Source organism: Myxocyprinus asiaticus, chromosome 15 (assembly GCF_019703515.2).
Source record: "Myxocyprinus asiaticus isolate MX2 ecotype Aquarium Trade chromosome 15, UBuf_Myxa_2, whole genome shotgun sequence".
NCBI classification, from domain to species: domain Eukaryota; kingdom Metazoa; phylum Chordata; class Actinopteri; order Cypriniformes; family Catostomidae; genus Myxocyprinus; species Myxocyprinus asiaticus.
This window is the reverse complement of record NC_059358.1, coordinates 16,351,159-16,495,337: the sequence shown is the minus strand read 5'-3', so window position 1 is coordinate 16,495,337 and position 144,179 is coordinate 16,351,159. Positions and strand designations below refer to the sequence as shown.

Below are 144,179 nucleotides of genomic sequence, written 5' to 3'. Positions count from 1 at the left end.
GAAAGGATTTTTAGAAATCTTGGCCAACTGAAAAGTATGAACATGAAAAGTATGAGCATGTACAGCACTCAATACTTAGTTGGGGCTCCTTTTGCCTGAATTACTGCAGCAATGCGGCGTGGCATGGAGTCGATCAGTCTGTGGCACTGCTCAGGTGTTATGAGAGCCCAGGTTGCTCTGATAGTGGCCTTCAGCTCTTCTGCATTGTTGGGTCTGGCAAATCGCATCTTCCTCTTCACAATACCCCATAGATTTTCTATGGGGTTAAGGTCAGGCGAGTTTGCTGGCCAATTAAGAACAGGGATACCATGGTCCTTAAACCAGATACTGGTTGCTTTGGCACTGTGTGCAGGTGCCAAGTCCTGTTGGAAAATTAAATCTGCATCTCCATAAAGTTGGTCAGCAGCAGGAAGCATGAAGTGCTCTAAAACTTCCTGGTATACGGCTGCGTTGACCTTGGACCTCAGAAAACACAGTGGACCAACACCAGCAGATGACATGGCACCCCAAACCATCACTGACTGTGGAAACTTTACACTGGACCTCAAGCAACGTGGATTGTGTGCCTCTCCTCTCTTCCTCCAGACTCTGGGACCCTGATTTCCAAAGGAAATGCAAAATGTACTTTCATCAGAGAACATAACTTTGGACCACTCAGCAGCAGTCCAGTCCTTTTTGTCTTTAGCCCAGGCGAGACGCTTCAGACGCTGTCTGTTGTTCAAGAGTGGCTTGACACAAGGAATGCGACAGCTGAAACCCATGTCTTGCATACGTCTGTGCGTAGTGGTTCTCCCCCACATTTTTGAATGGGTTTTGTTTCACAATCCTCTCCAGGGTGCGGTTATCCCTATTGCTTGTACATTTTTTTCTACCACATCTTTTCCTTCCCTTCGCCTCTCTATTAATGTGCTTGGACACAGAGCTCTGTGAACAGCCAGCCTCTTTTGCAATGACCTTTTGTGTCTTGCCCTCCTTGTGCAACGTGCCAATGGTCGTCTTTTGGACAACTGTCAAGTCAGCAGTCTTCCCCATGATTGTGTAGCATACAGAACTAGACTGAGAGACAATTTAAAGGCCTTTGCAGGTGTTTTGAGTTAATTAGCTGATTAGAGTGTGGTACCAGGTCTCTTCAATATTGAACCTTTTCACAATATTCTAATTTTCAGAGATACTGAATTTGGGATTTTCCTTAGTTGTCAGTTATAATCATCAAAATTAAAAGAAATAAACATTTGAAATATATCAGTCTGTGTGTAATGAATGAATATAATATACAAGTTTCACTTTTTGAATGGAATTAGTGAAATAAATAAACTTTTTGATGATATTCTAATTATATGACCAGCACCTGTAAGGCAGTCTAAAAATCTTTTAAATGGAATTTACGAGCTACTCATCCCATAAAGAATTATGTTAAGAAGAATGTATTATTTATTAAATTAAGAACTATGCATGTAATCAAATCACTCTGTGTTTTTGAGTTTTAATGTATTTTCTGAATCCTCACACATGCCCTGTACTATTAAGTTTGGACACTTTAAGATACCATGGTTTATACTCGAGTAATCTATACGTGCATTGTGTGTGCATAGTTGTAGTGCATGGCACAACATGTATGCAATGAGTCACTTCTGGTCTACTCAATAAATGGACAGTTCCCACTACAACAAGAGTGAATATTAACACGTTCTTCATGGTGTCAGAACATGGTATGGACTTTTTGACTTTGAGTAACTTACTCTTGTAAGTGGACGAATCGAGCAGCGCTTAGTTTGCTAGCCTGTCAGTGCATCATGGCCAATGGTTTCAGAGACCAGACCCACTCGCATTCGGTGGGAACATCACTGAAAATTGGTGGATTTTTGAGCAGGTGTACAACAATAAGGATGGCAAAATCTTGGTTCCTGGCAAATCCAGGGAATATCCACAATGCCTGAAAAGGAAATTATGTGAAATATACAATCCTTAAGAAAACAAAACAATGGAAAGACACACATTTCACTCCAGATACAAGGTGAGAGTACTGAATCATTTGTTAGCAATCTCAAATTCAAACCCAAAGACTGAAACAAGGTGAGAATTTTGAATCATTTGTTAGCAATCTCAGAATCAAACCCAAAGACTGCCACTTGATGACAGATGAGTGACTTACGAATGAGGCACATAGCAAGCAATTTGTCTTACAAAGTTTAACAACATCTGCAGTGTTGTGCTGCCAAGTTCTCTAGGTAGCTGGAGTAGTATGGGTCAGTGTTTCCCAACCTTATTTCTGCCACGGTACACTATTAACGAATAAAAAATCCCACGGCACACCGCTATCACATGAAGCACTAGAATGTAACAAAATTGCCCAAACATGCATAACAATGCTTCAAATGGCCTTCTACTAGTAGCAGTAATTCCTTTATGCCATATTATCAAAAGTAGTACTCACATTTAATGTGAAACTTGAGCTTGTTTTGATGAACACAAAGCTGATATCCTGGCTGGGATTGATGACAATGACACATGGAGCAACAACACACGGAGCTCTTGGTCAACTGCTCTCAGTCTTTCTCTGTTTTTGTTCTTTATGTAAGTCAGACTGGAAAAGCTGAGCTCACAATGGTAGGTTATGGAAAATGGAAGCAACACTGAGATTGCACCGTCTGCGATGACTGGATACTCCTTGGCAGCAGTCAAACAAAAGCTGTCCAAAGGTAGATCACTGAATGTAATTTTTAAACCATGGTCCTGTCTCATTTCAATAAGCTGCTCTTGCTGCTGCAATAACAAGCTATTTGTGTTATCTATTGCAGATGAGCTAAATGGGTCTCGCACCCAGTCAAATGTTTCGATGGACACTGACGGGAAATAAAAGAAAATTTGTCCTCAAGAGTTTTCAAATGCTTGGAAACTACCTCACATAAAGCAGCAGTCCTGTCTGAAAATCCAGCTTGGGTGAGGGGAAACATTTCAAGAGAGCCTCTTTCCACGTGTTGTCACCAAAGAGCAAGCTTTAAGCTAGATCAATGCAGCTTGTCTGTGCTAGTCAGCAAATTCTCGTTTTTCCTTGCATTCGCATATTCAGTTCATTGAGGTGTGCAAAAATGTCTGCCATGTATGCCAGCCTTCCACACCACTCCTCATCTGCCACGGGACAGCCATTGGGCCTCCATATGAAGCAATAAAGTCTGATGGTCTGTCCCCATCTCCTCAGATAAGTTGGCAAATAGGCAGCTTTTCAAAGGTCTTGTTTATACAAAATTGACAATCCACACTGTACCATCCAACACATCCGACAGCTCCTTTGGTAAAGTCTTGGCAACAAGTGCCTCGCGATGCAAGACACAATGCGTGAACATGACATTGGGATTTTTCTCTTTGACTCTGCTTACAAATCCCTTGGTAGGCCCAATCATAGATGCCGCTCCATTGGTACACACCAGTGGTGGACTGGCCATTGGGAGAACCGGAACTTTTCCTGGTGGGCCGGCCACGAAATGGGGTCGCATTGGGCCGCCGCGTTGTTTCTCGCCACAGACCAAGCATAACGGTAGTGCCGCAGGTGGATCCCCAGTGAAAGTGAACCCATATGACAGATAACTGTTGCTGTATTGTCTCAAGCTCACCATTTTTGCTTTCTTTTTTGTTCCCCACTGCAAGAGGGTCCAGGGTCAGGTTCATTGTCGAATGTTTTCCTTTTCGAGAACTTTCAAGAACCATGTCTTAGTAGTGCATTTACTCGTAATATTTAAAATTTGGCTAAGCAAAAATCGCAAATCACATAGGTAACAGGTCACAGATGGCAAGAGTGCTAATTGGGTAATGAAAAACAACAAATTTGCATCTATTCTAATTTGTAGATTTGTTCTTACAAATTAATTCTTGCAATACCACAGCAAATTGTTATTTTTATTTTTTATGTATGTTTTTTATTTTTTTATTTTGTGGAATTTTCCATGGCACACCTTACAATCTTTCACAAACCTTGGCACAGTGGTTGGGAAACACTGGTATAGGTGTTAGAGCAGAAGAAAGAGACAGAGAATTTTTTTTTGTACATTAAGTGCAAGATAAGTGCAATAGTATGTTAGTGTGGTATGGTTAAGTGCTCGCGGAACAGATGTGTTTTCAGCTGATTCTTTAATGTTGAGATGGTCTCAGCAGATCATGTGGATGTTGGAAGTTTATTCCACCACAGAGGAGAGAAAGTGAACAATCGTGAAATAGACTTTGAGCCTCTTTGTGATGGGACCACCAGGTGCCGCTCGTTCATAGACCGCAGAGAGCGAGTTGGAGCAGAGACCTGGTTAAGTTAATTGAAGTAAGAGGGTGTGATTCCATTGGCTGTCCTAAAGACCCAAGTCAAAGCCTTGAATTTGATGCGGGCAGCTACAGGTGGCTGGTGGAGTGAAATCAAGAGTGGGGTGACATGAGCCCTTTCTGGCTGATTGAAGACCAGATGTGCTGCTGCATTCTGGACCATCTGCAGTGGCTTAATTTTGTTAGCTGGGGGCCTCCCAGAGCCAACAAAGCATTGCAGTAGTCCAGTCTTGAAATGACCAGAGCTTGGACCAGGAGCTGTGCAGCATATTCAGACAAAAAAGGTCTGTTTTTGTGATGATGTAAAGCGTGAATCTGCAAGACCAGGCAGTTGATGAGATGTGGGCAATGAAATTAAGCTGATCATCTACCGCCACTCCCAGGTTCCGGGCTGTTCTGGCTGGTGTTAGTGTTGTTGAACCAAGATTAATAGTGAGGTTGTGGTCAACAGATGGGTTGCAAATAAAGAAAAATTTGTATGTGAACTTGAGGCAGACCAGCCATCCAACAATGACGAGACCACCCTTGCAAAAATTCATTGCAAATTTGCCACAAACTCTCCTAAGAAATATCGTGACATCACAATCTGACCAAATTGGACTCAGCAGAGGCAACATGGGTGTTTTTCTTGACCCAGCTCCTGTCCAGAAGAAATTGGTCTTTCAGGGCAACACCAAGTACAACAACTCTTTGATCTACCCTCAGGAGGGTCGGCCCATTGGAATCTACGCTATGAATTTTGCCAATGAGCACAACAGATGGTGCTTTGATGAGACCTGTTTAAAACATCTTTTCCTGTCGGGCTTGGACAAAGCGTTCAGTGCTGTGGAGCTGGGTAGAAAAAAAATTTGGTCCTATTGGGATCTGATACTGGCTCAGAGAGATGGAGGTCCTGCTCAGGAGATGGGACTCCTCAACTGACACTCCTCTCTGCCCATGCCCTGTCCTCCCTAAGGCTCTTCTCTGGATTCTCACCGCTGTAGGAGGAGGAAGCTTGCTGCTGAGGCAGCCGAGCCCGCAGCTAACCACCCAGTCCATTGGCCGCCCACTTGTCAGTCCATCCCATCTTGTCACTGCCACCCTTCTCTCTGTCCTCATCCTCTTTCTGGTCCCCACTCTCCCAATCACTGACCTGTGCCTTGCTCCTGTAGTGGTCCTGTCAGTCCTCGATACCATGTACAGTCCGGTGTTGCATCTTGTCCAGTCTGACCCTGCTCCATTAACTTTCCAGCCTACCTCCAAGCCTCTCCTCTATCCCTGTGGGTTCTCTGGCCATTTACCTGATCAATCCTGGTTCCCTGGTCACTTGTCTGGTCCGTTCTGGTTCCCTGGCAATTCGACCAATCTGTCCTTGTTCCCTGGCCCTCCACCTGGTCTGTCCTGGAACCCTGGCCATCTGCCTGGTCTGTCCTGGATCCCTGGCCATCCGTGTGGTCTGTCCTGGATCTCTGGCCATCCGCCTGGTCTATCCTGGATCACTGGCATCCACCTGATCCATCCAGGCTTCCTGACCGCTCACCCTGGTTCCTTGGTCTGCCCTCTGTTCAGTCTTGGTCATCTGTGCTGCCAGTTTCCCGGTGGTCTCTGGATTTATGCTGCCTTCCTCCTGATTTTCCCCAACCTCTCTCCCTTGGTTGGTTCCTCCAGTGCTGTCCTGCCTGGTTTGGATGGCAGGAGGCGTCTGTGGGAGGGGGGGTACTATCATGACCCTGGCAGGACAGTCCCTCTTCCTCTGTCTGTTTGCCATGTTTGTGCATGTGTCCATGTTTCTCTCTCTCCCTCTTGTGTTTTGCAGGTGCCACGTGGAGAATTCCAGCTCTGCCCGGACAACAGCTTGTTACTCCACTTATAACTCATCATCAGTGGCACCTGCTTCCTATTATCCTTTCCCTATTTATACTCTCCCTTGTTTTCTGTTTTCTGCCAAATTGTTTTGTATGTTAGTCAATCAGTTGGTTCCTGTCTGCTCCAGTATCTTCGGTCAGTTTCATGTTTGGTATTTTGTTTAGTTTTATATTTGTTATGTTTTTGCTGTTTTTTCCACTGTAGGAGCTTTTGTTGCATTTTTTTGTTCTTCTAATAAAAAGCTCTTTGGATTGCATTTCTGCTCTTGGGTCCATCATCTCCTCAGAAATATCATGACAGATGGCATTGAAATTGATAGATTTGTTAACGCTGTCCATCCTCTCATGGTCAAGCAGAAAGAGGGTTTTGTCATGTTGCATATAAACAAAATTCCAATTGAGGTTAAAGTCGACACAAGGGCAAAATGCAACGTAATGTCACAACAAACTTTCAAACGAGTTGCAAATGAGATAAGACCAGTAAAGCAAGAGACAGTTACTAGCCAAGTTGCATATGGTGGAATCAGGATTGAAACACAAGGCATAGTCACACTGCTGTGTTGTCTAAATGGACAGAATCATTTGCTTACTTTCTTCATAGTGGACCAGAATGTTCTGGGATTCTGTGCATGCCTAAACATGGGGATTGTTACAATGAGCCCGTATGTCTACCAGGTCAGTGTTGAGAACAAAACCGACTTCACCTGTTCACTGATGACCCTGCAAAACTTTCCATCAGGTATTCTGTGACAGTGGATCCATGTGTACAGCCTGTAATCCCCCCGCTCACCGCATACCCGTGGAAATGCAAGACAGAGTCAAAGCTGAGCTCGACCTCATGCAAAGCTTGGGTGTCATCATAGCAGTCACTGAGCCCACCAACTGGGTCTCATCCATGGTAGCGACACACAAAAAGGACAAACAAGAAATTAGACTACAAATCAATCCTTAGGACCTCAACACTGCTTTAAAAATACCTCATTAGCCCATGCATAGCATAGTGGCAGCCCAAGTGGCAGCCCAAATGCAAAGCGCTACAGTGTTTTCTGTACTGGATGCAAAGAACTAATTCTGACAGATATGCCTGGACCAAAAGTCTTCAATGTTGATGACATTCAGTACTCCGCTTGGGTGCTACAGATTCCTTCGTATGCCATTCAGTATCATCTCAGCAAGCAAGGTGTTCCGGATCTAAATTGAACAGCTGTTCATGGGTTACCCATATGCAATCATTGCTGATGACATCATCATCGAAGGCTGTGAAGCCACAGAACATGATGAAAACCTAAAAAAAAAATACTCCACAAAGCATGTGAAATCCACTTTAAGATAAGTCCTGCCAAATGTAAGTTTCACCTGGACCAAGTCAACTACGTAGGCCGCATCTTCACCAGTGAAGGCCTAAAAGCAGATCCTTCCAAAACCAAGGCAATTACTGACATGCCAGTCCCAAAAGATGTCCCAGTATTACAAAGATTCCTTGGTGTTGTAAATTATTTGGGGAAGTTCATTCAAAATTTCAGCTACATCGCTGCCCCCCTGAGAAAGCTGACACACAAAGAGATGGCATGGTGTTGGTTCCTGCAGCACCAGCAAGCATTTGACAGCTTCTAATCATGCTTATCCAGTCCACCATTCCTAACGTACTGTGATGTGAAACGGCCAGTCAAGCACACCTGTGATGCGTCCTGTTACGGACTTGGAGCTGCATGCCTACAGGACAGAAAACCGGTTGCATATGTGTTTCACACTCTCACTGACAGTCTCATTCAACACGGATGGCCCACCAAAGAACATCACGTCTGGCCTTCAGTAAGCCCATTCTTCCCCTAGAGGGACGAATTGACTGTAGACAACTGAATAGTGATAAAAGGACACAAAACAGTTGTTCCCTACTCATTGCAAAGAGAGTATGTCAGTATAGTGCACAGAGGTCACTCCTGTGTGGATGGCACCAAACACAGGGCAAGATGTTTAATTTTCTGGCCAAAAATGACAAGTGACATCACAGCAGAACTGCTTTCATGCTCAGTTTGCAGTATCACCAGGTCACACCAGCAGAAACATCCTTCCCGTTGCAGAGCTCCCACCTTCACAGCCTGTCCCAGAGCCCACCTCCTTTGGACATTTGTTCCCCCTGCATCACGCACAACATAGCAATAGGTATGTTCATAGTTTTTATAGGGATATTGTTTGGTTCACTGGTCTATTGGGTCGGATTGCATTCTCACCACAAGCAAACTGCTCCAGGATTCATTTGCAATCGGTCTAAGAGATATTGGACAGATTGTTTTGTTGTGGATCCGAGTGCAATTGCCATGTTCACATATGCCTGAACATATCGAATTATGGGAGAAAACACAAGTTCTGAAACAAATGCTCCAAACGCGCAGGTGTGAAAACGCCCTAAGACTGCTTGCACAACATGCTATCAGTCATGCCACAGGAAAAGGTAACCTATTTAAATTGATGCTGTGATGTCGGATGGACATCTTTGGGAGATGACGCTGTCAGTAACTCGGCAGAATGGGGTCGATGTCAGGGGAACTGGACCAATCGGCTACAACATGCTGAGCTCCTGTCATGTCATATTGTTTTCATTCTATGAACACTCATAGTGACCAGGGCTGTCAAGCAACAAAAAGGACCAAAAAACACCATAAAATGACCATAAAAATAGTCCTCATGACCTATATTCTGAGTGAAGAGACCACAATTTTGGTCACTATTCACGGAAAGTCCTCCAATCCACTGCAGCTCTCAAATTTAGTTCTCCATCCTGCATATTTAAACTGGCATATGGCAATTACATGCAACATCTTGGAGGCAATGACGTCAGACCTGGTGTGACACGTTGAGGTGCTACTTTGTGTCTGAACATGATCTTGAATAACATTTACATTTATGCATTTGGCTGACACTTTTATCCAAAGCGACTTACAGTGCCCTGATTACAGGGACAATACCCCTGGAGCAACCTGGAGTTAAGTGCTTTGCTCAAGGACACAATGGTGGTGCAATTGAACCAACAACCTTCCAGTTACTAGTTCAGTGCTTTAGTCCACTACACCACCACCACTCATCACCACTGAATAAGATTTCAGAACTTTGTCAAAGTGGAATATAACCAGTGAATAATGACTTCAATTTGATTTAAATAATGTAAATTATGACTGAATTTTAGTTTGTGGGTTAAGTACTGCTTTAAAGAAGAAAGGAGAGAGATATTGGTAGCGAGGTGGAGGGAGAATTAACTTCCTATTTGTATAACCACCTTGGCTGAAGGAATTGAGAGCAGTGGTACCTTGTTTCGTGGGACTGTGACAGTGCTGGGTAAACATGTCATGTCACGATGCATCTTAAATGTTAAAACAAATCTCTTTCTTTGTCCTCTTGTTTTGACTGAGGTTGATGCAGGTTAGACATTAAGACCTGTGTCTGGAGAGGTATGGTGAGAACACACAACACAGAGTGAATGTGTAACCTTAGAAGGCAACAAAGGCACCTTGGAGATGGTCTGTTATATTACTGGATTGTGGTTACGAAGGGCCTTTTTAAAGTCAGTGTATTCGAGCTGATCAACAGAAACATGTGTATCAACACACTGTATCTACAGTGCTTCCGTTACTCATGAACTGGAAATTTCTGCCCTAGGAGAATGCCAAGTACACCGTGCCATCAGGGTGCATTGGAGAACTCTCTTCGGACTAAACCCAAACATTATAGAACAAGGCTAAATCCATCAAGTATATATGCAAGTTTAAGGGTGCACTTATAAAAAACATGCCTACGCAGTAATGTTAGACCATACAAAGACTAAGTTGTGTTTAAAACATCTAAGAATTAATAAACATTTTCTTGGACCCATCAGAATTATTTAAAGGAATAGTTAAACCAAAAATTACAATTCTTTAATTATTTACTTCCTCTAAAGTCACTCCAAACCTGTACTGCTTTCTTTCACGGAACACAAAAGGTGAATTTTAAAAAAAGTCTTCACAGAGTTTATTTTCTATATAATGACAGTGGATAGTGATGCTGGTCTATCAAGCTCGGAGAAGGACAAAGAACCCCACCATAAAACTATAGAAACAAAATAATTGATTCAACCCATGCATCTAGTGAGGGTAAATAAATAGTGACAGAATTAAAATTTTTGGGTTAACAATTCCTTTAAGGGGTTTGTATTTACATAAATATATTCTTTAACACTGAATTAAAAGAGTGCTTTGTTTATTTAGTATTTAGTATTGTTTATTCAATGTTTTTTTTCACCTCACAAATACTCTAGCATTAATAAAGGCATATACATAGGAGTTAGGACTGGCATATGACAAGTCATAGATTTTTATTTACTTAGACCACATTTCTTGGAAACAGCTGCTGAAATTCTGTGGCAGTTTTTGAATACACATCATTGCATTTATCAGTGCACTCTTGTGTTTGTGCACGTGCATGCATAAGACTTGTTTCATGTTACAATTTTTTTTTTATCTCAGGCTTTCTTATGAACTTTGTGAACCAGTAACAAAAGGGTGGGAACTGGGTGTTTTCATGTAGATAGAATGGACTAGTAGCATGCTCTCCTTTTGATCTTTGCTGAGTAACTTTCTCTGGAGAAATGGGCCTGCGTCACACATTACAGCCTTGGTAGCAAACACAGAACAGGAGCTTGAGTCAGATAGTACATGGCTGGGAGCAAAATGGTCTGCACTGTTGTCCATATCTATGTGAAAGGCCAAAAAGATAAACAGTCAGATTCAGAGGCTCCTGGATCACCCCCCTGCAAACAGTACAGAATAGTGTTTGGAAGACATAAATTTACTTATGAAATAACAGACTGACTGGTGACCAGTTGAAAATTGTATTAATCTCATATGTTTGGAAAGGTAATTGTTACTGAATCATAATTTAATTAATTGATAACAACCCTCAATTCAAAATCTCAAGTAACTGAATATATAATTAATTGACTGGTGTGTGCAGTGGAGCTATTATCTGTATTATCTATTTGGCTCTATGTAAACTCGTGATGGGGAGTCGACTCCAAAAAAATGTGATAGCTTTTATGTAGGCTTTTTATGTAGTTTATATACATGCGTTACCCAAATACCATCAGTATTGGTTTCTATGTAAGCTCCGTTTGAGAGCAAATATATTTGCTGTTATTTTAAAATCTTTTCTGTTTTCTGTTTGTATTAATGCATATTGTTCATTTAATTTATTTTCTCTCAAAATAAAAGCATAGTTTGTTGAAGTTATCTTATTTTGAAACCTTTCTTGATAACATTGTTGAATATACAGTAACAAAATATAAGATTCACGTACGTGTCATACATGTTATTTTTAACGTGTATTTTAATTTACGAGTTCTTTCATATGTGGACAAATGGACAAAACTGAAATGTACCCAATTTAATTGAAATCGAATCTAATAGAGAGCTTGTAAATCCAATGAAATTGGGAAATATGTAACAATACCCAGCCCCACTTCACAGACATGTTATTACTTTATAATATTAAAAGTGTGTGTGATTAAAAATATAGCTGCATATTTTGTTTTGGTTAGATAAAAAGTCTAACAAATATTTAGGGGTAGGCTTTTCATTATTCATTCGGTATCAAGCATGCATTTCCGAATATGGTACTTGGCTTTAGGCGCATCCATAATACGCATATTTCTTTTCACTTGAGGTAGCGTTATATTTGTTATTAGCTATTTTTAAAATCACAACAATCCAGAATTTGATGCCTGACCATCCAAAGCATACTCAAACCCCCCTTCCCCCAAATAACCAAAGACCATCAGCAGACCAGTTGCACTAACATGGTGCAAAGGGAGGCTAGATTTTCATGACAGCTTGTCGTCATCTTGACTTTTTTTAGCTTGTTTGTTTTGGCAAGACTTTAAACCGACTTAGTCTAGCAGCAATATACATTTTTGAAATTGAGATTGTGGGTGGGGAGCCATTATTGCATTTCACTTCTGGGTTTTGAAGAAACCCTACTGCGAATATTTTTCTTATCATGAGTAATTATGATATTGTTACTTTAAATAGCATGGGATAACATTTTTACTTGCCTTCTATGGCAAGTGATTGCTATGTTTTATTTTAACACATTCATGGTTTTTAGACACATGTTTTTTTTAACTATTTGAAGAAATTAAAATAACCATATGTTCTTGATCAAAGCATGTGCAAAGCTTTTTAATGTCTTAGTTCTCACACATGTCTATCTATATTTGGTCTGCAAACTATTTCACAGATCTTGTTTGTCTGCTGAGGCCAAAGATAGATACTTATAGATAGTTTAGTTTTTGTGTGCATATTTTCTACTAATAGCTCCCATATGTTTCATTATAAACATTAATCTTTATCATTAAATACACTGGCGGCCAAAAGTTTGGAATAATGTACAGATTTTGCAGTTAGGGAAAGAAATTGGTACTTTTATTCACCAAATTGGCATTCAACTGATCACAATGTATAGTCAGGACATTAATAATGAGAAAAATTACTATTATAATTTGAAAAAAAAAATTCAGAACTTCTTAAACTACTTCAAAGGGTTCTCATCAAAAAATCCTCCATGTGCAGCTTTGCAAATCCTTGGCATTCTAGCTGTAAGTTTGTCCAGATACCAGCGGTGGACTAGCCATTGGGAGGACCGGTGGGCCGGCCGTGAAATGGGGCCGCATGGGCCGCTGCGTTATGCAGAACGTGCCACAAAACGGCGCAGAAAAGGACAGCAACCAACCCCCCACCCCAACAAATTTGGGCCAGTTTCTATGTAAAATCCCGGGCCGAATTTTCTTACCAGTCCACCCCTGCCAGATACTCAGGTGACATTTCACCCCATGCTTCCTGTAGCACTTTTCATAGATGTGGCCATAGATGTGTTTTTTCGAGCACTTCTCACGCACCTTACAGTCTAGCTGATCCCACAGAAGCTTGTCCATTGTCTTTGAAGACTGTAGTGTACACCTTTGTATGAAATCTTCAGTTTTCTGGCAATCTCAAGCATTTTATAGCCTTCATTCCTCAAAACAATGATTGCCTGATGAGTTTCTAGAGAAAGCTGTTTCTTTTTTGCCATTTTTGACCTAATATTGACCTTAAGACATGCCAGTCTATTGCATACTGTGGCAACTCAAAAACAAACACAAGATGATGTTAAGCTTCATTTAATGAACCAAATAGCTTTCAGCTGTGTTTGATATAATGGCAAGTGATTTTCTAGTACCAAATTAGCAATTTAGCATGATTACTGAAGGATAAGGTGTTGGAGTGATGGCTGCTGGAAATGGGGCCTGTCTAGATTTGATCAAAAATGACTTTTTTCAAATAGTGATGGTGCTGTTTTTTACATCAGTAATGTCCTGACTATACTTTGACATCAGCTGAATGCCACTTTGTTGAATTCAAATACCAATTTGCTTCTGAAACAGCAAAATCTGTACATTATTCCAAACGTTTGGCCGCCAGTGTATATAGGATAAAAGCATTGGTAAATGGTAAAAACACATCGGATTTCAAGTCTGTAACAATTAATCAAATTACATCACAGATGCACTAAAAGCAGCAATTTGCCAGAGATACAGATGAAAGAGAATACTCTGAAATATACTGTCGTTTGCAAGCTTTTTTAATACTGGAGACTTGCAGGTTTACAGATAAATGTTTTCCTGTCTATTGCTATGAAACAAGAGCTGTGAAGAGCTTCTGGCTGATCTTTTCAGAACAGACACAGTGCTGACACACATTATGAAGAGGCCCACTGAGAGGGCCAAAAAGGACTAAAGCAAGGTTCATTTGGGTTCATCATGCTCTCATTCAGTTTTACAGATCAAAATATTAAACTTATTATTTCCTTGTCCTGCAGTACATGGTGAATTACATGTATTCGTGGGGCCCTCATAAACACCACTAGATTAAGAAGTGTGCTCCTGGTGCTATCTCCAACAACTTGTGCAAACACATAATGCAGTGCTGTGATTTATGTGGTGCGAAAACTGAGGCTACAGGGAGCAGACATCTAAACAAGTGGATGTTAAGGCAGTTAGTGTTTGGGGTCAGGGGTAATGGTGCTTTAAGGCAGTGTTTCCAAACCCTGCTCCTGAAGTAGGCCTACCCAAAGAGGTCCATAATACCTGGAGAAATATGTTAGCATTCCCATTCATCTCAAAGGCAGTTGCTCAGCTGGCAGGTGACCCCTGGAAGTATGTAGCTTGCTTAAAGCCATCTTTGCTTTTTTTTTTTTTACCTGAGCTGGAAATGCAGGAAAATTATGTCCTGAACTCGACCACAATAGACCTTACTCAGAGGAGCATCATATTTTTTTTCAATGGGTTGTACTGTTGTTTATATTGGCCGACAAAACATTAAAAAACTTCTTTCTAAAAATGTTTAGTAGACAAAAAACTTTGGATGTTATCTAGGACCTTTATACAACTTTATGCAATACATGTCATTGAAAAGACTGTTATTCTTATCCCTCTTGTTTTTATTCATGTCAAAAATTCAGCCTGATCACATGAACATAACGTGAGCATGGCAACATTTTTGCAAAACAAAATTGCATGCTTCATTACATGTTTTGCTGCAGCTTCCCAGTGAAATGTCCAGCAGGGGGTGCCAATAGCAAGTAAAATAGTTTCATAATCAAATGAGGTTTTTAATCTGAATATCAGATCTTTAACTAAATCTCTAATATCTCTAAATCTTTAACCTATAACCGATAGTGTTCTAAAAGCAAATGAGAGGTAAACAAAATAGACATCCTTACCCTAAACCAACACCTAAACCTTACAGATAGTGTTGTAAAACCAAAAGAGGTTCATTTACTCATCCTCATGTCATTCCAATACAAAATGACTTGCTTTCTTCTGCCGAACACAAAAGGAGATATTTTAAAGAATGTTGTGATCCAAAATGTCCATACAATGGCAGTTGATAGTGACTCACTTTAGGCTACAAAAACACTTTAAAAAGCACCCAAAAGTGGCATAAAAGTAGTCTATGTGGCTATGCATCATAATCCAAGTCATGTCATGCTTCAAAATTTCTTTGAAAGTGTGTAACTTAGAAAGTGTTAAAGAAGTTTCTAATTTGCTTCACCCCTGTCTTTATTCCTTCATCGGATAATCAGGGCAAATGTTTTAGCCTTCAAGACAGTTTGACAAATGTGCCTGTATCATCTTTCTGCATCTGGAATGAGTCTAGAGACAAACCGGGAGCTCAAATGTAAAAAAAAAAAAAAAAAAAGGTTTATTATTCCTGCCACAGCATATGACGGTCTGACCAAAGAACGGTGAAAGGGGGAAATGTCTAATTTGGGGTCCTGATGTTTAACCAGAAGCTCTTATTTTAGTTAGCTGTGGCCAGAAATATTCTATTCACCAGTGGTTCACTATTTTATTATTATTATTATTATTATTATTATTATTATTATTTGTCACACCCTTCTATAAAACTAAAAAAATACATAAATACTAATTGCACCACACCCAATAATCTGATTGATAAAATATGCTAAATGAAACGTTTAAAGTTTTTTATTGAAAAAACTGCTTTAAAAACATTAACTGCAATTTATTTCAGCTTCATGTCACTATTTCTAATGAAAATAGTTTCACTGAATATTTAAAAATTACACTTCTCATTAAATAAAAACTGAATGAACTTTGTGTCACTACACTAAATCATTTTAATAATATAGTAAAATATAGAAACAATTAAATAAATCAAAAGTCATACTGTGGGTCACCAAAAAAATTCTCAAATTTTCTGTCATCATTTACTCACACTAAAGTTGTTCCAAACCATCAACTTTTTTCATCCATGTGCCAGATTTACATTCTACGATGGCGTTTTAGTCCCACGTTTAAAAAAGAAAATCTAAGATTTAGAGAATAAAGTCAAAAAGTTTTGAGAATTGCATGCCTTTTACGAGAATAAAGTAAAGTTTCAAGAATAAAGTCGTAGATTAAATTGATGAGATTAAAGTCTTAATATTTTGAGGATAAAGTCAAAGTTATTAGATTAAATTCATAGCATTATAAAATTAAAGTCATAATATTTTGAGAACAAGCCAGCAGCTTCATAAATGCAAGAAATGGATGTGGTTTTTAATTAAATCCCGCTCGAGTCGTAGGTGATGCTTTGTCTGCTTTTTTTGTTCTCAAAACAATGCTATAACTGAGGGGATGTAAGCATATACACTGTCTTGAAATGGGCCTGTATAATTCACAGCAGTTCCAGTTATTTTTCACTTAACTTGAGTGTAAGCCTAGTTTCTCACGCCTCCCTTGACAGGTGCCCACAGCTTGAAAAATCATGTACTAATGCACACCTCATTTATGAACAGAGAGTTTGCAACATCTTTCCACATTAAATTCAGCTCGGCTAACTTGACAGCAAAGTTGCATAGCCAATGTTGTCCGCCACATCACTTTGATGTTTCTTTCCTTACGATTATTCTCAAAATATTTCAACTGTATTCTCATAATGCTATGACTTTATTCTCGTAATTTTCACTTTATTCTCAAAATTACGAGAATAATTAAAAATCTTAGATTTTTATTTTGTATTTTTACGTGGCACTAAAACGCAGTCGTTCCAATCCCATAGCAGGTTCTGAAAATTAAACAAAAAAGTACATAGCTTGTCCTCATAATTACCTTGTTCTAAATGACCAAGCGCAGGGATGTTTAAATGTGTTAAGGCAAACTATGTTAATTCGTCTACACTTATGCCATTTTACTTTTGCTTTGGCATAAAAGAGCAACTGTTTTGTCTTTAGTCAGTTAGTGTTTTGCCAGTAGTCAAGTGTTGCCAATAGGCTCTTTAACTTGATAGTGAAATGACCTGTTTAGCCTAAATCCTCCTTTAAGCAAAGTTTTATCTGTACTTCCCTTTGCTGATGAGAATAATTGATAGCATTTGGTCTTTTAAAGGGACTAACTATCTGCTTTCAATTTAAATGTTTTGCTTTCATCTTGTGTCATTTGCCAGTGACTCAAAGGGGGTGATTAGGCCATGGTAGGCCATGTTTGACTGTTAAAGGATAACTCTTCAGCTAAAGGTTCTACTGAGCATTAATGATTAATTATATGGCACTGAGGTGTAGACTGTATACACCTCCTCACTACAAACCTTATTTTGCCCAAATATTTAGCACTTTTTTGCATTTGTGTGTGTGTGTGTGCGAATTTGATGTGCATCCGTTGTGACTTGTGGCTGTTTATGTGTGTAAGAACAAAGTGCTGACGTAAATAGAGTCTGATTTACTGTTTTACCATTGGCAAGTTGCGAATGCCTATTTTATATACACAAACACATAGGCACACACACTTTAAGTTATTAAGCATGTGAATATGTTTCATCAGATTTAAAGAAATAAAATATTCACGGATGCGTTTGACATGGAAAAGCAACTAATAAGTGGCCATCATACATGGGTGCTCCCAAAAATGTTGGTAACTACTCTATGTAATAATACTCCATTTGTGTTATTTCACTGATTTTTACTATTATTCTTAATACATAAAACAGTAATAATAAAGGAGTAAATGTGTCCAAACTTTAGACTGGTAGTGCATAGGGGGAGCAACATATGTCTAATCCTTTATCTTTGGAAGTGCAAAGAAATTATTTATTAAAGTATTCAATTATTTATTAAAGCATGCCCTATTCATTTCAGTCAAGTGTATGCTTGCACAATAACGGTGAGGCAGGCCCTAAACAAATAGCCTGCTCAGTGTATTGCAGAATATAGCATAGCCTGTGGTCTGAATCCATCATTACTCTCTCCCATGTGGCTGAAGGGCAGTTTACTGGCAGCAGTGTGAACAGATTAAGTGAATATCTAAAGGGATGTCATGACCCTGCAACTTTACCTTATCTTGACGGAAAAATCAAACAAGCAATTTCTCCCTCTCTGACTAAAATGAAGCGGACCTATCAGCAAGCCATATTAGAAATACCTTTCACTTTGGCGTCAGATGTCAAAGTATGCCTTTTTGTTGAATTGCTCAATAAAATCTAACACATGATGAATCCTTTTTTATCTCTGTCCATGTCCTTTTGCCCCTGCCCCTGCTAAGGTCTGTGCATGTCACTGTGTCAGATGAAGGTGGAAAATTACAGGCAAGTTAATAAACCTGTTTGGTACTCTTTGGAGTTCCCTCTTGTCAGTTTAAAATACAGTTAAAATCATTTACAATTTCTAATGACTAAATTGCGAGAAATTATATTGCAAGTATGAAAAATACTTGCAATAGTGAGATATAAAGTCACAAACACACATAATAAAGATGCAATTACAGTATGTCAATGCACACATGATGTGTGTAATTCATTGCAAAAAAGACAGCAATGTTTTCCCCCACATTCGTTATACTATTTATTATGGTAATATCTACCTCTGAAATAAAAACAACAGATCCCTCTCCAGACATTTCTTGCATCTGTTGGTGCTTCAATATAAATATTCAATAAAAACAAACATATCTTGTTGCTCTAAATATTAGTTTGCATGAGATTCCATTAGAAACTTTCATTTTATTGTTATTTTTATTAATTTTAAATTTTTATTTTTTGTGGTGGTTTTTTATTTAATTTATTTTTTTAGGCTTTTACTAAGCAATCTTATAAATGAGCATAAAGTCTAGAGTTTTTCACAATAGGGTCACAAACATAATATTGAATTACACACAACTGCAATTCCACTCAAATTTATAGTCTTTCAGAGAGGGTCCTTTGAGGAAGAAGTCTCAGGAAAACACGATTTTGGAACGCTTTGCCTCTCATTCTGTTTTATGATGTCAGTTTCTTGTTTATTTCAATCTGGATGCCAAAACATGGGTCTTAAAATGAGAAATTAAATCTGAAAATAATTTATGAATCTTTCTTTTTCTTTCTTGGTTGACCTCCATTTTCAGTACATTTCTGATGCTGTCACAATCAGTTTCAACAGAGGGAAAGCGAACAACTGGGTAAAAAATGACAAAAACATTCCAGAGAACTGTCTCCTAAATATTAGTGCAACACTGTGCAAAAGTTCACATTTCTTTCTTTCTTTCTGAAACCAAAGTAATTTCACATATTTACTTTTATTTCCAAATACTATGTAAAAATTACTTTCAAAGGAAAAGTTGCTTGATATAAACTATCAGTAAGGAATTTTAAGAAAAAGGAATATGTTTGAAGATTTTCAAAAGCGATAAAAAGGAAATAATTATTAATAAGTACAATATCTGGGGAAAAAAAAGAAAAAAAAAAGTTGAGCTTATTAGACTAATCAAACTTTTTAAGAAAATCTCCAGTATTGTCCGAGATTTCTATAAAATGCCAATAGTATCATACAAGGTATGCCTGGTTTTCATTGACTGTGAGGGCTGTCCCAGAAGCCATTATCTACGCATTCCACACTAACTCTGTGCAGGTTTTAACTTTACACGATACACCGGCTGGCAACACAACATAAATGTATAGTTAGTTTAGTTAAAGTTGAAAAGAGTTTAACTGCATCTGTGTAATGTTAACTTTAATTCCATTTTGACTATATATGCAGTTTGTTTTTCCTTTTCCAAATTATTTTTATTGACCTTTAGTTCAATCTTGTAGAGTAACTAAGAAGAACATGTCTTTCAAGAAGAACATATATCTTTGTAAAATTGTAAAATTTTAGAGTTAAAATGGCTATGTTTATTTGGTCCGAGAACAGAGGATAAAGTCTTGATTGGATGAAGTAAAGACTCTCTTTCACTGATACTGGACAGAACAATGCTACTTTAGTAATAACTATGCAGGCATGCCCTCTTCTGGGTATACAGTGAAGTTATATATATATATATATATATATATATATACCTCCATTTGTAACACACACACACAAAACTAATTTCAAGATAAAAAGTCTTAAAGGGGTCATGATATTTTTATTATTTAATGACCCTTGAGGTTCACTTATAATATTAGTAAAGTTTTTTTACTGCACACACACACACACACACATACAAAACAGTCATATATTTGTAAAACATAATCATTTTCCAACCTCATTCTGACCCTCTGTCAGAAATGCTCAGTTTTGGTGCTGCTTCTCCTTTAAAACTTGACAGTAAACGCCCACTGTTATGATTGGCTCTTTGCTCTTTCTGCTCTCTCCTTGCCATCTCACTGTAAAAATTATGATTTAAACAACTTAACAGCTTAAATAATACCACAGATTTAACAGACAAATTAATTTAAGTGCTTTTATAAAATTATAAGCTTCATATTTCTGCCTTAAACCCCTCCGAATATGGCCCCATTCACTTCCATTTTACGTGCCTCACTGTAACCTTGATTTTTTTCTTTTTTTTCTAAAGAAAAGGAGGGAGGAGTCGAAATTATTTTTGTGGTAATTAATATTATGCCACAAATGCTGTCGATTTAGCTTAACATGAAATGGACCCGGAATATTCCTTTAATCATATTTCTTATTTAAACTTTATTATTATTACTTATTTATTTTACATTAACATCACTAGATAAGTAGTCTGGTGATACCATGGTATGACGATATCAGATGGTAATATAATGGCGCTTTGATAGGCTATAGATGCCATGGTTTACCATATTGTTTACCATGGTAGGACTATGAATATGTCCACACACACAAAACATGCTAGGGACACAGTGCATCGAAAAAACATGGTAGTGCCATTGTAATTTTTGCAAGGCTGTAAACAAATAACGTTAATTCTTATGTTTTCTAAATTCGTGATGTTATCACTAAATCACTGCGTTGTGCACCAGTTTGCGAAGAACTGTATATGGCGGGAAAAAGAAGTCCCCGTTTATGTTTGTCGCTTTATTGATGACGTACTTCCGGGTTTGGTACTTTATTTGAACACGTGGAAGTCTGCGGTGGACTGAAACCCGGCTTAATTTCTATTTTACAGTGCTAAGTGGGTTCCCAGTCAGTCGGTCACAATGGTTAAACCACAGTTCAAGGGGAAAAGCTCCATAAATCCCTCAAACTCCAGCAGCAATCCCGGTAAGTTGAAATAAAGCACTGGTCTCAATGTGAACTGCTAGCCAGCTAAAGCATTAGCCAGCTCTTATAAAGTACATAAGTTTCAAGTTTTATTGGTCACATACATAACTATACACAGTACGACATTTAGTGAAATTCTTGGTACGACTTTTCTCCTCACAGTTTACGATAAAAATTTTATATATATAGATATAGATAGATAGTCTTTATAGTATTATGTTTTCTCCGTTGCGCGGTGCAGTATAGGTAAATAATGCATATATACGGGTAGCTCGCCGATTGTGCATAATTGAGGCTTCTGTCAAAGCTGTCAGTGATCAGTCAGAAGCTTCTGGCAGTACTTAGTGTAAAGATCAACATGGCATTGTGTGCCAGACGTACCTGTGCCTTCAATCTCACTGTTACTGTTAATCCATTTTATTGTTTTGCTTTTGCGTGAGTAATTAATGCATTACAAGATATTACTACATTTCCGTGGAACTGTTTGTTGTCTTTAATAATGCTTTCAAAAATGCTCAGGGTGCTCATTATAAACTAGTTATTAAACTTAAGGCCGTCTCTCTCAAATTGTGCAGCAGCTTATGTCTTTTCTGCATCGGGCATTAATTAAATGAGCTAATTTGCATATAATCATGATACGTGACCCCATGGCTAATCAGAACTTCACATGCATGCATGTGGAATAAATCAGGGATTGGCTTAGGGCCAAATGATCAAATATGTAAATATTACACATAGCTAAAATTACTATACTGTATGTCCATATGTATAACAGCATCCTTAACATTCTCTGTTCCACAGACCGAGTTAAGGGAGCTGGAGGAAACAACATGAGGGACCGCGCCACCATCAAACGCTTGAATATGTACAGACAGAAGCAGAGATGGTAACAGTCTGATCTTACAAAATAGAAGCATTTTCTAAATGACCTCTATCAATAATAGTAATAAACTCCAGTCGAAGTGGACTATGAGGTTTTAGCTAGATCAAAAGTATTTAAGTTGTAATAAAGCATGCACTTCTGTTTTTGTTTTGTTTTATTTTTTCCATTCATAACAACAGCAACAGTCGTGGTAAGGTGATCAAGCCCTTGCAGTACCAGAACACAGTTGCTCCTGGGACTGTTGCCAGAGTTGAGCCCAACATCAAGTGGTTTGGTAAGAGCAGTGCATGTTAACCACTTACCTTGAGATCATACAGTCCAAAATACGTATTGATAACGATTGTGATGAATATTGCCAATCAAAGCAGCTGTCCTTTGTTTCACATGTATCATGGTGCAATTATGTAACTATATGTGAATATATACTAATCTCTCCAAACTTTTTCCTTGTGCTGCCTGGACAGCCAATACACGTGTCATCAAGCAGACATCCTTGCAGAAATTCCAGGATGAGATGAACGCAATAAAGAAAGATCCTTACCGAGTAGTGATGAGACAGAGCAAGCTACCCATGTCCTTGCTGCATGACCGAATCAAAGCACATGTGAGTATGCAAACAAATACTGTAGATTCATATTTGTTGGCTTTCTGCCCTAGTGCACTTGGTGAAAGGGAGTTTCAAATTACTTTTGATCAATATTTATGCTCTGTGCATTCTATTCAAGCAGTGTTCACTGTTGGTCAATTATGGTTGCCTTTAATAGTGCTGTAGCTTTGTTGTGAGCATTGTTGGGTTTCTCAAGGTGAAATCAGAAGGAGGCTCATCATAGAGGTGTACTGTTACTTGAGATAGATCTTGCTTTTTGGCACCTAAGGGCCTGCCATCTGCCAGTAGTAAATAACAGAGAAAAAACTATGTGCTCAAGATAAAACATAATGATTTGCTCAGATCCTTGTGTTCCTTCTGCAAATGTTTTTGTATCGCTCTATTTTTCTTCACCTAAACTGTTCAATGAGTGGGCAAAACCTTTTAGGACTTTGTGAAGTGAAAGTCCCACTCCACTTATGTTTTACCTCAGGACTGTTCTGAGCTTGTGTTTGGTATTCCACCTTAGAGGCAGAAACTCAACTTCAGGCAAATTAGTTGTACCAATTTAACAATTCAAGTTGGATTGTAAGTTCCATTAACTCAATACAATAAGTTCAGCAAACTCAAAAATATTAATGATTATTAATAATGATGATATTTAAAAATTATATATATATATATATATATATATATATATATATATATATAATGTATGTAATATTACATATCATTATTAAATATCATAATTATTATTAAGTTGGACAGCTGTCCATATAATATTCTTAAAAATAATGTAAAAATATATTCTTTATTAAGCAGAACTACATTTGTACACAAGATCATCACCCCACCAAAGTACCAAGCAATTGGTCCAATTTAACAGGTGGTGTAGGTAGCAAGTACTTTGGACTTTTAGGAGTTAAATCAACTTAATAACTTAAGAAATTTCGTCAAAGCGAACACTAATCACACTGATGGTGACTTTAAACAACATTTCACAGCAACACAAAAACACATAGAGCTAAAACATCTATTAATTCAAAACAGATAATTTACAAATTATTTACATGTCATCATAAATTGGTACAGTTTGACCAAACACACTTAAATTCAAGCGCAAGGGATTGTGGGTATTGCCTTCAGCCACAATGCTGCTCCAGCTGCTCCAGGCATGCTCAGTAGCAGATACAACAATATGAAGTTCATAGTGCTTAGCCTTACAGGGTTCCCACTAAATGGTCAATCCTATGCCGTTGTTTTGCAAAATTTGGATTATTCTGCCACAAATGGCCTCCTCGGGACTGAGCATTAGTGATCAAACTGAGCATGCTCAAAAGCCTGTAAGTTCTACCTTCACCACCAAACTTGATATTGTATATGGTCACTGTTGACATTGTAAGTTGCTCTGACTTAAATTATACAAAAAGCAAGGTTATAAAATGTATAAGTTGACTTTTGTTTTTTTTGTTTTTTGTTTTTTTTAAGTAATTTCAAATTTGTTTACATTAGATTGTTCAATCAACTTTTAAAATGTAGTTTATCTGACAAAATTCAAGTTCAAGGATATTTACAGTGTAATAAAAAGGCATTGCTATGTTTCAGCCACTGATTTTCATCCTCTCCTTTTGATTTGTGGGGGTTGATCAACTGGTCCAATGTTTGTTGTAATGCCACTTCCCATTGTTATTAGCTATGTCTGTGTGTGTGTGTGTGTATGCTGTTCTTTGTGCACATTTGTTGCTCTTCTTTCTCAGACATATTTTGAACATGTTGTGATGTGGTGGTTAGCCTCAAATCAGGTTGTTTTTCATCATCCACTGCAATGTTTGGAAATGCAATCTTACCAGAAGTAGGATTTCTTACGAGAAATGTAACTAGTTTTGACAAGATCTGTAAATCGCTTGTTGTTTTATTCCACCCTCTATTGCAACAGTGGTATGGCTTCCCTTTTGTTATTAAAGTCATTATAGATTGCAATTTGGCCTGGCACAGCTGTACCCTTAACTGAAAGAAATTTATTTCATTCTCCATGGGATTTTGTTTGATTTTGTCTTGATAAAAGGCCATTTTCTTCATTCACACAATCAAATTAGCTACCAGTTTATTTCTCAGCTCAGGTTAAGCTTGCTGTTTTGTGTATTGTTCATTCACTTAGTAATGCATGCTTTATAGTGGGGTATATATAATTTATTTTGTGTAACTAAAATGCTCAACCAATCATTTGCCAGTCATAAATTGTGCGGATGAGATCACTGTTCTCCCATGAATCATTTGGGGTTTTTCCTCTCAGGGATGGACCACAGGAGCTACCAAAACACTTAGGCGTTACACGATAGACTGCATGCTTTACTTGTAAACTTGCCAACTTTTTTCCCATTGAAAATGTACTGCAAACTTGCAGTTACCGTGTAAACCTGTATTACAGAAACGTCCTGTCTCAATCCTAAAGTTAAGATCTTGTGATATTAACTGAAATTTCCATGGTTACTAAACACATGGGTCAGGACGCAAGATGTGATTCTGGATTAAGAATTTTTCTGTAATATGTCCTCTGTTCCTCTTTCTTTTTTAGAACTCCAAGGTGCACATTCTGGACACAGAGACGTTCGAGACAACGTTCGGGCCAAAGGCACAAAGAAAGAGGCCCAACTTGACTGTGGGGGAGTTGAAGGATTTTGCTGAGCAGGCAGAGGTCTTAGCTCAGGGCTACAGTGCTGAGAAAGACCGTGATCTGGTGACTGAGGACAGTGGAGTGAGGTGAGAAGAGTTCAACTTTCACTGGTTATATTTATTGATGATTTGGAAGTTTAATGTTATTAAAATGAATTGTATTCCAAAATTCAACTACCTACTACAATCTCTCCCTGTAGATGTCCCCCTCTCTTATTTCAAGCAAGTTTGATAGCATAGTGAAGTCCTTCATTTGGAATGGAAAACGTCCCAGGTTGCATTTCAATAAGTTACATAGGCCGATTGACAATGGTGGGCTAGGCCTACTCAAGATATTGTTTTATTATTATGCATTTGGTCTCAGACATTTAGCTCATTGGTCACTTCCACCTGAGAGAGCCCCTCCCTGGTTTGGAATTGAACAAATTTATTGCCCCAATTTACTATTACAAACCTTTCTATTAAACAAATTGGAGAAGTTAAGTCGCACCCCGTTATCTCGCATCTGCACACGCTATGGACAAAAGTGTTTAATTAAGACATTTTTTTAAATGTTGCCTCGAGCATATGGCTAAACCCAAAGTTGTGTATTGGTGAGTCCCCTTTCTGCTGGTCGGAGTGGATTGAGAGGGGTGTTAATATACTCGGTGACCTATATGAGAGTCGTGGGTTGAGATCGTTTGAAAATTTGGTCCAACAGTTCAGGATTCCTAGATCTCAGTTCTTCAGGTACTTACAGCTGCGCCATCTGCTCTGTACTATTTTTGGGAGTAGCATACACCCCCCTAAAAGGGCAGGTACTCTAGGAGTGGTGATAACTGCTTTTGGAAAAGGTCATGTGGCATCAGTGTATTACTCCCTGTTAATTCAGAGTCTGGGGGATGGAGCTTCAGCTTCTCTCAAAAGATTATGGGAGGGAGATTTAAATTTGGTATTGGAGGAGGGAGTGTAGGCTAAGATTCTAAAAAATGTCAAGTCTACATCTAGAGATTCAAGGGTGCGTCTGATGCAATTTAAGATTTTGAATCGATTATATTGGACCCCCTCTAGATTGTATAGACTTGGTCTTAAAGACACACCCACCTGCTGGCGATGCCAATCAGAAGACGGGGACACAACCCATGTTTTTTGGGGATGTGTTAAAATACAGGAATTTTGGTTGAAGATTCAGGGGTGATTTATGTGTGGTGTGTTGGACACATGGTTTTCATTTTACCCCAGACTCTGCATTTTGGGTGATGGGGAGGTCATACATTTTGGGGATAGAGATTATTCTTCTGGCCAGAGTTATGGTGGCCAGAAGAATAATATGTAGGGGGTGGAAGACGGCTGGGGCACCCTCGTTTCGGGAGTGGTGCGGGGAGATGAGTGAGGTTGCGGCATTTGAGGAGGCAATCTACAGAAGGTTGGGAAAGTGGGATTTGTTTAATAGGAAGTGGGGTGGATATTTGGATTTCTTGGAGGGTTCTCGGGCAGGGGAAGTGGAGAGGGATTTTTAATTTTTAGTTTGATCTATAAGTGCTCTCTTTTTTTGAAAGTGTTTTTTTTAGTTTGTTTCTAATTTTTTGTTATAGTTGTAAGAGACCACTGTAATGTGTGTTTGCGGCGAGGGGGGGGTTAATTTATATAACTGATTCCGTATTTTGTTTATTGGTTTTTGTGTATGGAATCAATAATGTAAATAACAAAAAACTTTCACTGGTTACATTCACAAAGCAACAGAATACACATTGTCATTCTGGATTAGAGGGCTAAATACAGTTCTGTTCACACACAGTTCAGTTATGAAAGAATTTGACAACTGCATTCTATAATTTTGAACACCTTTTATATTTTCAGGACTCACAACCAAATTTTAGGAGCAATATTGGTTGATATTTGCTGTATGAACAGAATCGACATTTTGAGTCACATTTGCACAGCACAGTTGTACCAAACACTGACTGCGTGAACGTTGCCTTTACAATTCAGCTATGTCCTGTTTGCTTAGAAACACAGATCTATCATGATGGAAATAGGTAAATGAACAAAAACCATCACCTTTACTTATTATTTTAGGGATGAGGCTCGAGAGGAAATCTTCAAGAAGGGGCAGTCAAAGAGGATTTGGGGTGAGCTTTATAAGGTGACGATGACCATTGACCATCAGAATGCTCATGGAATGTTTTAATGAAGCCATATTGTTACTTGATGGCACATTCTCACTGAACGATTTTTATACAGGTGATCGACTCCTCAGATGTTATTATTCAGGTATTGGATGCTCGGGACCCCATGGGCACCCGTTCTCAGAGCATTGAGTCCTACCTGAAGAAAGAGAAGCCTTGGAAACACCTCATCTTTGTGCTCAATAAGTGTGACCTCATTCCCACTTGGGTCACGGTAGGATATTAAACCAAACTTTTTTTATTTTCTTTTTTACATTTTCTAAATATGTTATCACATTTGAGGTGTTCAGATGGGCATCGACATAGCTGTATAACACAAAGTTTATAACACAGCTGAGACTACAGTAATACAAATAAAATAATAAAGAGGTAAAGAGAATATTATCACATGCAAGTCCAGATTTTGTCCTGATGTTGTCTGCTGAGAGTACATGGGTAGGCAAATTGTTTGCATGCATCTTTAGAATCTATTGGAAGAAATAATGGAACACAAAGGAGATGTTTGCAGAATAACAGCCTCAGTCACCATTCACTCTCATTGTATAGAAAAAGATGCAATGAAATTGAATGGTGACTGAGGCTGTTATTATGCCAACATCTCCTTGGAAGGAAGTCATGCATGTTTGTAATAACATTAGGGTTAGTAAATGATGACAGTTTTGGGTGAACTGTCCCATTAACATCAGCCCTTTCTAATCCCAAACCATTACATAGATCCCCTCTAGTGTCTAGTCATTGGGAGGCATGGACTTCATTAGACTGTTTCACAAAATTTCCAATAAAGTTTTTTCAATTACCTTATTTGTGGAACATGTTTTGATGTTTCTTCCTTGCTTGTTGATTGCTAGAAACGCTGGGTTGCGGTGCTTTCACAGGAATACCCCACTCTGGCCTTTCACGCCAGCCTTACCAACTCCTTTGGTAAGGGCTCCCTTATTCAGCTTCTGCGGCAGTTTGGCAAGGTGAGACCATAAACTTTTACAATGCATTTTATGTCTACTATTCATCATGCCTTGGAAATAAAGGGTGAAGGGTTTAGATGCACAGCAGTTGCACTCAACAGAATTTCTCAACTTAGGCTGCAGTTTTATTACAAGGTCATGCTTGTTATCTGGACTGTTATGGCAGCAGGTGTCCTGAAAGAGTAGTTTGGCCAGGTACCAGGCCCCCACCCCTCATTACAATGCTCCATTCCTGTCTTCACATCTGCCTCAATGATATTTTTGGGACCTCAGCCATAAACAAATCCTTGGAAATACTAAAAAGGAGAGAGGGCTAAAACATAAATTTTGTTGAAAGATATATGACAAGACACTCTTTTAAAGGTAGAAAAAAGCAGGACTAAAAAAATCCTGGTTACCATGGCAGCAATATAAATCTGCAGGTGTAATGACCGCTTTTGTAAGACTGTATCAACTTTCCATTTATAGGTTCTCGGTTCCCCTTTTATTGTAAATAATGAAATGTGAGGGGGATGTTCAAAGTTTTCTTTTTTTCCCCAATTTAGAAGCCATGGAACAGATTTTTTTTTTATCTGGGAACATTTTGTGGATGTGTGTGTGAGAGAGAGAGAGAAAGAGAAATTTCAGGCCTTAAAAATAAGGACAAGGAAAGTTATTTATAGCAATTTTAGGTGTGCAAAAATACAAAAACTGTTTGTATTTCTTTGATGTAAACACACATTTGAAAACAGTAGCATACGAATCAATTTCCATCCAGCTAGATAACATTACCTTGGTGACATGTTTAAATCTGCAGAATCTGCAACAACAGTCAACCCTTTGCTAAGCTCTGACCCTCTTGGTTTCCGTTGCTAGCTCTTGACAAGCTTTGAAGAACTTTCCATATTAATAAATGGAAGATTAACGTGAACGATGTGGTTATTTGCAAAATATGCTCATATACTCTATGGATATTATTCTTTCATGGGCTGGAATGAAGGGTACATTGCAAAGCTTTTTGATCTATTTTTTAGAAAATTAAAGGTGCACTCTACACTCACATTAGATGAAGTCTCCAGCCATATCAGAAAACAAATAAGAGCTGTTTAAGTTTACATTGTGTCACCCCATCATGGGCGCTGCCATGTTGACAACACATGTCACTGTGCCATGCAATTGAATGAGTTTCTATCACTAATAATGACAATACTAATGACTTGTTTACTTTATATAGAACTTTCAACCAATGCTCTAAACAAGTACATGTAAACAAATCAAGCAAACAACAAGCACAATATACTTCAAACAACAACGGAGCCCAAGTTAGCAGTGTAGTCCAGAGTGATGGTATGGTAATGATTAGCAGGAATGTGATCCACCAGAAAGTCCGAAGAGAATGAGTGCAAGTGGAAAGAAAAAATGTTTAAACAAGAGTTTCTTTCAAGTGAGGAAACATACCGCTACTACCTGTAGCTCTCACGGTATTGATCACGGATAAAAAGTTGCTACATCAAACGGCAAGTGCGAGCTCATGGCAGTTCCACCGGCAGAGAGCTTGCAAGTTAGAAAACAGCAAACACTTGATGGCAACAGTTGCTAAGATAGAATTGGTCAGTAACACTTAAGATGGGGTTAAGTGAAGAGTCAGTATCCAATAACAAATACAGAAAACCAAATGTTAGGTTTGCATGGCATAGAAACGTAGATGACCAGTGATCGTAAGATGTAGTGACAACGTTGCACTGGCCCGATAGAGCAAATGACAGTTCTATCAACTGGCCCGAAACACACTCGCACTGTTGAGCTATTGTTTTTTTATTTTGCTTTTAAAAATGTCATTTGTTATTTGCCTAGTATTAACATGTCCATGTTGTTTTTTTGATTAGCTTCACTCAGACAAAAAGCAGATCAGTGTTGGCTTCATTGGTTACCCCAACGTTGGAAAGAGCTCTGTTATCAATACTCTGCGCTCCAAAAAAGTCTGCAATGTAGCACCCCTTGCTGGAGAGACTAAGGTAAGACCCAAGAATCTTGCAGGAAGTAATATTGACTTCATTACAGTGCAGTTTATTTTTATATTTTATGCTCAGTTTAAATGTTCTGTACACGTAATATCCATTTGCAGTTATTATCTATTGATCATGAACATAAGATGCTTTAACGGCTCTTCTACATGACATTAAACATTTCCGACATTGTTTATTTCGAAATCCATTAGCGAGTGGAAGATTACATGCAAGCAAGATGTTCATGCCAGCTTCTAGCATGTGTTAACAGTTTAGACATCTTAGATTTCCAGCATTTCGATTTTGGCCGCAACATGTGTGAATTCGGGTTTTTGTGTTAAATGGCTTTGTTTTACGTCATCCACTTGTCAAAGTTTTCCTCTCATTTTACAAACAGAGTAATGCTCTCAGTGAGTGAAAAAAATAAAAATAAGTGCAACGCAAAGGAAAAACTTAATAACGTCTGGAGGTCAGAATGAAAACAAATGTAGATTTTCCCTTTTGTGTCCTGATTTACAGACATTTCTTTACTGAATAGTTCACCCAAATATGAAAATTCACTCATCATTTATTCACCCTCATGCCACTCCAGATGTGCATGACTTTTTTCTGCTCAACACAAAAGAAGATTTTCAGAAAAACATCTCAGCTCTGTTGGTCTATTCAATGAAACAGATCAATATTAAAGTCTTTTTTTTACTATAAATGTCCATTTTCACTTCAGCATTCTTCTTTTGTTTTTGGTGATTCTCGTTCTTCGTGCATATCGCCACCTACTGGCCAGGAAGGAGAATTTAAAGTAAAAAACAATGTGTGGCCCTGGGTAGCTCAGTGGTAAAATACGCTGGCTACCACCCCTGGAGTTCGCTAGTTCGAATCCCAGGGCGTGCTGAGTGACTCCAGCCAGGTCTCCTAAGCAACCAAATTGGCCCTGTTGCTAGGGAGGGTAGAGTCACATGGGGGGTAAACTCCTCGTGGTCACTATAATGTGGTTCGTTCTCGGTGGGGCGCGTGGTGAGTTGAGCGTGGTTGCCGCGGTGGATGGCGTGAAGCTATGGCAACGCGCTCAACAAGCCACGTGATAAGATGCGCGGGTTGATGGTCTCAGACGCGGAGGCAACTGGGATTCGGCCTCCACCACCCAGACTGAGGCGAATCACTACGCGACCACGAGGACTTAAAAGCAGATTGAGAATTGGGCATTCCAAATAAAAAAAAATAAAGTAAAAAACAATGTGATGAATATTGATCTGTTTTCTCACCCACACCTATCATATCACTTCTGAAGACATTTATTTAACCACTGGAGTTTTATGGATTATTTTATGCTGCCTTCATGTGCTTTTTGGAGCTTCAAAATTCTGGCATCGCCATTCACTTGCATTGTATGGACCTACAGAGCTGAAATATTCTCCTAAAAATCTTGGTAAGTGTTCAGCAGAATTGAAAAACAAAGTCATACACATCAGGGATTGCATGAGGGTGAGTAAATAGCTGAGTTTTAATCCATGTATTTTTGTGTGCATTTTGGGAGATCACAAAAACTGCTGGATGGAAACACTAAAATATACATTTACATGCTCGCTTGAAATGGATACATTATTCGATATGAAGAAATGTGCATAAATTATGATGGAATAAAATGGTTTATTTACTGAATAAAATCCTATTGAATGACTAACTAGCAGATCAATCATCACATCTCAAATGATGCTCTGGTCATTCTGAAATAACGGTGTCCAGAAAATCCAAAGCGCACAAAAAGTTTGCAGAGCAAATAAGTCGAATACATACTTGCCGAAGAGCAGGTTTATTGACACTTCTGAATAATAGCTTGTAGATCCTCACAGTAAAGTCATAAGGATGGAGGAACGCACACACACAGTGCTCCCAGAACTGTGTGAGATATGAGACAAATTCTTTACAGTGTTTTGTCTGTGTGTTCTAAGCCGTGATTTTTTTTATTAATATAAGTCACAGTGGCCACAATTTCTCCGGAAGTTATGATTGTGTTCTTTTGAACACATGGAATGATAACACAGCTTCATTTGCACGTTGTTTGTGCAATGTTATGGTTTTTAGCATAAATTTAATTCTCAACTTGGATGGAAACACAGCTAATGATGAGAGAATTTTCATTTTTTGGGTGAAATATTCCTTTTAGAGAACAGGTTAACCTATACGTTTATACACTGAAAACTTTTTAAAAAACAAACGAGTATTAGAGGCCTAAATCAAATTTGATTTGTAATTATTGATGACCTTATAATTCCAGTAAATAAAAGAATATTTGTACTTTTTTATTTTATTTTGTTTGTATTTTTATTTTGGCAAACGGGGCTGAATATTCATCAAGGTTAAACAGAGTCAACACTGGAATTTGTTTACATGGTTGCATAATTTTTTTTGGTACAGCTGAATATTACATTTTTGGTAATTCTATATAATTAAAGCAAAACAAATGCAATGCTTTGCATATCAATTAGACAAACTGTCACAATTATGATATACAGTAGTGAAGGGTAAGACCGATGAAATCAAAATGTTGTTGAAATCAAGACATTTGTAAGTTTTAAACAAGCTACTTTTCATTGATGTTTATATTAGATAACAGTTATTTCAACATAAAAGTTCTCTCTCCAAAGAACATGGCTTTTGTGCCTTTTATCTCAGAAAATGGCATTTTTTATATTGAAATGTTTTTGGTCTTGCTGTTTCTCAAATGGAGGAATTGGTTGAGCCTCTGGCACTTTCTGTCAGATGACTCAATCCCAGCCTTTATGCCATTACCAACTGTTTTATTTCTTTCCAAGGTCTGGCAGTATATCACACTAATGAGACGCATTTTCTTGATTGACTGCCCTGGGGTCGTCTATCCCTCCGAGGACAGTGAGACTGACATTGTGCTGAAGGGAGTGGTAAGATTGCCAAAACTTTAAAGTGTACCATTCACATTGGGTAATCCCAACGGCTTTGTCCAGTCACTTTGCATCTGTTGCATTTTTCTCTTAGGTCCAAGTGGAGAAGATCCGAAACCCAGAGGATCACATCGGAGCGGTGCTAGAGAGGGCAAAAGCAGAGTACATCCAGAAGACATACCGCATTCCGTCCTGGAGCTCCGCCGAGGACTTCCTGGAAAAGCTGGCCTTTCGCACCGGAAAACTGCTTAAGGTCTGGCCTGATTGTGGAACACATCTGATAAGATGTCCAGTCAGCTTGGAGTTCTCATGGCATATTTGTTTATTCTTTCCTCTAGAGTGTCAGATTAAGTTGAGTAGTGAGGGGTTGCTTACTTTGAGCCAGTGGAAAAAATTAGTGGTAACATCTCATTTCTAGTTAGAATAGCCAATTTTTGATATTCCTGCCAAAACTGCTAAGATTTAGTTTCTCAAAATCAGATAAAAGGGATAGTTCATCCAAAAATGAAAATTCTGTTTATCATTTACTCACCCTCATGTTGTTCCAAACCTGTATTATTTTTTTGCTTCTGTGTAACACAGAAGGAGATGTTGGGCAGAATCATGGATTCTTGGAATAGGAAATTAAGGGATTGATAGCCTCCGTCACCATTCACTTTTCATTGCATCAAGCAGTGAAAATGAATGGTGACTGAGACTAAACATTCTGCCTAATATGTACTTTTGTGTTCCATGGAAGAAAGTAATATAGGTTTGGAATAACATGAGGGTGAGTAAATGTTGGGTGAACTGACCGTAAACTACCCTTTTAAGGGTCTTGCATTCAAAGTTGGTTGTACTGGTTAACTTGAATGATTCATTCATTCATACTGGTTAAATTTTTTCATTGTAGACTCAATTTTAATCTTTCTCTAAATACTGTTAAAGTTGGTGCTGTAATGTTTGGTATTTTGTGCCTGTAATACAGGGTGGAGAGCCAGACCTGTCTACTGTCTCTAAAATGGTTTTGAATGATTGGCAGAGGGCACGCATCCCCTTTTTCGTGAAGCCCCCTGGAGGCGAGATGGAGGAAGAGGTAAATGGACATTCTTCCTACTACTATAAAATGTATTGCATAAGTTCCTATAAAGTTTGGATTCCTATAACTAAATCAAATGCTCAGACTTTGGAAACCACAATGGAATATTTAAAAAAAATGGGTTCCATTAAAGGCTTTTCTAAGTTCATAATTGTTTTTGCATGCATTGGTAAATTTGGAGCTTTGTAAACAACCTCAGAAGGCATTGTTTATGTGTGCTCCCTAAGTCTAAATACTCTTAACTTCCTTGAATTCATATTTGATTACTTGGTGCAAATATTTTTTCTTGAAATAAATGATGCGACCAATATAATTACATAAACGTGCTTTTTCATCTTTGAATGTTTGGCATCCCTTTTGACCATAGTGACCCATTTGAAAAGTAGTTAATCTAGGTTGGCTATTTTTATTTTTTTCTTAGAGCAAAGCACAATCACAGCTGGAAGCACCTGAGATGGAAATGGCAAAGATGGAGTTTGAAAACAGACTTGATGCTCAGAACATGGAGGGGGAATCATCCAGCGAACAGGACGTACAACAGCTGCTGAAACAGGAGGAGATGCAGAAAATCTTTGTCAGCGTCAAGCAGAACTTTGGCAAAATAAACGTTGCCCCAGAGTTCAGTGAGGAGGACCTTGTTCCTGTCGAAATGCCCGACATACTGGATCCCTCAGGGTCAGAAGATGAGAAAGATGAGGAAAGTGAGGAGGAAGAGGACAAAGAACAAATGGATGAGCAGAATGGAGAACAACAGGACGAAAAATCCTCTGCGACCGGACCCCAAACCAAGGAAGAGAGCAAGAGCACACGTGAAGTGAATAAAGAGCTAGATGAGAAGATCTCCAAATTAAAGCAATTTCTTGATCGAGCCAAATCGAAGCGCTTCTCTGCCATACGGTTTGTTTACTTTCATATTCGTTGTTTTATGAGAATGTTCTGTGAGGTTGACTAGCCATCTTTCCACCCAGAGCCTACAGATCAGCTAAGGGACTTACCCATTTAGCTGATTTATGCTACATTTTCCCCTATTTGATCTTGACTTTGTAATGAGTCTTGATGTCTCTTTTATAGCATCCCCAAAGGCCTTTCTGACAAAGTATTCACTGAAACCAAAGCAAAACAGAATGGTGCAAAGAATATGCAACAGAAAGGTAAGTCAAAACCAGTAATAGACTGTATACCCAAAGAATCCACGTTGGTGCCAAATTGTTATGTATATTAAGAGATTTGGCCCATCCAATATGTATCAAAGCACAACTAATCTGGTACACAAATTTTCTTAAAAAATAAAGCTGAAAACAATATATTTTCAAATATATATTCTCTAATTCTATATATAGAATATAAGAAATACAGGATTTATATGCAGTATATACTGTAGAAGTATGAATTGTCCCTCAGCCTTTACACAAACTGTATAGTTCAAATTTGCAAACCCTGTTGAACTTCGGGGCAGAAAATATGCAAGAGAATTTTTTTCCATGCCGTTTCGTGATGGGTCAGTGATAAGAGGTTAGCTGGTGTTTTAAAATATTGAGTAATGTCACTCATCATCCTCTTTGTTTTCCACCAGCAACACAGTTGGGCAGAAAGAGGAAAGCTTTGGAAGATGAGGAGCCTGCACAGCCTACCAAGCTCACATCTAAAGAGGTATGCACCTTTCCTCCAGCTCCCCTGCTGCTGTCAATCATTTTATTTCATCTGTCCAAACATATTTTATATATGTGAGCTCCTCAGACTAAATTTATGTCTCTTTCTCTGTAACCCCCCCCCCCAACAGAAAAGAAGACTGGAGCGTGCCCACAGAGTGAAGAAAGTGGGCGTTCGCTATTATGAGACACACAATGTCAAGAACAAGAATAAGAACCGAAAAATGCCCTCAGATGGCAAGAGAGCCAAACGAGCCAAGTGATGAGAACTGGTCCAATACCCCGTCACATTAATTACCATTTCCATAGTCATGTTGGTGGCTAAATTGGAACATTTGGATGTCAATTGCAGTGATTTTTATAAAGGTGAAGGTCTGTGATCCGTTCCAATGCACTTTATGGACACTGTGGCACCAGCCATCCTTGTGAACATGACAAAAGTCTACGACAACTGCATTTAGCACTGCATTTACAAGGTTTTTAACTGAAATGATTATTCCAGGTTCAATACAATTTAAGCTCAATCGACAGCATTTGTGGCATAATGTTGATTGTCACAAAAATTTACTTCAACTTGTCCCGCCTCTGGGTTACAGTGAGGCACTTACAATGGAAGTAAATTGGGGCCATCTTGTAAACATTAAAATACTCGCTGTTTCAAAAGTATAGCCACAAAACTTAAACAAAATGCATGTTAACATAATTTTAGTGTGATAAAAGCGCTTACTAACCTTTTCCGTGTAATATTAAATCTAAGTTTAAACAGAAGAATTAATGTAAGTGCTTTAATAAAATTACATGCTTCACATTTCTGCCTTTTTAAACCCTCCAAAAATTGTCCCCATTCACTTCCATTCTAAGTGCCTCACTTAACCTTGTTTCTTTTTTTTTTTTTTTTTTTTTTACATTTGGAATGCCCAATTCCCAATAACCTAGTTTTTTTTTTTTTTTTTCCTTTTTGCTTTTCTTTTTTTAAGGTTGGAAGAGTCAAAACCATTTTTTGTGATAATCAACATTATGCTGTAAATGCTGTCGATTGAGCTTAATTTTATTGCACCTGGAATATTCCATTAAGAGAATGTCCTGATTTAGCAGTATTAAAATGGATCATGTATCTGTGACTGTTCTCATACTTCTCTTTGGAGAAATGAAAAAAAAAGAATACAGACAGCCAATTTTATATGCTTTTTATTGATTAAAACTGTATAAGAAAAAAGATTATTATATATATATATATATTTATATAGTTTTCTGAATAATATTCAGGCTTTATTTTTCAGGGTAATTATGCTCTCCAGCTGTGCCTAGTAAAAAGAAAGAAAAGAATAACCATTTGAAAAATAATTCATAATGGCAAAATTACATCATCTATGTGACCTGTTGTACCTTGAGTTGCTGATTGGTTCGTTTGAGGAACTGGACCTCTTCGGCATGCTTCTTTTCCTCAATTTCCTGCCGCTCGGCTTCCTGTCTCTCGATGGCCTCACATTTAGCCTTCTGCTCATTCACCTGCTTCTCCAAATCCCGCTTCTCACTCTCCAACTCCAAAATCTATCAATCATGTGTAAAGTTGTTACACTCAGAACAGAAAATGCTAATGCTATGTGGGATTGTCAGGCCTTGCTTTACAGATAATGAAAGTAAAAAGTGAACACACAAGTGTTAAAGAGATCATTCACCCACAATGGAAATTCTGTAATATAGCATACTCACCCTCTTGTTTTTCCGAACACGCATGACTGACTTTAATTTACTTCTAACTGTATGGAAAAAAGATGCAATGAATGTAAATCGTGACTGAAGCTAATTCTCCCTAACATCTCCATGGCCACTTACACACACTACTATGTTTTGGGAGTGACAACCACATTTAAATGTGGGAGCGAATCCCCTAAATTTTCATTCTATATGTGTACAGAATACAGGACTGACTCCTGCATTTGCGGTGATTGACAAGTGATTACCATAGCAACGCTGCAGTGTCTCGCACCTGTGAACAAGAAACATGAATGCCACCAGTTTAACATGTTTTGAGTCCGCTGTTTCGTACACACTATGTGAAATTTTTGGGAGTTAATTGGGCTATAGAATGCAGTTGACACTCCCATAAATTACCGAACTGCATGTGTACATCATGGGATTAAGCACTAAAAGGTGAACTGACAACCGTATTTAGCTGCAATGTGTTTGTGTCCAAAATGTGTTGTATGGAAGAAAGTGATATAGGGTTGGAACAACAAGAGGGTGAGTAAATGATGACAGAATTTTCTTTCTTTTTTTAAATATCCCTTTAAAGGGGTGACTAATTTTTTTAATGACTGTGTACCCTGTACTCCAAGTCAGACTTTCCTTGCTCCCCCTGCAGTGCTTTTCTCATGCCGAAAGCCACGCTACTCTCGTACAGTGTTTGATAGGCTGCGATGGTCATGCGAATCTCATCCCTTACTTGCAGCAGCAGAAGGCCTCTCTCAGCACAGTTAATAGTAACCTGCCTGATTAACTCATCTATGAGGGAAAGGGAAGGCCATGTAAATCTCAAGAGCCATTTATATGAAATGGTAATTTGATACACGTGTGGGTGATTCTCACAAAACTTGTCAAGAAAATGTTCTGGGCCATTAAGATTTTTCATACCTGTTTTTACACATTTTTCCCCCTAACTCTTACTACTGCAATGCAGAAAAAGATGGTCATTATGAAATTCTCATTCTGCTGCATTTATACAATGGCAGCCAAAAGTTTGGAATAATGTATATTGTACATATTTTGCTTTTATGGAAAGAAATTGGTACTTTTATCCACCAAAGTGGCATTCAACTGATCACAATGTATAGTCAGGACAGTAATAACATGAAAAATTACTATTACAATTTTGAAACAAATGTTCACAATTTCTTAAACTACTTCAAAAAGTTCTCGACAAAAAATCCTCCATGTGCAGCAATGACAGCTTTGCAGATCCTTTGCATTCTTGCTGTCAGTTTGTCCAGATACTCTGGTGACATTTCACCCCACGCTTCCCGTAGCACTTGCCATATATGTGGCTGTCTTGTCGGGCACTTCTCACGCACCTTACAGTCTAGCTGATCCCACAAAAGCTCAATGGGGTTAAGATCCATAACACTCTTTTCCAATTATCTGTTGTCCAATGTCACTCTAACCTTTTTCTTTTTGTTTTTCTGTTTCAAAAGTGGCTTTTTCTTTGCAATTCTTCCCATAAGGCCTGCACCCCTTGAGCGGGTAGAATTCAATGAAGCTGTCAGCTGAGGACATGTGAGGCGTCTGTTTCTCAAACTAGACACTCTGATGTACTTATCCTCTTGTTTAGTTGTACATCTGGCCTTCCACATCTGTTTCTGTCCTTGTTAGAGCCAGATGTCATTTGTCTTTGTAGTGTACACCTTTGTATGAAATCTTCAGTTTTTTGGCAGTTTCAAGCATTTTATAGCCTTCATTCCTCAAAACAATGATTGACTGACGAGTTTCTAGAGAAAGCTGTTTCTTTTTTCCCATTTTTGACCTAATATTGACCTTAAGACATGCCAGTCTATTGCATACTGTGGAAACTCAAAAACAAACACAAAGACAATGTTAAGCTTCATTTAATGAACCAAATAGCTTTCAGCTGTGTTTGATGTAATGGCAAGTGATTTTCTAGCACCAAATTAGCAATTTAGCATGATTACTGAAGGATAAGGTGTTGGAGTGATGGCTTCTGGAAATGGGGCCTGTCTAGATTTGATCAAAAATGACTTTTTTTCATATAGTGATGGTGCTGTTTTTTTTACATCAGTAATGTCCTGACTATACTTTGTGATCAGCTGAACGCCACTTTGATTAATTAAAGTATCATTTTCCTTCCGAAACAGCAAAATCTACATTATTACAAATGTTTGGGCACCAGTGTACATTAAAGTAGTACTCCCTTAGTACTTTTTATTTTTACAGCAATACAGGAAAAAAAACAATTTGTTTTACAGTGCACAGTGTTGCGGTAATCACTGAAAACAATGGGAACAGTAAAAGTAAAACATCCGAACACATTACAGTAATGAGAATTGAGGGGTAAAATGTGCGTAAGTGGCCTGGAAATAATGTTGCAATACCTATAATGCCAACAAATAATGTCAGAATTTGTTTTGCACTGATTTGGAGTTAAATATGACCAGGATATTTTGACAACACATTTTGCTCAAGTCACGTTTTTTTTACCGAAGCACTGAGAATAGAGCTCCCTACGGACTGGACAAATGCCTGTCTCTCTGGCCTGCTTCTGCTGCAGTTTTTGATCCAGCTCTTTTTGCAAGTTAATAACATCCATTCGTGTGCATGGCGCACTGGATACTGGTTGCACCCATAACTGGTTTTCCTCAATCCATTCCCTGCAACAAAATCATTTGCAAGATTTATATACGAGTAAACAAACATCCAACTAAACTACAGTGTGCTGGAAATCATATGGTTAAGGATGAGGTTTGTATACTTTGGTGGTAGGATGGCATTTAGGATCTCTTCAGTTTGTTGCTTGTAGGCATTTTCTGGGGGACTCTTGGGTTTGGGTGGAGGTGGGACTGGACCACTGACTGCCATCTGTTGAGGAATCACTTTTAAAGGGCGACTCTGGGTGAAGTATGAGAGAGCATACAAAATAGTTCTTTTTTTTTTTATTTATTATTATTATTATAAAAATTGAGTTTTTGCATCATAGTGGCTGCAAGCGGGCAGCTAACGAATAACATTAACATTTTCCAAGATTTTCTAGTTGAAAATTAAAACATTTATAAGGGAAAGTGTTTTTTATTTTATTCGGTGCTATAACTGGTGACCATTAGTTTTTCCCCATTTTCAATCACCGTTTTTGTTGTTGTTACGCTTATATAGTCCTGCTGCATGACATTTAGTGTTTTAAAAGTGTACATATTCCATGTAGTCACTCAATAATAATTTGTAATTATATCATTATTAGGGGGAAATAACTTTTGGCAATTATATATATAAAATTACATAATGTATATAAAATATAGCAGGCATGTCAGGCTGCTGCTGTCACTGTTCGACCTGTCATGTTAACTAGTCAAGCATACTTTTTATTTACTAGTAGCCTAAAAACACCACTGTGCTCACCTTTGGTGATTTTCTCTCTGTATTCTTGCTCACTAACACTGGATTATCGTACTTCAACAGGGAGTCTTGAGAAATCATGCTTACAGTGTGAAAATAGAAACAAATCTTTACATGAATTAAGCCTATTAAAGCACTTGAATTTCTGTCTGCAGCGCTGAAGAAGTTTCGGTTTATTGTTTTCAGTTGCCGTGGCAACAGCCTGGCTTTGTCGCACGAAATTATCGGGAAAATATACTGTTTGTATATATTATTCTGTCCATCTGTTTTGGCTATAACTATCTTTGTGACAGAGGTTCCCTGTTCCTAAACTTTTCGACCAGTCATGATCAATTTTAATGACATTTCCAGTATATCTTGTATAGCAGATATGGATTTTTAAAACCCGTTTTAAAGAAGTTGTACTCAAAACGACCATTTTTAGCCGGTGAATTATTTTAGAGCAGAGCATAACTAGAAATATTTATATTAATTTCCATGACTTTTCCAGACCTGAAAATAACTATTTTAAAATTCTCTGATTTTTCCAGGTTTTCCACTGATGTGAACCATATGGTGTTAAAAAAAAAAAAAAGGCAAGTCCAATAACAACAAGTAATTAATTTCAAATACATTAAGAGTTTTCGCATTTTAATAGTTTTTGTGTTCTAAGATATAACGCAAACTGAAACTTACATACAAAAAAATAAATAAATAAAATAAAAAAATCTTCTAATGTAGCATTTTGATAAAAGCATAAATAGGAGACAGAACAGAGGAGCCTTAAAGGTGCACTCAGTAATTTTTTCCTGATAAAAAAAGTTTTACTCCTCAATTAATTGCAATTTTGAAACATATGTATAAAATCATGAGCACTCACATGAGATGAAGATTCCAGTCGTATCAGTAACCTTATAAAAGCTGTTTTAAAACACATGGAGAGGGTCCCCTCATGGAGGCTGCCATATTGGAATCACATGACCACCTGAAATCTACTTGCTTAATCTCAGTAACCACCATGTTATTGGACACTTTTAATCATGGATTAAACAATAAAACAGTATCAGTAAAAAAAAAGGATTAAATATTGATCTGTTTCTCACCCACATCTTATCGCTTCTGAAGATGTGGATTTAACTACTGGAGTCATATAGACCATTTCAAGGACTGTTTGTTGGTGACGTCACTGTTCCGTGAATATTTCCTGCTTGTGACGGGCCACTTCTATTAAAATGAATGGAAGAAATTTGAACACCCAACGGCAGTCAACAGTCAACGATAAAAATACAGCCTCATCGCTATAAATTTTAGACTCCTAAACATTACTTTTGTAAATAGAAAAGATTAGAATAGAAGAACAGGGAGCCCTACAACAGAGCTTGGCCCCCACAGACCACTTACTGAACACTGAGTCAGTCTGGGATTAAATGAAGAGACAGAAGCAATTGAGACAGCCTAAACAGAACTGTGGCAAATTCTCCAACAAGCTTGGAACATCCTATCTACCAACAACCAAGAAAAACTGTGTCCAGGAGCACCTAGGAGAATTGGTGCTGTTTTGAAGGTAAAGGTGGTCATCAAATATTGATTTATCTTTTTTTTATGTTTACTGGACTTTGCATGACATTAATTGATAAACAAAAATTGTTTATGGCATTATTTTTGAAGACATCCTTCCTATGCAACATTTTTCACCAGTGCCTATAACTTTTGCACAGTACTGTATGTTCTTTTATCATAATCTTGACTACCGTTTTGGAGATTTTGGTCTTTACCCATTCAAGTATATAGGAGCTGCACTGTCATGACACTTGTTTACAATGAAAAATAGCTGCCAAAACTGCCCAAGAGCGTTCCAAAAATGGCTGCCGAGTGGACTGACTTACCTTGAAAAAGAGACTTTGTTGAAAGGATCCGGAAATACGTTTGGACTGTTCAAATTCATTCTTGAAATGGTTTATATTTATTATGCTGCCTTTATGTGCTTTTATGAGCTTCAAAATTTTGGTACCCATTCACTTGCATTGTGAGGACGTACAGAGCTGAAATATTAAACTTCTAAAAATCTTCGTTTGTGTTCAGCAGAAAAAAGCCATACACATTTGGGATTGCATGAGGTTGAGTGAATGATGAGAGAATTTTCATTTTTGGGTGAACCATGCCTTTAATGAATTTACCGCCTGTCCGCTAATTTTCAACAGGTTTTACACTAAAAAATATGAAAAATAAAAAATGCTGTTTTATAAGAGACGACACAGACAATTTTGCGACAGGTAGGTGTCAGTTTACTGTTCTCCCCATTCACTTACATAGTATCCGCAAACAGTGAATTATAGGGAAGGGTGATGCCACTTATTTTCTTTTTTCAATCCGTTACCAATACCGTCCAATATTGTTGATACAGATACCAATACCGATACTTCTATTACATTTTTTGTGATTTCTTGGGATAAAATGGGTAATTTAAAATATTATTTTTAGTCATAATTGTAGCCATTATTATTATTATTATTATTACATTTGTGAGCCTAAACAGAAATGACTAGACTTCTGTTTTGTTTACCCTTACAAAAATTAACCATGGTTTCACTAGTTTAACAATGGTATTTAGTTAAACCATAGTTACCACACAATTATCCATGGTTACTACAATATTACTTTAGTAAAACCATGGTTCTATTTTTTTAATTACTTATTAACAACAATTACACACAATTATAAAAAATAAGAAATGTCACCTTTTGATATGTTGTTATTTTAGCGTGAATTTACTCCAGAAGTTTCTCTGATTTTCTATCATTACCTCTACATGGCACTGATCCCTCTTGTTTGAACGAGTCTGCTTGTGACTTTCAGCATGCATGTTAAGATGCGGAAGAAGAAATAGTTCCCATCCTGCACAAGTATTTGCTAAAAGCCTAATCCTTTTTGTTTCACTTTGAAGCTTATGATTATTGTTCAAGTTCATGGTAACCAAATAATAATATCCCTAGTTTAAAGAAAAAGTTAGAATCTATATTTTTGTGTGAGGATCGATATTTTTGATAAAACATCAGTATTGGAAGTATTGATACTTTAGGATCGATCCGCCCATCCGAAGTGACTTACTGTCGTAACACACTAGTTGACAGTTGCGCGCTCTCCTATGCTAAAAAACGCAAAGGTTGTTATCTCAGTATAAAAGATCTCAGGATTGAATTCATCATAGCAGTTGTGAATAGTGAATTTTGAAATGGCATCAGTAACTGAATAATATGTTGGAATAATGCTGCCTGCATTCCTGCTCTTAGGTGTCAGTTGCATAAAGCACCTTAAGTTTTTCCTTTAAATGTAACACTTAAGGTGTTATTTCCACTTAACTAAGGGAATGACTTGAGGGTGTTGCATATAATCCCTTAGACACTTCTCTTAGCAAAGGGAAACCGTTAAGGGTTTTACGACAGTGAGCCAGGTTTTACCGTAATAAAATTCTACTGTTACCATGGACACATTCTTTGATCTATAATATAGACATTTGAGCAATTTTAACATAAATAATACTTTAACTTTTTACTGTTTTTTATTTTCATTTTAGTTACTAATAAAGTTTCTCAGTATCATTATTGATGTGTAAATTATTTTCATGTGGCACGTTACTTTTCTCAGCGCTGTTCTGGATGCACCAATTACAGTCGTTTGTGATTACTGCAGATTACTGCATAAACAAAATTAAAGGGGACCTATTATGCAAAATTCACTTTTACATGGTGTTTGAACATAATTGTTAGTCGGCAGTGTGTGTACACAACCACCCTACAATGTTAAAGTCCACCCACTCCTCTTTCTTATATTTCTATTAATCTAAAACAGGGTCTCAAAGTGATTGGTTTTCGTTTCTGCTCTAAACTGACGTCACGTTAGAGCAGGCCTCGTCCAGGACTGGTGATGGATTCCACCCTATTATCATAGATCCTCCCCTGAGTGATCTACACACAGTCCGCCATTTTTTTCCACGCTGGAGCAGCTACAGTGAGAAGAATGATGTCTCAGCTTCGTAAGCATCATAAGTGTTCTGTTGTTGGCTTCAAAAGTGAACATAATAGTCTTCATGTACTCCCGGCATCACAGGCACTGAAGACACAGTGGACAAGTTTTGTTTTTGAAGCAAACGTGCCCCAAAACATACCAAAATTTGTGTATGTTTGTGCAAATAATTTTACACAGACTGTTTTGTGAATGAGGGTCAATATAAAGCAGGATTTCAAAAAATGTGATTCTCAAGCGTGGATCAGTACCAACTGTTTGTGTTCCAGCTTTATATCCTGAAGATGTAAGTATCGCACTTTATATTTTGTAAATGTTTGCAAATCGCCTATCCAAATGTGCTTGTTAGCTGATTCCACGGCTAATGCAGCTAAAGTTACTATTGTCTCTGATTGTATTCACGGAGAACAGAGCTATGTCGTTATTTTTCGCTTACTGTCTGTATAATTCATAACCGCACCTTTATTATGCACAATACAGTAAGGTGATTGTCTTTTTGAAAACTATGTACGTTTTCTGTGAACATAAAAGAGTTGTACTAGAAGTGGAATGAGTGGTTCTGATTTGTTGTTGCTGTAGTATCCGAAGCACGAGCTGTAAAGGCACAGCCCTGTTCCGGAAAGTGGGCTGGAAGCAGCAGCTCATTTGCATTTAAAGAGACACACACGAAAACAGCGTGTTTTTGATTCCACCCAAAAAGAGGCATTTACAACATGGTATAATAAATGATCTGTGGGGTATTTTGAGCTGAAACTTCACAGACATATTCTGGGGACACCTGAGACTTATATTATATCTTGTAAAAAGGGCAATAATAAATCTCCTTTAAAACTCATTTTCTGGAGGTCATTTATTTCTCGGGTACAATCCTCAAAATTAATAGATTTAAACACTTTGTTTTTGTGTACAATTTATTTATTTATTTATATATATATATATATATATATATATATATATAAAATTTTGTTTGTTTTTTTTGTTGTTGTTGTTGTTGTTATTGCGTGAATTTAAAAAATGTCTTGAGTTTATCATACGGAGCAATTAATGTAGGATTCTGCTTTCATGGCCGGCGAGTGTCAGGAAGATACCTTTGATAGTGAGTAGTGAGGTGAATTTGAGGTGTTAGATGTGATATTAGATTGCCTTTCATCATGCGATTCCCCATAGCAATCCTGCGCTTGTTTATTATCACTAAAACGGTCTAAAGTGCTCTCCATATCGCGAAAAATTTGCATTGGTATGCTGTACTCTTCAACTGGTTCTATAAACTTAGCTATTTCTCCTTTTTTTTTTTAGAAACCTTGTAACTCTTAGTCAACACTTAAGGTGAACACTTTTACTTCCATTAAGGTTTACCTTAGTAAAACTTAAGGGTTCATTTCTGCAACATCATTACATTTAAGGGAAACTTTAGTGGAAAAAATTAACTTAAGGTGCTTTATGCAACCGGGCACACTCCCTGTGCCTTAATCAGCTCCCTAGCCCTTTATGTCGTGAATCAGTATATCGTGAACACGAATCCGGGCACTGGTAAGGGTACTGATCCACTGAACATTGGAACACTTATGACTCAGTCACCTGATACACGTTAACGAGCTCGCGCGTTCAAGCGCAGCTGTTATTAATTAGCACCATCGCTGTATAAATGACACTATCGTTCGTTTTCTTTAAAGATATTCAAACGTACAGTGTTATTATAACAGATAAATAAAAATATATTGGAGTGCATTTTAAGCCTTCTTTTAACAACTCAAATATTTAAAAGATTGTTTCACTTTCATGGTAATTATGAATGAAAGACATTACAAACAACATCTCTTTTAGGGAGAAAATAAGGCTTGAACTTCATATTTTTATGACAGTAACACACCACCAGGTGGCACTGTAGAACGATGCCCTGAAGAAAGCAGAACCAAAAATATACTTTTATTTTTCACAGAGAGACACATTTAAGCAACGTGCAAAAATCAGTTAGATAAAACACAGTACAGAGCTCTCAGAACATGTCTAGGAGCAGTTAAGTCGACACTGTTTGAGGCAAGTGAAAAGCCAATGGATTTACGCAGAATAAATTTGTCGTTGGTATATTGGGCAACCTTGAAGAGTCATGCTGGAAGCCATATTGCTTCTGATGTTTTAAATAACTGTTGGGAGTATATAAATAAGAAAGGAAGGGGTTTTGGGTGGATTATATGTGATGTGGCAGAAAAGTATCAAATTGTAGACAGAATATTTAATGTGTCACCTGTATGGAGTGAAGATCTGTCATGGATATTCCCTGACGTAGAAATAGATTTGGAGATACTAGATAAGAGAATGAGAAGAAATAGGACAAATTAAATATAATATAAATAAGCATATCAAGGAAAGATTTTATACAAGAACTCAAATATATACAGATGGTTCAAGAGACCCAAATCTAGGTATTACAGGAGTGGGAGTATATATTCCAGGTCTTGATATAATTATATCAAAGAGGCTAACATCAGATTTGTCATTATATGCTGTAGAAATGGTTGCTTGCTATTATTATAGGATTAATGTGGGTAGAGGAGATAAGACCAGACAGAGTGGTGGTGTGTTCTGATTCTGCATCTGTTTTAAAAACACTTTCTACCCGGCAGTCATCAAGGAAAGATCTGATGAATTAAATATATACGTTGCTTTGGCAAATACATCGGAAAGGAGTGGAAGTAGGATTCTGTCAGGTACCAGTGCATGTAGGGATATCTGGTAATGAAGTGGCAGATGAGCTAGCTAAAAATGCTTTAAAAAGGAAAGGAGGATGTTAGCGTTCCTTTGGGTAAAGGTGATATTAAATCCATTATAAGGAACAATATTGATAAAGAATGGCAAGAGGTTTCGATTAATGATTGTAAGGGTAGACATGTATATAAGATTAAAAAAAAAGGTAGATAGTAAAAGGAATATTTGTAGAAGAAATAGGAAAGAAGAGGTTATAATAACTGGGTTAAGACTTGGGCATTCAGGTTTGAATTCATCACTGTATGTAATTGGAGTACATGAAAATGGTATTGTGGAGGAAAAGAAACAGTTGAGCATGTAATATTTGAATGTAGTAGGTATGAAGAGGAGAGAAGAGAGTTGATATATTTAAATAAAAAAGGTCGAAAAGATAAGGATTTGGAATTTTTATTGGGTTGGGAGTATATTAGGGATCAAGTAGGGTACAGGATTTTGATGCAGTACTTATAGTAAAGGTTTGAATAAAATAATTTTATAAACATTAGATTAATGATGCTGTTCCACACTTTTAGGATCATGAGGGGTTCTGTGTGGAGGATGGAGGAGCTGAACACGCAGCGCCATCTGATTCATGGGGTCTTGATTGAACTAGAGTGGGGACAAAGCATTTTTTTTTTTTTTTTTAAGGGAGTTGTGTACGAAAGCAGGGAGAGAAGGAAAACGAAAGAATGGAAGGGTAAAAGAAAAGATGAACTAAATAAATCATGATTGCATTACAGTTCAGTAGGTGGCGATATGCACATAGACTGCGAGTCGCCAAAAAACAAAAGAAGCAGCAGCAACGTGCAAGCTTCAAACCGGAAGTGCACGTGGAAGTTTCGAAAAATTATGGTTTTAATATTTTTTCACCCTTTCCATTAGTATGAACGACTCTTACTTTTTACGACAAGTAAATATATAGACATTTATAGACAATAGAGTTTATATTTATAGTTATAGAGTTTATAGACAAGCTCAGTTCGTTATGGATAACAAGAGACGACACAGAGAATCTCCTTCCCGGAAGGCAAAGATAAAAATCAAACAAGAAAATGAGAGCCCCGTGCGGCCTCAACGCTCACACCGAGCCAGTTCAGGCTCCAGCCGCGGCAGCAGCAGCCCTCCACCGAGAAGACGAAACAGCAGGTGAGCGCCATTATACCTTACAACCCGGCTTAAATGCATGGCGACAGTTCCGCGGGTAAAACGAGCGCTCACATTTCTTGTCTCGTCATTCCTTTAAAAAGTATTGTAGTTTGGGGGTATAGGGTTCAACAAGTCATATTGTTTTGTAATCAAAAACTTAATGTTGGATGATTTCTGAACTGTAATTGTAGATCACCTGTTAGAAGAAGGGACCGATCGCCAGCGAGAAGAGACCGGTCATTGGGCAGACAGCAGGAGAGATCCCCTCGGACACGGAGCAGCAGAAGCCCGCACCGTGGGACAGACATTAGGTTAAAGCAGGTGAATCTAATTGGAGAACATTTTAATTAAAAAAAAAAAAAAAAAGGCATGACTTTTTACATAACCTTATGAATCAGTGCAAGTAAATGAGGAATGTTTCAACATCATTGATGGGTGTGAAAGCTGTCATTTATCTATAGTTCTTAAAGGGATTGTTCCTTTTTAGGTGAACTTTCTCATCATTTTCTTAAACCCATGCCATCCCAGATGTGTAAGACTTCCTTTCTTCTGCTGAACACAAACAAATATTTTTAGAAGAATATTTCAGCTCTGTAGGTCTGTACAATCCCAGTGAATGGCTAACAAAATTCTGAACAACAAAAAGCACATACGGCAGCATTAATCAATACTAGAGCTCGACCGATACCGATTTTAGAGAGGGAAAATTCACTGATTACTGATATGGTGACTGGCAGTGGTGGCTCAGCGGTTAAGGCTCTGGGTTACTGATCAGAAGGGGTTCAAGCCTCAGCACCGCCAAGATGCCACTGTTGGGCCCTTGAGCAAGGCCCTTGACCCTATCTGCTCCAGGGGCGCCGTATCATGGCTGACCCTGCACTCTGACCCTAGCTTAGCTGGGATATGTGAAAAAAAAGAATTTCACTGTATATGTGCAAATGTATGATGTGTGATAAATATAATTAATTATAAATTATGATATAGTTAATTTTTGAGCTGGAATGAAAACAGACCTTTTCTATGTGGATTGTGCACCGATTTTGCATCGATATGACTATGCAAAGGTACTCAGAAGGCTGCTTTCTTATCAAAGAATATTTGATAATTATTATTATACACTGTAAACAAATTCTAGAAATGAACACTGAGAAAATAGAGAATAAATAAAAATACAATAAATAGCTTAATAAACATCAGTACTGTTAGTATAAGTCAACTGACTTAAATTCTTAAATAAAGAATAAATAAAATAAAAATAAGTACTGTATGTTTAGTATCAGTCAATTGCTGACCATTTAAATAAAGAATAAATAAAAATAAATAGCTTAATTAATATCAGTACTGTTTAGTATCAGTCAATGGCTGACCATTAAAGTTGAATAAATAAAAATAAAATAAATAGCTAAATAAACATCAGTAATACTGTTTAGTATCAGTCAGTTGCTGACCATTTAAATAAAGAATAAATTAAAATAAAATAAATAGCTAAATAAACATCAGGGGCCGGTTGCACCAGCTATACGTACGTGACAACTTAGCCTAGTTGTGGCGTAAATGGGCACTAAGTCACAATTTACACTCTACTAAATATTTGAGCGTTGCACCATTAAATGTATGTAGGACGTAACCCTACTTATAAACTAAATATATACGGAAGCCTCCGACCAGGAGTAACTGATGGAATAAAAAAGCCGACTCACTTAATTACATCAATGAGCTCATGGTTTGGTTGACAGACATCAGTCCTTCCGACATATATGATGGTGTTGGCATTTACACTCATTTACATTTACGAGAGATATATATCGGTATATATATATATAAGGATATTAAAATGAGTAAATGTCTATTTTTATTCCAGCCTGTTGTATTATGTATCACCCCTCATTTATTTTAGATACAGTTCCTAAATATTATTATTTACACAGGGCAAATATACTATTTATTAAATCTACTTTTATTACGTATCCTATTTTAATGTCTGGAAAACAAGACTTTTAAATATTACATTTTATAAATGCAACGACTGGAATTGTTTGGTTGAAGGTGGTACCAAACTGTGAATCCTGAACAAAACATTTCGGTGAATACATGTTTACACATTAGCTTCCACTCAGCTGGCAAGCAATGAAAGTAGCTACGTGATTAGCTAGTTAGCTAAAAGCTCGTCGTCGTGGAGAGTAAAAGATGGACTTTATTTACTTTCCAGCATTGTGTCTTACCAATTAGGTAACAGCAAAGCGTGAAATCAACACTCACCAAACACAATCCACCACCGCACCGTTGTCTGCTGAGCTGCAAAAAGTTGCTCTGATGTTTACCTTTCAATCTGCTACATTACTGACTGCACTGACAAACTATAGCTGGCTAACAGCAAACAGATGTGATAAACATGAGTGACATGGTTGTCAGGGACAGGGTTAACGTAATATTAGTTATATAAAATGATGGGGTAATTTTTTATTAACTTTCCAGTATGTATTTCACAAACTAGTTAGCAATTTAAGGAGAAGAGATCGCTCAAATCCACACGGTTTAACTCCGCCCTGTCTGCAGAGCCACCATCAGTTCAGAGTCAGCTCTGTAAACAATGGAGTCGGAGCACGCTCTGGTGGACAAACTACACTATGACACCAATTATAATAACATATAATGCATTGTTTTCTGCATCATATGTTCTGAAAAAAGTTTTCATATCGGTAAAATATACGGCGATATCGATATATCGGTGAAAGGCTAATATAGGCCGACTGATATATCGGTATGAATCACCAAAAACAAAATGTGAAAATGAGAGTTGATCTTGATAGTAAAAAAGGACTTAAATATGAATCTGTTTCTCACCCACACCTATCATATCGCTTCTGAAGACATGGATTGTACCACTGGAGTCTTTTGGATTACTTTTATGCTGCCTTTGTGCTTTTGGAGCTTCAAAATTTTGATACCTATTCACTTGTATTGTGAAGACCTACAGAAATTAAATATTATTAAAAAAACTTTTGTGTTCAGCAGAAGAAAGTAAGTCATACACATCTGGAATGGCATATGGGTGAGTAAATGATGAGAGAAATTTCATTTTTGGGTGAACTATTCCTTTAAATCAAAGTTGTATGACTATTCTTTGTATGTCTTTAGTTGTGGGTGAGTTTTGTGTGCGTGCTTTGCTGTTTTATTTAGCAACTTTGTTGTTGTTCACAAAATGTTTACAGTCACCTTTATAATTGGTGTAAGTTATCAACAAGACATACTAACAATAGTTTTCATTATAGGATCACAGAGGAGCAGAAACTCATAGGTATCGTGAGAGAAGGGATGATTCAAATGACCGCAGGGTAAAAAGGGAGGGAGAACGGCCACAGCAAAGAGAGCGAGACCGAAAACAGGAGAGGCAAAGGGGAAACGTAAGGGATGCCCATATACAACAGCAACAGCAAGCTGAGAGGGAACAGCATAATGAACGGCGGCGAGAGAATCGCCTCAGACAGGAGGCTCGGAGCAGTAATGGTGATGAGGCACATGAGTTTGGTGGTGGGCAGGATGGCGATTCCCCCCCTGCTGCTGAGAAGGAAAAGCCCAACTTTGAACTTTCAGGTGCATTGGTGGAAGATACCAACACATACAGGGGGGTGGTCATCAAATATAATGAACCACCTGAGGCCCGCATCCCTAAAAGAAGGTGGCGTTTGTACCCTTTTAAGAATGATGGGCCGCTCCCAGTCATGTACATTCACAGACAGAGTGCGTATCTACTTGGAAGACAGAGGAGAATAGCAGACATTCCTATTGACCACCCTTCTTGTTCCAAACAGCATGCTGTTTTTCAGTACAGGTCAGAACAAGAGAGAGCACTTTGGTATATATTTAAGTAGTAGATTTATAGACTGCTTTAATTGAAAGTAGTATGTTATATTGGAAAATGTGTATAACAATCATAAATATAGCTAATAATGGAATGTTCATTCTCCCTGTTTATAAACTTCTTATCAATGTCCAGGACCTGACTGCTTGGTATATAGGGTGGAAAAAAATCGAGAAAAAAATAAAATTATTAAAGCTTAGTTTAGTGAAAACATAATTTTCCTTTTTTCTTTTTTCTTTTTGTTAGAAACGCATTACACTTATTTTAGGGATCATGGAAATTATATTGGTACTCTATTATAAAAAAGTGTCGATTCTGCATAGTTACAGGCAGCAATGGTGGTATAACAAACCTAATGGTGAAACGTTATTAGAAGTGTCTACTCTTGAGCTATTACTGGTTATAAGTGCCCATTTGTTTTCATAATACTCTTTTCTTTCCAGATTGGTGGAGTTCACACGGCCAGATGGCACCACAGGAAGGAGAGTGAAACCATACATCATTGATCTGGGCTCTGGTAATGGCACCTACCTAAACAATCAGCGTATAGAACCACAGCGTTATTACGAGCTCAAAGAGAAGGATGTGCTAAAATTTGGCTTCAGCAGTAGAGAATATGTGCTCCTTCATGAGTCCTCTGACACAGCTGAGGTTGACGCAAAGATGGAGGAAGATGAGGATGAAGGCCTTGATGAGTAGTTCGTGCTCAACCTTTACCAAAAAACAAAAAAAAACAGTTTTGTGCTGGGCTCTTCAAAAGAGTTTGGCCCGTTGGAGCAGCACTGCTGTTTCACTATTTCATTTTGGACAATGAAACAGTCATGCTTCATCCTGCCCAAGTTGTCTGTATGACTCTATTCTCAGGTGGATAGCTTGTATTAGACAGATTTCTGTCAGACCCTCTACAGTGTTGTCCCTCAAAGCAAGTGCTCAATACCAGAACTAATTACTTGATGTGTTATATGACATATTTTGGATACTTTTGAGGCAGTAGATATGTGTAGATTTGGTTTCTGTAAATATACTGGATATATTTGATGCAAGTGCTTGTTTCATGTGCTTTAGTTTGTAGTCTTTATGATTAGATGAGTACTGTGTATTGGTTAGTCGAACCAGCCTGTGAGCACTTACGGAGCAAAGAAAAACCAGACTAATTTTCAGTCTAAATATTACTTTACAGAAGATGACATCTTTGACATCAGACATTTTTCTATTCTCTCACAGTACCTTCATATTTGATTTTTAGATGTTTTGTATTGTAAAATAAAAACAAATAAAAACAAGTTTCTTGTGTTTTTTGTTGACTGCACATAATTTGAGAGCAACCCAATTACATGTTCAAAATTTGCCTGAATTTGTCAAATTTGCATGTCAAATTAAAGTACAAAATTTCAGAGGAGAAATTTTTATTTTCTAGATACATTAATTGTATGTTACCAAAAAGAAAGTGATTTGAACTAAATAAATGTATGCTCAAGGATTCTTACAAAGTGACTGTTTATAAAGATCAACTGACAGACTATTTACATAAAACATTTTGTCCTTCAAATAACTCAGTTTGCGTACTATATAGTGACGCAGGTTTTGATGAATATGTAACGCTTCATGTCCATGTCCTCAGCTGTACACGTATTTATTTTAATTTTTATTTTAATTTTTTTTATCCTTTGGTAACTTTACAATAAGGTTCCATTTGTTAACATTAGTTAATAAAATGGGTTAACATGAACTAACAAAGTTCCATAATTTTAGAGCATTTATTAATTTTGATTAATGTTAATTTCAAAGTATACTGATATATTTTTAAAATCAAAAGTTGTATTTGTAAACATCAATTAATGCATTATGAATTAGCAATGAACAATTGTATTTTTAAAAGCAAAAATTAACAAAGATGAATACATTTTATATATATATATATATATATGTATATATATATGTATGTATATATATATATAGTGCCTTATGCATTTACTGATGTTAACGAACAGAACCTTATTGTAAAGTGTTACTAATGCTTTTATTTTGAATGTTAAAACAGTACAGGGAATATAAATACAGAAAAGAGACAGCCTAATACAACATAAAATGAAGTGGGGGAAAAAATATATTTACAATTATAAAACAACAAAAAAATAAATTACAAATATATAAACAAACAAACAATTAACTAAATACATCCCAGAACTGACAGTTTCTCTTTTCAATGAGTCTATATATTTTGTAAATAAAATATATTTTTGATCGCTTTCGTGTTTAAATTAGAACACAGGGAATCATAAAATAATTTCGAATGAAAATTATTGATATTTGACGTATTTTCTGAAGCACAGTAAAGTCGGTTTTACGATACTTTTATTTTGAAATGCTCAACATCCGGTTTTTATCACGTTGATAACATGATGTTGCTGGAATGATGGGGTAATTTTTTATTAACTTTCCAGTATGTATTTCACAAACTAGTTAGCAATTTAAGGGGAAGAGATCGCTCAAATCCACACGGTTTAACTCCGCCCTGTCATAATTCACTGTGTTTTAGAATAGAGGTTTGCGTTTATGTTTTTGTGTGTGTGTGTGTGTGTGTGTTATATTCATATTTTTCATATGGTATCAGGCGCGGTTTCATCTTTGTGCCATATACATTTATTCTAGCATGTCTGGCTTTTGTATTGTATTATCAGTCTGAATTAGTGGATGTTTACTCCTGCCTGTACTCGTATCTCAGCCATCGCATGATCACGCATCTGCTATGTACAGTCAGATAAGGATAAAAAGATTGCCTGTAATTAAGATTAAACTGAATCGTTGCAAGAAATAATTACATCTCCAACTAGGCAAAGCTCGCTCTTTGTAATGTCTCTAAAGTACTCTTATCAATGGCATTTAATAATAATAATAATAATAATAATAATAATAATAATAATCACCTTCTAACAAGTTGTTTCTTTCTCTTTTAGATGTAACCTAGTTCGTGTATTTACATAGTGGTCAATCAGTGCCTTCGTCACAATGTCATCACGGCCTTCAAAATCAGCTCTACATTTCGGCCAGGTTGTGATCGGTCCACCTGGTTCATGTAAAACCACCATTGTCGAGGCATGCAGGAGTTTTGAGTCGCCTTGGACGCAAGGTGGTGGTGGTTAACCTGGATCTTGCCAATGAGAGATTGCCGTATCCATGTGCAGTGGACATATCTGAGCTTGACACTCTTGATGATGTGATGGACAGTCTAAAACTTGGCCCCAATGGTGGCCTCATTTATTGTATGGAATATTTAGAGGCCAACTTGGACTGGTTAGAGGACAAGCTGAAACACCAACACGACTGCTATTTCCTTTTTGACTGCCCAGGACAGGTGGAACTTTACACGAATCATAATTGTTTTGAATTTGCATAGTGAAAAAGTATTTTGAAATCATTTACTTGCAGCATAAGCTGCTTTTCCACCATCAGGCCATACGGATCTCATTGCATAACTGTGCTGTTCTGTACTGATCTGGGCTTGTTGGCACAGTCGTTTACCTTTTCTTTTTCCACCGTGGAACCGTGGTTATATATTTATTAGGGCTTGAATGACCATTAGCAAAAATCTGTGCTACATTACACAAACAATGTGTAACTCTTTTCATGGATTGCTACTCTGAAATGTGTAACATTTTCTGTTTTAGATAGGACATTTTGTAAACTGTTTCTTTTTTTTTATTATTATTATTTATATATGTATATTACATGCAAATGTATTGTCCTTTACGATTCATCTCAGAACTCTTGGCGTGCAGGAAAGATATGTAGAGCCCATTGAGAAAACTGTGGAGGAAGAAGTTATGAACTTGTGAACCTTTTTATATGGATTGCAGTGTATAATAATAATAATAATAATAATAAAACTCTGGTTTGTAGAGCTGTCTGACCTCATAATCAGATACTGATGGCATCTAAATATGTTGGAATTTTTTCCCCTCAAAGCGAAATCCAAAATACATTTTTACAAAAGAACTATTTTTTAAAATGTATTTATTTGCCGTTGTTACACACAGAGTATAATGGAGTCATTGTCTTTGACAAAAATGCAGAAGATGAATCATTAAATGAAGTGGTGTTATATATCTGTGTATTTAACGCCACTTGCACTGATATATGTTGATCTTCACTTGGTTAAGATCATTCAGATGACTCTCACACTATTAATCTCGGTGATCACAATAGACAACCTTTTAAACTTATGCCCAGCCAAGGGGCTTGAAGATTTTAACCACCCAGGATCAATAAAATTAAGAGAAGTAATAAATGTAAAGAATAATGTAGTAATATAAGAGGTTATTTTAAATGCAAGGATGAGTATTTGTATAAACAGTAATTAAGAAAAAATTTTGTATGTTGGTGTAGAAAGTGGAGGCGTGCGAATACAAAAACGGAAGGAAGTGGACACAGTGACACCTGGGACGGAGAGGTGCACCGACCTTGGTGTGCTCATATGTTAAGTCTCCTGTGTGTTGCTGTTGTACAGAGACGGTTCCACTTCTAAAAAAACTAAATTGTGCCCAAGACAAAAAATGACCAAAACGGCAATTGCGAGTGGGGTGGCCACCCCCTAGCTCCGCCACTGCCCACTGATTCAGAGATAACCTAAATTTCATTACATGGATTTCAGTGCAATGAAGGAAGATAAAAATAGATCCTTCTCAGATTTATTAAAGGATCATTAAACACTACATTTTATGAGATGTGAACAGATATGCATGTGTTGCACAAGAAATAAGATCATGTTAGCATCCGTTAATTCCAATTTTGGGAGAAACTATTAATTTAGGGATTTGCTATCACCTAAAACACCGTGTGGATGATAATGGTATTACCAGTAGAGGTCACTGTCGTGTCGGCTACTTGTTCACGCCGCAGTTTAGTCAGCTTTTCCTCGTTGTTCAATATGCCGAATGGCAAACGCAAATGTAGGATGATGACACAAACAAACCATCCCGCTGGTGTGATAAAAGTGATAAAATTGTTCTTGAATCAGTCAGTACAGTCTTTAATTATTCACATCCCACCTTAAAACAAATATTTAAAAAAATGTTTAGATATTTAATTGGTTTGGGCAGGTTCTCTGTCCCTCTTTCGTGGCACTAGGCGGGTATTTTGTTTACTTGTGGCAAAGAACCCTTCTCAAACCGGAACACCTTTCGCATCATGTGCAGTCTGGACCTTGAAAAGGACCCTCACTCGTGGATGAACACAGGAATGCATTGTACATGAGAGGGAGACATGGCAACTATGTTAGATAGTGCTCAATGTTTGTATACGCTATGATTAAAGTGAAGTTTTATCGCAGGTGCCAGTTAAATATGACCTAAATAGTTAAGCGTGTGCACGAAATTGTTACAGCATCCCTCAGGGTGGGTTTACACACAACTAAGTATTCTAGAGACAAAAAGGCATGCTTCAGGGGGCCTGGGTAGCTCAGCCAGCAAAGACACCGACTACAACCCCTGGAGTCGCAAGTTCGAATCCAGGGCGTACTGAGTGACTCCAGCCACGTCACCTATGTAACCAAATTGGCCTGGTTGCTAGGGAGGGTAGAGTCACATGGGTAACCTCCTCATGGTCACTATAATGTGGTTCTCGCTCTCGGTGGGGCACGTGGTGAGTTGTGCATAGTGATGGGTCATTCATGAACAGTTTGTTCATTCTGAACTAATCTATTGTGACTCAGAAGAACAAGTAGTCTCAACGAGTGATTCGTTCATTTTGTGTTGGCTGCGCATGCGTTCGTTTGTTATGTGAAAACCGCATAGGCGTTGTACGGGAAACAGAAATGATTAGTTCACCTTTCAACTCTTTTGGTCCGAGTCATTCGTTCTTTTGTCAAGTGACAGCCGTATACGCTATGCACACACACAAGAAACAGAAATGATTAGTTCACCTTTCAACTCTTTTGGTCCGAGTCGTTCGTTCTTTTGTCACGTGACAGCCGTATACGCTATGCATTGCTCACACAGGAAACAGAAATGATTAGTTCAACTCCTGAGTCATCGGGTCTGAGTTGTTCATTCTTTTGTCACATGATAGCCGTAGCGTCTACGGCTGTCACATGACAAAAGAACGAACGACATGGACAAGAAGATTCCAGATGTGAACTAATCTTTCTGTTTCTCATAATTTGTCCTTGGCTGCATTATCAGTTTTTCCTTATTGGGACTATAATCAAAGTTTGCGTAAGTAGACGTGTTGGGGGAATTTGGCTATTGAAAATGTAAAATATTAATTGAATTCTGCTCAAATGAACGAAATTACTTGAATAAAGATTCGCTCATTTTGCTGAAAGAGACTCAAAGATCCAAGTCAGTAAAATGATCCGATCTTCCCATCACTTGTCCTGTGTGGATGCAGTGGAGAATAGCATGAAGTCTCCACACGCGCTATGTCTCCGCGGTAACGCGCTCAACAAGCCACGTGATAAGATGCGCGGATTGAAGGTCTCAGACGCGGAGGCAACTGAGATTTGTCCTCCGCCACCCGGATTGAGGCGAATCACTATGCCACCACGAAGACTTGGAGCACATTGGGAATTGGGCATTCCAAATTGAGGAGAAAAAAAAAAGGCATGCTTCACCTCTTTGCACACTCTGTTTGGGGGTCATAGAAAACATGGAAAGGAATAAGAAACGGATCATGCGGTCTTTGCACCATTATTGGCGATTCGTGTCAAATAGATGACTTAATGTCAGTCAGATATTAAGATTAATAAGAAAAAAATTATATCTTAATTTCAAATATTAATATTAAAGGTTCAATTGGGACAAGATATTTCTTGTCACTGCTATGTTGGAAAATTCTAAAACTGGCTTCTTAAACCAGTAACGAACACATCACATGATGTGCTTTTGCAAGGACATTTTGTGTTAATGGTACAGTATGTTGAACAAAAACAGATGTTATGGATACTGTTCTTGTTATGATGTTACAAGTACTACTTCATCAGTAGGGTTTATAGATAGCAGGAACCTACACAATTCTGCACAATTATATTCATAAATAATGTTTACATATTGTTTTCTCAGCTACATGTGAAAAAATTATTTGATGCTATCATTTGCAACTATATTTACTGAGATATGATTTTGTAATTGGATACCTGAAAAAGAATGTGCAGATCAAAATAAGCTTTATCACACTCAATGCACACCCCAAAAAGGACTATCCTATTGCAAACTGTTTATTTTCTTAGAACTACATGTTCAGCCTCAGCCAAAGACTTAAAGCTTTGTCAATAGACATATTGATAATCCAGTCCATATTTTAGTACAATCTGCTGGGCAAAAACAGGAGGCAGACAGGGAATGGAGTTAGCAATGTGAAATCTGTTTCTGCTTTACAAGGCCTGAGAGTGAACAAGCTTGACATATAAACCATATTTGCTCTCTTTATAATTTAGGGTGATAAAAGAAATGTCGTTATTTTCAGTGTGATGGGAACAGTAGCAATTGCACTAAAATAGATAATAAATATATTCTATTATTTCTTGTTTTCTTCAATTATACACACACATACACACACATATATATATATATAGAGAGAGAGAGAGAGAGAGAGAGAGAGAGAGAGAGATTTCTTTCTATTTGGGCCAGTGATTTTGGAATTTTGTTGATACATAAGAACACAATGGGGATGAAATTGACACAGATTAGTCTTTTTCTCTCTTGTTACCAGGTTTTTATTCTTAAAAACACATAAGACAATTAGTAATTTACTGGTCTGAATGTGCAAACCTATAAAAGATTAATGAATTTGCCCCAGAACGAATATCAGAATCAGAATGAGCTTTATTGCCAAGTATGCCTACACATACAAGGAATTTGTCTTGGTGACAGGAGCTTCCAGTGTACAACCATTCAAAAACAATACAAAAACAGCAGCAAGACATAGATAAAAATAAAAAATAATTATACACATACGTACAGACACACATACATACATACACACATACATATGGGTAGTGCACACATTAGTACATACACACATACACATGGGTAGTTAATATTGATTAACCTGTAGACGTTTCACATAAAATCCTCCACATTTTCCCCTATAACTTTAAAAGAGCAATACAAGAATTTGCTAAAGTCACATAGCAAAGTATGAACAGTACAGTAATATAAGGATAATAGTAATATTTTTAAACCCCTTTAAAATATTTTTTAAAGCCTTTGTTTTTGAATGGGAAATCAAGTCACCATGTTCACATAAATTTTTATTTCTATGCACATTAAAGTGTGAGCTGAACACGCGAGTATGTACCAGTTATGGTTTCCTATGACTCTCTGGAGTGGTACTTCCTTCCCTAGCACACTTCAGAGAGTAATTTTGTGTGTATGGCGGCTGCCCAGCAACCTGCTGGCTGAGGACCAACTTCCCTGTGTCTGCTCTTGCTACTTTATGGATTCCCATGTGGGGGTGTGTCTGAGAACAAGGGATTGAATGAAATGTTGATTGAATGAAGGGCTCTACTAAGCAGTTTCCTCCCTTTACCAGCAGTGTATACATGAGGCTTATTGGCATACTGAGGGTCATGAAAGGGTATGAATCCACATGGGTTTGTTTACACAGAAAACTGTGCCATACTTTGTACTCTGCTTCATTAAAAACTGTTGACAAACAAGTATTTAGATGAAAGCCATGTTTTCTTGGCTTTCATCTTTAGCCTACAAATCTCAGCACAATCAATGTGTTCCACATCTCATTCAATTTTAGAAAAAGATCTATGTATTTGAAATGACAGCCTTTCATGCCACTTATTGGAAGAAGGCAGCAAATCTACATATAATCCCTTAACTCATGCCAGTTTTTGAATTTAATGGATTAGTTGTAGATTTCAGTAATTATTTTCTTTACCCAAGTTCATACTAGGGTTGTAGAAGATCAAACATCATGTTAAATACATGGATAATCCATGTTTACTTATATTACAGTTCAAGATCGATTTACCAGTGTAATGAAAATGAGAGGCATATAGTGATAGAATCACATAAAATTGAATGCAGTTATAGAAATTCACTATTCACAGTGAGCCATGATTAATTTAATCCATGAGTGGAAGTGTCCAATAACAGGGCAGTTGCTAAATAGTATTCGGCTGGCCATGTGATCCTAACATGGCAGCTCCGATGAGGGGACCCTCTCCGTGTAGAATAAAACAACTTTTTTCTGATATGACTGGGGTCCTCATCTCATGTGAGTGCTCATAATTTTATACATATGTTTAAACATTACTATTCATTTCTTTAGGAGTAAAACATTTTTAATGAGGAAAAATTCCTGAGTTTACCAAATATATTCAATTGACAATTTTTATAAGAAATATACTATATTTTTTCATGATTTTGGCCTATATGAAGAGCTTGCATAGTTTAACAAACTCCTCATTAAAAATCTCTATACATTAAATGCCTTTTATTTCTTTTCAGTATGTCTCTCTGCGTGTCTATACTGTGTATACAGTATATACATTATATATATAGTCCCCATTATTTCTTTCTACAATGGAATATGTATACATTTCAGAAAGAAGCTACACATTTCTCAGTTTCAGTCTCACAAGTATGCAGTTAAAAAAGTGACAAGGGGGGATCTCCCTAATTCACAAGACTTGTGTGACTAGAGTTAGCCGGCAATGCTAGAGGCTCTGCATTGCATTAGGCTTGTGTGCTGTGCTGTTCTGCCCATCCCCCATACTGAGATACCAAAGCAGAGTTGTGTTGCTTTTGCAACCAGCAAAGCTTCAGCTGGAGAGAGAGGCAGGCTGAGAGAGACAGGACAGGGGGGTGGGGAGAGCAGAGAACGAGTGACGGTGTGTTATTCTCCAAAAAAAAAAAAATATATATATATATATATATATATATATATATATATATATATCCCCCCCCCCCCCCAGAGATCCTCTCTCCGTCTCTTTTTAGATTCCAAACTGAACCACAGTATAAATAGATGGGCTTATTTTGTGATGATAATGTATTCTGCCTTTAAACCACTCTGTGTGGTTTATCTGATTTTCTTCTTCCTTGCGCTCTCCCTCCCTCTCTTTTTTCATTTTCACTTCCTGCTTGCAGACTAGCTCAACCCACCACCAACCCTCCCTTCTCTTACTTTCCTAACGCATTTTAATCAACACACAACCCCCTAAAACACCAGTTTCCCCTGCACGTCTGCAAACAGTGAAATTACTTTGAGCCTGGTGGGCTATTCTGTTAGATTTATGTTTAATATATGTCTATTCATTGTTTTTCTTTTAGTCTGTTTTTGTGTAGGGTTGAAAGTAAATTAGGTGTCCGAGGGTTATTTCATAGGCCGTACTAAAACCAGTACAGCCAGCTGCAAGACAAGCCAAGCCCAGCTAGTTTTATGGGAAGAAACCTCATTAGTGTGGTTGAATCACATGCAATCAAATACATGCAACTGGCTTTACCATTTCATTAATTTCCCTATAACTAGTGTTCTAAACTAAATTTCTTCAAGGAGCAGTTTCAACCTTGCCGTTATGCAACGTCAATTTAACACCCCAAGCACCCCCCAACCAGCCCCCCCGTCCCTGAATCCATTCCTCACTATGGAGAGAATCCGAGCCATGTTTTACTGCTCTCAATGCACCTCGGTAAAATGGCTGTATCTAGATGAGCCTCGTGCTGGTGTGATCCGTTCCTCGGCTGTAGTGTACTTCTGCAACAGACACCCCCCCCCCCCCCCCTTCACAAATTCCGTGTCGGTTAAAATTCATTCCCCGGGAACTCAATTTACGGCGCTTGATAATTTAAAACACGGAGCCGACGGTGCAGTCCGGCTTCGGTCCGGCTTAAGGGGTGGGGATGAGTCGGGCACGAGTAAATTGTTGTAAAACTGTTGTATTTACATTCAATGTTTAGCGTTTGATTGTGACCGACTCGCCGAGAGGGAGAGGGGGGTATCATGGCCGCTCAGGTCGCCAGCGCTACCTCTCTCAACACCAGCCCGCCTTCCGAGCTGAAAAAACCGGATCGAGACCCAAAGGAGGAGTCGGTACCGGGGGAGAAGCAGCAGGAAAATAAGGAGCCGGGATTAGAGAGCGGATCTCCGGGTCGCGGGAAACTGCAGGACCGGGCCGATGTTGGAAATGCTGGGGGAGGAGGGGAGTCTGAGATGAAGAACGGGAACGGGAATCCGTCAAGGGTGAACAATAATCAAAATGATACCGCCGGACCTGAAGGGAATAATCACCCCGGTATGGTACACCACCACGCGCCCGGGTTTTCGCCACCTTCCCACGGCTTCAGTCCGCACTACGGCCGGGCCCCTTTTCATCAACATGGCGGACAACAAAGCCCTGGCATGGCAGCTGCAGCGGGGCCAGGCGCTCTGTCGAGCAGTATGTTGGACCCCTATCAGCCCAACTCTCACGAGCACGGCTTCCCGAACCACCAGTTCAACAACTACAGTCCGTTTGGGAACCGAAGCCCATATCCGGGCCAGGGATACGGCATGAACTCTCCGCGTAGCGCTCCTCAAGCTCAGGCGGTAGGGGGGCAGTCAGCCAAGCAGCAGCCGCCAGCAGCGGGAGGATCTATGGCAACATCTTACAATAATCAGAGGTATAACATGGGAAATCCGCAGCCAACATCTACCCCAACTCTCAACCAGCTCCTGACCTCCCCGAGCGGTGCCAGGGGCTACCCAAATTATCCAGCGAGCGACTACAACAGCCAGGATGGTGCTAAGGGAACAGCAGATCTGGGCAGCGGTGGGCAGTACGGTGGGGGCCATCCGGGTTGGCAACAAAGGACACACCACCCGCAGCCCATGAGTCCGGGAAGTACCGTGCAGCCCCTGGGTAGAAACCAGGTAAAATTACAATTCTAGTGCATTTGAAAGCCTCATCTCTTTCCCTTTGCTCAAGTCATACGAGTTGTTGAAACGCACCGTGCCTGCTATTGTCTGAGCAAGGGAGGCTATAAAATGGCTGCCTCGGTGGGTTTTCCAACCTCCACATTTAATCAGCTTTTATTTAGATAGAATAATGGAACTTTAGAAAAGTTAAGCGACGTTAAGGACTGGCTTTGTGTTGAAAAACTGTCTTCCATTATGTGCTGAGGTTTAAACCTAAGTGTTTTAAAAACGCCGAAAATGCGTATTAAGCCTAGCCTGCTTCTCCAAAGAGGATGCTTTAACGCATTTAGCTGTTCGTATCGAGGCAGATTTTTGTGTTACTGTTATAATTTATCTTTGTATGTATCCGATATGCAGTATTTAGTTGGTAAAGTGCTCTCTCTGTCAGTTCTGATATCAGTTTGTTGAAAATTAGCATAATTATATAGGATATTTTATGTGGAAAAGCCGTGTTGTCTTAAGAACCATGTTCACGTCACATTTGTACAATCGACAAACCTCTTTTATTTATCCTTGTTTTGTCAAAAATGTATTTGAACTGTGTTATAGGTAACGTTAATTATACATCTGTTGAGAAAGGGCTTACTTTTAAACCGTGGACTGGATTTAATGTCTTTCTCGCTGCGCACAGCTTGTAAACACAAGCCCAGTGATTTGAGTAAGTGCAGATTGGTTTGCAGTGGGATTTGAATTGTGGAGGTAAAATCCTCCTGTCAAAGGCAGGAGACAGTTGGTCTTGGGTTGTCATGCTCGCTGAGCTGTGATTGGCTCTGCATCCTGTGCTCTTGGCCATTTATAATTGCATATGATGTAACACTGAACACTTGCTGATTAGTTCATGTTGCTCACCTCCATCACTCATTAAATCGAATGGCGTTTCTATGAAATTGATGTGTTTTCAAGCATTTAGGTTGAATTCCATTGTATCAAACACATCTGTTTGTCTTGTGAAGTAGTTCCTTTTTTAGAGAAGTGTTGTTTATTAATGCACTAAGTGATAAAGTGTGTGTGGAGGGCTGTAAACCGATACTGATGGTTTTTACTGATTAAAAACATTACAGATGTTACTGATTGGTTTGCAAATTTCATTTTTTAATATCTTAAATATATGATGATATATAGATTATATGGTTTTCAGTAGTCCTAAAGTAAATGTAAAAACTCTGCCCCTTTTCAAAAGCTGCATTTTAAAAGTTGAAAACTAATGGTGATTATGAACTTTCAGTGTCATGTCACTCATTTACTGGGAACTTTGTTTGTGAAGTTTATATTATTTGAGCTATTGATGTCAAAAGTGCTGGTGCCTTGGTACCAAGTGGATAAAAAAAAAAAAAAAAAAAGTAGGCCTAACCATACCTGTGTTTCTGCAGTACTGGTAGAACCAAGCACTGACTCAATTTGGTCTGGCATGCTGTCTGACTGGCTCATTTGAGCATGTGCCATTACTCCTTTTACACTGAAATGGACAATTGATCAAATTAAAATAGTGATATGTCCAAGTATGGGTATTAAATCGTTTGCTTATTAAACTGCCAATTTCATTAAAAAAATACAGCCTGCATGTGCTGCGCGCTTCAGCACATATGTGAATGTTTGAAGCCGCTTCATTGCTCTAAACAGACTGATCAAAACAGCACATTTAATGAGCGTTGTGCACTGTGAATGTTGTAGTGGATGACAGTAGAGAGTGCACATTTACTAAAAAGCATGCAGTGCCTGCAGGCTATATTGCTATATACAGTTGTGCTCAAAAGTTTGCATACCCTGGCAGAAATTGTGAAATTTTGGCATTGATTTTGAAAATATGACTGATCATGCTTTTATTTAAGGATAGTGATCATATGAAGCCATTTATTATCACATAGTTGTTTGGCTCCTTTTTAAATCATAATGATAACAGAAATCACCCAAATGGCCCTGATCAAAAGTTTACATACCCTTGAATGTTTGGCCTTGTTACAGACACACAAGGTGACACACACAGGTTTAAATGGCAATTAGAGGTTTATTTTCCACACCTGTGGCTTTTTAAATTGCAATTAGTGTCTGTGTATAAATAGTCAATGAGTTTGTTAGCTCTCACGTGGATGCACTGAGCAGGCTAGATACTGAGCCATGGGAACCAGAAAAGAACTGTCAAAAGACCTGTGTAACAAGGTAATGGAAATTTATAAAGATGGAAAAGGATATAAAAAGATATCCAAAGCCTTGAAAATGCCAGTCAGTACTGTTCAATCACTTATTAAGAAGTGGAAAATTCGGGGATCTCTTGATACCAAGCCAAGGTCTGGTAGACCAAGAAAGATTTCAGACACAACTGCCAGAAGAATTGTTTGGGATACAAAGAAAAACCCACAGGTAACCTCAGGAGAAATACAGGCTGCTCTGGAAAAAGATGGTGTGGTTGTTTCAAGGAGCACAATACGACGATACTTGAACAAAAATGAGCTGCATGGTCAAGTTGCTAGAAGGAAGCTTTTAATGCACCAATGTCACAAAAAAGCCTGGTTACAATATGCCCGACAACACGCCTCACAGCTTCTGGCACACTGTAATTTGGAGTGACGAGACCAAAATAGAGCTTTATGGTCACAACCATAAGCGCTATGTTTGGAGAGGGGTCAACAAGGCCTATAGTGAAAAGAATACCATCCCCACTGTGAACCATGGTGGTGGCTCACTGATGTTTTGGGGGAGTGTGAGCTCTAAAGGCACGGGGAATCATGTGAAAATTGATGGCAAGATGAATGCAACATGTTATCAGAAAATACTGGCAGACAGTTTGCATTCTTCTGCACGACAGCTGCACATGGGATGCTCTTGGATTTTCCAGCACGACAATGACCCTAAGCACAAGGCCAAGTTGACCCTCCAGTGGTTACAGCAGAAAAAGGTGAAGGTTCTGGAGTGGCCATCACAGTCTCCTGACCTTAATATCATCGAGCCACTCTGGGGAGATCTCAAACGTGCAAGACGACCAAAGACTTTGCATGACCTGGAGGCATTTGGCCAAGACGAATGGGCAGCTATGCCACCTGCAAGAATTTGGGGCCTCAAAGACAACTATTACAAAAGAGTGCATGCTGTCATTGATGCTAAAGGGGGGCAATACACAGTATTAAGAACTAAGGGTATGCAGACTTTTGAACGGGTCATTTCATTTTTTCTTTGTTGCCATGTTTTGTTTTATGATTGTGCCATTCTGTTATAACCTACAGTTGAATATGAATCCCATAAGAAATAAAAGAAATGTGTTTTGCATGCTCACTCATGTTTTCTTTAAAAATGGTACATATATTACCAATTCTCCAAGGGTATGCAAACTTTTGAGCACAACTGTAATTAAATCACAGCATTTCGCACTTTAATAATCACAATGGGCCATAAAACAAATGGCTTAACTGGATGTGAAACTACTGTCAAAAGCACAGAACAGAAAAGCTTTCATGTCAAAAAACTTTGGTTCAAAATAAAAGCTTGACAGGAAAATTGAATCACGACAGAAGTATATTAATACAGTATAGTACAATATCATATTTACTGTAATAAGAATAAAGCAATGTCTTACAAGTAGTAGTGCTGTTGTACTGAATTGAAGTTTGTATAATTTTTTTTATTTATAATGTGATGCTCTGTTTTATTTGACAAAAATAAGAATAGATTTTGTTGTAGATTATGCTGTGATCTTAACTGAAGCACTTAATTTGATTAAGAAATTCAGTGGTATGTTGAAGTAATTGTTCTATTTTCATTTGATTAAAGTTCTAATAATTAACTTTATTAGACACTATTTTGATTATGTAATTGATTAAATTTTAAACATGGAAGACAAAAGAAAACATAGAATTAAGGGGAAAAAACTGATTTGAGAAAAAACTGTTAAATAGGCTAAAGGAGTGTGTTCAAAAGCATATTACCAAATCATTTTTTGTGGTATCGAAATTGTTGTAGGGAATTATTAATCTGGAATTTTAACTGGTATCGGTAGGTACGACTACTGAAATTTTGTTATCTTGTAGGGCTGGGCGATAAGACGATGTTACGGATATTGACGATATTTAACAAAGATCCCGATGTGGATTGCGACACTTAATTGACACACGATGATTGACAAAATCAGGAAATGGCAAAACCATGGATCTGGGAAGTCACCAAATATATTAATCAGTGGCCAGGGTGTGAAACTAGCACCTGCCACCTGCCAAATGCAACAAGGTTGAATCCGGTTAGCAAGCTCCTTGTCCAAGTTTTTCTCATCTACCTGCAACAGGCAGGCAGCCTGTAAGATGTCTTGGAGTGACACATGACAAGAAATGCTGTTAGACACAAAGATACGCTCTTGAAGAAACACACTTGATTATATTTTTAAGAACAGATAAAAGAAAAGCCATCAATGCTTGTGTCTAATTCGCTGTTTGTTCAGAGGTGTGCAGCACAAGTCTGTCTTGTGAAACACACGCATGTAGGCGTGCAGCGCCAGCCTGTCTCATGAAACGGGAAAGAGTTATCACTCTTTTTTTTTTTCTCATTCATCTGAAAACTGTTTGCAAGAATAATGTCATCTATGAGAATGCTGCAGGTGATCTCCGATCATCTCAGGAGGTGCTGTGAGTTTAGTTAGCTTTATTTCCACGGACTAGTTTGCGGTTAACATGCATTGTGAACGCAACTCTGCAGGTTCAGTAATATATATCTTTGTATTAAAGAAACAAAGACGAAAGTGATTAAATCATAAAATAATACAAGACACGTTCACCTTGAACCTAAAATTGAATTCTGTTTTATTTTGGCAGTATTACTGTATTACCAAAACGCAATACAAACACTAATTTGATAAGAACACACATTTGGCCGCATTATTTTGGGAACACAAGGGAATTTATTAGGCTTTATTATTATGATTATTATTATTATCTTTAAATTTATAAATGTCTTTAGTTCTTAATCTGTAGGATATTAGTAATTTTTCACCTGTTGTCTTTGATGTTTACTTGCGTGATGGCAAATGGGGCCGTTGGAGACGGTAAATGTTTGGATTTGGGGAGGTGGTTAAATACGACTTTTTGATCACTTCATTATTATAATTGCTTTTTTCGTTTAGTTTAAAGTGCAATTTGAATTTAGAAATGTTTTTTGTTTACATTTTTCATGGTTCAATAAATCCATTTTTTAAAGCAAAATCTAGTAAAGCAAAAATATTCACAGATGGTCGATTTATTGATAAAATATTTTTACATATTGCCCAGCTCTAGTATCTTGATGACCCTAATTAGAGCTAGACTTGAATGGTCTGTTAGATACTGAGTGCAAAAACCCTTGTTACTTCTCAGTTGATTAATTTATGGTATAATGTTGTTGTTCATCTGTCTTATCATCCTCTGCGTTCATAAATCATCATTCATATGGGCTCTATCAAAACAAGATTGTTTATTATGTCTGGCATACTGTATATGCAAACTGTATTGTATCTTCAAGTTTCTCTAAATAGATCTCACACTTGGTTTGGTGTGGGTCTTTCAGTTTTGTTGCCTTGCAAACTGCATCTGGTATTACAAATGAAAGGGAACTTGGAGTTGCTTTACAAACTTTTTTCCTAAAATGGACCAGAATTCCATCACATTCTGATTGGAAGTAATGATGTGACAGTGATATTCCACTCATTAGTCACATCACAGTGTTACTGCATTTTTTTTCAAGGTCTTTCGATGTTCTTTGTTAGTCATTAATAATGGTATTTAATCAATTGTAATTTAGCCTTGGCCTAGATCTGCTAAAATTTTAAAATTATTATTTGTTACTTTTTTCTTTTTTTCTTTTACCAAGACAGAGTTTGGTTAGATATATTGTGGATTCTGCATGCTGTCCTGCCTGCCTTCAGTCTATCTGTGTTCTGGTATACACCCCATCCCCCATGGCCAATCAGAAGTCCCGTCCAGCAGCGTCTCCTGCCAAGGGAGCCCTCACTTTTATCTTATGCAGATTAGCCATGTGCTGCTTTTATTCATTTTATTTTTCCATTTGTACACTGGAAAATGTCAAGAGCAGCTTGCCCTCGGTCATTTCACACTTGTAAACATTTACAAAAGGAGGCCTTCTTTCAAGGTTTGAATTCAAGCCAACTTCAGTACAGACATCCTAGATAAGATATCATGGGTGCAAATCAGATGCAGTGACGCAATGTAGTTATTTTATTATTGTTTCCATAGATGCAGTACTGTTTAGAGTTTCGTCATGTTTGAGTCAGTGCCCTTCTGCGAAGAAGGATGAAGGCCAGCTGCTTGTGCCATCCATTTTTACCCTGTCTTGTCTGATAGAATGGGCAAGTTTATGTGTATGTTGAATAACAAATAGAACAAAGCGGAGCTTAACATTAAGCAATGTCATTTGGACAAGTAAATTGGTCATTCACTTGTCCGAATAAAAAAAAGTTACTTGTCCGGTAAAAAAAAGGACGAAAGGAAGAAAAAAGAAAAGCCTCCATTGTCATCATTTACAGCTAGATCACATTAAGTTCACAGTGCTGAAAGACGGTTTAGGCCCACTGTGTCCCAAGTTCGGCATCATCTAACTGGGCTAGCTAGCTGCCTCGGTTTCAATATAATAAATGACGATATCTACAGTGAATGTTTATGTGCCTTTCTCAATCGTCACTCGTCAGTAAGCCACTTTTTTTCCAAATTGAGAACAAAGTCTAGCCTAGTCAGTCAGCTAGTCTACACAACTGAAATTGGATAGTAACTTGTCAGCCAAGTTGTGATGCATCCAACATATAGTGCAGAACATCCGTCTTCCTCGTACTGCACCGTCAAATTAATCCAGGTTTTAGATTTGTAACCTGTTCAATTCAGTGGTTCTCTTTTTACTAGATCGCTAGCTAATTGGAACATGAAAACTATGCTGTCCGCAGCCTGAGGTAATGTCAAATTGAATTCTGATTGGTCAAGCAAGGCATTTTGATTTCTAAGCGACAGCTAGTTCTAGCCTGCGTGCTCCTTCGAAAATCTGCTTGTCCCGGACAACGGACAAACATTAGTGTTTCCCCCATATGCATTTTGCAGCTGCGCTGCGCCACTGCTGAATTATGTGCGTTGCTGTTGGGATTTCACGTGGTTAATTTAATATTCTTGACGCAACATAACGCTTGCCAGCCTCAGTCAGCTGTACGCTTTCTACACTGTTCCACACACACAAATACGCACAATTTCTCACAGTGATGTCACTGCATAAAAACACGCGTCACACTCGCTTCATTTCAAGTGGCGTGCAAGCTCATTTCTGGAACGTAGGATGGCAGGGGATCGCAACTGAACAATCAGTTAGCGCTTTCCTTGTGAATATAAATGAGCTGTATGTTTTGGAGTGCATTTTGCTCACTTCAAAAGCGGAATGAAACAGCACTACATGGATCAATTATCAGCACAGCTCAATAATGAATAAAGCAGCATGAGGGCAGAGCAGGTGCGGTAATTCGCGGACTGGTCTCACCCGAACAGACTATTTTAAATACCTGTGATAACTTGTGAACCAGTGAGATGCACGGCGGGGATCGCAAAACCCATTTGAATAAGGTACAGAATTGTCTGTTGCAAAACTCTTATGTCTCGGTGATGAAACTTGTTTAAAACAAACAGCCCCCACATTCTAAACAGAACTGATAAAGAAAACAGAAGAAAACATAAATTAGAAGGCTTTTCAATTCTCAGATCACAACGTTTACAAAATGTTACCGTGGATTTACTGTAGTAGCACTAACTGTACTGTATTAACTATGGTAGACTTTCTAAATGTATTTAGACTGCTGTTTTTTCATGACGAAAATGCCATAGTTCTTTATATAGAAACCATTGTTACTACTAACCATGGTAGCCATTAGGTGGTGTAACGGTTCGAATTTCTCACGGTTTTAGGGTCACGGTTTCAGTACGGTTCGGTATTTGCTTTGTTCAGAAAAAAAATATTACTGCCAAATCCAAAGAATAATCTATTTGCTAAACACTTCAACAGGTTTGCCCTTAAATAACAATCATTGTTTTGCAACAGTAACCATAGTTTAACCAAGGCATTTGTAGTAAAATCATAGTAACCACAATATAAACATGGCTACTGTCATGGTTACAATATATAGTATAATCATGGTTACTATATAGAAACTAAAGTATTACTGTTATAAAACGATGGTTAATTGTATCAAAACCATGATTTCTGTTCAGAAAACCACGGTGACAGCAGTCATGGTTACTACAATAGTACTATAGTAAAACCATGGTTAATTTTCATCAGGGTCCTTAACAAAAAACAAAACAAAAAATTCTCTAATTATCAAATAAACATTTTAACTTAATACTTGCACTAATATGCTACATGCATCAACATAAAGTGCACTTAAAATTAGAGGTGTGAATCTTCACTGGTCTCACGGTTCGATTACGATTCAAAGGGTAACGATTTGATTATAAAACGATTCTCGATGAATTAGGATGCATCTTGTCCTTCAATTTCTTTTTTCAGTTTCTTCAAAAAAATTTGACTTTTTTCCATTTCAGATTTTTATTTAACAGCTGTTTTAAAAAATCAGAACGAGTCAATACATAAACTGGCCTTTTACATTTAGTATGAGCTGTGAACAAAACATGGAACATCCACAAGATTAAATAAATGGTTCTGTAGTTTAAAAGAGTGTCTCAGTTTTTCAGCTTCTTTCTTCAGAACCTTATAAACAAATCTCTTAAAAGCACAAGAAAAAAAAATATTGGTTCTCCATCAAAACGCACTGAATGTTATTACTTCAGCTGATTATATTATTTTTTTTTTAATTTTTAAGCATTGTAAATCATTTAATAGTATTTAATTATTATTTAAAATTAATCTATGCCATGCTATTCATTTTAATTTTTAACCACAACTGAAAGTTGCTGGTCCAGGATGAGAGCTATATCTGCTTCTATGAGAGTGCAGCTGTCAGCTTCTCTCCTCACCTGCACAGGTGATAGTAAAGCGGTTTAAATAGCGCAGTTGTTGTTTCAGGAATGTATCAAGCATCTCGTATGCACTGTTCCATCTGTTTGCTCTTCGAGTAGAAGATCGCAAGACCCTGTCACAAAAGCTACGAGGGATTTCAAACCTTTATCATCAGGTGTGTGCACTGTCCTGGCAAGCGAGTGCCCGGCAATAAAGCAAAAGCCAATGAAATGGAAAGCGCGTAAATGTAGTGAAAGGCATAAAAAAAAAGAAAAACAGAATTAAATGAAAACATGACCATCTCCCGAACCGCTGCCTCATAATTATGTTCTTCTGTGTTTTCCCCCGTTGTGTGCAAATCAGTGCAATAATGGGTGCGAGCTCGTCTTTCCTGTTGTTTGTTGGCATGTTATCACGAATAAACTCTCCCGTTGCTATGTGTGTGTGTTTGTGAGAATTTCAGGATCGTAGATTCATTCGGGCACAAATGGTCATGTGTTTGATACAGCTGGTCTGCAAACAGTCCTGTTTGTGCTCTTGACTTTAGTGTTTGCACTTAACTCGTGTCTTGGTTTCTACATCTGTCTTTGGCACGTGCTAGTGCAAAAGCGATTCAGAATCGTTTGAGTATGAATTGCGATGCAAAGCTGAAACGATTTTTTCCCCCACTCTACTTAAAATTAATCTCAACATGTATTCAATATTCGGAAGCTGTACATCACTATAAAAGGAATTACCTTGCTATTAAAATGCATATGAAAGGGATGTTGTGATAATGCTGCTCAAGTATTTTAATCATATGTGAAAATCCCACATGAATACCCCAAACGCTTTAGTTATTGTTTCATGTCTGTCCGAATTAGCACTGGAAGGGAGTGTGTGCTGTTTTGGCTCACCTGCGGCTCTTTCCCTGGGTGATTTTGGCGTAAAAGATTAATCATGTATCAATGTATTACTATAATGGCATCTTAATGCCATTAATCAAATCGCATTGTTGATGCTCGCGATAGATTACAGCCACGCGCACTCATGTCGCGCGATGTCTGCAAACAGTGCCTGTTTTTATAAATGTCTTTTGACCATCGCTGTTGTAATTGACTGCAAAAAGAAAATGTTCCCATAAAGGAGAAACGCAGGGGGCTTCTCTATCAGCAGCTCGTTTTTCCGCTTGCCATTTTCAACTACACACAACGCTTGTAGAACAGTGATGTCATCAAGTTGACCTACGTGAAACACAGGTGGAGTGTATCATCTACAAATCCATTCAGGTGCATTAGCGGAGGTTGTAACTGTACGTGTCTGACTGACACTTTGTTTTCTTGACCAAAACTTGTGCTCAAGATGCGTCATTAAACTTGAGTTGAACCGACCATGGTGCCAATGCTTCACGAACCGTGGGTGGGGAATTGTACGGTTCAGTTTTTTACCGAGAACCGTTACACTCCTAGCAGTCATGCTTGGTTTTACCTGTGGTTACCATGAACTATTACAAATATCATTGTTAAAACTATGGAAGAACTATGGTGCATTTTCATAATTATGGACCAAGCTATCAGTTTTCATTTATGTAAAATCTGTACTCTTGTAATTCTCTCTGATTGTAGGAAAATGTAAGTTGTTTTGTTTGCCTTCAGAAATTCCAAGACATGAATGTAGTTTAATTAGTAGGAGCCTGATGAAAGGAATCTGTAAAGAAGATCCAACTTATTCACACTGATATAATATTTCAATTTAGCCATATAAAATGTAGGTGTTCATTTTTTCCACAGATGTTACTGTTGTTAATATCATAATTTTCATCTGCATCCCAACCTCAAAATCAATGCTGTACTGTCAAATGTTCATTTCAGTGCACATAACGTGTAATATTATTTGCATGGGTGCTACCAATGCAGGTGCTGGTGCCACATTTTCAAAGGGCCCTTTGAGGGCACAAATAAACCCTGATGTGGCCCAGGCTGAAATTGAGTTTGACACCCCTGTTTTAATCTATTCTTTGACCAACACGCGTTAATACGGGTCAGGCGTTGCAGGCCTGTGGATGTGCACACAACAGCACCGCTGCTGAAAAAAATCGTAGGGGAAACACTGCATTAATATCGAGCCCTGCAAAGGGAACTATTATCTAAAAGTGTTGCTGACTCATGTTGAATGTTGTCAATCTAGTTACTACTAGAAAATATAAAGGGTCAGTAGGGCTGCCCCCGATCAAAGATTTTTCTAGTCGACTAGTAGTCGCACGTTTATGATATTAATTTAATTACATATATATTTTGGGGGGCATCAGAAAATGGTTTGAGTTCAGGGCTGAGAAAGATTGTTATAAGTAACATTGCTAACACTGTTCTACATTACAGAGAAATACTAAACCATAATAATGAGCCTTTAAAATATACATTTTACAATCGCACGCACTAAGCGAGCCACAGCGACTCCGGCAAAAGCGGTAATGATTCTGAATGTGTCGGAAAAACCAGCTGTCTGAACATTTTGTTGGTTTATAGAGAGAAATGCACATTAGGGTTGTTCCGACAGACGATGATCTCGGGGATCGACGATGGTTAGAGTGATTGCCAGTAGCTGATGCCTTTGACCATGTCAAGATGATATTTGGCTTGATTTCCCATTAATGTATTACATTTATTATTATTATTATTATTATTATTATTATTAGGCTATTATCATTATCAAATTAATATTACAAATAATTTACCCGTAGAGACACAGACACGCGCTTGAAGAAACACTTTAGTGCATTACTAAGAATAGATGACAGAAAAGCCATCTATACACTGTTTGTTCGGCGGCGTGCAGTCTCGTGGAACATGCGCATGTAAAAGGTTCTCACTCATTCTTTGTTTCTGTCTTCTGAATTTTTGTTGTTGCAAGAACAGTATCGTCTATGAGTGCTGCAAATTACCTCAGACATCTCAGCTCAGGAGGTGCTTTGAGTTCAGTTCACTTTATTTCCACAGAGCAGTTCATTGGGAACACAACTCTGCAGCCTATACATCTGTGATTAAATCATAAAATAATACAAAAACATATTCACATTGAACAATGATTTATATTTCAGTGATTATTATCGTCATTATTATTTTTACATTTATAATTTGTCTTCATTTGTGTAAGTAATTTTCTGCCTGCATGTTTAGATGGTTACTTGCTTAAAGGTAAATGGAAAGGTGGTTATATATATATATATATATATATATATATATATTAGGGGTTTAATGGTACACAGAAGTCACGGTTCGGTACGTACCTCGGTTTAGGGGTCACGGTTCGATACGAGTTCGGTACAACAGGAAAAAGCCCCAGATGCTAGGTTTCTTTTCATTTATTTTGAACAGACAGTAGTGCAAATTACAGTTTGTTCCACCTAGCGGCATTTAGTCCCCCCTGAGGAAGTTGGTACAGTACAGCCTCCTTTAGTGTATTAAGCACTAAGCAGTAAACAGAATGCATTCTTGCCATAGGCCATATTTTTTTGTAGGGTTGATAAAAAACAAAAGGCTGCAAAACTGAAAAGCATCTCTTGTGTTATAAAAGTACAAAATACATAGAATAATGAAAAATAAAACTTGTGCATTAGGAGAAGCCATTCTTGTTTTTGGTTGGTGCATAGATGGTCTCTTCTTCATCTGCTATTTTTCCTGTTGTGGCGGTTAGTAAACAGCGTTGCATTACCGCACGCACCCCTTTCTGGATTGGAGTGTGGATCGCATGTCTCAGATGTATTCTTCGTCTGACTGCAGCCTGGGGGTTGCCGATGTAATTGGATATTATATATATCATGAAGGATGGAACAAAACTAATGTATTCACACATGATGTATATTCCTGGACAACGAAATACCTGACCGGCAGAGAATGTACGGATGAAGTAGGTTAGTTTACAAAGAGATGTTGCCCTTCACAACTGTTGTAAAGCCATCTTTCAAAAAGTTGAACGCCACACATTTTAATCGCACTTAATTTCTTTCCAGTTTCATTGGAATTTTTAGTTAAAATAAATTAAATTATGTTCAAAGTTTGAAATCAAGGTGTCTTGCTCTATTGTGTAGGCTTAACCCTAACCCTGCTTAACGAAAATTACCCCGTAGTACCACCTAGCATCCAACTAGCATTAAAACTGGTGTTTGTTGATTTCCTGTGTTTTTTTTTGACCAATCAAAACATGGTCGACCAAGACTCTACTCATCGACTAACGTTTGGTTGACTATTAGGGGGCAGCCCTAGTGTCCAGCACATTAGTCAGGTGTGCATCATCGATATCATGTTGTGTAGATGATCACTGAGGAGCTTTTAGTTGGCTGCTTTGTAAACTTTTATTGGCCTGATTGTTGGGGTTTAGCCAATTTTATTTTAATGTTGCTTAATTTTCTTTACATTTAAATCTATAACACAAAAATAACATGTTTTTCATGGTTCAGAATTTGTATGTGAATGTAGGGAGTCAAATTGATATGATGGAAAAGACTTGGCTGTTGTCCCATGTTCCTGTTTGATGTGGATGAATTTTGCTCTCTCTAAGAAATTAGTGTATGGCCTGATTGAGTGTGTAATTACTTAAATACTGTTTGTCTTGGTCAACCTGATTTAAACATAGAGATGAACTTGGAAGAGAACAGTGTATGGATTACCCCAACTCAAAATGTATAGTATTTTAGTGATGTGCAGGCACTACTGTTGGGTTGAGTGGTTGACCAATATGGATTTTTTTAATTGCTGTTTCCGATATCCAGAGAGCAGGGTGGCCGATAGGCCTATATAATGGTGATATATCACACTATTTAATATAGTAAATAACATATGCAAAAAATTGCTTAAATTAATAATCTCTTATTTAGCACTGTATTTACAAAAAAATTCACAGACTGCAACTATGTAAAGAATCTTAAAAAAAAAAAAAGATTGTTTTAAATGGTAGATAGCAGTTTCTCTGGTTTCTGTTTAGTCATCCAATTTTAGTAATTTATTTGCACAAAGAAATTGTTAATACCGTATATTAGGAAGAAGGAAATAAGAGTGCACACAGTAGTCTAGAAACTTTAAATGGCATGTGTGCATTAGCAAACACATTTGTAAAAGACCAAATCAATCTAATTGTACATACAGTGAATATGACATTTACTCATAGCGCACTTGAAGCACTTTTACTTTGAAGTTGTTCTTACGTGCTCGTTTGGACCCAGCAAGTAGCAGACAGTTTACATGGTCACACTCTGATCACCTACTTGGATTGTCACGGACTGACCATCATGCAGCATTCATAAATCAAAGGAACTCAGTTTTGTTCCAGACTGATAGAATACGCGCTTCAGTTCAGAGGAAGATATCATATGAGCGCTCGACAGGAAGAAAACGCTGGATTTTTGTGAGGTTCGTGAATTAAATGTGTTTAAATGAGATATCAGCATATTTGCAGATGGTATATGATATTTGCCGGTTTTATCATTAGACAAGAAAGTTAAAGGTTACAGGGAACTGTTAAAAAGAGTATGTTAGAATACGTGGTTCAGAGGAAGATTTGAGTGCTCCACAGCATTGGATTTGCTCCTGATCTTTCTGAAGTTTTGAGTTTCGTGAATTTTATCAGTTTAAACAAGATTGCTGCATATTTGCAGATGGTATATGATAGAAGTTTTATTGATATTTGCCTTTTTATCATTAGACAAGACCGTTAAAAGTTGCAGGGAACTGTTGAGGAGCGAGAAAGAGAATGAACCAGGCGAGCACTTTAACATTGAGCTCATACGTGTCTGCCGTGGCTCTGATATGCGGACCATTTAAATGAGACTGTTCCACAAAGGTGTATTATTGTAGTAACACAATGGCATAACAACAAAATGAACTCTGGTTGTTTACATGTCTCAGGCAGCTCCTTCACGTGCAAGCAGGTGATTATTTGCGCCGTTGAGGCCTTAAGAAACAAATCGGCTGAGTGGGAACATTTATTGGCCAATGCAGATAATTAAACAATTTAGAATATCGGCTGATTTATCAGCCTCGCTGATATATCGATCGACCACTAGTTGGGTTATAAAGACACATCTGGATATACATACATTTTGTAAAATTGGCATCACTTGTTTGATCCGGTTCACATGGACAATGCAAACTTGAGTCCGTATTTTATTAATTAACTTCTGAACCAACCGAAATACATGTTCAACATTCAGGCAACTACATTATTAACATCATGCCATGTTCTGAATTTATCATGAACTGATTTGGCAGCTCACTCCAATGATTGCTTAGATTGTCCCCAATATTTTACTAATTCTATACAAAACATGACTCGGGGCCTGAAATTCATTTCTAAAAATAGAGGGAATTCCCCCTTTTACATGGCTCATGTTTGGGGGAGGTTTTTGTTTGTTATAAACTATTATATTAAATAGTTTATAACTATTATAACTAAATTGTTCTTCTAAGGATTATTAGGGCCCAAGCATTGAAAGTACTCTGTACTTTTGGGGTACTTAACATTCGTGAAAACTCTTGAAAGTTTGCACACACATCAGAGTCGTCGTTGGGAAACGTTGCAGTGGGGGGTGTGCAGGGGGGCTCTGTAGTACCACCTAGAAGATGGGCATGTTCGGGGGGCTCTGTAGCACATCCCTTTTGAGATACCATCACCAAACTTTGTACACAAATAGATCTCACAAGCCGGACAACTTTCACACAGTGAAGTTGGGTCTTGACACAGTCATAAGCTCCGCCCAACAGGAAGTTGACCAGTTTGGATTGTTTGAAAAATGCATGCTCTGGAATTTGAAATACTCCTCCTAGGGGATTCACGTTACAGGCAACATATGTGGGCGACATCATGCCAAGACATTGGCTATGCTAAATTGTGAACTGATTTTTGATATATCGAACGGTGTTGCCATGCAACACATTAAAGTAACGTAACAAATGGGAAACAGGAAGTGTCTCGTATCTTCTGAGTGCATCACGTAATTTACATCAAAATTGAGCCGTATGTTTAGTCTTGGGGGCTTATCACATGGATTTGACTATTTTGGGTCACATTAATAGCGCCACCACCTGGCAGCAGGAAGTGTGGCTCTTACAACAGACTTTTAAATAGTCCTCTTATATTTACCCAAATTGCTTCAAAATTGTTTAGAATAATGTCAAATGCCAATGCATGTGTCCACCTTGCATTGTTTTCTGAAAGCCACCGGGTGGAAATGGACCAGTTGTGCTTGGGCCTGTCATCGCTGCTTGCATCTATATTGTTTAAGTTTTTGTTCTTGTCAGATACCATTAACAACTGGTAGTTAAAGGGCAGTTCACCCAAAAATGTTCATTCCTCACCCTCAAGCCTGTATGACTTTTTTCTCTTCCGTGTAACACAAATGGAGATGTTAGGCAGAATATTAGTCTCAATCACCATTCATTGCCACTGCATTTTTTTACATGGTGACTGAAACTAACAGTCTCCCTAACATCTCCTTTTGAGTTCCATGGAAGAAAGTCATACAAGTTTGCAGTGACATGAAGTTGAGTTAGTAATGACAGAATTTGAGTTTTTGAGTAAACTGTCAGCTTTTGAGTGAACTTATCTTTGAGTACAAGTCAATATTCACCAGTTACATTTAAGATTGCCATTTAATGTTGACAAAATAAATTGAAAATTTTAATTGATAAATTCCTGAGAGAACCTTGTTTGTGTGTACAGTTGAAGTCAGAAGTTTACATACACTTAGGTTGAAGTCATTCAACTCATTTTTTTTAACCACTGCACATATTTAATATTGGCAAACTATAGTTTTGGCAAGTTGTTTAGGACATCACATTTGTGCATGACACGAGTAATTTTTCCAACAATTGTTTACAGACAGATTGTTAAACTTTTAATTGACTATATCACAATTTCAGTGGGTCAGAAGTTTACATACACTAAGTTAACTGTGCCTTTAAGCAGCTTGGAAAATTCCAGAAAATGATGTCAAACCTTTAGACAGTTAGCCAATTAGCTTCTGATAGGAGGTATACTGAATTGGAGGTGTACCTGTTGATGTATTTTAAGGCCTACCTTCAAACTCAGTGCCTCTTTGCTTGACATCATGGGAAAATCAAAAGAAATCAGCCAAGACCTCAAAAAAAAATTGTGGACCTCCACAAGTCTGATTCATCCTTGGGAGCAATTTCCAAATGCCTGAAGGTACCACGTTCATCTGTACAAACAATAGTACGCAAGTATAAACACCATGGGACCACGCAGCCATCATACTGCTCAGGAAGGAGACGCATTCTGTCTCCTAGAGATGAATGTAGTTTGGTGTGAAAAGTGCAAATCAATCCAAGAACAACAGCAAAAGACCTTGTGAAGATGCTGGAGCAAACAGGTAGACAAGTATCTATATCAACAGTAAAATGAGTCCTATATTGACATAACCTGAGAGGCTACTCAGCAAGGAAGAAGCCAATGCTCCAAAACCACCATTAAAAAAATCCAGACTACAGTTTGCAAGTTCACATGGTGACAAAGATCTTACTTTTTGGAGAAATTTCCTCTGGTCTGTTGAAACAAAAATGGAACTTTTTGACCATAATTACCATCATTATGTTTGGAGGAAAAAGGGTAAGGCTTGCAAGCCGAAGAACACCATCCCAACTGTGATGCATGGGGGTGGCAGCATCATGTTGTGGGGGTGTTTTGCTGCAGGAGGGACTGGTGCACTTCACAAAATAGATGGCATCATGAGAAAGGAAAATGATGTGGATATTGAAGCAACATCTCAAGTCATCAGCCAGGAAGTTAAAGCTTGGTTGCAAATGGGTCTTCAAAATGGACAATGACCCCAAGCATACCTCCAAAGTTGTGGCAAAATGGCTTAAGGAGGACAAATTCAAGGTATTGGAGTGGCCATCACAAAGCCCTGACTTCAATCTGATTGAAAATGTGTGGGCAGAACTGAAAAATCATATGTGAGCAAGGAGGCCTACAAAACTGACTCCAGTTCTGTCTTGAGGAATGGGCCAAAATTCCAGCAACTTATTGTGAGAAGCTTGTGGAAGGCTACCCAAAAAGTTTGACCCAAGTTAAACAATTTAAAGGCAATGCTACTAAGTACTAACAAATCGTATGTAATCTTCTGACCCAATGAGAAATCATTAATATCTATGATTTGTTTACTGTCTTTGGCATCTTGTTGTGACCATATTTATTTTGACCAACATTAATCTGATTTAAATTGGGATCCTCGCAGAATAGCGCTGGAATGAGTGACTGATGATGAGATATTGAGAGCACCTGCAGAGCGTGCATGTTTGATTGACACCGAGAGCGCTCATGTTAAAGGGGGAGAAGCTAAAAGCACTCTTGATCGCTCAAACAGTCTATATCGCTCCACACAACGTCTGATTGTCACGACTCATGTTACATCACGTGTACTCAGATTTGTATTTGCATGTTTATTTGTTGTTTAATTCGTTTATATACCCGTTAGCAGCCCCTTTATCCTCTTGCTGCTCACTGTGCAACCGTAATGACTCTAGAAAATGGGCAACTTAATATTCATACACTTGTCATTCTTACACATTTTAAAAAACAAAATGGCATATTCATGTGAATTACGTCATGTCTGAAAGTTTAAATTCGTGAATGCTTAGAATTGCCAACAACTCACCCTCCAAAGGCCATTCTGTCATGCTTCAAGGGCTGAGCAAGCACTCATTTAATTAGAGGAGCAGTGTGTATGTGTAATTTCCTGTGTGCTGCCGAAAAAATCGGCCCTAAATCTAGGCACGATCAGCCGATTGCGATCACGGATTTAAGACGAATATCGGCCGATTTCGATCGGTGCACCCTTAATTACTATATTATTTTTATGTATATTATTACATATTTATTAAAATTGACTGATTCACATGGCAGAGAAAATACCTATATTTGTCAGATGGAGCTCTAGAGAGATGAGTGGAGTAACAGATTTTTAAGCATTTCTTTTCACCTTGCAGCTGAGCAGTTCTGGTTGCACAAAGCATTTTTGCTATTTCTGCATTTCTTGCTGCTTTTTTGAGGGATCACTATGATATGAAAGGCAGCAAAACTAGTTGGCTCCAACAACACGCACTTGCAACATTAACAGCTTTGATTGTTTAGACTGAATTGAAATCTTATCAAATTTAGCAAGTCTGAAAAGCAAAAGAATCACATGTAATATGATTTTTACAAATCCGTTTCAAGCTACATTCATATGTGGTTTGAAATCCTATTCAAATTATATTTCTGGAAATCCGTTTCAGTCTGATCAGATCTCAAGAGGCTTTTTGCCATATGTCACCATTTCACTCTATGTAAAGACATGTTATACGTCACACATTGTTACAGGAAACATGCTGGCAGTGGTGGCGGAAAAATGCTGTGTGGTGGCAGAGTGTAGGTCTAGCTGAGAATCTTCCCACGTGCATTCTGAAGTTTGACAGCCACATTGTTTCATCAAAGGTGGCTACCACTCGAGTCCACCAGTCACTGCTATTCTGTCTGGACCACACACCGTTTTGAACTATGATACTGGCGGAGACCGGCGCATGCCAGCCTCCTCCTCTGCTCTCTCAAAAGGTGTAGTCCAGCGCCGCAGCTACATATTGCCATTTTTTATAAGCTAAAATCTGTATTCCATTCCCGTCCATGTTGTTTTTTGCATACTGACATAATTTGGCAATACAGATATGCCAAAAAATTATGAAAAGATAGCCAGGGGGGACACACATTGGATCTGATCAGTTGTGATACACAGTGCGTACTGTCAATCATGAAGATTGAATTCCGATCGGATACAAAAAAATCTGATTTTGACCGTCTGAACATAGCTTTTGTTGATTGTAAATATAAGCGATTGTTTTATCATGCCATTTTGATGTCAAATTAACAGGTTTATAGTTCTGTAACATCTTAAGTTCTGTATATGTGCTTACTCGCTGTGTGCACTCACGCTAAACTCAACAGGCATTCAAAGAGCTGCGGAAAGCCTCACAAGAGAGGGGGACACGGAAAAGCTGATTTATTTGCGCAGATTTTTTAATTACAGTTTGATACTCTCTCACTTCACTTTTATTGTCACACAACCATATACACAAGTGCAGTAGTGGTTAGTACTTAGTTTGATACTAAGACCAGGTTTGATTTATTCATCTGTATTGATTGGTTTACCAATTTTCAACTATTTGTTAAACTAAATAAAATACTGCAGGAATTCTCAGCATTATGAACGTGGAAAATGCAGGAATGTTTAAAATTGTGTGCAATACACACAATCCTGCGCCGAATTTCAGGCCCTGATGACTGATATTTCCAATTTTCATCCTGGTACTTACGTACAGCAGCTCTCATCTCATTACAAGTCAAGTTGGACTCAACCCTTATGTCATTAAAAACCCTGTGTCATTCATTCAGTGCCAAGATTGCCTTCTTTTTACGAAAAAAGGGAAAGCTGGCTTGGCTGAGGCTCAAGCAGAGCTACAGCTGGGATGTGTTAAATATTCGGCAGACTGCCCTCCATTTGAAATGAGTTATATATAGCACTGTTGACTTCTTTAACTAAGGCTGAGCAAGGTAACGGTCGGGTTAATAACCGTGGGAACCGGAGGCAGAGCGTTTCTGCTGTTTCTCTTTTCTTTGTCATTTTCCGCTGTCGTTTCCTCTCTGGCTGTTCTCTCTCTATTCTTCTCTTGTGGCCTCTTTCATTTTCATTTTATCCTTGCAGTTTTTTTTTTTTATTTCCACCTTGCATTTTTTTAAATAAAATAGGTGCATTCAACTCTTAAGTGTAATAGTGCAGTACAGTGTTGTAGTTTTTCATGGGTTTGAAAACTCGAAATGCTTTTTTCCTTGAGTTTTCATACTGCAAGTTGGTCAGAGCTCTCTCCTCTTTGTCTCTCTTGTTCTATAGACTCCAGGCTCCATGGATCAGATGGGGAAAATGCGGGGTCAACCATATGGGTCAGGTGGCCCTTACCCTCAACAACCGCATCAAGGGCCTCCGCCAGTGGCCCAGCAGGGTCCTGCTTACCCAGGCCAGGCCTATGGGCCACCTGGCCCACAGAGATACCCTATGAGCATGCAAGGACGTATGCAGTACAGCCAGCAGGTTGGTGCTATCTTTTAAGTGTTCACATTGAATTAACTTTGCCCTACAGACAGTTTTCAGGTGTATACACTCTGAAGATGGTGAGGCTGTTTTTCATTAGGATTGTTTAAATGAAGATTGTGATTAATCGGAAAATTTATATTTTTACCCAACCCTATGTCCTAGAATTTGAAAAGATGCTTTATTCTAAAGTTTTGGAAGCATAGCTGACAGACTCTACATTTTCTGTCTGTATTTAACAGAGTTAAAGGAAAAAATTGCTTTAGATGAAGTCAGTTTGCCAGCAATATCATATGAAAGCCTAAACTGCAGTGAAACAAAAATAATGTTAAATCACTGGAGTATCCCAGTTTTCGGTGCTAAACATTACAAAAATAATAAAACGTGTCACATTGTGTCCCAGGCATTTTGGGATCTCAAGCCGTTCCCACCCTTAATAAATATTTGTAAATATAATGCTGCTCAAGACCATCAGTTCCAGTAAAATGGGTACATTGTATTTTTTCCTCACTATTTAGGGATCATAGTCTCATTCTGTGAAGCAGGCAGATGAAAGGATGCTTTTGTTTCCTTTTTTGTCCATTTTCCCACACACTGTAGAACCAAAAAGTCAGTGTAGGAAATGGCATGAGTGTATTGATCTTTAGTGCCATGACCCTACTTGTTTGTGCAGATGCCATCATATGGACAGCAGGGAACAGGGGGCTTTGTGCAGCAGGGGCAGCAGTCGTATTACAGCCAACATGGTCAGGGGCCTCACTCGGGCCAACAGCAGTCGCCATATCCCCAGCCTCCCCCTGGACAACCAGGAGGTCAGGGACCTTATTCACAGCAACCTCATGCCCCCCAGCCTTCTGGCCCACACGGACAAGCTTGTCCTCCTTACCAACAGTCCCACATGCCCCAGCAGCCTCAGGGGCAGATGCCCGGCCCCTCGCCTGGTCCATCCCAGTCCCCATACTCGCAGTCCTCAGCAGCAACCCTCCAGTCTAGTCAGTCTCCCTATCCCCAGCAACAGGTGCCCCAGTCCCAGACCCCACAGCAGGGCAGCTCCCAGGCTCCTCCTGCATCTCAGACCCAGCCCAGCTACCCACCTGTTCAAGGCCCCCAGCAGCCGCCATCACAGCAGCCGCAACAGATGACCACTTCTGCTACTCAGCAGCCCGCGGGACATGGACAGATGCCGCAGGGCCAGCCCACATCATACTCCCAGAATCCACCGCAACAGCAGCAGCAACAGTCGCCATTTCAGCGGTTTGCCCCACCTCCTCAGGTAATTTTCTATTTCAGTATGAAATTGTTCTTGCATGGGTGTGGGTAAGGTTTATGCTGCCTTTACATGTTTGTGACGAAGAGGAGGGCATGGCCGGGCTGAGGACGCACGCCTGGCACTGAGTTGTCCTAATCAGCCGGGAGGGGGAGAAAGACGAGCCGGAGGCACCAGTTCGAGAGAGAGAGAGACACACATGGCCACTGTGTGTGTGTCTGTGTGTTTGTTTAAGTTGATTTATATCATTATAGTTATGTTGATTGTTCTGTCGGTTCCCGCCGCCTCCTTGCCCATCTTGCTAACCCCATTACAATGTTATCGTTATTATCCTACTTTCCACATCTAAAGTCATAATATCGAGTAAGTCATGTTCATGTGCTTTATTGTCAAAGAGAATAGGAAACTTGGAGGACACCAGGTTCTTGCACATTTCTTGGAACTATTATTTTGACACTAATACGTGTTAGTCAGCTTGCTGACGATAATGGAATTTTGGTTTAATATAAATTGTATTTTCTCTGTGCAAAAATTTACAATATGCATCAAATGTTTACTGATTTGCGTAAATGTTTATGACCTAAACGCCAAGCGATAACATGGTAGCTGCATATAGAAAAAGGAATAAAAACCATTCACTACAGAAAATGTACTCTCCTATGCCATGTTGAAAGTTTGTCTCCTCCCAATTATGAGTTTCCCATTTGTAATTATGACTTAAGGGGGTGTTCATTTTTATTTTATTTATGATAATTCCGATAGCATAGGAAGGCAGCATAAATTCAATATGAAACAATGTGTGCAAATTGCAACCCATTTTACTTTTATAATATAAAGTTTTTCTGAGTGAAACGGGATATTCAACATGAAAACCGGTTCACCGGTTTGTTCTGAATCACACACAGACCGTTTAGCTGTCTTTAAATCAAAGCCTTTTGTGGATTAATAATCACATATGACCAACTTGCCATTTTGATGTTGTTTTATTTAATTGGTTCTACACTACACACTGCTCTCTCCCACCTGGAAAAAAGGAACACTTATGTGAGAATGCTATTTGTAGACTACAGCTCAGCATTCAACACCATAGTTCCCTCTAAGCTTGATGTGAAGCTCTGGGCTTAAACAGCTCGCTGTGCAGCTGGATCCTGGACTTCCTGTCAAGCAGACGCCAGGTGGTGAGAATGGGCAGCAACATCTCATCACTGACCCTCAACAGTGGAGCCCCACAGGGCTGTGTTCTCAGCCCACACCTGTATTCCCTGTACACACATGACTGTGTGGCAACACAGCTCCAATGCCATCATTAAGTTTGCTGATGATATGATGGTGTTAGGTCTGATCACTGACAATTGTTGGGCCTCATGTATTCAGATAGAAGACAAAGGCAGGCCTAACAGTCATATAAACATTCCTCAAGCCCCTCCTTCTAAGTCGTAAATTTTACTGATAAAAATCGCGCCAAAATCAAACAAAGGGAGTCCAAAACAGACTACAGATCCATGAAGCCTTGCCCTCTAAAGGATCGAGCTCTCAACTCCTATTGGATGAGGCACACAACAGAACGTCCCTCAAACATGACATCATCAGGACTTCAAATAATTCTGAAATGCTTCCAAAGTTGCTTCCAGTGACTTCGTTCACCGAATATGGACGTAGCTTTTTGCTGCTCTCCGGTGCAACCTCGTGGCTTAAGGAAGTAATGTCCGACTTGAAACTGTAGCCATACAATCTCCATCTCGCTGGACGAGTTGAGATTACTCTGTGTTCAACTGAACACTCTAACGGATCCGAAGGAGACCGCAGAGCAATTCACATCTTCATCCGTTGGCCTACAGAAGTGAAGAGATTAAAGATTTCTCTTCCATCTTCAATCAAGTCGACATTTCTGAGTTCTCTGCCAGCCCGCCGAGAATCAACAGCCGTACCGGCCGCCGACAGCGCGAGGAAACGGCCCCCGTCATCACCCGAGCCTCAAGGAACCGGGTCAGAGTTAAAAGACAGAGGAAAACACATTCTACCTGTGTCCTCATGCGATTCAAGTAAGAGGTTTACGTCTGGGCAGAGATAGAATATTATAGTGTGTTATTCTTGTGTTTCAAGGTTTTTTGCTTGTACAGTTTACGGACCGCCATGTCCGCTAATTATTAATGCTCAGGGTATTAATTATCACGAATTTGTTTTGCTGTATTGTGGTCCAACCAAATTGGACTGTTGTGCATTTTCGCCATCGCGGGTGAGACAGCAACTGAGTTCATCCATTAGAGTCAAATAACAAGGGACTTTTACGAGCCCCGCTCGTAAAACCGCGTCTCTGAGTGATGAACACGGCTGCTTTATCTCCAGCTATCGCGAAATCAGCTTTCGGGCTGTCACTTAATAATCTCTCTCTCTCTCTCTCTCTCTCTCTCTCACTAACCACACTGACACACACACACACACTGATACACACACACCTTGTGTTATAGAATTATTTTTATTTCCATATCTAATCATATCACTGTTTAGTTCGTAGTTGTAAGTCGGAAGTTTATTGACTGCATTGTATTAATTATTAATTGATATTACTGCATAAATAAACTTTGTTTATATTACAAAGAGAAGTGTTTTGGTTTGTTTTGCATACGCCTGTGTCATGCTGACGGGATGTCAGTGCTCGGATTCAAACCTTCATTCATTGCTTTTTTTTCCCCGAAAATCGATATTCTTCGGATGTCGATTTTCCTAAGAAAACAATCTAATATTGAGACTGTTTTAATATTCGGTTATTAGTCCCTGATTTCAGGGTGGTGCCCCGTCAATGTTAATCCTTATTAATATTCTATTGATTTTTGATAATTGATAATTATCTTTGATTGAATTTGAATGATCAATAAGCTAGTGTTAATTTTAATTAATGTTTCATCGACGTTAACAATTAACGATTATCTTTGATAACTGTTGACTTAAAGGATTAAAAAAAGCTAACATTGATTCTCATCAATGTTCTATTGATTTTAATAATTAATAATTATCTTTGATAATTATTAATTATTGCTGATAACCAAACTTGCTCCTAAACGTAGCACACTACATTTACTGGAGCCCCATATGAGGTTTTAATGAGTTAGATACAATTAATTTAAATATTGATTAATAACTACAGAAATAATTATTAATTATTTCTGATAGTAACACTGATCTAAACAACCAGTAAAGCCCTACACAATGATGAATCAGCCTACAGAGAGGAGGTGCACACTCTGACATGCTGGTGTCAGGAGCACAACCTCTCTCTCAATGTCAGTAAGACAAAAGAGCTTGTGGTGGACTTCAGGAGAAGAGAAAAAGAACACAGCCCCATCACCATCAATGGAGCACCGGTGGAGAGAGTCAGCAGCTTCAAGTTCCTGGGTGTCCACATCACAGAGGAACTCGCATGGTCCATCCACACTGAGGCCGTTGTGAAGGAGGCTCACCAGCGCCTCTTCTTCCTGAGATGGCTGAGGAAGTTTGGAATGAACCACCACATCCTCACACGGTTCTACACCAGCACTGTAGAGAGCATCCTGACTGGCTGCATCACTGCCTGGTACGGCAACAGCACCGCTCTCAACCGCAAAGGCCTGCAAAGGGCGGTGCGAACTGCCAGACACATCATCGGAGGTGAGCTTCCCTCCCTCCAGGACATATATTCCAGGCGGTGTGTGAAAAAAGCTCGGAGGATCATCAGAGACTCCAGCCACCCGAGCAATGGGCTGCTCTCACTGCTACCATCAGGCAGGCGGTATCGCAGCATCAGGACCCGCACCAGCCGACTCCATAACCGCTTCTTCCCCCAAGCAATCAGACTGTTGAAGTCTTGACCTCTCACGATCAAAATACATCAGCCCTGCACTTTATTAATCTTATTATCTCACACTGGACTGTCATAAATTATATTCTCTCTTAACAATACTGGCAACTGACTATCAACCGACAGCCTGAATATCAATACAGCACAATACAACCTACTGTATATTTTATATATACTATTTTTATTGTACACTGTGTATTCTATATTGTGCATATTGTATACTGTACATTGTATATTATTATTTGTATGTTGTGTTGTGTGTAATAATGTGTATATTAGATATGTAAATTGTGTTGTGTAATCTGATGTTATTGTAAATTGGTATATGTTTCATCACTGTCATGACTGCTATGTTGCTCGGAACTGCACCCAAGACTTTCACCCACTGTTGCATTTGTGTATATGGTTGTGTGACAATAAAGTGATTTGATTTGAATTGTGCAGCACTGAAGGATCGTGAAAATAGTCTACTGATACACTCTTTCTGAAAATTAATGGCCAAATGAAAGCACATTTAAATCATCATGATATTGACAATATTGGTCAATTTTACATTGTCAGCAAAATTATCTCTTATATTAATAATATTCGATATCGCCCAGCCCTAGGCTAAATTGGTCGCAAATGCGACAAAAAAAAAAATTGTTGCGACAATAAAATTTTTTGTTGCTGACAGTCAGGAACACTTTGTGTGTGGATTCATCAGATATCCTCATGTGAGTTATTGAATTACATTTTTGGAGCATTTTGGAGTGTTTCTTGCACTGCTTTTCACCTTTTTTTGTTGTGATGAGCTCTCTGCATGCAACAACAAACAGTGTGAGCCATGATGTCCGATTCTTGGATAGTTACTGTCTCAGCAAATCAAAAAGTCAATCAGCCTTTAGTGAGTTCACAAATGACACCCTCACTGAACCGCAAGTCATTTATCGGGTCTATCCTATTCAAACTGAGAACCATTACTGTGATGTGCACTTTAAGTTTGTTACACTAAACATCAGTTAAATTACTGATTAATTGTTTATTACAACATGTAATTTAAGATGCATATTCACAACAGAGTTTTCTTTAAATTAATTTGTTACAATATGTTACAAAAGTGTTATAGATTATTGTTGAGCATTATAACTACTTGAAGAGAAAACTTTGTGAGATTATTTATATAATTTTTTTTTTATTGATTGAGTTCATGTTGATTTTGACTGACTTGTTTCTACAGACGAAGAAAAAGTCTATTTTAATATTAACAGGTTACCGGAATACCAGACATTTATGAAATGCAATCGCTGATGATTTACTGTTCAAGTACTGTTAATATTGTTTTATGAAAATTTTCTCTTTGTAGTGTTATATTGTAATACATTGTAAATTATTGTAAGAGTAAACATTTTGTTTCCATTTCTGTTTGTGAGGGCAGCTGGGACTGCAGACTGTTTTGAAAGAGTCCCAGGTGTATTTTGTGCATGTTTGTAATTAAAAGTTCCGTGTTATGCACAAAATATTTTTATTTTCTATTTTTTTATGGGTATTATTGGCATTTTGCACAAAAAAACTGCATATGGGATTTCATTCAGTTTGGACTGTTGTAGCGTCTGTGTCTGGGCTGCCCCATCTCAGTAAGAAAAGATTTAAGAACATTTTTAACACCGTTTTAAAAATCTCTACACTGTATATACATGAAATATCGACCAATTAATCGGATATTATCCGATTAATATCTTGTTTCTGAACAATAATCTAAATCGAGCATTTTTGTAATTTAGCAAATAAAAACAGCCATTTGGCTCCTATGTGTTTGAGTTTAGGAGCCAGTAGCTCTGTAGTCATTTTTTAGTCTTGAGCCCTAATAATGGGAACTTGTGTTAACAAAGTTGACTTGAAGAATATACACTGAAGGCCAAAAGTTTGGAATAATGTACAGATTTTGCTCTTATGGAAAGAAATTGGTACTTTTATTCACCAAAGTGGCATTCAACTGATCACAATGAATAGTCAGGACATTAATAACGTGAAAAATTACTATTACAATTTGAAAAACATGTTCAGAACTTCTTAAACTACGTCAAAGAGTTCTCATAAAAAAAATCCTCCACGTGCAGCAATGACAGCTTTGCAGATCCTTGGCATTCTAGCTGTCAGTTTGTCCAGATACTCAGGTGACATTTCACCCCCACGTTTTCTGTAGCACTTGCCATAGATGTGGCTGTCTTGTCGGGCACTTCTCATGCACCTTACAGTCTAGCTGATCCCACAAAAGCTCAATGGGGTTAAGATCCATAACACTCTTTTCCAATTATCTGTTGTCCAGTGTCTGTGTTTTTCTTTGCTCTCTCTAACCTTTGATTTTTGTTTTTCTGTTTCAAAAGTGGCTTTTTCTTTGCAATTCTTCTCATAAGGCCTGCACCCCTGAGTCTTCTCTTTACTGTTGTCCATGAAACTGGTGTTGATCGGGTAGAATTCAATTAAGCTTTCAGCTGAGGACATTTGAGGCATCTATTTCTCAAACTAGAGACTCTGATGTACTTATTCTCTTGTTTAGTTGTACATCTGGCCTTCCACATCTCTTTCTGTCCTTGTTAGAGCCAGTTGTCCTTTGTCTTTGAAGACTGTAGTGTACACCTTTTGTATGAAATCTTCAGTTTTTTGGCAGTTTCAAGCATTGCATATACTTCATTCCTCAAAACAATGATTGACTGACGAGTTTCTAGAGAAAGCTGTTTCTTTTTTGCCATTTTTGACCTAATATTGACCTTAAGACATGCCAGTCTATTGCATACTGTGGCAACTCAAAAACAAACACAAGACGATGTTAAGCTTCATTTAATGAACCAAATGGCTTTCAACTGTGTTTGATATAATGGCAAGTGATTTTCTAGTACCAAATTAGCAATTTAGCATGATTACTCAAGGATAAGGTGTTGGAGTGATGGCTGATGGAAACTATTTTTTAAATAGTGATGGTGCTGTTTTTGACATCAGTAATGTCCTGACTATACTTTGTGATCAGTTGAATGCCACTTTGGTGAATTAAAGTACCAATTTCCTTCCAGAACAGCAAAATCTGTACATTATTCCAGACTTCTGGCCGCCAGTGTAGGTTCAATGAAAGTGAGTTACTGGGATCTGCTGTCACAGTGCCCTTCAGTGAAGGGGCGGTCACAATACATTTCGCGCTCCATTCACTCCCATTGAAACGCATCTGAATGCAGGAGACTGGAAACGCAAACACTGTCTACACTGGACGTGAGTGATGTCACGTTGCAGCGCCTTGAAGCTGTCTACACTGAATGCGTCACTTTTGACTTTTCTAAACCGTTTATTTGTCTTATTGGCAGGAGTAGCGCCAGCATGTGCAGCGCAAAATAGAACAGGGGCATCCACGTGACAAGGCGCAATGCGATGGAAAACCGCTCACGTCTGGTGTTGACAATATGCAATGAAATTTCGCACTACCCTGCAGAGGAAGTTCAAATTTGGTGAACTCTGAATTGTGAATCTAGATAACATGAAAACATCTGACCAATAGAAAATGGAAGTGTCACACTCTGACCTCTTGGCTCAATTCAAAGGATACATATTTCAAAGCTTTGTATTTTTATAGTTGCTGGAAAATTAGTAGGTTTATTCTAAGATTTTGAATATAATAGAATTTGTGACTTGTGATTTATAATTTATAAAAAAAATCCAGTTTTCCTCAGCAACCACTGGGCGGTGCCATGATTATTCTAATTGCCTGTTTTTTGTTTCTGGTCTAAAGACGCAATGCAAAAACGGCCAAAACGAGCGATCCAGATGGAGAACAACAACTATTTTAGTGTTATTTGGAGTAAAAATGAATTTCAGGCTCAACTTGTGCTGTTGTTGGCTGTCATAACGACTCATAATTATTGATATCAACATAACTAAACGATTCATGACAACTACACACTCAGTTGAGGCATAGTCAATAAAAAAACGGTAATCTCGAAGTATCTGCAATATACAGCCACATGTTTTTGGACAATTTTTACAAATGTAGTACCATAAACTACATTACCCACTAAGAATAAATGCAGATGCAAGTGAAAACACTGGAAACTGGAAATTAAAAACAGTCGAATTGTGGAACACTTCCGCTTTCAGGAAAAATGTGGATAGAAGCCATTACACGTGACATCATATTGTGTTCCGTTGCGATGTACAAAATTATTTAGTGTGCTCAAAGCCTAGTGTGACCGGGGCTTTTGGCACTTCAGGTTGTTCCAATGTATTGTCTTAAAAAGGATAAGTTTAAATGCATAAGATGTTCTACTCTGTATGGGGTTTTTTTTCCAATCCAATAACAGTGTACAATTTCAGCTGGACTAAAGCGTAAACATGACATTTTAAAAAGACATGGTTGTTTTATTCTGATTTAAATCAAACTTTTTAATGTGTGTGAGCATACTGATTTAGACTATAACTTATACCCACCCATAATATCTGTTAGCAAAACAGGCATGCATGTGCCCATTGGTTGAAATGACTATGTAGACTTACCTGGGCTTGCCTGTTCCCCACAGGAGATTTCCCAGGAGTCTTTTAGTTCTCAGTCCAGCGCTCCCCCTTCCAGTCAGCCTTTGGCATCTAAGAGCAGCACTGAGGACATGCAGGGCAGACCCTCCAGTCTACCAGTAAGCTTGATTTCTCCTTTCACACTCTCTTTATCTCTTTCTGGTCAAGCTGCTGCTTAAGTGAAAGCATATTGAGTGGATCTCAAGCTGTTGACTGCATTCAGCTATGCTTAAAAATGCATTGTGCATTTGACGGGTTCACAAATTTGCAATCAGGTTGTTTCAATCTGCTTTTAGGGTATGTTTACACGACAACGATGTACTAAAAACGGAAAAGTTTTTCCTTTGCTTTTTTGAAAAGTTTCGTGTACAGACGACAATGTTGTCAAAACGATCCCCATTCACACGGATCCGCGAAATGACTAAAAACGCTGTATTATGCATGCCCGGCCAGTAGTTGCCGATGTCACTTTGTAAAGAAACACTACGCGCCTGCGCACATAAGCATTCTTCCACAGAGCGGTGAATACAAACAATGAAGATGGCGAAAGCGTCGAGCAATTTTGTCTGGACGGACGATGAGGTTGCTTTATCACTACAATTACTTTGCTGGAGAAGCGTCAATAAACTCAAAATCTTGAGCAGCACAAACACAGTCCTGCAGTCCGCCATTGTAGTTTTTAATGTTTTTTTCTTTTCTTTTTTCTTTTTTTCCAAATACAAAATAACAATAACAATAATTGCAAGCAAATCTGTAAAAATAACAATACAAATAAATAAAATAAACAACAAAATAATAAAAAAATTAAGAACTATTTACTTAGGGGCATTGAAATCAAATCCATATCTCTAATTGCAAAATAAATACAAAAAACCTTAAAAGGATAATATTTCAAGGCTTTACAACAATCTGTAGTCTTTTTTGCTTTGGTGTTCCTTACACCCTCCAATGCTTTAAGAAACTGACAAAGCCTTAAATTGTACAAAACTAGGTGTACTTTTTGACCATCGACATTTATGAATGTGATATTTCCCTAAAATAATAAACAAATTAAGAACAAAACAAATTTTCTTTTCTAAAGGCTTATCGTAAAAAAAAAAAAAATAAAATAAAAAATGTTGTCCTCCAAAGTAATATCAGATCCAGAAATCTCCTTAAAAAAGACCTTAAAATCACACCAGAACAATTTAGTGCAAATACATAAATAAAAAAAAAAAAAGATGACAAATACTCTCTTCATTCAAATTACAAAACACACATTCCAAATCAATATCTTTCTTAAATCTTTTTATGACCTGATTTACTGGATAAATACAATGGATAATTTTAAATGAAGCCTCTCAAATCTTATTGATGACACAGTATCTCCTGGAAACCATAAAAGCCTCCTCCCACTTAATGTCCTAGAAACTTTTATCTGGGGGTATCCTAAAAGACAGACAAATCTGTCTAAGGAAACTATTGTTGCATTTTTTATCAACAACACTTATACCTTCTATTTTTAAATTGAGGTCAGTCGTTATATTCAAATCAACAATATCAGCAACACGCAACAATTGAACTGCGTAATCCTTTGTGTTATAAAAAAAGTGTTTTATTCTTATATTTAATATTTTTATTATTCCAAATCAAACATTTGTGGGGAGAGAAATTGTGTTTGTACACCAGCAACCAGGATAACAGAGCTTGTCTATGAAAGTTAGACAGTTTAATGGGGATTTTATTAATATCAAAGTTGCAACTGAGGAGAAACTTAATACTGCCAATTTTGTTAAAAACTAAATTTGGGATATAATACCACAATTTGTTATTAGATTTGATGCAATTCTGAATTTTGTAGTTTTGAATGTCTCGCGCATTGTTTTGAAGTACTCGTTCACATGCCTATAGACTGAACTCTCAAGATTATACAATAAACTCTGCTCATTTTTACCATCACTTCATCTCCTGCCTTCTGTATTCCCCCTGCTGACTCTTGAGCTAGTAGGAGAGTAAGTTAACATAACAAGCTGTTGATGTTGACTGGTTTTGGATATCAGATAGAACTCTGACATATGAATATCTTCTGATGGAGACAGATGTCTTGTGTACACTGGATCTAACATTGTTTTCATATTCTAAGCATATCATTGAATACTGTACATGGCATCACATCTCTGTCTATAGGCTATATACATAAGCGGTGGGTGAATGAATTGCAGGGTAAAGGTACATCAGATAAAATTAAGTAAATAAATAAATAACATTTAAAATACAAATACATTTTTCCCATCTGAATCCATACATTAATTTCAAGATTTTCAAATTGCAGGTTCTGCCTACTGTACAATGTTCACACTCCATATAAAACACTCCAAATGAATATATTATTGTTGATTATTGTTATTTGCACAGACACCAGTATTCACATTGATGATAATTATACATCTCAAATTGATGCCTATCAATCCATCATTCTTTATATAACACGTAATATGCGTGCGCATGACGTCATCGCATGTTTACACGGAGACGATAACGGCATTGTTTTCAAAATCTTGCACTTTGAAACCCGTTTTCAAAAGTTTGCGTTTTAAGGCCCCAAAACGCTGTTGTCGTGTAAACGAACAGCCGAAACGCATAAAGTTTTCCGTTTTTAGTTGAAAACGTTGTCGTGTAAACGGCCCCTTAGTTTTGACATTTGAGACCTTGAGCTAATTTGCTGCTTCTATAGAGTTGATTCTTGGAAAATGTGAGCAGCTGTAGCTTTTATCTTGGCAATGATTATGGAGAATGTTTAGTGTTGTGTTGTTGTTAAAGGAGTTCATGTGGTCCATCACAGAAAAAAATGCCGTTTTGGTTTTTTCAGTACCATTTTTGCCTTCTCCAGATGAATTCAGCTTCTGTCTATGAAATATAAATGCGTTTGTGTTATGAGCTGCAACGCTGTGTTTGAAAAGGACACATGGAGAGAAACCCAACTGTGCTGACTCAGCACACGTGCAGCTGACCATGGTAGCCATGGTAACCTCAGGGACGCTGTGATCTCACTTTTCTCCCTCCCAGATGAGATAAATAAGGCCTGCAGCCTCTGGCTGAGTGATTGTATGTGTATGAGAGCACTTGAGTGTGTGTGTGTGTGTGTGTCCCAGAAAAAAAGTGTGCCAGAGTTCATTGTTGCAGAATGGAAGAGAGTCACTGGGGAGTTCTTTTAAAGAAGAAAAGTTTTTGCTGTATTATTAGGGGCCAAGCACCGAAGGTGCGTAGGCACCTATTGTTTCTGTTAGTGTTCTTTTTAGGGGGCCAAGCAGCTTCGCTGCTGGAACCCTATTGTAATTGTACTGATTTTCTTCTTTTTAGGGGTTCAAGCCTGAAGGGCTAGAACCCTATTATTTCTTTTAGGATTTTTAGGGGGCCAAGCAGCAAAGCTGCTGGAACCCTATTGTAATTGTACTGATTTTCTTCTTTCTTTTTTTTTTTTCCTGCCCTAAAGTGTCTGGGAGTCGTGGAGACACCAAACTTGGCAGGATGATCCCAAATCGCCCAAACTAGTCAGGTGCACAAACACACACCCATCAGACCCTAGGTGGCGCTATAATAAACACTTTTACGTTTTGGCTCATATCTCTGCAACTGTAAGAGCTAGAATTATTTTTTCCTCGGATTCCTTGAGGCAAGCCCTACAAAATGTATATCTCCGATTACATTTCCGTCTATAATTTTTTTCCAGCATTTAGAATTTTTTGAAAAACCTACTTTTTTGAACTCCTAGACCGTTTGTCCGATCAGCGCATAATTTGGTATTCATCATCAACAGACCCCCCCTGGCAAAAAGTTATCAAAACGTCAAATCTTTCCGAAGAATGATAAAATTCCTTTGGTTGAACGCAATTTGAGTAATTGATCAATATCTACTCAACGCAAACTCCAAAAGTAACCAAACTCGGCTTAATCTTAACTCAAACTTAATAGTCAAGTGTCAACGATTAGAAGACGTCAGCAAAGTTTCGTACAGTTTCACCCCTAGGTGGGTGGCAAAACATCTAAAAAAACTCATAATTTTACAGCTGTTTGAGTGACATAGTTCAAATTAAATTGCATCTTCTTTGGTTCACATGCTAACATTCTTAAAAAATCGATTCGAAATAGACAAAAATGGCTGCCAATGGCCAATCAAATTTCAGCACCTTATAACTCGTATTGGGAATGGCCGAGGGTTATGAAAATTACTATACACAAGCAGGGTGTCAACTCGAAGCGGCATATCAAAATTTGTGACAATCAGCCACACGCTGGTGGTATAATTAGCTAATTCGTGTTTTTGCTCATAACTCTGGAACTGTATAGGCTACAATACAAATGTGTATCTTCTCTGAATCCACCAGTGCCCCAATGATATGGTCACATGGATTTTCATTCCAGTAAGAACTTTTTTTGTCACAAACATTTTTTGAAAAACCTACTTTTTCGAACTCGTCCTAGACCACTTTTTCAATTCGCACAAAAATTGGTATACACCACCTACTCAAAAGAATTTTGATATTTCAAATCGTTCTGGAGATGTAATCAAATACAGGTGCATCTCAATAAATTAGAATGTCGTGGAAAAGTTAATTTATTTCAGTAATTCAACTCAAATTGTGAAACTGGTGTATTAAATAAATTCAATGCACACAGACTGAAGCAGTTTAAGTCTTTGGTTCTTTTAATTGTGATGATTTTGGCTCACATTTAACAAAAACCCACCAATTCACTATCTCAAAAAATTAGAATATTTTGACATGCCAATCAGCTAATCAACTCAAAACACCTGCAAAGGTTTCCTGAGCCTTCAAAATGGTCTCTCAGTTTGGTTCACTAGGCTACACAATCATGGGGAAGACTGCTGATCTGACAGTTGTCCAGAAGACAATCATTGACACCCTTCACAAGGAGGGTAAGCCACAAACATTCATTGCCAAAGAAGCTGGCTGTTCACAGAGTGCTGTATCCAAGCATGTTAACAGAAAGTTGAGTGGAAGGAAAAAGTGTGGAAGAAAAAGATGCACAACCAACCAAGAGAACCGCAGCCTTATGATTGTCAAGCAAAATCAATTCAAGAATTTGGGTGAACTTCACAAGGAATGGACACACACAGACATGTCAAGGAATTTGGCTACAGTTGTCGTATTCCTCTTGTTAAGCCACTCCTGAACCACAGACAACGTCAGAGGCGTCTTACCTGGGCTAAGGAGAAGAAGAACTGGACTGTTGCCCAGTGGTCCAAAGTCCTCTTTTCAGATGAGAGCAAGTTTTGTATTTCATTTGGAAACCAAGGTCCTAGAGTCTGGAGGAAGGGTGGAGAAGCTCATAGCCCAAGTTGCTTGAAGTCCAGTGTTAAGTTTCCACAGTCTGTGATGATTTGGGGTGCAATGTCATCTGCTGGTGTTGGTCCATTGTGTTTTTTGAAAACCAAAGTCACTGCACCCGTTTACCAAGAAATTTTGGAGCACTTCATGCTACCTTCTGCTGACCAGCTTTTTAAAGATGCTGATTTCATTTTCCAGCAGGATTTGGCACCTGCCCACACTGCCAAAAGCACCAAAAGTTGGTTAAATGACCATGGTGTTGGTGTGCTTGACTGGCCAGCAAACTCACCAGACCTGAACCCCATAGAGAATCTGTGGGGTATTATCAAGAGGAAAATGAGAAACAAGAGACCAAAAAATGCAGATGAGCTGAAGGCCACTGTCAAAGAAACCTGGGCTTCCATACCACCTCAGCAGTGCCACAAACTGATCACCTCCATGCCACGCCGAATTGAGGCAGTAATTAAAGCAATAGGAGCCTCTACCAAGTATTGAGTACATATACAGTAAATGAACATACTTTCCAGAAGGCCAACAATTCACTAAAAATGTTTTTTTTATTGGTCTTATGATGTATTCTAACTTTTTGAGATAGTGAATTGGTGGGTTTTTGTTAAATGTGAGCCAAAATCATCACAATTAAAAGAACCAAAGACTTAAACTACTTCAGTCTGTGTGCACTGAATTTATTTAATACATGAGTTTCACAATTTGAGTTGAATTACTGAAATAAATGAACTTTTCCACGACATTCTAATTTATTGAGATGCACCTGTATGTTTTGGGCTGTGGCTAGTTGGCCTAACTGGCCTTGTATCTTGTGAGCACAATTGTCAAACTTAGCAAAACTTTACAAAAAAACATTGAAAAGGGAACATTCTGAGGTCACTTGCAAAATTATAGCAATTTGGTATAACAGAAGAAATAGCTATTTTTACAACTGCTTTTTTAATAATTAGAAATGTGGAGAAAGCCATGCTGTTTTCTCACGCAAAGCGCTCGCACTTGTTAAAGAGTGGCGTGCTGTCATAGCAACCATGATGCGTTCCGTTTGCGTTCGTCCTACGAAGGCCTTCTCGTTTAAACAAAGCTTGTTTAAAGGAGGACGCTCGGTATACTGCAGCCTTCAAAGGATGCATCCTACCAAGCACGCAGCCTTCAAAACGAGACACAGCCGCTGAACGCACGGCTCGTTGATTATCAGCACACCTGTCTTTCATTTTCTCTCCCAATCCGGTGTTCTCAGCAAGTCCACTATATTTCGCAAGGTGAGCGGAATTTCAGGATGGCTAGCAGAAGTGCGATTTGTTTTGTGTGTGTAGCCATTACAATATATTCAGTTCCTGAGAAATTGTGTTCCAGTGGGCGGAGCATACGTGAATATTCATTAATTATCCTGACATGCGCGTTGAGATGGAACTGAAAACATTAGAGCAGCACCGTCATGATTCAGCTTGTATGATTATTTTGATAAGGGATTTAAGTTTGTGTCGAATAAAGTATGTATAAACTACAATATTCCAATTTTTGTAAATGTTTACAGTTTGTAAAATATGAGTTTTTATTAGTTTTGTGTTACTGAATACGGCATTCAATAAAGAAGGTATTAGGCTAAGTTAATATACAACAGAGCAAACTTTAGCACAAAAAAAAAAAAAATTTGCAGTCCACATTGTGCATTTTTTTTCTTTCTTTTATACCTTTAATTTCATATGTCTATAAGTTGTTATAATTTAGTGACTACAACAACAGTGACCGTAATAAACCTGCTGAAGTATCTGTGATTTAATAAAAATGTCAGAACCTGTCTTGGTGTGATTATTCTATGTCGCTATTTCATTTCATAAACAGTCTCTGACTATGGGACTGATAGCTTATTTCCTCTCATAAACATTAAATAAATGCAATTGTCTGTTATTTAACCACGTATAGCACTGTGGACTTTTTTTTTGCTACCCAACCTGTTTAAATAATTTTGTTTAAGCATGGCTTCATTAATTCATGGTGACGAGTTAACTTACTCTTTTCTGACGAATGTTTAACATACTCTTTCTATCCTCACTTTAGAGTCCTTTTCCTCAGTTAGACAGATAGGTAAAGTCCTTCCAAAATAGGTTTGTGGGTAAATGTTCCTATTATTGAACACTAAAATGAATATTTGCAGTGAAACTGCAATAAAAGAATGAAATATGCAACTACTTGAATCTCTAACAGCACAGCTCTTTTAAAGGGTTTAAATATTTCATTACATATAGCTAAATAAATGTAAAAAAAAAAAAAAAAATAGATATATATCAGAAAAACTTACAATACTTAGTGATCACAATTTAAGTCTGATATAATAAGCAACGTGTTTAACTGAATATAACTATCTGAACGTTCCCTGTGACAAACATAAAAAAAAAAAAAAAGAAAAATGTACAGAATTGATCGGTATAGAACTGATAGCCACTAGCATTAAATAAATGATTAAATATATGATTCAGAACAATCATCAAGTCTCACTCACAGGTGTTATTCTCATATCTTATTTTCAAGTACTGTATACTGTATGTACAATGACAATCTTCTCTGTTATATGTTATATAAATATTAGTCACATTAAATAACGTTACCATAGCCTAATAATTGAGGAAACAGTGGCAAATGAGTGTGATTCTTATTGGAGAGATAAGGAAAGCTTCAAAAACGTATGAAATATAACACAAGCTTAGCAAGTATCCCAGAAAACAGTTTATTAAGTCCTTGGCACACAGAACAAAATTAAACAGCCCCCATTTTTGCCTGGATCACACTTTGCCAGTGGTACCAGCCACTGCAGCTCAATCTGAAAGAGACAATGACATTAACGTCACATGAGTATGCATTTATGTTAACAAGAAGATGTCAGATTAATACAGTGCATCCGGAAAGTATTCACAGCGCTTCACTTTTTCCACATTTTGTTATGTTACAGCCTTATTCCAAAATGGATTAAATTAATTATTTTCCTCAGAATTCTACAAACAATACCCCATAATGACAACAGGAAAGAAGTTTGTTTGAGATCTTTGCAAATTTATTAAAAAATGAAAAAAAAATCACATGTACATAAGTATTCACAGCCTTTGCTCAATACTTTCTTGAAGCACCTTTGGCACCAATTACAGCCTCAAGTCTTTTTGAGTATGATGCTACAAGCTTGGCACACCTATTTTTGGGCAGTTTCTCCCATTCTTTTTTGCAGGACCTCTCAAGCTCCATCAGGTTTGATGGGGAGCGTCGGTGCACAGCCATTTTCAGATCTCTCCAGAGATGTTAAATCGGGTTCAAGTCTGGGCTCTGGCTGGGCCACTCAAGGACATTCACAGAGTTGTCCCGTAGCCACTCCTTTGTTATCTTGGCCGTGTGCTTAGGGTCGTTGTCCTGTTGGAAGATGAACCTTCACCCCAGTCTGAGGTCCAGAGCGCTCTGGAGCAGGTTTTCATCAAGGATGTCTCTGTACATTGCTGCAGTCATCTTTCCCTCGATCCTGACTAGTCTCCCAGTTCCTGCCACTGAAAAACATCCCCACAGCATGATGCTGCCACCACCATGCTTCACTGTTGGGATGGTATTGGCCAGGTGATGAGCGGTGCCTGGTTTCCTCCAGACATGACACTTGCCATTCAGGCCAAAGAGTTCAATCTTTGTTTCTCATGGTTTGAGAGTCCTTCAGGTGCCTTTTGGCAAACTCCAGGTGGGCTGTCATGTGCCTTTTACGGAGGAGTGGCTTCCGTCTGGCCACTCTATCATACAGGCCTGATTGGTGGAGTGCTGCAGAGATGGTTGTTCTTCTTGAAGGTTCTCCTCTCTCCACAGAGAAACGCTGGAGCTCTGTCAGAGTGACCATTGGGTTCTTGGTCACCTCCCTGACTAAGGCCCTTCTCCCCCGATCGCTCAGTTTGGCCAGGCGGCCAGCTCTAGAAAGAGTCCTGGTGGTTCCAAACTTCTTCCATTTACGGATGATGGAGGCTACTGTGCTCATTGGGACCTTCAATGCTGCAGACATTTTTCTGTACCCTTCCCCAGATCTGTGCCTCGATACAATCCTGTCTCGGAGGTCTACAGACAATTCCTTGGACGTCATGGCTTGATTTGTGTTCTGACATGCACTGTTAACTGTGGGACCTTATATAGACAGGTGTGTGCCTTTCCAAATCATGTCCAGTCAACTGAATGTACCACAGGTGGACTCCAGTCAAGTTTTAGAAACATCTCAAGGATGATCAGTGGAAACAGGATGCACCTGAGCTCAATTTTGAGTGTCTTGGCAAAGGCTGTGAATACTTATGTACATGTGATTTGATTTTTAATAAATTTGCAAAGATTTCAAACAAACTTCTTTCACGTTGTCATTATGGGGTATTGTTTGTAGAATTTTGAGGAAAATAATGAATTTAATCCATTTTGGAATAAGGCTGTAACATAACAAAATGTGGAAAAAGTGAAGTGCTGTGAATACTTTCTGGATGCACTGTACACATTTATAGTTTGTAAAGCAACCTGAATTATTGTGCTAACAGGTGTGTGTACATGTGCTGAAAGTTCTTTAGACATTTTGAGAGTTTGTTCATTCTATTCAGCATCTTTTTTGTGAATGCTTCACATGTTTTGAAATGGTATTATTACTGAGTATAAAAAGGAACAGTGTTTTTTCCTGAACTCTCTGTGAATTGTGATGATGTTTTATGCTGTGATGCTAAATGGATAAATTCTACAGGTGAAGTCCATAATTATTAGATGAGATATGTACAGTAGTGATGTTTTATCACATTTGAAATTAATTGTATTATGATTTTCCTCTTTCCTGCATTTATCCTGCCCGCAATTCACTTTCTTTTGAGTGTCTTTGCAGAATGGGCATGTCTTCCTTTAAGGGGAAAAGGTGATTTGGAAAAAAGTGTGGACATTAATTCAGTATCAGTTAAATTTATTTGTACAGATAGTGCTTTTAATTATATATTCTGTTTTATAGTTGCTTAACAGAGAACATTGAACTTTTGTGTACAGTGTTTATAATGTATGTCCAAATAAATGTTTATATGTATTTTATGTAGTCCTTTTGGTACAGTACAGTTTGTGTGACTGCTAAGCCATTATTACACAAGAACAATAAATTCAATCTATCAATATGATCAGTTGTTTAGTCAACACTAAAACATTTAATGTAGGTTATAGCATTTCGAATTTTGTTGTAAAATGCTGTATTTTACAAACGCAATGGTGTATCGTTGCAAAACTTGGAATGTGTCATCGGCACAATGCCCTGAAGGTGCTCAACAAGTTTCAGGACAGTGCTAGCTGCTAATAACTTTTGATAATTTTAGCCTATTGTTATGACACTGGTCTTGATAGATTCCTTGGGTCAAGCCGAGTTCAATGATACCACATTTGTAATGGTTGGCCAAACTTCCCGTCGGCCATTATTAATTTAATTGAAAACCTACTTTTTCGAAATCCTCCCACAGTGATAATTGAATTTTTAATTCTTTAAATAATTCACACTAACTCACAAACTTGCATGTTGATTCAGTCTGATAAATCGTTCAACTGAATGAATGGAATCACTCAGGGCTGTGTTAACCAAAAACATTGTAGCCCAAGTTGCTTGTAAAGACCATTGATGCCTATGGTACCTACAGTCAACTTACACTAACGATGCTTTTGGGAAACACAGCCCAAAACTGTTAATAAATGAACATCTGACTCACTGCACTGCATTTCTTTACTCAGTCATCTCTGACTTCAAAATAACAAATGTTCGGTATACTATCCCCTTAACTGGCACTCCCCTTTTTAGCATTTACCAGAAAATTACATTTTCAACATTAAATGGATATTACATTTTCAACTTTAAATGGATGACTAGTACCTAATTTTAGTCTCTTTTTTTAAAGAAGACACTTAGGATATTATTGTGCAAGAAATCAGTTAATTTAAAAAAAGTTCTAGAAGTTTATTGAAATGCACTAAAACATTTAAACTAAACTAAAATTTCATTTATATAAAAAATATATATATACTGTATGTGGTGACCAAAACAATTATTGAAAATTAAAGCCATATATTAAACCAAGTTGTGTCCCAAATTTCAAGTAAATAAGTTATAAAACACCAAATTTCTAAGAATTAATGTAGACACAGTACCAAATGTGGCCACAAGATGACATCAAAGCTCCATTGTTCCAAGAGTGACATACTCAGATTTAAATGCCTGTCATTCTGAAATGCCTGGGTCTACAGACCTAATTTTTGACTCATTTTAAAGACATTTGGGAGATTATTGTGTAAGTGAAATCAGTTGTTAATTAAAAAAAAAAGGTATAGAAGTTTATTGAAATGAAAATGCAACGCACTAAACTTATTTCATTTATATATATATATATATATATATATATGTATGTGTGTGTGTGTGTGTGTGTGAAAATTACAGAAGATTAAAGCCATACATCAAACCAAGTTGTGTCCCAAATTTCAAGTAAATTAATGATAAATTACCATATTTATCAAACATTTACTAGGCGCAGTACCAAAAGTGGCCACAGGATGAAATCAGAACTCCATTAGTGCAAGAGTGAAGTAATTTCAGAAATTTTTTGAAAAACTATTTCAGAAACACCACTCAAACCACATATTAGGACACACAATTTTATTGCAAAACATAATTTTTATAATTACATTTTATAATGCATGGTTACAGTGTAAGTATTTTTAGCAGTGGAAGCCAGTAATTATTCACATTTCTAACAAACATCATATTTTTCTGCCATAAATTATGTTATAGTTTGTTTACAGCACTAAATAAAATAATGATCCGAAGAGCCCATTCATTCACACTGATCAGTGTATGTGCATGCATCTTTAGCCCTATAGCTGCTATGAGTCCAAACACAGAATATGCGCTCCTGCCAGTTTGGCATTTATTCCTGCTCAAAACCGCGTGAAACTTATTCCAAAGTACTAAAATCTAGCTAGATTGTAGTGTTTTTGTATAGATCCATTGAAAGAAGCAGCGAAAATGTTAATTTCATCTCCGATTGGTCATCGGAATCGGAAGAAAGCTCAGAGTGTAATGGTGGCTTTAGGTTCTCTATCCAGACAAACACTAGGATGTCGTCACTATTCTGGAATGAGCAAGGTCAACCCCTGTAACCATAGAAATGTCATACCAATGGCTACATGACCTGTCAATCAAATCTTGACTAGCGATCCACTGGCTGGATCTCTTCACTGAAAAATTTTGGAGAGGCCAAAGAGCCTTTGATCTTGTTTGATTGACAGCTCCGACTGTGAATCACAGAGAGACTCGTGGGTGGGCTCAAACAACGCAGAAGTTTCACCAGAATAGTGGAGACCTCAAGACCTCGATGCTGATTGAAAAAATACTTTTTGTAATCAATATTTTATTGATAATAGACATTTTTATTTACGTGATGACGCAAGAAAAGGATGATCAGTCAGTTTTTTCCTCAATTTTCACTGAAAAAGCAGAAAAACGTCCCATATTTGGGACGGTGCCATTTAATGAGCTATATTTCAGTATACTCACTGTCTGATTGTTCATATGACAACTAAAGAAAACATTTGCAACATTTTGTAAGGAATTTATTTCAATTTCAATTTATTGTATTTAAATGTTTTATCAATTTTATTATGAAATGAAAAAAGAGTTCACATCTATCTGAGTGTGTATTTTGATCAAATAATTGAAATACGATAAGATGTATTATGCTGCATCAAGACTTATTTTGTAATTGAATCATGATGTTTCTAAAAATGCGAATAACTTTTGATAATTTTGGTCTGTTGTCATTGATAGACTCCTTAGCTAATGCCAAGAACAATGTATATTACATTACAAGTTATTATATTCATTGCTCGTCAAGCAGTTTGCCTAAAATCTTCACAAAAATGCAATTTTCACTCCTTTTTGCCATTCCTGTGTGCTTGGGCCTGATAATTGCTACTTGCAGCTATATTTAAATTTGCAATTGTGGTGCTGATTTAAGGATTTTCAGACTTTGTGTGTATATGTGTATGTGTATGTGTGTGTGTGTATGTATGTATGTATGTGTGTATATATATATATATATATATATATATATATATATATATATATATATATATATATATATATATATATATATATATCAGATTTATTGCCAAGTATGCTTACACATACAAGGAATTTGTCTTGGTGACAGGAGCTTCCAGTGTACAACAATACAAAAACAGCAGCAAGACATCGATAATAATAAAAAATAAAACGAATTATACACATACGTACAGACACACATACATACACATACACATGGGTAGTGCCATGTGGGTTGGGGAGATACAGGGTTGGGGAGTAATGAAATACAAGTAACGGGAATACATTTTTAAAATACAAAATATAAGTAACTGTATTCCACTACAGTTACAATTTAAATAATTGGTATTTAGAATACAGTTACATTCAAATAGTATTTTGATTACTGAAGAGGTTACTTTGCATTTTATTGTCATTTGTTTCATTTAATATTTAGTCCTTTAAGATGGAAAACAGTTATACATATAAATGATGCGATCCAAAGTGCATTTGAACAGCGGTGAAACACTTTCTTAAGTTTGGAGCAGAAGAAATAGAAATAAACCTTGTGTAAATTGTCAGCTTTACGCTTAGCTAAAATGCTATTTCTAGCCATTTTACATGAACGTGTTACCAGGCATGACCATTCACGTTGGATCATAATTTCTTTTTTCTAGTAAGACCTTTGATATTATGGCAAAAATCGTATTCTTGATAATAATTTTTGTATTGTTTTCCTGTAAAAAAAAATATCTAAAAATCCTTAAAACAAGATCAGTTTGATTTATCTTGTTTTAGAGACAACACTGCATATGATATTTTGGTTTTTCAGAGAATGTATTTTTAACATGTGTATATTGTCTTACTGTACTGGCAGAGTTTTTATAGTCAAAACAAGTGAAAAAAATCTACCAGTGCGGAAGAAGTAATTCAAAGTATTTAGAATACGTTACTGACCTTGAGTAATCTAATGGAATACGTTACAAATGACATTTTATGACAGTATTCTGTAATCTGTAGTGGAATACATTTCAAAAGTAACCCTCCCAACCCTATATATATATATATATATATATATACAGTTAAAGTCAGAAGTTTACATACACTTAGGTTGAAGTCATTAAAACTCATTTTTTTAACCACTCCACAGATTTAATATTAGCAAACTATAGTTTTTGAAAGTCGTTTAGGACATCTACTTTGTGCATGACATGAGTAATGTTTCCAATAATTGTTTCACTTCAGAATATGCATCTTGCCTTAGAATGTTTTATTTTTTCCTTGACGATTTTAGATGTTTAAAAAATAGGGATTAATTTCTATTTTGTTGAGTTTTAGAACAGGCTTGTTGTTTTACATAATTTAAACTTATTCAGAACCTGCACGATGACTTAAGTATTCTTTCAAATCTGTGAAAGCAGCTAAATGTAGCTGATTGACAAGAAAATGGTAGTTGAATAGAGATGTTGAATCTTGCCTCTAAAAACATTTGAGAGCTGACAGCATTATTTTTAAATTCCTTGCAGAAACGTTGCAGAAAAAATCTAACTAAAACATCAATGTTTTTCTGCTTTTTTGTTTTTTCCTTGAATGTCTTTTTTTGTTTTTTTTTTCTTCCAAGGGAAAACAATTTTTTGCGAAATTGTTGGCAGCTTTGTCGATATTTGTGTCGATATAATTGAATCTTCAATTTCTGATCTTTTGTCCCTTTTTACTCATTCTTTGCTTAGGACCTATCCGGTTCTATCGATGACCTGCCCACCGGTACGGAGGGCGCTCTGAGCCCTGGAGTCAGCACATCTGGAGTATCCAGCAGTCAAGGAGAACAGAGCAATCCAGCACAGTCACCCTTCTCCCCCCACACCTCTCCTCCCGTAGGCTCACCTGCCAGCGCCACGGCATCTCGCTCTGGCCCACTGTCCCCTGCCACAATGCCAGGTGAGGCTCATAATCCTTGCTAGTTAATGCTAATTTATAAAAGAGATTCATCAAGTTCATTTGTATGAAATGGTTATCAAATCCATTTTTAGAATCGTGTAGTGCCTATGAATTATATTAGAATCTCATAAGAAATTCTCTTCACGATGTGTATTTCTGTTTTGAAGGGAACCAGATGCCACCCCGCCCTTCAAGTGGACAGTCTGACGGGATCATGCACCCTTCAATGAACCAGCCTGGCATGGGCCAAGACAGAGGTGACTCCATCTTTGAAACTTTTGGTTGTAGATGATGGAAGGACTTGTTTTCCACCTACAGAGTCTCTCTTTCTACTGTATCATCAAAATAATATTGTTTTTTTATTTATCAGGGTATATACAGAGAAACCCTCAGATGGGACCCTATGGGTCTCCTCAGTCTGGGTCTGCTTTGTCACCTCGTCAATCGTCTGGAGGCCAGGTGCATTCTGGGATGGTTCCATATCAGCAGAACAACTCTATTGCTAGCTATGGGCCTCAGGGTGGTCAGTATGGCCCACAAGGTGAGTGGAACAGTGTTAACAGTGATTATAGAGACTGTCAATTGATACATTTGTGCAAAACAGATTACACAATCTAAGTCCATGAAAAACAAAATGCATATTTTAAGGGATTACTCACTTTATGGTGAAAAATGGGACTAAGAAAGGTAATTTGTGAAGGAAGTGCAAAACAAATAGGCCTAACGACAATATTTTGAAATGGTTGTATTGAAAAGACTTGACCTAAAATAAATTTTAGTCCATTTTTATTTGCTCTCTTTTTCTTGCTGTCCCTGCAAATCCTTCTCACTCTCCCTCTTTCTCTCTGTGCGACTAGTGGATCGCACTGTGGCTATTTTTAGCCTTAGTGAAAAAATGCAGTTGATGTCGCATGGCTCACGTCAGTTGAGCTGCCACAGTGACTGTGGGTTACAGCAGCAATACAGGCTGCTAATACACTCAAGGGCCTGGAAGTCTCATCGCAAGCCCTGCAATGAGGCATCCATAACATTTGGCCAGTGCTAATTGCTCATTGCCCAAACTGCTATTCCTGTCATGGTGCTCAGGCTTAAAGGGATAGTTCACCCAAAAATGTAAATTCTGTCGTCATTTACTCACCCTCATGCCATCCCAGATGTGTATGACTTTCTTCTGCAGGACATAAGCGAAGATTTTCTGAAGAATATCTTGGCTCTTAAGGTCCATAAAATACAAGTGAATGGTGGCCAGAACTTTGAAGTTCCTAAAAGGACATACAGGCATCATAAAGTAATCCATACGATTTCAGTGATAAATAAATATATTCTGAAGTGATGTGATAGGTGTGAGTGAGAAGCATATCAATATTTAAGTTGTTTTTTACTGTAAATCTATACTTTCACATTCAGTCACCTACTGGTTGGGGCTGGTCAAAGGCTGGAGATATATAGTAAAAAAAGGACTTAAATATTGATCTGTTTCTCATCCTCACCTATCATATTGCTTGTAAAGACAAGGATTTAACCACTGGAGTTGTATGGATTGCTTTTTTGCGCTGCATTTATGTCCTTTTTGGACCTTATGAGTTCTGGTCACCATTTACTTGCATTGTATGGACCTTAAGAGCTCAGATATTCTTCTAAGCATCTTAATTTGTGTCTTGCAGAAGAAAGTAAGTCATGCACATCTGGCATGGCATGAGGGTGAGTAAATGATGAGAGAATTTTCATTTTTGGATGAACGATCCCTTTAATGTCATTCCAGTGTATTACCGGTTCAGATTTCTTCTTCAATCTATATTTTTTACTCTACAAAAGCTGTTACATAAGCAAGATGATGAAATTAACTTAACAGCCAGTAATAATACAGTAGTTTTGTGAGGCAATATAATGCCAGTTTAGTAAGACAGCATTTGTTGGTTTGCTTTGTATTCTCTTTAGAAATTTATTATTGAATTGATAATGGATCCAATAAATTGTTGGTACTGTTGGGGGCTTTGTCAGTATACACAAGCTTGGGAGCTCTGTATCTCATTGCAACTTCCTCTCTTCCTCTTCAGGTTATCCCAGGCAACCTGGTTACAGTGGCATGCCTAATGCCAGTTACCCAGGCCCTGGCATGGGTGGATCCATGAATCCCATGCCTGGACAAGGAGGAGGGCCTCCATTTGCTGGCATGACATCTGGAAGGATGCCTCATGGCCAGATGGGTGCACGTCCCTATGGCCCCAACATCGGTCCCAACATGAGTCCCAGTATTGGCCCTAATATGGGCAGCATGCCTCCACAAGTGGGCACAGGGATGTGCCCACCTCCAGGCCTCAACAGAAAGCTGCAGGATGGTGCAGCAATGCAGCATGGAACTGCCAATTCCATACACAACAGGTACACGGGAACTGAAATTGAACTTGCCTTTCACCAATATCACTATGCATTAAGATTTTAGAAATTGTGGAACTCTCACTTTTGAGTTATATTTGGTGCCAATGAGGCAACTTGCCCTTAAATGTTGTGTTTTGACTCACAGACTATCAGGTTACCCCAATATGTCTCCTGGTCCTGGCATGATGGGCTCAGGTCCTCCGTATGGCCCCTCCATGAACAACATGCCAGGGATGATGAACACTCAGGGCACTCCCTACCCCATGGGTGGTAACATGGCCAACAACTCTAGTGGTAGGCTAGCAAACATGCTCTGTTTTTGTATTTTACCACTGATTCTTGAGATAAGGGACAAAACGTGTTTTAAATCGTAGTTTTTATTGTTTAATACTAAATTAATTTGAAATGGATATATTTGTAGATAAAGGTCTCAGCTAACAAACCATGCAAGGGAACAGGTTTTTATAAAAATGCTTTTTTCTGAAAATTGACATTTATTCACCTCATAACTTACATATTACTGAAATTTGTGTCAACTCTGTCAGACACATTAAAAAGCAAGCTATTTTAATTTCAAGAGTGTAAAGTCTTTATCTGAAAATCAGTTAAGGAGGTAAGTGATAAAATACATTCTATACATTTTTTTTTCTTCTTTTTTCCCCCTCACTATTCTGAAAGTTCTGACAGAGTTGACAAAATTGAATATTTTCTAGTTGACATCACTGAAAATATTTTCTTAACCATGTGTTGTACACTGTAGCCATTTTTTCCCCCTCAGTTAAAGCTGCTTCTATAACCTAAACTAAAATGCTAAAATTATTCCACAATTCTTAACTGAAATTATCACAATGGGAAGACAGATTTGACATGTTGAAGCTGTGACCGCAGATACTTAAAGTGATAGTTCACCCAGAAATGAAAATTCTCTCATTTACTCACCCTCATGCCATCCCAGATGTACAGCTCTGGAAAAAATTAAGAGACCATTCTCTGGATTTACTATTTATAGGTATGTGTTTTGAGTAAAATGAACATTTTTGTTTAGTACTGACAACATTTCTCCCAAATTCCAAATAAAAATATTTTCATTTAGAGCATTTATTTGCAGAAAATGACAGCTGGTCAAAATAAAAAAAAAAGATGCAGTGTTTTCAGACCTTGAATAATACAAAGAAAACAAGTTCATATTAATTTTTAAACAACACAATACTAATGTTTTAACTTGGGAAGAGAAATCAGTATTTGATGGAATATCCCTGATTTTCAATCACAAGCTTTCATGCATCTTGGCATGCTCTCTACCAGTCTTTCACATTGCTGTTGGGTGACTTTATGCCATTCCTGGCACAAAAATTCAAGCAGCTTGGCTTTGTTTGATGGCTTGTGGACATCCATCTTCCTCTATCACATTCCAGAGGTTTTCAATGGGGTTCAGGTCTGGAGATTGGGCTGACCATGATGGTCTTGATCCGGTGGTCCTCCATCCACACCTTGAATGACCTGGCTGTGTGGCATGGAGCATTGTCCTGCTGGAAAAACCAGTCCTCAGAGTTGTGGAACATTGTCAGAGCAGAAGTTTTCTTCCAGGATAACCTTGTACATTGCTTGATTCATGCGTCCTTCTCAGAGAGGAATCTGCCCGATTCTAGCCTTGCTGAAGCACCCCCAGATTGTCACCGATCCTCCACCAAATTTCACATTGGGTGTGAGACACTGTGGCTTAAAGGCCTCTCCAGATCTCCGTCTAACCATTAGACAACAAGGTGGAGGATCGGTGATGATCTTACCTGCTCTTGATCTTCGTTGATATCTGTTTAATGCTTACCCTGCTGCTTCGCCTGTTACATCTTCATCAGTTCTGTGGACATCAACCTTGTGAATCCCTCTTCAGTTTGTTCAGCTTCTCTTCTGTGTGATATCACCTGTACCACTGATCTCACTGTGTAAACCCTGTGAATCTCAGTAAATGCTCTCGCACTTAGTTTCACTAACTACAACTTGTGTAGCTTGAATTCCTGACAGTCATATAGCCTATATGTTTCTGCTAAAGAAAAAGCACAAGCAGTTAATGCAACGGCATTGCTCCGAAATAAAGGATGGTTATTTACTGCAGTAATGTTTTATTATTATTATTATTATTATTTGGAAATGATTTTTTATTTTATATTGTTTTGAAATTGTTTTGGACTGTTTTGGTTTGTGAATGATGCTTGGTCTGTGGAAGTTTCTCTTGTAAACAATGATGCGCTTCCTGCCTCCTCCTCCACACGTGTCCTTACCAACGAGCTTACGTCATCCCTCTCATGAGCGCGCGTCACAGAGATGTATGGAAGCAAACATTTGTAGTTAAAAAGTATATAAGTGTTGTTTTGTTTCTAAAAATAATCAATCGTTTGGGTTCAGAAGAAATTTATTTGTTGACTGGAGTCGTGTGGATTATTTTGATGCACCCTAAATATGCATTTTGGACTGTCAAAAAAATGGAGTACATTCACTTGCATTGTTTAAAGGAGGAGGCCTGAAATGAAATCCTGAAAATCTTAAATTCTGTTTTGATGAAGAAAGAAACTCAGATACATCTTGGATGGCCTGAGGATGAGTAAATTATTAGCAAATTTTCATTTTTGGGTGAACTATTCCTTTAATGTTATCATAAAGGGGGAGACCAAGATGACAGGGGGCTTTTTTCCTGTCTTACCCTTATTATTAGGGACTTTAACAGCTGCCATCAGGACGGCTACGGCGTTCTATGTTCTTGTGCGCATGTGCAACTTGGAACTCGCTTCTTCCTGACATTGTACTATATCTACAGTGCATCCGGAAAGTATTCACAGTGCTTCACTTTTTCCACATTTTGTTATGTTACAGCCTTATTCCAAAATGGATTAAATTCATTATTTTCCTCCAAATTCTACAAACATTACCCAATAATGACAATGTGAAAGAAGTTTGTTTGAAATCTTTGAAAATGTATTAAAAATAAAAAACGAAAAAAAATCACATGTACATAAGTATTCACAGCCTTTGCTCAGTACTTTGTTGAAGCACCTTTGGCACCAATTACAGCCTCAAGTCTTTTTGAGTATGATGCTACAAACATGGCACACCTATTTTTGGGCAGTTTCTCCCATTCTTCTTTGCAGGACCTCTCAAGCTCCATCAGGTTGGATGGGGAGCGTCAGTGCACAGCCATTTTCAGATCTCTCCAGAGATGTTCAATCGGGTTCAAGTCTGGTCTCTGGCTGGGCCACTCAAGGACAGTCACAGAGTTGTCCCGTAGCCACTCCTTTGTTATCTTGGCTGTGTGCTTAGGGTCGTTGTCCTGTTGGAAGATGAACCTTCGCCCCAATCTGAGGTCCAGAGCGCTCTGGAGCAGGTTTTCATCAAGGATGTCTCTGTACATTGCTGCATTCATCTTTCCCTCGATCCTGACTAGTCTCCCAGTTCCTGCCGCTGAAAAAATCCCCACAGCATGATGCTTCACTGTAGGGATGGTATTGGCCAGGTGATGAGCGGTGCCTGGTTTCCTCCAGACATGATGCTTGCCATTCAGGCCAAAGAGTTCAATCTTAGTTTCTCATGGTCCTCCAGGGGGGCTGTCATGTGCCTTTTACTGAGGAGTGGCTTCCGTCTGGCCACTCTACCATACAGGCCTGATTGGTGGAGTGCTGCAGAGATGGTTGTTCTTCTGGAAGTTTCTCCTCTCTCCACAGAGAAACGCTGGAGCTCTGTCAGAGTGACCATCAGGTTCTTGGTCACCTCCCTGACTAAGGCCCTTCTCCCCCGATCACTCAGTTTGGCCGGGCGGCCAGCTCTAGGAAGAGTCCTGGTGGTTCCAAACTTCTTCCATTTACGGATGATGGAGGCCACTGTGCTCATTGGGACCTTCAATGCTGCAGAAATTTTTCTGTACCCTTCCCCAGATCTGTGCCTCGATACAATCCTGTCTCGGAGGTCTACAGACAATTCCTTGGACTTCATGGCTTGGTTTGTGCTCTGACAACCAACTGTGGGACCTTATATAGACAGGTGTGTGCCTTTCCAAACCATGTCCAATCAACTGAATTTACCACAGGTGGACTCCAATCAAGTTGTAGAAACATCTCAAGGATGATCAGTGGAAACAGGATGCACCTGAGCTCAATTTTGAGTGTCATGGCAAAGGCTGTGAATACTTATGTACATGTGATTTGTTTTTATTTTTTTTTATAAATTTGCAAAGATTTCAAACAAACTTCTTTCACGTTGTCATTATGGGGTATTGTTTGTAGAATTTTAAGGAAAATAATTAATTTAAACCATTTTGGAATAAGGCTGTAACATAACAAAATGTGGAAAAAGTGAAGCGCTGTGAATACTTTCCGGATGCACAGTACTACGGGAGAATCCCTACTTTGCCGTAGTTGAGAGTACATGACAGATTAGGTAGGAAAATTTTATGTTTTATAAGACATGCTGTGAAGTCGGCACAGTAAGTAACCTACACATTCTCCTCAAACATACAGTATGTTAAATGTGTACTACCTACATTTGTTTAGAATGCACTTTGAATAAAAAAATCTATATTATTATTAATAATATTATACAGGTTTTAGACTTGACAATAATAAAAACTCTTCTTCTGACAGTATGTTATCATGTAACACTAAAAGCAACCATTCATTTGCTGTTTTCAGTTACATTTTTGTACTTGAATGATTGAATGCTCTGTTTCACCATCATGTAGGATAGTAGCTTAATTATTTTTTCATTTCTTGGATACGACAGTTGATCAGTTTATTTCCGGTCACCATAGCCATCTCGTCTGCAGTGGTTGCTTAAAGTCCCTATTATATTTCAAAACAGCATAAAAAAATTCTGCATTATTTTATCCATTTCCCCTGGCATTGTTTTTCTTTCATTCACAAGATGTGCCTAATGGGAAATACCGAGAAAAGGAATTTCATATTTTATTATAGGCCTATGTATTATAATTTATAATGTTGCCCGCGTTTCAAAAATTAGTTAGGGACGGCATCAAAGTACTATAAAGATTTCAAATGTATTTATTCTTCCTGAAAAATAGCCTAACATCACATCCTGGGCCATCATCCAGTCAGATGACTCAATGCTGTATTTTTCAAATATTTCTAGCAAGGCACGTTAATACCGCGATACTGCAGTACCGTGGTATTTTTTTGTGAAGGTTCTGGTGCTGGGAACATTTCATACCATTACACCCCTATTACAGATCCCTGTCTTTCATTTGATATTTATGTTTTTTTGTTTATTTTGCATTTTTAAACATTGGCAGTTTGACATTGTGACCTCTTGCTTAGGACAGGTTAAGTTACGTGTGCTTCCAAGTATAGGTCATGCATTTAAAAACATTCTAATTAAATTATTTAAAAATACAAGTAATAAATGCCCTGAGTATACACATTTCCTTTAGATTTGACTTTTTGAGTATTTTTATTATAAGTTTCTTGATTTTTAACATGAAGAGGACTTTTGTATGTACGACATGTTTTGTCCCCTATCTCAAAAATCAGTGTTACATTGTTTTTTTTTCTCCCCAATTTGGAATGCCCAATTCCCAATGCGCTCAAAGTCCTCGTGGTGGCATAGTGACTCGCCTCAATCCGGGTGGCGGAGCACGAATCTCAGTTGCCTCCACATCTGAGGCCGTCAATCCGCACATTTTATCACATGGCTTGTTGAGCGCGTTACCACGGAGACATAGCGCGTGTGGAGGCTTCACGCTATTCTCCGCAGCATCCACTCACAACTCACCACGCGCCCCACCAAGAGCGAACCACATTATAGTGACCACGAGGAGGTTACCCCATGAGACTCTACCCTCCCTAGCAACCAGACCAATTTGGTTGCTTAGGAGACCTGGCTGGAGTCACTCAGCATGCCCTGGATTTGAACTCGCAACTCCAGGCGTCTTTACTTGCTGAGCTACCCAGGCCCCAGTGTTACATTTTGTTAATTTTCTTGTCACACTGGCATAAATTAAAATATACTTAATTGTACTCAGTGTGCATAAGGAAAACTAAGTATAAAGTTTTTCTCTTAGGCATGTCCCCTGGTCCAGATTTTGGTATGGATGGAAAACTTAACCAGGCACAGAAAATGAATAACAAAGTTGAGGGGACGCCTAAGACAGAATCAAAATCAAAGGTTTGCTTAACATACAAGAAAGTATATTTCCTGTTTAGCTGTCTATAATTGGATTCACTCTTTGGTGAATGTCCTGTGTAATTCCTTCCAAAACATTTTATTTTGCCTAGAAGTCAAGTTCCTCCACAACAACCAATGAGAAGATCACACGATTATATGAGCTAGGCCCAGAGCCAGAAAGGAAGATGTGGGTAGATCGTTACCTGGCTTTCATAGAGGAAAAAGCCATGGGCATGAGTAACCTACCGGCTGTGGGACGTAAGCCCCTCGATCTCTTCCGCCTCTACATGTCCGTTAAAGAGATTGGAGGTCTTACACAGGTAGGAACAAGCTGTGCATACACATACATATTTAATGTTAAAAGGTCATTTCTGTTAAATGTCACTGATTCACCCTCAAATATGTTTGCTTATATCCTTTGGCTTCCTTGTAATTGCAGGTTAATAAGAACAAAAAATGGAGAGAGTTGGCCACAAATCTGAATGTGGGTACCTCCAGCAGCGCGGCCAGCTCTCTGAAAAAACAGTATATCCAGTGTCTATATGCGTTTGAATGTAAGATTGAGCGTGGAGAAGACCCACCACCAGAAATTGTATCTGGAGACAGCAAAAAGAACCAGGCCAAAATTCAACCTCCATCCCCAGGTGAGTGCTGGTGCCTTTGACTTGTATATTGCCAGGTCTTAAATAAAGTACAGTTAAATTTAATTATTAAATTGTTGTAACGTGTAAAATTTAACAAACGTAAAAACAATTAATCTATTCCATCCAAGATTCCTTTTGAATTTGGATTTTGCACTACAATAGAAATACAGACTGGATAGAAATTTTCCTCATCTTGTCCTTTCTTTGTATGGCACAGCTGGTTCTGGCTCTCTTCAGGGGCCCCAGACTCCACAGTCCACCACCAGCTCCATGACGGAAAGTGGAGACTTGAAGCCACCTACTCCTGCCTCCACCCCACACAGCCAGATGCCCCCAATGCCAAGTGGCAGGTGAGTGTAGCTCATTCGTCTTGTACTGCTGCCAGTTTCACTTGACTGTGAACCATTCCTTACCTGCCCTGTTTCGTAGGAGCAGTGTGAACCTGCAGGATCCATTTGCTGATAGTGACCCAGCCATCTCTCGGAGAAACACTATGACCCCCAACTCTGGCTACCAGTCAGGCGTGAGCACTCCGGAGATGCCTGGGCGCTTGGGCCCCTACGAACCCAACAAGGACCACTTTAGTGGTATGCGTAAAGGTTTGTATCTTGTTTGGATTCCCTCAACCAGGAATATTCTGACTTAGATACACATGGTGCTAAATTTGACTGTTTAAATATCATGATAAACAACATGAATGAGGTGTCGAGGTGTGTGCTTGTCTTAGTTGGAGAACAGTTCATGCCTGGTGGGCAGGGTCCCAACAGCAGTCTTGGTGATCAGTACAACAGGGGACCACCAGGTCCTATGGGGAACATGCCTATGGGCCAAAGGCACCAGTATCCATATGGCCCCGGCTATGACAGAAGGTATTGCGATACTGAACTTTTACCTTACTTTTGATTGAAACTGATGCATTTTTGTTTTTTATGAAGATTTTCCCTTAGGTTGGTTGTGTGTAAATGTCATGAGAACTGTGCTTTTTCCTTGGTTACTTAGACCAGAGACAGGGATAGGCCCAGAAGGCAGCATGGGGCCTGGACTGCCACAATCAAATATGATGCCTTCCAATGCTGAATCTGGAATGTACTCACCAAATCGTTATCCTCCACAGCAACAGAGGTCAGTCCTCTTAGCATATTAATTTCAGGGTGATCATATTGTCATATTTGTATATTTGGTGTCTAGCAAACATACATTTTCCTGTTCTTTTTTTGTAATACTGATTTTTTTCTTGCAAATTATTTCTGTGCAGGCATGATTCCTATAGTAATCAGTATCCTGGGCAGGGTGCGCCTCCTGGTGGCTCCTATCCAAATCAGCAGCCTGGAATGTACTCGCAACAACAGTCGGTAGGTGATTGTTTCAGTCCTAATTAATCACATTTTCAATATCTTTTGATTTGACATAAGCCTGCTGAATAAATGTGAAGGCTTAGACACATATTTTAAATGTAATTTGTTTGCATTCAGAATTATAAAAGGCCAGGTGATGGAGGCTACCCACCAGCTAAAAGACACCATGATGGTGAGATGTTCAGTGGGCCTTACAATGCGCAGCAGCCACCACCACAGGCTCCCCCTAGTGGTCCCTCAACTGGTCAGCAGGAGATGTATAACCAGTATACCAGTTCTTACCCTGGTTCTGAGCGCCGTCCACCTGGTCCTCAGAATCAGTTCCCCTTCCCCTTTGGTAGAGACCGAATGCAAGGTGGGACAGGCCCTAACTCCCAGGGTTCTGTGCCGCCTCAAATGATGGGCAGTCCAATGCAGTCTGGTCCTGATGGCCCTCAAGGTGGCATGTGGCAAGCCCGAGGCGATATGGGCTACCCCAATTTTCCCAACCGTCAGGGACCTACTGCTGGTCCTGGCCAGGGCCCTGGCTACCATCCAATGAACCGATCTGAGGAGATGATCTCATCTGAACCACGCATGAATCATGATGGGCAGTGGCCTGGGCCAAGACAACCCCCGTATGGCCCTGCTAGTGCTGGCCCACCAATGAACAGACCCTTGCAGTCCAACTATCAATCTCCCCAAACCATGCAAAACCACATTCCACAAGTGTCAAGCCCCACGCCCATACCCCGCCCCATGGAAAGCAGGACTTCCCCCAGCAAATCTCCCTACATGCCCATCAATATTAAAATGCAGAAGGCGGGACCTCCAGTTCCTGTGTCTCACATTGTACCTACCCCAGTGCAGCCTCCAATGATGAGAAGAGACCTGCCCTTCCCTTCAGGCTCAATAGAGGCCACACAGCCAGTACTCAAATCACGCAGGCGTCTTACCATGAAAGAGATTGGTAAGGGGATTAATTTATCATTTTAGTGAAATAGTGAATGTCCACATAATACTTTACATTGGGCATATAAGTTTTACATTTTGTAATTTATGTTGCTTTGACCTGTAAGGAACTAGGAGATTTAATTTTACACTCCTTTTCTAGGCACTCCTGAAGCATGGAAAGTCATGATGTCCCTAAAATCAGGGCTCTTGGCTGAGAGCACATGGGCTTTAGACACCATTAACATTCTGTTATATGATGACAGCAGTATTTCAAATTTCAACCTTATTCAGGTGAGTCATCTTTCAGAAATGAAAATATAGCCTGTTGTCATTACTGATTTAAAGTTTTCATCATATAAATAATATTCTGATCTCTTAATCATTTCTTTTGAAGCTCCCTGGTTTCTTGGAACTAATTGTAGAGTATTTCCGCCGTTGCCTCATTGAGATCTTTGGCATTCTCAAAGAATATGAAGTTGGTGATCCAGGACAAAGAGCTCTGTTGGATCCTAGTGTTCTCAAAGATGAAAATACTGTGGATGATGAGGCACTGGTTGAGGGCATGGAGGAAGATGGAGAAACAGAGGACGAAGATGAAGCGGAAGAAATGCAGAGGTCAAAACATCAAGAACATCACACAGCACAAAGACCATTCCATATAAAACAGGAAGAAAAGCAAAGGACAGGTGAAGACTCTGGGAAGAAAGAAGATTGCCAAGCAATGGAGGAAGAGTCATCTGCAGAATCCAAGATTTTAGAGCCACCATGTCTTGAGCTGGCTGTGACTGAGGAGAAGCCCAAACAAGCTAGCAAGTTCGATAAACTTCCCGTGAAGGTTGTGCGAAAGAAGGATCAATTTGTGGTGGACTGCTCGAATAAGCTTGGACGGTTGCAGGAATTTGACAGTGGCCTTCTGCACTGGAGTATCGGTGGAGGTGATACAACCGAACACATCCAGACCCACTTTGAAAGCAAGATGGACCTGTTGCAACTACGGAAAGGGCTTTTTCTTGCCCAGGCCTCGGACAGGAAGAAAGGATCTCTAAAGGAAAGCCAGGCACCTTTGCCACCCTCATCAAGTGAAGAGCACAGAAAAGAAGTGGAAAGGGAACCTTCTCAGCAGTCATCCACTGAGGAAGTGACCAATGAAATTCTGGATATAAAAGAGGAAAATCCTGCTGACTGCTCAGAAACTGCCTCTGAAAGGAAATCACACAAGGAAAAAGATCAAGAGAATCAAGGAACAGATGCAGCAACCCTAGAAAACATCAGGCCTGCACATCCAAGCTCATCATCACAGAGTCAGTGCTTCATTGCCATTCTAGAAGATGAGCCACACAGCAAGGATGAAGCTCCTCTTCTCACACTCTCTGACTGGCAAGATTCCCTCACTCGTCGCTGCATCTGTGTCTCAAACATTGTACGCAGCCTCTCTTTCATTCCGGGCAATGACTTGGAGATGTCCAAGCACCCGGGGCTGTTGCTACTGCTAGGTCGACTTTTGCTTCTCCACCATCAGCATCCAGAGCGCAAGCAGGCACCTTTAACATATGAAAAAGAAGAGGAGGTGGATGAGAGTGTTGGTAACAAGAAAGATGAGTGGTGGTGGGACTGTCTGGAGCTGCTGCGGGAAAATTGCTTGGTCACTCTTGCCAACATCTCAGGCCAGCTTGATTTCTCGGTTTACACTGAGAGCATCTGCTTGCCACTGCTGTATGGCTTGCTCCACTGGGCTGTTTGTCCTTCAGCTGAAGCCCAAGATCCCTTCCCTAGTCTTGGGCTAAACGGTGCATTGTCACCCCAGAGACTAGTGCTGGAGACCCTCTGTAAACTCAGCATTCAGGACAATAATGTGGACCTTATTTTGGCAACACCACCTTTTAATAGATTAGAGAAGTTGTTTGGGAACCTTGTACATCTAGTTGGAGAGCGAAAGGTTCCTGTCTGCCGGGAGATGGCAGTCGTGCTGCTGGCCAATCTTGCACAGGGTGACAGCCTGGCAGCCCGTGCCATTGCGGTACAGAAGGGCAGTGTAGGGAATCTGTTGGGCTTCTTGGAGGACAGCTTGGCAGCAACACAGTTCCAGCAAAGCCAAGGTTCCCTACTGCACATGCAGGGGACACACTTTGAGCCAACAAGTGTGGACATGATGCGGCGGGCAGCTCGGGCTCTGCTGGCCCTCGCTAAGGTGGAGGAGAACCACTCTGAGTTTACGCTCTATGAATCACGGCTACTGGACCTTTCTGTCTCTCCCCTCATGAACTCGTTGGTTTCCCATGTCATCTGTGATGTACTCTTTTTGATAGGCCAGTCATGACAGCTGTGCGGAGCTGTGGCTCCACCATCTCTGGTTTTCGTACCTCCACCTTGCCTGTCGTCCCCCTTGGTGAGTGGAGAATGAAAGCAGAGAAAATTGACTGTTCCCTTTTTTTTTATTTATTTATGCAAGCCCTTTCATATTACACCTACTGGTCCCCCTATTCTTCGCGTCTCACTTTGGGAAGGGTGTCACAAATTTTCTGTGGATCATGAACCAGAACCTCAACACACTTGACACAAACTCTAACACTGATGCCATCAAGATGACATGGACAGGGACCCCAACTTTTGTGTCCTGAGGGGAAAGTACTTTTTATAATAAAATAAATAAATGAATAAAATAAATAGCTTGAAAAAAACAAACTATTTACCAAAGTTACTGTCTTGTTTACAGTGAGTTTTGGAGTTAAATGTTCCTTTGTCATCCCCAAAAGGGTCCAAATAATACAACTCTTGTGCACATTTGGATTCTAAATGGACAGGTGAACTCTTGATAGTTTGGTGATTGTATTTTGATGCTACACAGTCAACCTTATTGGATGCGTGTACAGCAGAAATTAGTTTTCTGTACATTGAGCCTCGTAACTGTAAACATACTGCAAAGATATGGCACTGTTTCACATGGGAAAATGTTGGCTCAGTTTTTAAACTGTTTTTAAACATTTGTTTGCTAGTGAAGAGAATTCTCCCCAAAGTATCAAGAACGTACAACACCCTGACCTCTTCTCTTAAACCCTTGATTGTATGAATTGACCCTAATAAAGAAATCATCTCCTAGGACTGGTTTTCAACATTAGATGCAGCCCAGGCTGTATTGTATATAAGATGTTGTACATTACACCTCCCTTTCTCTCCCTCTGTCTTTCACACACACTATTATTGCTTATCCTTTTTTATCTATGAAGAATGAAAGCGGACACTCAAGCTGGGTTAATTGCATCAAAATTCCTAGGTATATAAACTGAACCACCTTTTGGCCTCCACGATTCCTCCATAGTGCAGCAAACAACTGAAATATTTTAATTTCATCTGCTGGTACAACAAGATAACTCTAGATGAAGAAACACAGTTGAGATATTTTTTTCTCCAGTGATAAGAATTCTGCATATTTGTAATTCAGACTATGTAGCTTAATGTAAATTCCTTGTTTTTCCCCCTTTTGGCTCAATGAATATCATTTATTCACTATGAAATCTTTATACTATATGTTCCACGTGGTAAGAATAAATGTACATTAAATCTTGGTAAGATGTTTGTGATTACTTTCATATGGACATGGTCCTTATAAAGAACAGTATAGATTATTGCTAATGTACTGGTGTTTATTTACCAAGGGTTAAATCAAAGCAAGCAGTTTTGTGATTTGCATAGAGAGTGGCCTTAACTTTGAAAGTAAAAAGCCAGATTAACAAGGGCCTAGAAAATGGTATTTATCATCTAAAAAGATTTTCATTTGTTAGAAGGTACATGCTAATGGATTATGGTTTGTATTTGCCTCCTTATTAACTGAAAGGTTTACAATACCAAACGACAGAGATATTTATATAATACATATTTATGTAAATATTAGAGGACAGTACAGAATTATGTGAAGGGTATTCAGAAAAGACTAAAATACACTGCTCAAAAAAATTAAGGGAACACGTAATCATCACAGTATAACACCAAGTCAATTAAACTTCAGGGATATCAGTCTGTCCAGTTAGGAAGCCTAAGCAATTGTGAATCAGTGTCACCTGTTTTGGTGCAAATGAAAGTGACAACAGGTGCACTGGAGAGGCAAAAGTAAGACAACCCTCAAAAAGAGAATGGTTTTGCAGGTGGTGGCCACAGACAATCGCTCTCTCTTTATCCTTACTGATTGATTCTTCTCTAGTTTTGCGTTTTGCTAGTGTTCTTGTCACTACTGGTAGCATGAGGCGGTACCTGCAGCCCATTCAGGTTGCACAGGTAGTCCAGCTCCTCCAGGATGGCACATCCATACGTGCCGTCGCAAGAAGGTTTGCTTTGTCTCCCAGTACAGTCTTGAGCATGGAGGAGATACCAAGAGATGGGCCGTTACACGAAGAGAGCTGGACAGGGCCGTAAAAGGGCATCAACCCAGCAGTAGGACCAGTATCTGCTCCTTGGTGCGAGGAAGAATAGGAGGAGCACTGACAGAGCCCTATAAAATGACCTCCAGCGGGCTACTGGTGGGCATGTTTCTGACTAAACTGTCAGAAACAGACTCCATGTGGGTGGCGTGAGGGCCCGACATCCTCTAGTGGGACCTGTGCTCACAGCCCGGCACCGTGCAGCTCGATTGGCATTCGCCAGAGAACACCAGAATTGGCAGGTCCGCCACTGGCACACCGTTCTCTTCACAGACGAGAGCAGCTTCACACTGAGCACATGTGACACGTGAAAGAGTCTGGAGATGCCATGGTGAATGTTATGCTGCCTGCAACATCATCCAGCATGACAGGTTTGGCGGTGGGTCAGTGATGGTCTGGGGAGGCATATCCTTGGAGGGTCGCACATACCTCCACGTGCTAGCCAACAATACCCTGACTGCTGTTAGGTACCAGGATGAAATCCTCAGACCCATCGTCAGACCTTACGCTGGTGCAGTGGGCCCTGGGTTCTTCTTGGTGCAGGACAGTGCCTGGCCTCAGGTGGCCAGAGTGTGTGGCCTTGTTGAATGCAGCGATTCCAGATCATGTGGCAGATGCATTCAGACCTCCACTCGCAGTGACCCCTCTGCTGCTTGACCCCATCATTGAAATATTATTTTGTGGTCTTAGTCACTGGGATGCGGAGCATATCCTTTTCATTGCAGAACGAGGTTATTTTTGCAGTGGCCATTGGTAATAGTGCTCTTTTTGTCCTAAGTACTGCGACACTATACAGACTGAGTCGTTTGGTGCTACAGGACAGAAAATTTGCCCTCGTCACTGTCCTAATGTACTGTCTCATGGCCAATGTTTTTATGGTAAAAGGCTATTCAGAGACTCTCTTTACAGCACTCATCTTTGCAGGCCTCTGGCAACTAGAGAAAAGATTCACTCTGCGACCATGTCTTCTGATGGCATTTGCTACTAGTGCTTGTGCCAATGGGATTGTGAATGCTGGATTTTTGCTGTACTTCACTCTGCAGGGGAGTTTGGCCCATGCCTGGGCTCTTGGCAATGGAGCTGCAGGGGCTGGTAGATTTTGTCACTTTGCCTGGGTGCTTGCTTATTTTTTGCTCACAGGAGCAATTTATGCTGCACTTGTGGCTCCACCATTTTGTTTGTTTCAGTTCTATGGCTTCCAAACATTCTGCCATCCAAATGTTATACAGGACCAGGTTCCTCTTGTGCTGCTTAATTTGGCTCAGAACAAAGGATACCGTGTGCCTGATGCATCATCTCCAACACCTAGCTGGTGCCAGTGGTGAATTCCACTTCTGTATACCTACATCCAAGATGTTTATTGGGATGTGGGCTTCCTTCTATACTTTCTGTTGAAGCAGGTGCCCAACTTCATCTTGGCACTACCTGTTGCTACTCTGGGGTTCATAGCCTCTTACACATACATATTGAAAACTCCAGTTTATTGTATGTATCTGGGGTTGGGAGACAATAAGGACAGGGAAAGACAGAAAAATGCATGGTTTCTATAAACCCAGAGTCTTTGTTTACATTGTGCACAGTTCTGTCCTGCTGCTGTTTGGAATATTCTGCATGCATGTCCAGGTAAAATTGATTTCTTGAGACAAACATGTTTTCAAGTAAGACAAATGCCCTGTACTTACAGATAATTTCATCATTCCCTTTTTTTTTATTATGTCTTCTCAGGTGTTGACATGGTTTCTTGCTTCCTCCTCACCTGTGCTCTAATGCATAAGTGGCCACATGCTTTTTCAGAATGAACCTCTGCTGTGAGATGAAAAGCATTTCACCCATCACCAAAAACAGCAAAAGGATCACTTAAAATCTGTCTTAAGATGTTTTGCTGGAATTTGCAGAAATAATCAAGTTATTTTCCTTTTGATGCAATGGCAGACTTGCACCTTTTGCACATGCTGTATCCTGGGGTACTTAATATCTTTTTGGTTTTTAGGTCTGGCTCTGCTCTGTAACTTTCTGTCCTGGACTTAATCACCTCACTGGACAAAACTGAAGGACTTGATTTATTATTCGTAACATTCCAACACCCATTTGAATAATGTTTACTCTGCTTGTCAGATATTGTGCTAACTAAATTATTTCATGATCAAAACATGGTTTCTGGTTTTTCTATGTAAGCAGTGGAGTAGCCAAGGGTAGGCAAGTTAAGACCCAGGCCCACCCTGAATATTAGAGATTGTTCTTTGACTTCAAATATATATTTATGAAATGGTTAAAAAAAAAAAAAAAAAAATCTGATTTCTGAAAGTGTAAAAGAACTGTTTGAATGTGCTGCTTTCTGTTGTTAAGGAAAATTTGTATAAATAAAATACATTTGGGCTAAAACTTTGCCCATACATTTTTAGTGAGACCAACACAAAAGTAATTTCCTGGCTACGCCCTTGTTTGTAAGAGAAAAAAGAGAGTATAAAAATATATGTATTTTCTTATGAATATTCTTGTTGGACCTTTCTTGTTTACTAAAGATAAAAAGACAGAATTATTAGTAAACTATTAATAAATATCGCTGGTGTGTTAAAAACAAATGGATAAATTTAGATTATGGTTCATGCATGTGTATGAAGTTGTGTAATATACTGACATATAATTCTGTGATATCACCATCTAGTGGATGTAAAATGTAATGAGCAATCTGTTGATATAAGAGAGGTACAAACGGTGTATAGCAATAGATATTTACTGTCAGTGACAGTTTGAAAGAAACAATGATAGAGTAAAATTTATCTGAACTTGTTTTATATAAATACACACTAATGGAGATGTCGACCTGTTTTTTTTTCAGGACTGGCTCTGCATCAAAAATGTACCATGGTTATATTAGCAATTATTACTAGTGTAAAATTATAATGAATCAATATAGGATCTTTAACTTTCTAAATCTTTTGTTATTTTGTTTAATAACAAGAGATTCAAAAGTTTCCACAGCTTTATTTTGGCAACAATAACATTGTATTTCCTTGTAGTTTAATAATTATGACATTTTGGTGGGCTTTGGTTTCCATGGTAGTCTTTTAAGTTCAATTATAGGACTCAGTCCGAAATGTCCTAAGCAGGTACTGGATAAAACTCTGCATCATATTTTATTGTACTTTGATCATATTAGAAGGTACACTACCCTTCAAAAGTTTGGAAACACTAAGACGTTTGTTCTACTTCAAATATTAGTATTGCTGAAAATGATTACTGTTTGAAATAACTGCAAATTTGGTTCTTAAAAAAAAAAAAAAACGATTTTTAGAACAATAATAAATGGTTGTGCTACTTAATGAAGTATGGACATTGCAATACAATGTCATTTCATTTGCTAAAGGATTAAGTACAGTTGCATTTCTTGTCAGTCACTTTACTGTTGCAAGTCAAATTTTGCTTTAAAAATGGCAGAGAAGAAACAAATCTCTAGAAATTCATCAGTCTGTTGTTATTTTTAAAGAGATGAAGGCTATTCCGTGCATAGTGTCTTAAAAGAAGAAATCAAACTGTATATAACCAGGATAGAGAGGGAAGTGGATGGCCCAGATGCACAACAACAATTAGACAAGCACATCAGAGTCTGTAGTTCCTAAACTGGCAGCTTCAATGACCAGTACATGCCAAACATCAGTTTCATCTGCAACAGTGAAGAGAAGACTCTGGGATGTTGGCATTTTAGACAGACTTGCAAAGAAAAAGCCACATCTGAAGCTGGCGGCAAATAAGAAGACAAGGAAAAAATGTGCAAAGGAACTTAAAAGATTGAGCAGTAAATGATTATATGAGTATGTGTAAAATGGATGGATCAACCAAAATTTAACGTGTTGAGCTGATGTTAGAAAATACATGAGAAGTGCCCTATAAGCCAATTATATATTTGGGAAGTGTTGCATAAAGCATGGGATGAAATTTTACCTGAAGATCTAGAATAAACTGACTGCTAGAATGCCTATGGTGTCAATTGCTGCAAGTGGATGATTCTTGATGAAGATAAAGATTGAAGAATACAGCATTCATCCAAGGACTAAAAACAAAATGTTTTTTATTCCGGTTGGTTCTCAGCAAAAACTATATTTTTTAATTCTGGTTCCAGTGTTCCGCAGCCTTCTTAGAACAAAATAAAAGAATGGTTTATAACGTTCTTTTTAAAATGACAGTAGGCCTACTCTGTGGGTGATAAACTAGTTGCAGTGTTGCCAGATCTCGCAAGAGAAACGAGCAACATGGTCTGACAAAAAAAAAAAAAAAGCCAAAATAAGGGACTTGTCTTACCCAAAATATGCTAAATAAGCTATTTGATTTTTCCCATATGTGGGAATTATCAGCATAGAATCAAATCATAACAAGCATATAGTATACAGGGGGATAACTAACTTCAGTTAGGATGCTGGTTCAGTGCTAAGTTGCGCTTGTAGTTCACTCAGTGACATGGGTTCAATTCCTGGTTCATCAAGTACAATTGTATCTTTGCTGCAGGTTATGATGTACTTTTAATAGGTCTATTGAAAACTATTTTGTAAATCACAGACACAATTTATTATATTATTTTAAACAGATCTATTTCAACTGAATCTGACAGCCAGTAATCACAGTATAACCTACTGAATTTTCTGAGAATGGTTGAATTACTGAGAAGAAAATTATGAGCTATGCTGTCTATAGTTTACATGCTTTTTTTTAATTGTCAAACAATTTATTTAAGATAAAGTCTTAAGGTGTTAAGATTTTGCCAAACAATCAAAATCATCGTTTCTGAAGAACTTTCTCAGAGTATCATTAATCACTGGTCAGTTTGGCCTTTGTAAATGCTCTCCAGTCTCCACATATAAACAAAATTGCACTTCTGAAAGATCATCTTTTGGCAGTGTCATGGGTAATCATAAATATACAACACTGTCATACACAGAACCTTTCAAAAGTAAAGGATATTATTATATCATCAATTTAATTATGTGTATGGAGTGGTGGTGGCGTAGTGGGCTAAAGCACATAACTGATAATCAAAAGGCTGCTGGTTTGATCCCCACAGTCACCACCATTTTGTCTTTGAGCAAGGCACTTAACTCCAGGTTGCTCTGGGAGGATTGTCCCTGTAATAAGTGCACTGTAAGTTGCTTTGGATAAAAAGCATCTGCCAAATGCATAAATGTAATTAAATTGACAGATGTTTACTGAGGAATTGAACCCAGGTCTGTTAGTTTGGTTAAAAACACACTACTGCTAGTCCAACCAGACTTTCTATTATTTGCAAACAATAGATTTCTTAAACTTAATAAATGGAAGTAATTTAAATGTATATACATATTATTGACACATTTCTATGATGCTTTAGTGTTGCAAATTAAAGAATTCCACTTGTGATTTACTGCTCTTGACAAGTGTAATCGCCAGTTCCCATTCAAACCAATGTCCCAGTGTTAACATGGGAAACCGTTAAAAACGCTCTTAAAATTGTGTCAAATTTATTGGAACAGACATCGATGAAACAAGTGGGTTAATAATGATACCAAAAAAAAATTTTTATGTGCAAAATGGCTTTTCTTTACTCATTGACAATTCACACTGAATGAATCTGCTGAAAAGGCAAGTAAAATGATTTACATGCATGCACACATTCCCAGTGAACATGATCCCCAGTTGATCCATAACACCTGTTCAGCATCAAATCTGTATTAATGCATCATATCCAGTATTATGGAGTAACGGAATACATGTAACGGGATTACGTATTTAAAATACAAAATATAAGTAACTGTATTCCACTACAGTTACAATTTATATCATTGTTAATTAGAATACAGTTACATTCAAAAAGTATTTTGATTACTGAAGAGATTACTTTGCATTTTATTGTCTTTTGTTTCATTTAATATTTAGTCCTTTCAGATGGAAAACATTTATACATATAAATGATGTGATCCAAAGTGCATTTGAACAGCGGTGAAACACTTTCTTATGATGTGTTACATTCATACAAGCAAACAGAGAAGTAAGTTTGAAGTAAGTTTGGAGCAGAAGAAACAGAAATAAACCTTGTGTAAACTGTCAGCTTTACGCTAAGCTACAATTCTATTTCTAGCCATTTTACATGCACATGTTATCAGGCACGATCATATTTTTTATCAAGAAAATTCACGTTGGATCATAATTTCTTTTTTTCTAGTAAGACCTTTAATATTAGAGCAAAAATCGTATTCTTGATGATAATTTTTGTATTGTTTTCCTGTAAAAATATCTAAAAATCCTTAAAACAAGATGAATTAGATTTATCTTGTTTTAGAAACAACACTGCATAAGATATTTATGTTTTTTCAGAGAATGTATTTTTAACATGTGTATTTTGTCTTACTGTACTGGCAGAGTTTTTATAGTCAAAACAAGTGAAAAAAATCTACAAGTGCTGAAGAAGTAATCCAAAGTATTTAGAATACGTTACTGACCTTGAGTAATCTAACGGAATATGTTACAAATTACATTTTACAGCATGTATTCTGTAATCTGTAATGGAATACATTTTAAAAGTAACCCTCCCAACCCTGATCATATCTAACAATAATTCAGCGAAGACTTGGAAACAACTGAGAAATTTATCTATAATATTATTCCTTGTATCTGGATTAACCGTGCATATATGTAGTAATTATATATAGGCCTAGCTGTCAAAAAGCATGTCTTTAGCATGTTAGGGAAGGCTATACATCCACAACGTGCAGTTAGGCAAAGAAATGTGTGATGCAGCTGTTTCCTTCAGGATCAAAGAACATGCTTATGTTCTACTAAAAAGAGAGAAGCCTATTTTTTTCGAGCAACATTTGGATGGAAAATTGACTAAAACCTTTTGGTCTTTGGTTTCATGAAAAAAAAACAAAAAAAAACACAATGGCGTAATAGTGTCTGAAGAGGTGGGCATACTGTGAATTTATATACCCCGCCCCTTACTCAAACGGAAAATATTATTGGTTAGCAAATTCAATTCAATCGCGTCTGAAATGAACGTTCTGATTGGTGGATAATTTTAGTCAGACTGTCTGTCTTGCGTGTGCCATCAGTTGCGCTCCCACAGCTCTGTGCGTGTTTAGAGAGAATCTCTGTACATTTATATATTGTATACACAATTCACGCATCGCGTCAGTAGACTGGAAAAGTTCCGGGTCACACACAAGACTTGTCGTTGTTCTGGCGGCCATACGTATCATCAATTATTTCAGGTGGGCATACGCAAAATCCTAAGAAAAATAGGTGGGCATACGGCATATGCACTATACTACACTACTGACTGGAATGAAATTAACCGGTTATATACCAGTTAACAGCATTTAAAAATAACACTTTCACTCTGGAACAACTGAAAGGGTATTTGTTCCCGTTTTCGATTACGGTCTGGAAAATAAAAATTGTTTGTTTGCAGTTTTCGTTCCTTGAACCGTTTTTAGTCCCTGATTTATTTAAATAGAAATAGTAATTTTTAACATTATAAATGTATTTTCTGAAATTCATGATCAATTCAGTAAAAATTACCTAAAATTTGTTAAGGAGATAATTTATGAACAAAGAAAATTCCAAAAGAGACACGGACGTTTCTGTCACAGGTCAGGTGTGATAGGAGTGGAGGAGGAAAAGCCCAGTTAAGTAGTCTCAAATTAGTAATTTCTCACCCCATCTACCATAAGTGTAAGCTGGCTGAGGTGACAGTCACACATTCCCATATTTTGGACACTGATTACTTTAGACAGAAGGGAATTCAGCAAAGAAATAAATTCTTCAAACCTGGAACGCATCGTATCGGAAGCAATCTATTATTGGTCAAATGTGATGACGCACCTCTTTGAATTCATTGGTCGTTTCTCTTCAGGTGATCCTGTGGTAGGGAAGTGAAGTGATTGCCCAGAGGTAAATATTAATGTGCCTTAACGGTCGTTGAACGGGGCACTTTTCAGCTCAAAACAACATGACCTAAACGTATTTTAAATACTCGATGGATCAAAAACGGCGGGACAAATAAAAACCTACAGCAGACCGACGGTTGGGCAGCGCGTGACGTGGAGTGTCGTTTGAATGTCGGCCAAGCAGCGCGAGAGGAGGCACGTCGCCTGAGTTTATTGTTCAACTGTGTGATGATGGTTAAGCACGAGATGAAGAATGTCGTTTAAATGACGGATGGACATCGCGAGGACTTAAATGTCGTCTGAGTGACACTGAAGCCGCGCGAGATGAGTTGACTGTCTAGTCAACAATTGAACATTATTAGCTTAGCTTTCTGAGTTGACGGTGTTATTTTGGACGACTCCTGTTGTTATAAAGCTCGAAAACAACAGCAGGTCATGACAATATAATAACATCGTCAGTATAATCATTATTTGGGATGTTTCGGGGGAAACTGATGTTTTGAGAAACATACATAGTTGTATTTCAACTTTTAACTTTTGTGAACTGATGTGTTGCCATTTTACCATCCGTAATATAAGTCATTTTGGGACATTACATTTGACAACATCTTGTTGGAATGTCGGAACATTTTGTTTAGGAAAAGCAACAATCGGACTATCTAGGAAAAGTATTTTGCCTCATCTGTGATCAGACCAAATTAGGGCTTGGTTTGTAACAAGTTAACTAAATCTGTTTGTGAGGTTACATTTCTGCTCCAATCAGGAGCTGCTGTCTGTGTATACACAGGATAGTGTGTCTGTATTCTCCTTCCTCTGTTCTCTAAATTTCCTTAAAATGAAAAACTGTGAGTATCAACAAATAGACCCCCGAGCACTCGGAGCATCCACCACTCCGACCTCCACCCTGCCATTTGGGAGGAAAGGCTCCCAAAGCCTCAGGAGGAAATGGGAGGTTTTCCCTGGTAAAAATCGCTTCTACTGTGATGGACGTGTTATGTTGGCCAGGCAGTGCGGTGTGCTCCCGCTGACCATCAGCCTTATTTTCATCACCAGTGGCTTATTTTTTACATTTGAGTGAGTAGAATGTATTACCACACACATAATGTAGCATTTCCTAAAACCGTTGTCTGAAACAATTTCTTCCCAGAGATGTTCTGCATCGTTATTATCATTATGCAAGCTTGTTCTGACATGCTAACAGTAATTTTCTCAGGTACTAGCTTTATGCCTGTCCTTAATTTTGTGTGGTTGACAACAGTTGCCCCTTTCTGGTGGACCACCTCACCGTCTTCATTCCAGTGACTGCTGGGGTGTTATTTGTATTTGTGGTCATCAGCCTCCTCCAGACCAGTTTTACAGACCCAGGGATTTTACCAAGGGCTTTGGCAGATGAGGCTGCAGACATTGAGAGGCAAATTGGTGAGTCTCTGATTGATTTTTTTTTTTTGGCACATTACCATAGTAACCTTTATTTGTTTGATGAGTAGATTGTGTATGACATTTTCCTCTGTAGATAAGTCTGGATCCTCAACATACCGTCCACCTCCTCGCACTAAAGAGATCCTTATAAATGACCAGGTGGTCAAACTCAAGTACTGTTTCACCTGCAAGATGTTCCGTCCACCTCGGACATCCCACTGCAGCCTGTGTGACAACTGTGTGGGTAAGATGGCATCTCCGTATTTCCTGTTTTAAAAGCTAAAAAATATCTTCTTGCTATGATTATGAATATGTATTACTTTAATGCTAAAAACAAATCACTTTCTTGTAATGTCCTTGCATGATGATGCACAAGCACTTCCTGTGTGGGACGCTGTTTCTGAGAATTTGTTGTCTCTGTTCCCTTTACAGAAAGGTTTGATCACCACTGTCCTTGGGTGGGGAACTGTGTTGGGAAACGCAACTATCGCTTTTTTTACACCTTCATTGTTTCACTGTCCTTTCTGACCTCCTTCATCTTTGGCTGTGTGATCAGTCACCTCACTTTACGTAAGTTTGTTCTTTCACAGCACCTTCAGAACCACAGTTCTACGGTTATTTTTCCTTTACCCGTTAGAAGAGGCCCTTCAAACTTAGTCTAACCTTCACACAGCTTTATCAAAAAAAAAAAATACACACAAATCACCCCAGTTTTTGAATATACACTAAAAGTTGGGGAAGATTTAAGGAATAGTTTACCTAAAAAAGGAATTTTTTTATTATTGACGTTCCAAATCTGTTTGACATTTTCTTGGAACAAATTTTTTTTATTTTTTGAAGAATATGCAGACCATTTCTTTTTTCATATATTGAAAATTAATGAGGGCTGTAAAATTCCAAAATGCCACAAAAGCACCATACAAATATCATAAAGTGGTCCATATTACTTGAGCACTATATTCCAAGTCAAGTTGTTGTAGGTGCATCCCAAACCGCACACTTCTGCACTATTCTACATCATTTCGTAGTGTAAGTAGTGCAAGTAGTATGGTAACACTGAGAATGCAACAAAAAGAAGTGTTTTTTGAGTACTCGAATTATGCACTTCTTCAACCATCAAAACGTAGTGTGGAATGTTGTACACTTCACGCACTCAGCATTCGAGGCTTGCGTACGTAGCGGATGGGGCGGAGTTACCTGGCTGCATTGCTGGTCTGAGAAAACAAATGTAAATAACGCAGAATGTAACAACTAGCGAAACCACTGAAGACGGCACCTTATAAATGTAAGTTGAATGCTTTACTGTCACCTTACGCTGTGTGACTATGTACATTGTTTGAGATACAAGTGTAGTACAGAGGTTGGCTAACGCCCTAAATCTAGCGGCAACTCATTGCATATGTTTGAAACATCAATTCTGTCAGCTGTTAAACGGCAAATGCTTCCATGTAGTAAAAAAAAAAAAACGTTGTGTTCCATTTGGGAGGATACTACACTTCTAAAATTCATGCATTACATGGTTGACTGCATAGTGTATCTTGTAAGTGCATAGTGTATAAGTGCATCATTTGGGACACAGTTTGTGTTTCGTGAAAGATAAACATGCGGTTTAAAATAACATGAAAGTGAGTAAATGATGTCAATTTCATTTTTGGGTGAACTAGTCCTTGAAACTGAAACCCTTCAATAAAAATGTGCTTTTGTTCAGAACTTAGAAACCTTTAAATACACTGACTTAATCTTTTTAATTATCTTAATTTAATAGTTTGAAATTACTAATTGTATTAGAATGATCGAAATGTTATATTTTTGTAAAGAAATAAATGTTGACAAGATTGTCCTCTGATTGGTTATTCTTTTAACAGGATCGCAAGACATGAATAGTATCATCAAGGCAATAGAGGAGAGCCCAGCCAGATATCCTTTCTACTGTATTCATGCCCTTTTCTCCCTCCCTGACATGCTTGTTTTCGAACCACCCATGGCCTGTCCCCAGAAACACACAATAGCCAAGCTGACAGAATTCACTATCTGTTTACAAGCCTGTTGTTGTAGGTTCTGCCTTTTCCTAATCCCATTCATCCCTAATTGGCTCAAGCACTCCACCACGCCCTGCTTTCCTATCAACATGGCAACAGTTGCCACTAGTTACAGATTTCAGAACAGCAGTATGCTGGTTCGTGATTTGAGGTCATGGGTTACAGCCACAACCTGTCAAGTTTTTTTTTTTTGTATGTGGTTAATGAATCTGGCTGGCTAAACCCCAAAGGGTACTTTTGTGGTGGGCAGAATGGCTATACAAGAAAATGGGACAGATATTTACATAGTACTTATCTAATTGCTATTTTACTACTGTTTTTATTTACTTAAATTCAGCACACATTTTCATTTGCACCCTTAACCCATCCTGCACTATTGTTGAGCTGGTCATTTGCTGCCTCTCCATCTGGTCGATTCTGGGTCTGTCAGGTTTCCATACTTACCTGGTGGCCACCAACCTCACAACCAATGAAGATGTAAATATCACAATGAATGTTGATTTAATCAATTGTGTAAAATATTATGTAATGTAAAATTATTTATCTAAAATATTTAAATTAAATTTTCACTTTATCATACAATATTGCATGCAAAGTTGCAAACATTTTTATTTTTATTTTTTTAATGATTGCAGATCAAAGGCTCTTGGTCCAGTAAGATAGGGGAAGAATCAGGGAATCCTTACAGCTATAACAACATTTCTACAAACTGCTGTGTGGTGCTTTGTGGGCCGATGCCACCCAGGTCGGTACTGAATGCACAGACAAACATGATGGCATATAGTCCTGCTATATCCTAGCCATCTGAAATAATAGCATCTTTTCCAGTTCAGTGTGTGCCTTTTGTGTATTAGGAATGTCAAGGCATCTCACTTAACTTGTTACTTTTTTGTTTTGCAGCTTGATTGATAGAAGAGGCTTTTTGCCTCCTGATGACACACCTCAAACAGTCACCTCTGAGACTGAGTTTCCTTCTTTCATGGCCAAGAATGACACAAATATGGTAAGAGCACCTCCTAATGGACTGTTGGTTTTTGAAAAATATTGGTTGCATTACATCATAGTGATAAAACTAACTACAAAGTTTAGTTATTATTATAAACAAAGTAAATAATTAAAAATCATGCTAATATTAAAGGAATATTCCGGGTTCAAGATGAGTTAAGCTTAATCAACAGCATTTGTGTCATAATATTGAATACCACAAAAATAATTTTGACTTGCTCCTCCTTTGCTTTAAACAAAGCAAAAATCTGGGTTACAATGAGGTATGTACAATGGAAGTGAATGGCGGCCAATTTTTGAACGTTAAAATACTCAAAAGTACTGTAAACAATATGCGTGTAAACATGATATTAGTATGATAAAATCACTTACCTTTTCTGAGTTATAGCCAGTTTTATAACTTTGTTGCCATGACAATGTAATGTCAACAAACCCTTAAATGACTGTAAAAATGACAATTTAAAAACTTTACAGGTCAAATAATACACAAGTTTAAACAGAAGAATTAATGTAAGTGCTTTAAAAAAATTATAAGCTTAACATTTCTGCTATTAAACCCTCCACAAATTGGCTCCATTCACTTCCATTGTAAATGCCTCACTGAAACCAAAATCAGTCCACTAGCAAGTCAGTCCACTGGTGGCCATCTTTGGAATGCTCCCAGGAGACTATATCCAGTCATGACAGTGCAGCTCCTATCTACTTGAATGGAGGAACACTGAAATCTTAACTGTTTACCAAACTTGCATTTAAACGAAATATTTAAAATCAGCTGTAAAATCAAACAACACTGGTATCATAAATTGTGCTTCTTTACCTCAGATTACGCTGAAAACGCAATTTTACCGGCTTGTTTTGCTTATGCACATTCTCGAGTTGATTGACAGGCGACGTCTGTATCTAAAAGGTAATTGGCTCTTTTACCTTTAAGGCAGGATTTCCTTTCTACCTCTGTTGACTGTTGGGAGCTTAGAGCTCCTTGGTTGGATGTTCCAATTTTTCCCATTTATTTTAATAGAAGTGGCCTGTCTCTGCTAATTAGTCTCTGCTGAAACCCAGATTTTTGCTATTTTTTAAAGAAAAGGAGGGACAAGTCAAAATTACTTTTTGTGGTAATCAACATTATGCCACAGATGCTGTCGATTGAGCTTAACTTGTATGGAACCCTGAATATTCCTTTAAGAGATGAACCAAATCCAAACTGAACCAAAAAAAGCTTCCAGAGCCTTTTTCACCAAAAGTGTTGTTGCATTTTTCTATACTTTCAATGTCCTATTAGTAGAGCACCAGTGCTGAAAGACCAAATATCCCCTGCCTGTCAATATGTTGACCTACACTAAACTACGGTGCATATTGTCATTTTTTGTAGTTAAATGATTGTTAAATGATTGTTATTGTTTTAATAATCATTCATTAATCTGATTTTTTATAGAGGGGCCCGAATCTTTTTCTTTTTTCTTTTATAAATGTTACACAGTTTTATCTTGCCATATTGTGTGTTATGGGTTTAAATAATTATCATTATTGTTCCTTGGTCTGATATTTGGGGTTATTTATTTTCTTATTTGCTCGTCGTATTCATGTTTCAATATTCTTAATAAATAACTCAAATGAAACTAAGGTTACACAAAAGATATTTAGGAACATCTTTACCTCTGCTTTTGCTTTCAGTTACAAAGCTAGAGTATTGTGAAGTCAAGATGAGTAGCATTTTAATATACAGTATAATTTTAGTTGGAATTGTGAGCATTTTTGAGAAGTCCACAAATTTTAATTCAAATCTCATTAGTTTAGTGTGTTTTATTGCTACTTTTATATTTTAACCTGTATCAAGCCCTAATGTTTTGAGATACAAACCTCATACAGGAGAACTGTCAGGAGTTTGCTCTCTCCTGCACATCATGAAGGCTCCAGCAGCTCTGTGAATTTGATGGTAAGGGTGTGTTATAGAGCTGATTGCATGCCATTTTTTGTGGCCCTGTCATGGCTCCTTGGTCTTCATTCTGCTTTTTATTGAAACTGTCTGCTTGGCTTCCATATCTTTGCTTTGAAATCACTACCATGAGACTCATGTCTGTCATGAGAGATGAAATTGTTGGAATCATTTTCTATTCTCTGTTCCTTCTTTGCTCCTTGTGAGTTGAGTGTCTAAGCTGACATCTGTTTTTACTCCATCTTGTAATGGTCATATGTTAATATATCAGTGCTCTCCAAAGTTCTGCAGTTGTTCTGTTTTTCCTACATTATGTCATTGTTTCCTAATTACTGTCTCAATATGACTCATCCATGCTTCTCTCATTTTCATCCACTCTCCGGGGATTGTGTTGACCGAGGTCATGTGCTTTGTAGATAATGCTCACCACTGTGTAGTCTTCAAGCACGTGTTCATTTCCTCCTGTCATGATGGATCCCTCATCCTGATGTGAAAGGGGTCTTTTCATCTTTGCAGCCCCTGGAGATCCTTACACCACGTGCTGCATCAGCACATCTTAAACCATTAAATAATATGCTTTTGTTCAGCATACCGTGTGGCACTGCATTTTCATCTTTATTTTTTCCTGTTCTTCGTATTGAACTAACCTGCCTCTATGGTAAAGCTCATCTTTAATGTTTCATGTTTATTCTTAACTGACCAGCTTCTCATGCTGTGTATTTGTATTGCTTTGGGGTCTAATGGTGGCTGTAGTCTTATGATTAGTGGCTTTGCTTCTTTCTCTTAATTTTTTTGTTGCCGTTCCTTTCACAGTGTGCACAGGGCACAAAGGAGTTTTTAGAAACTGTGGTGCACTCCTCTGAGATCCAGAGCACCTGTACTCCAGGCACACCCAAAAACACCCTGGTGATCCAAGAGAGTCTGCTCAGCACCGTCTCCATCACTGTCTCTGCCCCCAGCAGGCCTCCCTTTACTGGCTGCTCAGGCCGTCAGGCCCGACGCCCCATAGATATGCCCTGCCCCCAGAGAGGGAGCAAACAGGCTGCTCTCCACGCCCATAAACCCTTGTTGCATCTACCCAGCCCCCCGTACTCCTTCAGTCACAGTCCGCTCATTCTTAGTGATGCTCCCAACATGGGCTTTATCCCACTGCACTGAGCGCAGGGTCACTGCCACCAGCAGCATTGCGCATATATTCTCTTCTCTGTCACTCACCACTCTGAAAACAGCATCACACTGTTTTAAGGAACTGTGATAAATAAAACTCAGGATCTTCTCAGGAAATATGCCATAATTCGACAAACGAGAATACACCTGCTTTGAACATAAGGCTGTCCAACAGTTGGTATCTTTTTGCATTGCAGACGAGTTTCAAGATTTGTTTCCTTAAGCATCAGCGGGAAACACAATACATCTTTCCAGAAGATGGCCTTTTTTTTTTTTTTTTTGTCCTTTTGCACAAGATTGAAACATTGAGCTATTTTTCAGGCTTTTTGAATCTTAGACCTAATGCAATATTTATATGATTTGAAAGGTTATTTTGGTCTGAGAAAGCCTTACTTCAAGTCACCAGACATTTGTCTTTTGTTTATTTTTGTGATGTTGTAGACCTCTTGCGATTTTAAATAATTTGTCTAAATTATTCACATCTACAGGGAAGTAGATAGAATGGCGATTTACGAAGGGGTTGTGGACTGCTCAAAGGAATAGTTCACCCAAAATTGATAATTCACTCACTTTTATGCTGTCTCAAATTCATATAATTTTCTTTCTTCTGTGGAACATAATCCATATGACTCGAGTGGTTTAATCCATGTTAATAGTTGTTTTTTGGTGAGAAACAGACCAAAATGTAACTCCTTTTTCACTATAAATCTTGACATCTGCAGTCTTCTAAGTGCGATCATGATTTGAAGCTTGATCACATTGAAAGTTTTGGACCTCATTGACTTGCATTGGCTGATTGTGAATAGGGAATTACTACAATGGCATTTGTAACTTAAAACTTGATTTTGAACGATGCTGCATCTACTCCATTAGGTGTCACCGTAAATCCAAGATTACACGATCGAAAAGAAAAAAAAAATTTCCACAGAAGAAAAAGTCATTCAAGTTTGAGATGGCATAAGGGGAAGTAAATAATGAGAGAATTATAATTTCTGGGTGAAGTATTATTGTATGTACGTTACACACTGTTACTGTTGGTCAGGAGTAATTTACCTGTACTCACTAACGCTTTCAGTGAATTAACATATTTCTGTTTGTTGTGTGTCCTTTTAGTATTTCTTACTTTTCATTAGTGGGTCAAGTATGTTAGGATTTATTATTGTTAATAAAGTGTTGTTTTTTTAAGCTTGAGAGAAAAGCTGTTGTAACTAAAACCTTTTTGCCTTGAGATATGTTAAATCAGTTATATCATATAATTGTTATTAAATGAGAGTCTGGCACTGTAATTAATTTGACAGTTTAAGTTTCAGAGATGTCTTGCACATTTAACTGAGAACTAGACCTTATTGAAGTTTGTCACTGCCAGTGTTGGAAGGAAATTAAAATAATGTATTACTTGTGTTTTTGTCCTTCTTTCAAGATAAGACTGTTTAATTAGGAGCAAGTTAAAGTCCATAAAGTAATAAACAAATGTCCTTTTCACTTATGGGCATGTGATTTACATTTGTAGATTTTTGTAATTTTTGCATGTGTTAAAATTCTTTGTGATTGAACATGCCAGATGGTGCATATTCATTTAAACAGTAGATGGCACAATTTTCCACCTTTTGTTGTTGCCTTCATTAAGAGGATGTTTTTCTTGGAACCATTATTGATTGCTTGATTGATTCATGCATTTTGCTTTCACTGTGCATAAGCCATTTTGGACGTTTCAGAGTTGGTTCCCTTTTATGCACATTGCAAAGATCTGATGCAGAGTTATTACTAATTCCATATTACTGTTTTTTTTTTTTTTTTTTTTACTTGACCACAGTGCCCTCAAGCTAACTTTTATTCCATTTGATGTAACAGAATTTAAATGCATAATATTG

The 144,179-nt window shown here is 38.2% G+C and overlaps 5 protein-coding genes and 1 pseudogene across 8 annotated transcripts; 5 read left to right on the top strand and 1 right to left on the bottom strand.

Annotated features, from left to right (window-relative positions):
* The first annotated feature begins 21,036 nt into the window (after positions 1-21,036).
* Positions 21,037-37,208, top strand: LOC127453303 (nucleolar GTP-binding protein 2-like). Its single transcript, XM_051719611.1, has 16 exons — positions 21,037-21,194; positions 21,996-22,080; positions 22,257-22,351; positions 22,542-22,681; positions 25,239-25,423; positions 27,395-27,461; positions 27,560-27,718; positions 28,353-28,466; positions 30,332-30,460; positions 33,265-33,369; positions 33,464-33,622; positions 34,337-34,444; positions 34,869-35,344; positions 35,519-35,598; positions 36,021-36,097; positions 36,228-37,208. The coding sequence occupies exons 1-16, from the start codon at positions 21,131-21,133 to the stop codon at positions 36,357-36,359; spliced, it is 2,175 nt and encodes a 724-aa protein (XP_051575571.1). The 5' UTR covers positions 21,037-21,130; the 3' UTR covers positions 36,360-37,208.
* Positions 37,209-37,279: 71 nt separating this feature from the next.
* Positions 37,280-41,699, bottom strand: LOC127453335 (axonemal dynein light intermediate polypeptide 1-like). Its single transcript, XM_051719666.1, has 6 exons — positions 41,221-41,699; positions 40,580-40,716; positions 40,309-40,478; positions 38,423-38,601; positions 37,483-37,647; positions 37,280-37,400 (listed from the first exon to the last, which is right to left on the bottom strand). The coding sequence occupies exons 1-6, from the start codon at positions 41,296-41,298 to the stop codon at positions 37,359-37,361; spliced, it is 771 nt and encodes a 256-aa protein (XP_051575626.1). The 5' UTR covers positions 41,299-41,699; the 3' UTR covers positions 37,280-37,358.
* Positions 41,700-48,748: 7,049 nt separating this feature from the next.
* LOC127453325 (smad nuclear interacting protein 1-like) lies at positions 48,749-54,252 on the top strand. Its single transcript, XM_051719654.1, has 4 exons — positions 48,749-49,110; positions 49,302-49,431; positions 52,383-52,942; positions 53,416-54,252. The coding sequence occupies exons 1-4, from the start codon at positions 48,950-48,952 to the stop codon at positions 53,669-53,671; spliced, it is 1,107 nt and encodes a 368-aa protein (XP_051575614.1). The 5' UTR covers positions 48,749-48,949; the 3' UTR covers positions 53,672-54,252.
* Positions 54,253-60,707: 6,455 nt separating this feature from the next.
* Positions 60,708-125,983, top strand: LOC127453284 (AT-rich interactive domain-containing protein 1A-like). 3 transcript variants are annotated; one of them, XM_051719537.1, is made up of 20 exons: positions 60,708-64,837; positions 85,752-85,949; positions 86,623-87,222; positions 95,593-95,703; positions 110,737-110,944; positions 111,112-111,201; positions 111,315-111,485; positions 113,002-113,326; positions 113,469-113,617; positions 119,385-119,488; positions 119,599-119,808; positions 119,928-120,132; positions 120,350-120,482; positions 120,568-120,731; positions 120,860-121,001; positions 121,132-121,254; positions 121,388-121,484; positions 121,605-122,436; positions 122,581-122,711; positions 122,815-125,983. In XM_051719537.1, the coding sequence occupies exons 1-20, from the start codon at positions 63,929-63,931 to the stop codon at positions 124,735-124,737; spliced, it is 6,825 nt and encodes a 2,274-aa protein (XP_051575497.1). In that variant the 5' UTR covers positions 60,708-63,928; the 3' UTR covers positions 124,738-125,983. The 3 variants fall into 3 exon arrangements, with proteins under 3 accessions (XP_051575497.1, XP_051575496.1, XP_051575498.1); XM_051719536.1 differs by having other exon boundaries at positions 60,709-64,837; positions 120,562-120,731; XM_051719538.1 differs by lacking the exon at positions 95,593-95,703 and having other exon boundaries at positions 60,709-64,837; positions 120,562-120,731.
* Positions 125,984-126,172: 189 nt separating this feature from the next.
* LOC127453313 (GPI mannosyltransferase 2-like) lies at positions 126,173-129,033 on the top strand (annotated as a pseudogene).
* A 5,678-nt stretch (positions 129,034-134,711) lies between these two features.
* LOC127453327 (palmitoyltransferase ZDHHC18-A-like) lies at positions 134,712-143,794 on the top strand. 2 transcript variants are annotated; one of them, XM_051719656.1, is made up of 10 exons: positions 134,712-135,819; positions 136,004-136,164; positions 136,259-136,408; positions 136,597-136,734; positions 138,030-138,081; positions 138,578-138,680; positions 138,839-138,948; positions 139,104-139,206; positions 141,075-141,141; positions 141,955-142,103. In XM_051719656.1, the coding sequence occupies exons 1-9, from the start codon at positions 135,581-135,583 to the stop codon at positions 141,111-141,113; spliced, it is 1,095 nt and encodes a 364-aa protein (XP_051575616.1). In that variant the 5' UTR covers positions 134,712-135,580; the 3' UTR covers positions 141,114-141,141; positions 141,955-142,103. The 2 variants fall into 2 exon arrangements, with proteins under 2 accessions (XP_051575616.1, XP_051575617.1); XM_051719657.1 differs by lacking the exon at positions 141,075-141,141 and having other exon boundaries at positions 141,955-143,794.
* Positions 143,795-144,179: the final 385 nt, after the last annotated feature.

Bases quoted from the DNA above. Each gene is read 5' to 3' on its own strand.
- LOC127453303 (XM_051719611.1), top strand. From the start codon at position 21,131: ATGGTTAAACCACAGTTCAAGGGGAAAAGCTCCATAAATCCCTCAAAC. The intron at 27,719-28,352 runs GTAGGATATTAA...GTTGATTGCTAG, and splicing joins TCATTCCCACTTGGGTCACG to AAACGCTGGGTTGCGGTGCT. The intron at 33,370-33,463 runs GTAAGATTGCCA...TTTTTCTCTTAG, and splicing joins ACATTGTGCTGAAGGGAGTG to GTCCAAGTGGAGAAGATCCG.
- LOC127453335 (XM_051719666.1), bottom strand. From the start codon at position 41,298: ATGATTTCTCAAGACTCCCTGTTGAAGTACGATAATCCAGTGTTAGTG. The intron at 40,479-40,579 runs GTATACAAACCT...ATTTTGTTGCAG, and splicing joins AATGCCATCCTACCACCAAA to GGAATGGATTGAGGAAAACC. The intron at 37,648-38,422 runs GTACACAGTCAT...CATGATTGATAG, and splicing joins AGTCTGACTTGGAGTACAGG to ATTTTGGAGTTGGAGAGTGA.
- LOC127453325 (XM_051719654.1), top strand. From the start codon at position 48,950: ATGGATAACAAGAGACGACACAGAGAATCTCCTTCCCGGAAGGCAAAG. The intron at 49,432-52,382 runs GTGAATCTAATT...TTTTCATTATAG, and splicing joins CAGACATTAGGTTAAAGCAG to GATCACAGAGGAGCAGAAAC. The intron at 52,943-53,415 runs GTCAGAACAAGA...TTTTCTTTCCAG, and splicing joins CATGCTGTTTTTCAGTACAG to ATTGGTGGAGTTCACACGGC.
- LOC127453284 (XM_051719536.1), top strand. From the start codon at position 63,929: ATGGCCGCTCAGGTCGCCAGCGCTACCTCTCTCAACACCAGCCCGCCT. The intron at 119,489-119,598 runs GTTTGCTTAACA...TATTTTGCCTAG, and splicing joins AGACAGAATCAAAATCAAAG to AAGTCAAGTTCCTCCACAAC. The intron at 121,002-121,131 runs GTATTGCGATAC...TTGGTTACTTAG, and splicing joins GGCCCCGGCTATGACAGAAG to ACCAGAGACAGGGATAGGCC.
- LOC127453327 (XM_051719657.1), top strand. From the start codon at position 135,581: ATGAAAAACTGTGAGTATCAACAAATAGACCCCCGAGCACTCGGAGCA. The intron at 136,409-136,596 runs GTAAGATGGCAT...TTCCCTTTACAG, and splicing joins CCTGTGTGACAACTGTGTGG to AAAGGTTTGATCACCACTGT. The intron at 138,949-139,103 runs GTCGGTACTGAA...TTTGTTTTGCAG, and splicing joins TGTGGGCCGATGCCACCCAG to CTTGATTGATAGAAGAGGCT.